At 40.7% G+C, this 144,179-nt stretch overlaps 2 protein-coding genes across 3 annotated transcripts in view; one reads left to right on the top strand and one right to left on the bottom strand.

Annotated features, from left to right (window-relative positions):
* The window catches only part of las1l (LAS1 like ribosome biogenesis factor), an 88,991-nt gene extending 65,465 nt beyond the window's left edge, over positions 1-23,526 (top strand). Inside the window, exons 12-13 of the mRNA XM_043704838.2 lie at positions 680-830; positions 23,046-23,526. Coding sequence (XP_043560773.2) covers positions 680-830; positions 23,046-23,136 — 242 coding nt within the window. The 3' untranslated portion in view covers positions 23,137-23,526. The remainder of the gene's footprint in view (positions 1-679; positions 831-23,045) is intronic.
* A 5,780-nt stretch (positions 23,527-29,306) lies between these two features.
* Positions 29,307-124,853, bottom strand: zc3h12b (zinc finger CCCH-type containing 12B). Of its 2 annotated transcripts, none has more exons than XM_043704839.2 (6): positions 124,571-124,853; positions 39,902-40,692; positions 35,219-35,358; positions 33,570-33,804; positions 32,179-32,285; positions 29,307-31,581 (listed from the first exon to the last, which is right to left on the bottom strand). In XM_043704839.2, the coding sequence occupies exons 1-6, from the start codon at positions 124,739-124,741 to the stop codon at positions 30,155-30,157; spliced, it is 2,871 nt and encodes a 956-aa protein (XP_043560774.2). In that variant the 5' UTR covers positions 124,742-124,853; the 3' UTR covers positions 29,307-30,154. The 2 variants fall into 2 exon arrangements, with proteins under 2 accessions (XP_043560774.2, XP_043560775.2); XM_043704840.2 differs by lacking the exon at positions 124,571-124,853 and adding an exon at positions 52,285-52,357.
* Positions 124,854-144,179: the final 19,326 nt, after the last annotated feature.

The following is a 144,179-nucleotide window of genomic DNA, read 5'->3' as shown; positions in this document are numbered from 1 at the left end:
GATCCTGTGGAAAGTAGGGAATAATTTAGTTTAAAAAAACGTTGTGCTAGATCCCCACATGGATGAGATCCTTACCTTTTAATAGGTCATTATTGCTTTTTGCACTTTAGAGCTTGAAGAGAGAAAGGGAGAACTGCAGGATGGATATGAATCAGTCACAATCCCCTCTGTGTAGTGACTTACTAGAAATTATACATCTTTTGATATATGGTGATGAGGAGGTTAGGAGTTGGTTAGCTCAATAAGCTGGACGGCTGGTTTACAATGCATTGTTACGAAACAGCTGAGGTTACCATGAGGTTTCTGCCTTCTCAGTCTCCCACCATATTTGAGGGGTGCTGATTCTCAAGTTAAACTCGCCATCAGTTCTGTTTCTCTAATGAGCAAGCACCTGTATGGTCCTTTATAGTATGAAGATCATGCCCAATCAAAGACCATGCATTAAATGAAGATTAACTCCTTTGTAGCATTCCCTAAGCTTATCTAACAGTGTGGTATAATGGTTAAGTAAGAACTGGTGCATTCGAAGACAAAATGAACATCTCCCCAGAGGAAGGATCTTTAATTTTAAGCTTTAATGTGAAGTTTTCTGTCATTGGTATTTTTTTCCAGTTCTATGTGAAATATTTGTGCAATTGAAGAGTGAATTATTACAGTAAAGCTATGTTTTTCTTTGTAGATCAAATTGCATGGAAGGATTACCCTCTGGGTAAAATACCGGGTCAAAAAGAAGACCCAAGTTGCCTCTTAGTGGACAGTTACACCTTGATGCCTGTATTGCAGCAGTCAAAAACAGAGGAAAATCTAGATGATTTTAATACTGCCTTCAGGTAAAAGGTCATATTTAATTATTATTATTAGCAACATGAAAGTCTGTGACATGAAATATGGCATAATAATAGTGGGCAGATTGAAAACATACCAGCTTGTAAATGTGCAGTATTTTGTTTGAACATGGTGGTCCGTTGTACTGATGGGTCGAATAACTGAAACCACTAATTTGGGGGCCTCTGGAAGAGGAGGCCCAGGTTTAATTTTTACCTGCTTCAGGGGTGTGTAATAACCTCTCTGAACAGGTTGATTTGAAAACTAGTTTAGGATAATAAGTCCCTCAGTCAGATAATAAGATCATCTCATTATCATTATAACATCTCTAAACCTTGCAACAAATTCTCTTTCTGTAAAATCATGAAATGTGAGTTTGCTAAAAAACTAAAAATAAAAGTAACAAAAATCAACATCTGTGGGCAAAAGTTATGTATCGACAATATTTTTAATCATTTTAACCTATTTTTACCAAGTTCTGTACTTACAAATTTCATCATTTGCAGGGGTTCTCTGGAATGGAACCCTCATGGGTACAGAGGAATGACAATATCTTGCAATTTGTGACATTGTTTCAACATCAGCACAAAATTGTCTCCCCACACTTTATGTTCAATTTGTACATCAGTAGTATATCTAAAAATAAATAATTGTCAGGTTAGTGTAAGCAAGTTGGTCAGTTTCCATGTTTCTTGGCATGTTGGTGGGTGCTGTTGGGCTATAGATGCTGTTAAAATGATACTCCAAGAAATGGGTTAATGTATTTGGGAATATTATATTATATTGTACGGCATGGTGGCACAGTGGTTAGCACTGCTGCCTCACAGCGCCAGAGAGGGTACAATTCCCGCCTCAGGTGACTGTCTGTGTGGAGTTTGCACATTCTCCCCATGTCTACGTGGGTTTCCTCTGGATGCTCCAGTTTCCTCCCACAGTCCAAAAATGTGCAGTTTAGGTGAATTGGCCATGCTAAATTGCCCGTAGTGTTAGGTGAAGGGGTAAATGTAGGGGAATTGGTCTGGGTGGGTTGCGCTTCGGCGGGTCGGTGTGGACTTGTTGGGCCGAAGGGCCTGTTTCCACACTGGAAGTAATCTAATCTAAAATTGACTATGCATTTCCTGCACTTTGGTACTTGCAGCATTCTTGTTACGGTCTTGTGTTTTTAACTCCAATGTCTTCATTATGCTCAATGAGAAACATTACCCAGTCAGTGACTACTTGCTTCCTGTGATTGAGTGTACCTTTTATAGCCCATAAATTTAGCATATCATGCTGGATCATTCCAATCTTGTTCCCATGTCCCCCTACCTTTTATCTCAGCCTGCCTGGCACATCAGCCTCATTCCTGAAGAAGGGCTTATGCCCGAAACGTTGATTCTCCTGCTCCTCGCATGCTGCCTGGCCTGCTGTGTTTTTCCAGCACCACATTTTTCAACTCTGGTCTCCTGCATCTGCAGTCCTCACTTTCTCCTAGTTGATCTTAACCTACTGCGAATCCTCTTGCAAGGATGCCTACCTTGAAGAAGCTCTCCTCCTCCCTCTACAAGGATCTCAGTGAGTCCCTCTCTCACTGCACCCCCCAGGGCATCTCCTCTGCCCTGAAGCTCTTCAGCCACGTCCTGAAACAGACTCGCTACCACAGCCACATCTTTTTCCTCAGCACCTGCCTACGGAACCGACTGACCCCGCATGGACTCCGAACTACATTCAGACCAACACAATTTGGACCCAACCAGGACAACCAGTGCCTGCAACAAATCCGAAGCCTCTAGCAACAGTCCTCCCTCCGGATCCTCCGCTCCACGCTCGCAGCCATGCGCCGCTACCTACACTCCCTGCAATTAGCCCTGCCCCAGCTCAGGACAACACTCCCAGACCTGCAAAGGACCTTTGCTGTTCCTCATCCTCAGAAGAATTATTACACTGAACAAATGCTTTTTCCTAGCCCCTCCTCCCACCTTATCTCAGTCCCAACCCCTGGATTCAGCACCGCCTTTTTGACCTGCAATCATCTTCCCGACCTCTCCGGCCTATCACCCTCACTCTCACCTCCTTCCACCTATCGTATTCCCAGCACCCTCCCCCAAATTCTCTCCCCCGCACCTTTTATCTCAGCTTGCTTGGCACACCAGCCTCATTCCTGAAGAAGGGCTTATGCCCGAAACGTCGATTCTCCTGTTCCTCGGATGCTGCCTGGCCTGCTGTTTTTTTCCAGCACCACATTTTTCAACTCTGGTCTCCAGCATCTGCAGTCCTCACTTTCTCCTTGTTCCCATGTCTTAGACTTTTCAAGGCTAAATGCTGTTAGACTGTAGGCTTCGGCTTAAATAATGCAACAAATTTATTAATTTTAGAATGTTTAGAAAAGTGTTACAAACATGAAGTTTGTAAAATTTGGGTTTTGACCTTCTGGGACATGGGCTGAGCCAACATTGCTGTCCCTAGTTGCCCTTGAGAAAGTGGCAGTGAGCTTCAGTCTATATGCTGTAGGTAGAGCCACAATCCCATTGGCAAGGGAATGCCAGGATTTTGACCCATTAATCTGGTGATCGTGTATGCAGTCGATTCAAGTTGAACAACTGTTACAATTTACTTGTTGACCAAGCTGATTGAATACAGCAGTGGAAATGACTGGATTGTTCCATGAGATTTGTCATAGATTCAATAGGTTGAATGTCCTCTTTCCAGATGACAAACAATATAATGATTCTGTAACCTGGGAGGACTTTAGACTGAGTTGTGTGGGAAAGAGTTCACGTTATGGAACATTTAGAAAGTTAATGAAAGGAACAAGGCATTATAACTGGATGATAACAGGAGTGTAATAGTAAATGCAGAACACACAAACATTGAGTGTATCAGCAAAAAGGGTACAGGTCAAATGCAGAATTAGAGGTTCTTTATTTGATTTCACTTGGCATTTATAACTAATAATCAACTAGATGGATTGATGAGATAAATCAAAATAGATATAATAGATACAGATATAAAACAGATATATGGTTGCAAAGGCTGGGAACAGAATTTTCAAATGAGTTATTAAAGTTACACTGTTCAGGAAGGATGATATCGATATTGTAATGTGAAATAATCTTGGCTCAGAAGTTTGAGGATAGAATCAATTAGGGAAAGAAAGCACTGCTAAGAATTGTTTATAGGCCCGCTGAGTACAATATAGCACTGAAGAAATAATTAGAATTTGGTTTATTGTCACATGTACTCAAGTACAGGGCTACAGGAGTACAGTGAAAAGTGTACAAAGTTGTTATTTCCAATGGCATCTTAGATAGAAAGATACCTAGATGCAACGTCTTGGATGTAGATAAGAAAAATGAAGCAATAAAGGTAAAAGTTCAGTACCATAGCCCTTCTAAAGCTGAGAGTCCACTCTGGGCTTTACTTCGAGACCGGGAGTCTACACTGGGCTTCACCTGTCCCTTGAAGCTGGATGTCCATCGAGTCTGTGCTAGCTCTATTGTCCACCACTGAAGCTGGCCAAGGAGTTAAGATAAGTAGAGAGGAAAAAAAAAAGAATTTTGGAAAAAGAAGAAAATAAACTGACCAAGTGGACAAGCTCCAGCCTAGGAGCCTATTCTGTCGCCATCTTGTCTCTGAATGTGGTCTTGTAAGGTGAATGCTGCACAAAACGTGGACAGTTTTAATCTTATTGGACAAATCTTAATCTAATTGGCAGACGTAGCCTTGAAGATAATTAATATGTTCTGAATAGTTTATTAAAACTTGTTTTTCTTTGTCCCCATTTTTAATGAGATCAGACTAATTAATGATTTCATAAGAGAACATCCTCGAAGCAAGAGTAATGATATTATAAAATTAAGGAACTTGGATCCGAAACTGGTATCTTAAACTCAAATAATGGCAGAGTTGACTACAGTGACCTGGGAAACTGGTAAAAGGGAAGATGGTAGACACTTAAGGAGATATTCCATTGCTTTTAACAAATATATATTTTATTGACTAGTCCTTTTGTAGAGTTTGAAATATCTGTGGCTGAGTTTAAAAAAGGTATCAGTTTGAAAGAAAAGGCAAAAAATATTGCATAGAATTAGTGATAAGACAGATGAATGGAAAAAAAATTAGAAATCAACAAGATGATAAATGAATTTGAATGAGATTAAACTAGCAAGAAATATAATAGGTTCTACAAAGATACAAAAGATAGAGTAGCTAAAGTGAGCATGATCCCTTAGTATGTGTTTGGGAATTAAGTGCAATTTAATTGAATGGAATAATTCACATTGAAGAAGGGTCATTAGATTTTTAACTCCACAGATGCTTCCAGATATGCCTAGTTTCCCCAGTCCTTTGTCTTTGCTTGTTTCAGATCTCTGGATTTTAACGAGTTTTGAGAAGATTTGTAGCTCAGGTTGAGGTTCTGGATGTAGGTTTGCTTGCTGAGCTGGAAGGTGCATTTCCAAACGTTTCGTCACCCTACTAGGTAACTTCTTCAGTGAGCCTCAGGCGAAGCACTGAATTTATATGTTCAGGTTTCTTTGGATTGGTGATGACATTACCAGCAGTGCTTCTCCTGAGGCCCACTGAAGATGTTACCTAGTAGGGTGATGAAACATCTGGAATTGAACCTTCCAGCTCAGCGAGTAAACTTACATCCAGAATCTCTGGATTTTTTTTGTTTCATAGAGAAGGATTATCGCGAACCAGTGGAGTTCTTGGAGGAAATAAATTGATTAACAAAAAAATTTGTTGCACTCCATATTCAGTGCAAGAATGATTGCATGGCTGTCTGTAAAACTGAATTTAAGGGATTTTCTTCAACTGTGTTAGCTATAACGTGGTGCAGGCTTTATATGAGCAAATCTAATCAGAATCTTAATGCACAGTACCCTGGAGGTGAGTCACTTACATGGAGTAGTGAGGTATAATTTACATTGAAACATCCTGTATGTTTTGTGTTTAAGAAAAGTGCTAACGTAATGCGTCCCGCTAATATTATTTGAATGAAGCTTCGCACGTACACATCTTTGTGCATGGTGACAGTGAAATACACTGATACTAAATTAAAGGGGATGGGACTGTAAAGTTGAGGATGAAAAAAAGAATAACTAGAGTTTCATGAATTCTCTTAAATTTGGGATGCCACAACCTGTAAATTATTTTTTGAAGTGTATTCACCATTGTTACATAGGCAAATGTGGGAATCAGTTTTTATAGCAAGATCGCAGGAAGAATGTGGAAAATGACTGTAATAATGGTGATAGTTATTAATTGGCCAAAAACTAAAATAACTCCATTCTCTTGTAACAAGCATTATGATCTTTTATAACAAAAACAGAAAGGGCTGGAGGAATACAGCAGGTCTGGCAGCACCTTTGGAAAGAAAAAAAGTTAATGTTTAGAGTCTGGTGACCCTTTGTCAGAACTGAAAGCAACTGGGAAATGGAAGTATATATGCTGGTGATGAGGCTAGGAGAGGGACTAGTGGGGTGAATGGATGGGAAAGGAATGAGTTGCACATGTGGAGATGTTACCAAAAGAGAGGGGGTGGTTGGTGGTGAAAGGAGAAACAGAAAGAGATTGATGATGATAATAAGCCAGGAGAGACATAAATGTTCTATGGTGCTAATGGAAAGTATGAATAATTGAAAATAGGTTGGCTGTGCCAGGAACAGCCCATACAGAATAGGACTTGGGGTTGTGAGGATGATTAAGGAAGAAGATCTTAACGTTCTAAAATAGTTAAACTCAATTAAATAAACACACAGATGTTGGAAATCTGAAACAAAAACAGAATGTTGGAGAAACACAGCAGGTATGGTAGTGTCTGTTGAGTGAAACACAGAATTAATGTTTTGAGTCCAACGGTCCTTCATAAAAACTGAAAAGGGCTGGTATTTAGGCTGATGGCTGGGTAAGTGGGGGGGAAGGTGGGAGTCGATGAAGTACATGGAGCCTAAACCCAGAGAGAGACGAAAAAAGGGTTAGGCAAACAAATAGTTGATGATAAAGATGTGCAAGTTAGGTGGATTGGTCTTGCTAGGAAAAGAAAAGCCCAGTAGTGTCGAGGGATGTGCAGGTTCGGTGGGTTAGCCATGGTAAAAGCCCCATGTCGGGTTACAGGAATTAGGTGGTAGGTTGGGTCTGAGTGGGATGCTCTTTGGAGTGTCAGTGCAGACTTGATGGTCGGAATAGTCTCTTTCTGCATTGTGTAGGATTTCTGTGGTTCTATGATAAAGTGAGAAAGAGATACATGCTAGTTAAGGCGCTAACGAGAAGCGTGACTTGTTGAAAATGGGCTGGCTATGCAGGAAACAACCCCATACAGGGATCTAGGGGTGTGGGGAGCGTAACAAACATGAAGGAGGGTGATCGTTTTCTGAAATTGTTAAACTCTGTTGAGTTCTGAAGGCTGCAAGGTGCGTAGGTGGAAGATAAGATTTTATTCCTCCAGCTTGTGTTGATCCTCGCTGGTGCATCACAGTAGGCCTGAGACAGAAATACTGTGGAAACACAGGAGTGTGTTGAGGTGGCAAGCAACTGGAAGCTCAGTCTTTTTTTATGGACCGAACATAGGTGTTTGGCAAAGCAGTCACCCACTCTGCATTTCATCATCCAATCTACAGGAGACTACATTTGAGTAACAAATAAACTAGACTAGATTGAATATATTGTAGCAAAAGGAAGGTCTTGGATAGTGAGGAGAGAGGAAGTAAATGGTCAAGTGTTTCACCTTGTGCAATTGCATGGAAAGGGATGTGGGGAAGTTTTGGGAGCTGACGAAGAGTGTACCATGGTGTCCAAGAGTGCAAAGGATCATAAGACACTCTTTCTGCCAGCTCTAGCAGGATACCTTTAGCAGGCACACATTCCCCTCCCCTCCCTTGTCAGCATTCCATGGGGACCTTTCACTCTGGTACAGCGCTTCTTCAGTACTCTCTCTCCGCTCGCACGTTAAAATAGTGGCTGAGTTAAATGTTTCAGTCTTCCTTGTTAAAGATGGAATTAAGCCACCCCTACACACAAAGTCATGGGGTAAATCATTAAATGTGGGTCCTTTGATAAATATTATAAGTATCTGCATGCAATTTAAAAAAAAACACAACTACAGTTTATTCATGCAGTTGCTGATCCTTTACAAAAACGTAAAGTACTTTAGGATATCCTGAGGATGTGAAAGGTGCAAAGTTAACATGTTTCCTTTCCCTTGGATAATCTGGAGCTCAGCCATGTTGCTGCCATTCCATTGATTGCATAATCTAACAGTGTGCTCTGCTTAAGCTCACATTGAGGAGCATGCTTCTAGCAAAGTAAGAAACAGAACAGAAATGCCATGAATACTGTTTGATGGTATGAGAAAAAACACTTGTTCTAACCATTCTGTATGTGAGAGGTGAGAGACTGGAGTTATTTTTAGTGAACTGACTAGATGGGATTCTGACAAGGTTGTTTAGAATGCTGCCGTTACATCTTGCTCAGTATCATGCTTCATTTTCTCAATTATGTCAAACCAGAATTTCTTCTGAACCTGTGTTTTGCCTGGTAAGAAGTTGGGGTATGTTATGAACCAGACCAGATCTCCTCCCCTCCCCCCAAAAAAAAAAGCATTTCAAGAAAGTAGCCCAGTCGTTTTAAGCAGGTGTAACGTGGAAATTCCAGGAAGGATACAGTTGGTCAAACCACTGTTTTTTAAACAAAACTGAATTTATTTCAGTGATTACCAAATGAAACACAAACAAAAGAGAACAGAATACTGAATAACGTAATCTATCCAAAAACCCAACAGGTCATCCCAAGTACTTGCAACAATCCCTATAAACATCCCATAGTGCAAAAGATAAAATCAAACACTGTCTTACAGGAAAAGTCAGAGATAGATGACCGTCTGGACCTGCTTCTTTGGGTTCAGCAGCTTCACAACTGTCTGAGTGTTTTCATGTAGCAGCCAGACTGCCAAAAACCAAATCAAACCAGAAAAAAGCTGAGCTGGGAGAACTAACCACTCCCCTTTTATTGTACAAGTGTTTTTTAAACTTAAAAGCCTTTTGCCTGAAGCAGTATCTGTTAGTTGTAATCAAAGTGGCTCTAAAGCCCATCCAAGCCCAGACTTCTCACAACCTGACTTTTTATGATTTCCTGAAAAAAAAACAAGGAAAACATAACCTTGTTAAAGGAGCAGCATCATCACAGTGTAGTATTCAGAAGTGCAGTGTAACAGTACAGCCCCTCATAGATGTTGGATTGTTTTTATACTTTCATGGGATGCGGTGCTGCTGGCTATTATTGCCTAACCTTAGTTGTTCCTTGAACTGAGTGGCTGGATTGGGCCATTTTAGAGTCAACCACATTGCTGTGGATTTGCGTTGCATGTGAATCAGGCGAGGTAAGGACAGCAGATTTCCTTCACTAAAGGACATTAGTGAACTAGGTGGGATTTTACAACAATCATCATGGTAACCTTTAGCATTTAATTCTAGATTTTTTTTTCTATTTAATACAATTCAATTCTAGTGAAAAGGACGTTGGTGAGGCTGCACTTGGAATATTGTGTTCAGCTTTGATCACCTTATTAGGGGAAAGATGTTATTAAACTGGAAAGAGTGCAGAGGCAATTTACAAGCATGTTGCCTGGACTCCATGGTCTGAGTTATAGGGAGAGGTTGGACAAGCTGGGACTTTTTTCTTTAGAACATAGGAGATCGAGAGGGTATCTTATAGAGGCCATTAAGATCATGGGAGGCATGGATAGAGTGAATGCACTCTGTCTTTTCCTCACAACTGGATAATCGAGGCATAGAGGGCATCGGTTTAAGGTTAGAGGGGAAAGAATAAAAGGGAAGCTGGGTGCAACATTTTTTTACGCAGGGTGGTACGCATATGGAATAAGCTGCCAGCGGAGTAATTGAAGCAGGTGCATTAACAACATTTAAAAGGTGTTTGGACAAATACATGGATAGGAAGGGATTAGAAGAATATGGGCCAAGTGCCGGGTAATGCAGTTAGCGTGGCTGGACATTTTGGCCGGCATGGACCACTTTATGTTAAACGGCCTTTCTCCATGCTGAAGAATTCTACGAAATCAAAACTCCGTATCTACCATGGTGGGATTTGAATGCTTGCCTCAGAATATTAGCCTGTGGTCTGGATTACTAATCCAATGTCGTTGCTAATAGGCCACTGCCTCCACTTTTAGATCTTATAGATAGCTGGCATGGTAGCTCAGTGGTTAGCACTGGTGCCTCACAGTGACAGGAACATGGGTTCAATTAAGCCTTGGAGACTGTCTGTGTAGAATTTGCACGGTCTCCCTGTATCCGTGTGGGTTTCCTCCCATAGTCCAAAGGTGTTGAGGTGATACAGGACATTGGTGATGCCTCTTTTGGAATACTGTGTCCAATTCTGGTCACCCAGTTAGAGGAAGAATATTATTAAGCTGGAGAAGGTTCAGAAGAGATTAACCAAGATGTTGTTGAGTATGAAAGGTTTGAGTTATAAAGAAAGGCTTGGACTTTTTCATTAGAGTGTAGGAGGGTCAGAGGCCTCCTTCTGGAAGCTTATAAAATAGTGAGGTGTATAAATAGAGTTAATGTAGTTGTCTTTCCCTAGAGTGGGGGATTTTAAGACTGAGGAGCATCTTTTTGAGATGAGTGGAGAAAGATTTTAAAAAGACTTAAGGGATAATTTTTTTTATGTAGAGTGGTTTCCATGTGGAGTGAACTTCCTTAGGAAATGGTAGATGGTGCAATTACAATGTTCAAAAGACATTTAGATAAGTACATGGATAGGAAAGGTTTGTTGAGATATGGGCCAGGAGCAGGTATGTGGGATTATGTTTGGCATGGACAGGTTGAACCAAAGGGTCTGTTTTGGCATTGTTTGATTATAACTATGACTATGACTCTCCGTGCAGGTTAGGTAGATTGACTGTGCTAAATTGCCGTGTAATAGCAATTCGTGGTTGTGTAGGCTAGATGAGTTTTGCTGTGATAAATATGGGGTTACAGGGCAAGGGAGATAGGAATGGGATGCTCTTCAGTGCATCAGTGCAGACTTGATAGCTTCAACGGCCTCTATCTGCACTGAAGGATTCTATAATTCTTGATCTTATATTTATTACAGATAGACATGGAGATTAAAGCTAGGAACTAAATATTCAAGAGTATGTGAATTTTTTTAAAGGGCAGGCAGGAAGGGAAGGGTGGTGGTGTAGCTTTGTTAGTATGAGATAGATTAAATATGAAAGCAAGACATGATCTTGGATCAGATGATTTAGAATCCCCAGTATAGCAGGAGGTTAAAAAAGAAAGCGCTGGTGGAATTAGTGCACCGACCTACTAATAGGACTCCTGACAATAATTCAGGAGATAATGAGGGTATGTAAAATGGCAGTCCATTAATCATGCTAACTTTAACCTTGTAGATTGGGAAAATCAAATTAAAAAAGAAAAAAAATGTGGATGGTAAACAAGAGGATTGGGCAAATTTTAAAAGCCAAAAAGTAACCAAAAATAAATAGTGAGAAAATAACCTTCAACCAAAGAACCGCAGATGCTGGAAATCAGAAACAAAAATGGAAATTGCTGGAAAAACTCAGCAGGTCTGACAGTATATGTGGAGAGAAAGCAGAGTTAATGTTTCTGAAGAAGGGCCACTGGACCTGAGACATTAACTCTGTTTTCTCTCCACAGATGTTGCCAGACCTGCAGAGTTTTTCCACCAATTTCTGTTTTCACTTATGTTTTGAGAACTAAATACCAATTAATACAAAAATGAACAGTTAGTTTCTTTTAAATGTACAAAAAGAAACGAGAGCCCAAAGAGAACATAGGCCCCTTAGAGGCTGGGCCGGTAATAATGGGGAACCAAGAAATGATAGAGGAGGTTAGTAAATATTTTACATCAGTCTTCTCAGTGGAGGACAAAGATGGCATTCCAAAAACTCTAAATAATTAAGGATCTAAAGGGAGGTTCAAATAAACACAATAACAATCACTAAGAAAAAAAAGTTACTGGGAAGTTAATTAGGCTAAAGCTCGAAGGTCTTCTGGATCTGATGGTTTGCATTCTAGGATTTTAAAGGAAGTAGCTACCAAGATAATGAATGTATTGGTAGTAATGTGACAAAGAATCTTTAGATCTAGAAAAGTCCCAGAGGATTGGAAAATTGCCAGTGTAACACCTTATTTAAAAAAGGTAGGAAACAATAACCAATAATTGTTGACTTGTTAGCTTACCATTTATCATTGGGAAAATGTTATACTGTTATAAAGGATATAATGGTAGAGCATTTGGAAATGCCTAATATATCAAGTAGAGTCTGTATGACTTTATAAAGGTGAAGATCTACCTGGTAATTTTTATTCTTTTGAGTAGGGTAGATGGAGAACTAGTAGATGCACTGTATTTGGATTTTCAAAAGGTGTTTGATAAGGTACTATCCATATGGTTACTTAATAAGAGCCACAGTGTTGAGAGTATTATGTTAGCCTGGATAGAGGCTTGGCTAGCTAATAAAAGACAGATGACATAATGGAGGCGTTTTCAAGCAACTTGAGAAGTGCCTTATGACTAGCACTGGGGTCACAATTATTTATGATAAAGATTAATGTTTTCTATGAGCATTTTGATTGAAGTTTTCAAAGAGGAGACTGTATGTAGATGAGGGTAGTACAGTTGACATGGTCTACATGGACTTCAATAAGGTCTCGCATGGCAGACTAATTAAGAAACTAGGAGTCCATGGAATCCAGGGCAATTTTAAAAATTAGATCCAAAGTTGGCTTAGTGGCAGGAAGCAGAGAATGATAGTCAAAGGGATTTGTTTGAATGGAAGCTTGTATCCAATGGCACACTATAGGGTTCAGTGCTGGGTCCCTTGCTGTTTATATACATTATTAATCTGAGTATAAATGTGGGAGATGACATGAAAATTGGTGGTGTAGTAAATAGTGTGGAGGAATGCTTGCAGGCTGGTCAAACGGGCTAATAAGGGGCAAATACCATTTACTCCTCAACTGTATGAGGTGATGCGTTTTGATGGCGGTGGTGGAGTAGTTAGCATCTGAGCCCAGCCACGTCCACTCTGTCCAGTTTTCTTCTTCTAATTTTTGTTTTTTTTTTGTTTTTTGTTTATTTACCTACTGGAGAGAGATTTGTGGTTTGGACCGTTGTAGCAGCTGGTGAGCCAGGCAGAACTCTAGTACTCAGCAATGTTGTGGCATCGATGAGGTCCAGACGATCATCAGCGAGGCGGCTGGCCAGCCTGGGTAGCTGTTTGTGGTAAGGCAGCTGGTGAGCTTGGGTAGGACTCTAGGTTGGCGGATTGACGATGGCATGGGGGAAGAGATTGAGCCCAGCATGGGGCAGGGGAAAGCCCTGAGTAGAGTTTCTGCAAATCTCATGGTTAAAGAAGGCCTGTAATGCTGAACTTGTAACTCTATTTCTTTATTTTTCAGTTTCATAGTAAGAAGAGCTGTAGTATTGAACTTCTACCTCATTTCTTTATTTTTCTACTTTGTATGTTAAGATTTTGTAGCTAAGGTGGCACCAGAAATGGCAACTTAGTACACTTTTCACTGTACTCCAGTATCCATGTACTTCAGTACAGGTGACAAAGAACCTAATTCTAAAAACATTTTGGAAGGACTGACCAGGCAAGGGGATATACACAGAATGGTAGAACCCTTTGAGATTCAGAGGATCAGAGGGACCTTGATGTGTATGTCAATAGATCCTTGGAGGCAGCAAGATAAGTAGACAAAATGGTTAGAGGCATGAAATTCAAGAGTAAGGGGGTTATGTTGAAGCTTTTTCTTATTTATTAATCAGATTAGGGCATTGCTGGCTCGGCAGCATTTATTGTCCATCCCTGATAACCCTGAGGGCAGTCAAGAGACAACCACGTTTTCCATTTTTGTGTTACTTGTTACGTGTTCCCTTGAGGGTGAAATGTAGAAGCAACAACCCAGAGAACCATGGATGTCTAGGAATATTCGGGTTTGGATAAAAAGGAAAAGAAAGATGTTTAACAAGTACAAAGGGAGCAAAACTGTCAAGATATTATTGGAAGTGCAGGAGGCAATTAGGAGGGGCAAGAAAAGACACTGATGGACAAAATTAGGGAGAATTTCAAGATACTCAACAATGTATCAGGGAGAAGAGAATAACCAGGGACAGAGAAAGGTGAATTAGGGACCATGCGGGCATTCTGTGCATGAGGCTGGAGGATATTGCTAGAGCGCTGAATAAATTCTTCACCTCTGACTTTATTTAGGAGAAGGAGGACGCAAATACAGAATTGGAGAGTATAGACTGTGAAGTTCTTGAGTAGAATGATATAAAAAAGGAGGAAGTATTAGAGGTTTTGGCAGATTTAAAAGTAGACAAACCGCAGGTTCAGGTGAGCTTATCCCAGGCTCTGACCCAGTTTTTAAAATCATCTTGGCCACAGGAAGGACTGCCAATGTGGCTCCACTTCACAAGAAGAGGTAGGCCTAGACCAGGAAATTATAGACCATTAAGCCTGGCAGTGGTAAGGAAACTACTGGAGAAAATAGTGAAGAGGCAAAATTAATCTTCATTTAGAGGTGCAAGTGTGATCAGGGCTAGTTGGCGTAACTTTGTCAGAGAGAGGTTATGCCTAACAAATCTGGTGGAATCATTTGAGGAGGTAACCATATGTTTGTATGAGAGTGAGACAATTGAGGTAGTTTACTTGGATTTCTGCAAGGCCTTTGACAAGGTCCCACATGGGAAGTAGATAAAGAAGGTAAATGCTGCATGGGACAGGGTAACTGGGTAAGGTGGATCGAAAACTGGCTTATTGGTAGGAGACAGAGGTAGTAGAAGGCTGTGTGACTGGAATCCAGTCTGTTGTAGTGTGCCATAGGGATCCATTCTGTGTCCCTTATTGGTTTGTTTGCAGATGACACAAAGTTTGGTTGGATAGTTGACGGTGAGAATAAAAGTGGATTGGTCATGTGGACAGATCAGTGGCAAATGGAATTTCACCCTGGTAAATGTAAGATGATGCACTTTGGAAGAGGGCACAAGGCAGTGGCTTATTCAGTGAATGGTAAGACACTGGGCAGTTGAGAGGAACTGAAGGATCTTTGGATGCTTATTCTAGAAGGTGGCAGGATAGGTAATAAGGTAGTTAAGAAGGCATTTGGATGCTTACCTTATCATTTGTGACATAGGTTAAAGAGCAGGGAGGTCATGTTGGAGATGTACAGAACCTTGGTTAGGCCACAGTTCAAGTACAGTATGCAGTTCTGGTCACTACATTATAAGAATGTATGATTGCACTGGAGGGGTTGTAAAGGAAATTCACCAGAACTTTGCCTGGGTTGGAGCATTTTAGTTATGAAGAGAGGCTGGATGAGCTCAGGACATTTTCTTTGGAGCAGAGAAGGTTGAGGGGGGACTTGGTGAAGGTATATGAGATTCAGGACAGTGGAAAGAGTGAATAGGAAGCAGCTGTTTCCTTAGTTGAAGGGTCAACAACAAGGGGACATAATTTTAAAGTGGAAGGTAGGGATTTAGAGGGGATTTGAAGAGAAGGTTTTTCACCCACAGGGTGGTAAGGTCTGGAATGCACTGCTTGGAAATGTAGTTGTGGTGGAAAACCTTACAATCTTTAAAAAGTCCTTGCCTGAGTATTTGAAGTGTTTTACCTTTGCTGGGCCTATAGTCTTGAATATGAAGTTGGTCTCCTATAGGTAGTAGTGTAATACTGGTGCTACAAACATGATTGGTTAAAGGATCCGTTTTATACTGTATAAGTCTATACTGTATGCAGTCCTGGTCACTACACTATAGGAGGGGTATGGTTGTATTCTAGAGGACGCAGAGGAGATTAATTAGGATGTTGCCTGAGCTGCAAATGATTCCGCTATGAAGAGAGACTAGATAAGCTGGGGTTGTTTTCCTTAGAGCAGACAAAAAGGGATTCCAGTGTGGTGGTAAAAGTTATGAGGGGCATAGATAAGTGAGGGAGTCACCTAGTGATATTATTGTTAGACTATTGACCCAGATCTGGGACTCTGATTCAATTCCGACCATGGCAGATGGTGGAATTTGAATAAAATTCAGTGAAAAAAATATGGAATTTAGGGCCTAATGATGACCATGAAACTTGTTGTTTGTTGGAAAGCCCATCTTGTTTGGTGATGTTCTTTATGGAAGGAAACTGCCTTCCTTATCAAGGTATGGCCTACATGGTCTCAAATGTGATTGACTCTTAAATGCTGTCTGGGCAATTAGGATGGACATTGGATACTGGCTTAGCTGTCTAGAATAAAAAGATAGAAACATTTTCTCTTGGGAGGGTTCAAGGCACAGTTTTAAGGTAAGGACCAGGTGGTTAGGGAATTTGAGGAAAAGTTTTTTGACTCTGAGGATGGTGGCAGTCTGGAAATCACTGCTTAAACAGGTGGTAAAGGTGGTCGCCATGAAGACATTTTAAGAATATTTGGGTGAGCAGTTGAATTGCATAGCACACAAGACTATGGGCCATATACTGGAATAGATGGATATGTTACAGGCAAAATGGGTCAAAGTATCTTTTTCCATACTATAAAACCTCTGATACAATTGCCATGTTGTTTCGCTGTGACCTTAAGTAAACAGCTAATATTTTAATGGGTTGATAACTTAACAGGACCAGGTGGAATGCTAGCTTTACCATCGTTGAGACAGTGAAGTTTGACATTGAGCAGGGTGTAAGCGCAGCATACCAAATAATCCTTACATGGAGTAATATTTTTCCTGGGAATAGGAATGATTAATATCAGGCATGTGTAAATTTTGCCACTGTAATGGCAGTATATTGCTGCCACTTAGTTAAATTGCATTTTCTCCCTGACAGCCAACCTTATTCACAGGCTGACTGCTGCCTGGGAAAACCAAAAGTGCTTCAGCAGATATATTCCTTGTAAGATCATGGCACGGGCACTGGGGCATGGCTCTAAAGGTGGAGGGTTTGGAGACCATGACCCATGGCGGCCAAGGTCAGAGCATTATATGGGTGGAGTTAAATAAAGGCAGATCATGGTGGGGGTCAGGCAACAGTGACAGAAGTTTTGACTAGTTGGATTTATGAGGTGTGTTGGGTTTCATTCATTTTGGTGCTGTGGGCTTTCCTGGATAGGATACTATTTATTTCCCATCTGAATGTGCCTTTGAGAAGGTGTTGATGAGCAAGCCTTCTTGAACTGTTGCAATCCATTTGGTGCTGATGCCACCCACAATGTTGTATGTGAGGGAGTTCCAAGATTTTGACCCAGTGATAGTGAAGGAACTTAAAAATGTGGGATATGCCTTTGTAGATGCAAAAGGAAGCTCCATTTCTCAATTATTTTCCAAATAATTTGGTAGAATGTGGCAAAGGTTCAGGAAGGGGATGACTACAAAGAAGGAGGTGAGCAATTTGCAGTTTATGATCGTATTGTGGAGAAGTCAAGGAAAAAGAGAATGCTGTCTTGGCAAGTTAGAGATGGAAGGTGATTTGCCAGCAAACTTCACCATTTGTTTCCCTCCACTGTTGGTCATGTTCCACCTACAGCAAAATATTCAGAAAGATAGTACAGATTGGTGAGAGTGAATTATCAGAAGCAACAAACTGGTCTGAGATCAGACAACACAGAAATTAGTTAATGTTTTGGTGGCTTCTATAGCGATTTTGTGGGGACCAGGATCTCAGTTTCTCCAAGCTGAGATTGTGGATTGAGAACTGAAGGGAGGAAAATTGCTGGGCAGTTAGAAATCTAACAGAAAAACCAGCAAGGAAACAGCTAGATATTCAGAAATCCACAGTAAGTTTGGAATGTTTGCCAGGAGGATTAGGTCATTTTGGCCAGGAGTCACATGACACCAGGTTACAGTCCAACAGGTTTATTTGAAATTGTCAGGTGAACCTGACAAAGGAGCATCACTATGAAAGCTTGTGATTTAAAATAAACCTGATGGACTATAACTTGGTGTTGTAACTTGGTCCACCCCAGTCCAACACCAGTATCTCCACATCAGAGGTAGTTTCAGTTATTCTGAGAGTTTGGTTGTAGTATTAGAGAACATCTAAAGGAGAGCAAAGGCTCAACTAGTTCATGACTTGAGTTGGGATAAATAACTAAAAATGAACTTGACTGGGATGTAACGTGCAATGGATTCAGTCATACAGCATGGAAACAGACCCTTCAGTCCAATTCGTCTACGCTGACCAAGTTTCCCCAAAGTAAACTAGTCCCACCTTTCCTGTGTTTGGCCTATATCCCTCTAAAGATTTCCTGTTCATGTACCTATCCAACTGTATTTTAAATGTTGTAACTATACTTGTATCTACCATTTCCTCTGGCAGTTCATTCCACATATGAACCATCCGGAGAGAGAAAAAGTTGCCCCTAAGGTCCCATTTACATCTTTAAAAGTAAGCCTCCCAGTTTTGGACTTCCCTATTCCAGGGGAAAGAGGTTTGCTATTCACCTTACCTATGCCCCTCATGATTTATAAACCTCTACAAGGTCACCTCTCAAACTTTTGCGCTCCAGTGAGAAAAAGTCCCAGCCTATCCAGCCACTCCTTCTAACTCCAAACCCTCTGGTGCTTTTGTATTCTCAGGATGCCTCTGAAAGCAAGTCGGCATATGCTGATTACATCTTATTTGAGCAGAGTCAGTAAACAGATTGCATGGATGAATGACCAGTTAAATAGTTACTTTGAAGGTGTTGATTGGGTACAAATGTTGGCTTGAACATCAAAACAAAATTCCTCACTTTTTTGAGTAATACTGTGAACTCTGAAACATCTGTTTCAGGAAGCAGATGTGATCTCAATTCAATGTTTTTCCACTAAAAGTTGATACTTCTGACAGTTCAGGGCAGTATTAAGGAAATTCTGCACTATCAACTTGAATTACATGCTTGAACCTGGAACAGGATTTTGAAGTGTTCTTATTGTGCTGTGATGGATACTCCTGTGATTAGCTGGATTGCTTGTCCAACTAGTAATCTATAGAGATCTTGACAACTTGGGTATATTTTCAGAAAAATAGAGAACAGGTATAGAATGTGGCCTTCTATACGTGAACAGTTTTATTTTGTTTTTTTTCCACAAATACAGAGAGCTTTTGAACTAACACCCTTTTGCACTCGGGTGTTGACGTTGTAGATGTATACTTCCATTGTTCCATTAGAAATACATTGTCCAATATGTACTCATGGGACTTGTGCAGAGTCAAAAATCACATGATGCTGGGTTATAGTCTAATGGGTTTATTTGAAACCGCAAGCTTTCAGAGCCTCCGCTCCTTCCTCAGGCAGCTTGAGTGAGAGAATACATCAGACACAGAATTTATAATTTAAAAGATCAAAGGGTCACACAACTTGTGTAAATGTATTGAACAAATCTAGATGCCTATTAAGTTTTTAATAAGTTAGAATGGAGGTGCAGGTTTTGATTGACTAATATGTAAATCCCAGAATTTATTTCAAGTCACTGTCTCAAGATAATTTCATCAGAATAAAGGTGATAACTCCGGACAGACAATGCATTTTAGGTTTGAGGCCATGGTTCAAGTCTGTTTGTAACACAGCTTGGAGTTGACTGGTTTTATTTCCTAAGTAAGAATTTATAAAATGCCACATTGACTGTCTACAGATTGTGTGTTTTTTGAACAAAATGTAATATTTGTAAATACAAATCTGCAAGTACAAATTCACTCAATAGAGTTTGGGGGGGGCGGGGGGAGAGAGAATGTGGGGAGAGCTGTGTTTGTGTGCGCGTGTGAGAGAGAGGGGGGTATACATGTGAGAGTGTGAGGGAGTATATGTCTGTGAAAGAGTCTGAGAGTGAGTGTGTGTGTATAGTGTGGTGGGGTCACCTATAGTGTGACATGAAGCCAAGATCCCAGTTATCCTCATGCAGGCTTTCTTTATTTGACAATGTCGTATTGCATAGAGGCAGAAACTTTTCCCACAGTGTGCTGGGGAAACAACCATGTTCCAGGCTATCACAGTGGAAGACACCAGTAGCAAACCAGAACTTCAAGAGTTAGCACAGAGCTGAGTGTGATAGCCAGCATTAAGGAGAAGATGCTGGGAAATCTGAAAGTTCAGAAGGTGGATAAATCACCTGGTCCAGATGGATTACACCCCATAGTTCTGAAGGAGATAGTGGAAGTATTGGTGATCTTTCAGGACTCTCTGCAGTCAGGAACAGTCCCAGGGAACTGGAAGATGTATAATGTAACATCTCTGTTTAAGAAATGAGGGAGGCAGAAAGCAAGGAATTGTAGGTTGGTTAGTCTGACCTTGGTCATTGGTAAGATTTTAGAGTCCATTATTAAAAATGAGATTGCAGAGTACCAGCTGAGTCAGCATGGCTTCGTCAAGGGGATGTCATGCCTGACAAATCTGTTCAAATTCTTCGAGGAGGTAATGAGCAAGTTAGATGGAGAGCCAGTGACTGTGATCTTTTTGGATTTCTAGAAAGTCTTTGAAAAGGTGCCACCCAAAGTGATTGCAAATAAAATGAGAGCCCATGGTGTTAGGGGCACGATACTGGCATGGACAGGATTGGCTGATTGGCATAAGGCAGAGTGGGGTCAAAAAGGGTCTTTTTCAGGATGGCAGCCAGCGGTCCACAGAGTTTGATGTTGGGATCATAATTATTCACATGTACATAAACAAACAATCTAGATGAACATAATTTGGAGATGCTGGTGTTGGACTGGGGTGTACAAAGTTAAAAATCACAACAATACCAGGTTATAGTCCAACAGGTTGAATTGAAAGCACTAGCTTTTGGAGCGCCGCTCCTTCATCAGGTGGTTGAGTGGCACTCTGAAAGCTAGTGCTTCCAATTAAACCTGTTGGACTATTATCTGGTGTTGTGTGATTTTTTAAATGTAGATGAAGGAACTGAAGGCCATGTGGCTTAGTTTACAGATGACACAAAGATAGGTGGAGGAGCAGGTGATGTTCAGAAAGTGAGGAGGCTGTAGAAAGAATTGGACAGACTAGGTGAGTGGGCAAAGAAGTGGCAGGTGGAATACAATGTGGGGAAAATGAGGTTGTGCACTTTTGGTAGGAAGAAAGAAGCATAGCCAATTTTCCAAATGGGGAAAAAGCTTTTGAAATCTGAAGCACAAAGGGACTTAAGAGCAAAAACAAATTGGTCCAAAATGAGGTTGTGCACTTTTGGTAGGAAGAAAGAAGCATAGCCAATTTTCCAAATGGGGAAAAAGCTTTTGAAATCTGAAGCACAAAGGGACTTAAGAGCAAAAACAAATTGGTCCAAAATCTCAGCAGGTCTGGCAGCATTTGGAGAGAAAGAAGAGTTAACGTTTCAGGTCCAGATTGTGAAGAAGGGTCACAGAATCATAGAGGTGTACAGCATGGAAACAGACCTTTTGGTCCAAATTATCCAGGCTGACCAGATACCCTTACCTAATCTAGTCCAGTTTGCCAGCACTTGGCCTATATCACTCTAAACCCTTCTTATTCATATGCTGATCCAGATGCCTTTTAAATGTTGTAATTGTACCAGCCTCCACCACTTCCTTTGGCAGCTCATTCCATGCACACACCACCCTCTGTGAAAAGGTTGCCCCTTTAGGTCCCTTTATATATCTTCCCCACTCATCCTAAACCTATGCCCTCTAGTTCTGGACTCCCCTATCCCAGGGAAGAGATCCATTTATCTATCCATGCCCCTCATGATTTTATAAACCTTTATAAGTTCCCCCCTCTCAGCCTCTGATACTCCAAGGAAAACAGCCCCAGTCTATTCAGCCTTTCCCTATAGATCAAATTCTCTAACCCTAGAAACATTCTTGTAAATCTTTTCTGAACTCTTTCAAGTTTCACAACATCCTTCCGATAGGAAGGAAAGCAGAATTGCACACAATATTCCAAAAATGGCCTAATCAACGTCCTGTACAGCCAAAACATGACCTCCCAATTCCTATACTCAATATTCTGACCAATAAAGGAAAGCATACCAAATGCTGTCTTCACTATCACGAAGCATTAATTCTGCTTTCTCACCCACAGATGCTGTCAGACCTACTGAGGTTTTCAGCAATTTCTGTTTCTGATTCCAGCACCCACGGTTCTTTTGGATTTTTTAAAAGTAACTTGGGATTCCTAGTTCAAAAGTTACCATACCGGTTCAGTTGGCAATTAGAAAGGCAAATGTAATGTCAGCATTCATTTCAAATGGGATAGAATACAAGAGCAGAGAAGTATTGCTGAGGTTGCACACATGCATTTTCCAGGAGAACTCATTGGACTGTAAGTGGAAACCCTGGCTTGGATTTTCTGATAGACTTGGTTTTTATTACATTGTCGATGGGAGCTGCTTGTGAGAATCCCATCTTCAGACTCCAAGCAAATTGAAGATTCCACAGGGCAATTCCTCTACATCTGAAATCCTCCAGAAGTCTCCCATTTTCATTCAGAGTTCAATGGATTCTGATGAAATTAACAAAATTGTTACTTAGGAAAAGCTGTCAAACCACTGGGTGAAAGTGAGGACTGCAGATGCTGGAGATCAGAGTGTAGATTAGAGTGGTGCTGGAAAAGCACAGCAGGTCAGGTAGCATCAGGACCACTGGGTGAATATTCAACTGATCCCATACTTGTCTCACCTATCCTCTCCTCCCACCATGCCCCATCAAACTCTAGCCTGATCTAATCTCCTTCCCTTGCTAGATACCTGATACGCTTCAGCCCACTCTTCCCCCAAGACCCGCACCTCTTCCACAGAGCACATTCCCCACCTTAGCCCCCTCTAGCTCCTCCTGCACAACACCTTTCTCACTTAAACACACCTCCCCCTTCTGCTACTGAAGTTGAGTCACCCTACCATCCCTATTACTGCCAGATTTGCCATTGAACAGCAGCTGTCTGGGCCTGTAAATGTCACAATACTGCAGCTGACTGCTGTGAAAAGAGGTATGGTTTGTCTTCCCCCAACAATAGAGCACCATGAAAGAATTGTCAGAATGGAATATTTTGCCTCCTTCAGCTTTTTTTAAAAAAAAAAGCTGGGTGAAGTGGCAATCTGCATGAAAAAGTTTTTTTAAAAATCTCTTTTTAACCTTCCTCACCCAAGGATGTTATTCAACCTGGAAGTATTTAGCTGTGATCTTATGGCCTGTATGCATGTCCTCCTTTAATCTGCATTTATACTTTGAGATTTTTTGCCTCTATTTACTATTGCTTAAAATTTGTTTTCTCTTCTAGTAACACTGGATTACCTTGTGCAGACTCGGAAGGTTTATGGTGGACTCAGAGTGACCTGTACAGACTGAAAGCTGGATTGAAACTGTTCTAGTGAAAAAGCAACTTTTCAGATGTTTCATTATTTTGCATTTTGAAAACCTCTACTCCCCTTGCTCCTTTAAAAAGCATGTACACCTATGTATTGAAGATTGGTTTCTGAAGTATGAATTTGCCTTTTTTTCCTGATGCTGCTAGGATGGCTGTATTTTTTCCAATATTTACCATTTCTTTTAAAGCTAATTGGCTGTCAGATTAGCCATCTAAGGGTATAATGAAATGATACTTTACCACTCATGGCCTGCCAATAAGGTGGTTTCTCTTAAGCTAGTATTGAGGTTTCTGTCATAAACTCAATCATTTGTGTTTATACAATTTGATAATGTGTGTAAACTAGTAAGTGAATACCTTTTTTATATTGCAAAAATAAATGACAACAACATGGCTCCTGTTTTCTTTTTGAGTTATGGCTCAGCTTTCAATGTACTTCATTTGCATTTCCCACTTTAGAACAACTAATTTTCTCAAACCTTTTTCCCCTGTATAGGTATGGATTCATCATGGTCTTTTTCTTTCCCTTAAATTACAAGTCAAATGTGTGTGAAAGAAATACAACTGGAATATTGGTCCAGAAATGCATTGATTTCAGCTGTGAACCAGACAAAGTACAGAATGTGAAGTAAGAGCGCAGTGCTCTGCTCATGAAAGTTTCATGAAACACTAAGAATGAATAAAACAAAGATAACGTTGCGGGGGGTGGGGATCCTAAAGAAGAAGCAGGTACAGCAAACAGATGTTGGAGTTTGCTTACAAACTGTTTGCAGTCAAAGTGGTAGAAACAAACATGTAAAGCCCAGGGTTGGCCCTTACATGCAGAGATAGAAAGCTTACAGATGGACTGAATAGGTTTTTGTACTGTACTTATTTTTGTGCAGATAATCAGTTTCATTTAATGCTAAGCAAATTTACTGTAAAAGATTCACATGTACTAAACTCTATGATAAAGCTTCTGATTACTTCATTACAGACATGAAGTGATATTGCACTGAGATACCAAGTTCACCTTTCCCATAAAATGATAATACAAGAAATCAACATTTTACTTTTGAAAAGTAACTTTTATTGACTACATGTAACATTATGTAGTAATTTTTAAATCCTTTACTACAAATTGGTTACATTTGGCACTAATAAACATGAATGTTTGTTTAGGGCAGTTTTTTGTTTGGTAGTTATAACCTTTACTTCATGCAAAAAAACACTAAATTGAATACATTCTTAAATTGCACACCTTGTATGGAACACGCGCCAATGCACAAAAATACAACCCATTTGAAATTGTGTCCATAATCCTGCTTAAAAAGGCACAAAAATCAATTTTGTTACCCTGCTACTCCTAGAGTGCAATCATCATCAAACTGAATTAATTACCTGAATATACACTTCATATTCATACCATTGTCAAAGTAAACGCCCTGTATTTACTTCTATTGTACAGATCCAAATGCAACACTGCAAAATCAGTTTATGAAAAGTAGGTTTTCAAGGCCACTTTGTCAAGATGACATTTACAATGTCATGTATATATCTCTCAATGTTAATATTTAGAAGATAGCTAATTTTGCAGTGTTTTCCCAAGGACTTGTGTAATTGTAGTGGTGACTAAGAAATGTTTGCTTTATAACAATACTGTTGGAGCTTGTCCTTTTAAAATATGGTTTTTTTTGTTTCGATGGTACTTTAAGCTCTACAGGTTGAGATGGACAGGAAGATTGTTGTATAGTATTAGAGCATAGTGGATTAAGAACAACTTTAGCTATAGCAGACTGGTATTAATGTGCTAATAACTTATTGGCAGGATGGTTTAATTTAGAACTAGCCCCTTATTGCAGGTTGAAAGAACAGTTGCTGCCAAGCAGTATTTATGTACCTAAGCAACTGTTGTGATCTTTTATGAATGCACCCACTTTTAATTCATTTACATTTGTACAAAAGCTGGTTGGACATGAACTAAAGCCAAAGCGCAGAACATTTATGTTGCAACAATGAAAATGATTTAAAGTCATAGCAGCCTTGTCGCATTTACTAATACAATTAATATCAGCTAGAGTTAGCTGTGCTCAAAACTAAAAGCATAATTTTACCATCCAACACTTGGCACAATTTATCACGTTTTCCATACACAATAAGAGGTATAGCATGCTTAAAAACATATTTGCTTTTTTTTAAATTCTCAAAGTGACAGAGACACATTTTGTCATTAAGACTTACATTTTGTTTGGGACTACAAACCCAAAGAGTTTTTTTGTTTTACTACAGATAAAAGCCAACATTTTCAATATAAGGAACAGAACAAAAATCAGATCATAAAACAAATGGACTAATCTAATAAAATATATATATTCTATTTATATTTTCACACATTAAGCTATCTGTACACAAGCTAAATACAGTAAATCTACACAAACTATGATCTCTTCAAACAAGTTTCACTGAATATATTACACTTTGATCCTATCTGGGGATAAGAATAAACTCCAGATATGTAGCAAAAAGAAAGCAATTAATCAAGGCAAATTATTTTTACAAGTTATTTTTTACAGGGGTGAGAAACTCAGAAGTCAAATTTATTCTCCCTTTAATAGACGAGATTGTACATGCAACCAACGAAAGCAATAATGAAAGGAGGGTCTCACTGAACATCACAAACATTTTATTGGTGTTTCTTCAATAATGCAGATTTTATTCTAGCACATTGCACAGATTACTGTCATTCTTGCAACTGGTTGAAGAGACCCGACATTCCAAATGCAAAAGGTAACCATTCTCAAATTGTACAGAAAAATCTAAATGTGTTGTCCTTACGCTGGGTTTCTGAACCGTTGCAAAGAACAGGCAGGCACATGAGGATGCAAAATGCCCCACGTACATCTAAAAATTCTGAATATCAACCATGTTGCTTAAACCTGCAGCATCCCATTTGTTAACCTTCAACAGACATTTCAGACCTTTACAGTATTTCCTATGGAACCAAAAAAGACAGGGTTGTTTTGCTCAATGAGAGCCTAGATCAATTCTTTCAAAATTAATGTTTAAAAATTGAATTTGAAATATCAGACTAAAACATGTTTAAACATGCAATAGATAGGTCTATTGTCTGCCCAACCAAAATGGGAAGCTGTAGCTTAAACTTTGCCATATTTCTTTTAAAGAAACACAATTCAAACATTTCTTTAGAGAGGGGTTCTACATGATAAGAGCCAAGGTTAGGCAGGCAGTAAGGTTAAAAAATATTGCTTCCAGTAAAATTAACACAAGTTTAATTCATATATATTTATTTCTATTGCAGAGCATATGGAGTGACAGTTCTGCTATGCAGAATTTCATCAAATATGCTAGGCTATCAACAGAAAACTAATAATGCATGCAAGAAGTGGATAAGGTTAATTAATTCTATATTTTCCCAAACATTACAAAAAAGTATTTTTGTAAATAAAATTCTTGAGTAACACAACGCATGTCCTCAATGAGGCTAAATACTTGGCTCCCAATGAGGTAATGAGGGGCCAAGTCCTATACAGGCGCAAGTCTGTTCAATATTGATTTCAATTTTAGAATTTCACAACAGATTCTAGATACACTACAATGTTCCATTTTAGGGTGTAGAAAAGCCGACTATTTGACTGTAATAGTGTATAAAAGTTTAGTGCTGTATGTTCACTGAAAACAGCCTGAGGGACTGATTTCGGTTTTGCACTTCCTAGGATAATTTGAGCTACGCTGAAAATCCAACAGTTACAGATCTATAAAAGGTGTGCAGAAGTGAATTGAGGTGGTAAATTTCACACAGAAATAAAACCAAGTAGTACAATTTTTTTCCCCCAAATAGTACAGTTGCACCCAATTGGTCATAATACCCCAGGAATTGCATGGAATTATTTGCTCTGCTCATTTTGATCCTCTTACACTGGGGATAGAGTCCCACTGGCAATAAAAGGAGGAAATCAGTTGACAGTCCTCATTTGAGAGTGAAAGATCTTTTGGGCTATTATTTTATAAAAGAAGACAGAAATGAGGAAAAGATGGTTATAAATAAATACCAGGTAATGTGGATGTAAAAATCTGTTACTGTTCAGCTTTTGGAAACAATACTTTTTAATCCTAATAAATGTTATGAATAATGACACTGGTACTGTACACAATATGTGTGCATATCTGAAGAACATGAATTTAAAAATTCAGGTCTACAAACTACTGTGCCCAGTAAAAATTCATACATACCCATGGGCTACTCCCAGTGACACACAGTGTCACAAACATTGTGGCAAGATTTGATAAAGCTAGTCTACCGATGAAAACTGTACATTTAATAAATAATTTTCTACAATCAAGAAAAGAGATACAATTTGTATCAACAAACAAATGTCATTTCTGATCATTCCAGGCATTGCTTTTTGCTGTATTTAAATGTCAGCTACAAAATAGTTTCAGATACAACAAAATGATGTGGTTTTTGTTCTAACCAACTGTCTTGCTAGGATATGGTTCCCTGGCAGCAGCAGCCCTGTGTAACATCACTGAAGTGGCTATGAAAGTTGGGAAACTGCAACCATAGCAGCACTCAATTCTGGAGACTAATCTTGTCCAAACCCAGGTAGGTAAAGTCTGTAACTAGCCACAGTCCAGAATGGACCACAGGCATCTTACTCCAGGAAAGGAACAATTAGTTATATAGTCTTGAGGGCCACTGCACAGCATAAAATCTGGAGCAAAGTAAGCAGGCAGGCATCCAAGAGCTCCCAAAGATCATGTAGGAGTTGAACCTTGACAGTATGCTACTTCACACTCTAGCCACCTAACCAACAGTGCCATACACAATAACACAAAAATGCACTTTCCATAAAACAGGTGAGTGGTAAGTTTTGGGTGGCGAGTCAACCATGAGGACAAAGGATTCTATCTGATTTTTACCTCTCTACTCTAAGGTTGACTGTAGTGTGCCTACTACCAGCCTGGGTGAAATTAGCCAACTCAGCAAAGAGTTTGAACCAGGGAACTATGGGCTATAGCAACAGACAGGTCTTTCTTTTAAGGGATAGCAGAGGTACAAGAAAGTTAGCATACTCTACATTTTAGTGTGTACATATTAATTTTAAAATGTTTGCATTTTAGAAACATTAAAAATCTGCACCTGACAGAACTATGAAGTGAAATCTTATAACAAATTGGCAGTTTTAAATTAAAGTGATGATGCTGCTTTTGTAGGAAATAGAAACAACTACACAGCATTTGCAAGCCATTAGCAAAATGACAGAAACAACCCTGACTGCAGCCTCACATTCCATGTGTTTCACAGTAAGAAACATTTAGGCAGTGTCAGACCTTCTCATGAAGAAACAAAGACCCCCGAAAAGGCCTTCTCAACTTTCATGAAAAACATTTTTTATTTAAATCAACAAGACCTAGCTTGAAACATCAAGCTTGTCAAATGTTAGCAATAATATACATTGCTTTTAAATATAGTGGCACATCAGGGCAGCCTGAAGATAACATACAATAATGCTTCCAAAAAGTTTGTTTTTGGCTGCAAATTTTCCACCCTTAAAATATGACTCAGGAAATGGTCTGAAGTGCCATACTTTTGGTTGAGAACCTGAAACAGGAAATAGATACCTTACATGAGATTTTATCATTTGAATCTGTGGAAGTCGTTTGAAAGGTTTAAATTATTGTTGTGGTTCTGTTCGCTGAGCTGGGAATTTGTGTTGCAGACGTTTCGTCCCCTGTCTAGGTGACATCGCCAGTGCTTGGGAGCCTCCTGTGAAGCGCTTCTGTGATGTTTCCTCCGGCATTTATAGTGATTTGTATCTGCCACTTCCAGTTGTCAGTTCCAGCTGTCCGCTGCAGTGGTCGGTATATTGGGTCCAGGTTGATGTGCTTATTGATTGAATCTGTGGATGAATGCCATGCCTCTAGGAATTCCCTGGCTGTTCTCTGTTTGGCTTGTCCTATAATAGTTGAAACTTTATTGCTGGAACAGCACAGCAGGTCAGGCAGCATCCAGGGAACAGGAGATTCGACGTTTCGGGCACAGGCCCTTCTTCGGCCTGTGCCCGAAACGTCGAATCTCCTGTTCCCTGGATGCTGCCTGACCTGCTGTGCTGTTCCAGCAATAAAGTTTCAACTTTGATCTCCAGCATCTGCAGACCTCACTTTCTCCTTGTCCTATAATAGTAGTGTTGTTCCAGTCGAATTCATGTTGCTTGTCATCTGAATGTGTGGCTACTAAGGATAGCTGGTCGTGTCGTTCGTGGCTAGTTGGTGTTCATGGATGTGGATCATTAGCTGTCTTCCTGATTGTCCTATGTAGTGTTTTGTGCAGTCCTTGCATGGGATTTTGTCCACTACATTGGTTTTGCTCATTGGTTTTTGACAACCGGAAGCGGCAGATACAAATCACTATAAATGCCGGAGGAAAGATCACAGAAGCTCTTCACAGGAGGCTCCCAAGCACTGAGCATGTCACCTAGACAGGGGATGAAACGTCTGCAACACAAATTCCCAGCTCGGCAAACAGAACCACAACAACGAGCACCCGAGCTACAAATCTTTTCACAAAGGTTTAAATTATCGATTTAATTTGCTGTGTGTAGTTTTTAACATTATTTTATTTTTGTCTGCACCATTTGCAAACATAGTCTCTTTAAAATTACATTTATTTCCTCTTAGAACTTCTATTAAAATTCCAAACCCTATAATCCATAAGTCAGGCATATGGAAATTTATATTGAAAAGATAACTTTCATAAAAGTACAATTCAAATGTAACTTGGAAAATTCTAAAAGTCAAAAGTAGTTGGTTTGTGACTTTAACTGAAAGTAAGGTATTCATTTCCTCTTCAAAGTTGCCTAAACTTCTTCAGATAATCAAAACATCTTTAAAATACTTACAGCATTCTTAAATCCATTGTGTTAGACAACCTGGCTTTCACAAATGTTGTGCACTAAACAGACTTTATTTTGTTTGTCCTAACAATACATAATTGGTCATAAATCTTCCATACCATTTGTGTTTTACCGCCCAGAACGTAGTTGTTTAGCAACGATCTCAGCAGCAAGATGCTGGGGGTCAGTTACATGGGGATTCTTTTCCATTACTGCATGAACTATGTCTGCTGGAAAGATGTTACAGAGGTTTCGATATGTTTGATACTGATGTTCCCGAATTGCCAGATGGTCCTGTTGCTCATTGGGCATTCCCTGCCAGGGGGACCTCCAGATCTGCTCTATCTTTTCCGGCATACTTCTAAACATACCAGGTTCATAACTGGGTTGCATGAGATTATTAGTCAAAGGGTATGAAGGGTATCTATAGGAATCTGTGACACATGGTAGGTGATCCCAGCTAGTATGCTGCTCTCTGCAGAGTGGAGGTCTTCGTTGTCTCATTGGATTACTTTCATACAGTCGTGAATCAGAAATGCTGTCCAGCCTAGTCATTACCAGAGCCCGTCCTGGCTGATTATTAGCAGATGGATGAATGTTTTGAGGAACAGGATAGTCCCCAGGACAGCTGGAACGAGCTCCAGCAGCAGAATGCTGGATATGAGGAACTAAATGGGAGATGGACTGTTTACGCTGGGGTTGTTTTGACTCCTCTGAGCCATAGCTCTGCACTCTTGTTATAGGTTCGTGGTAGCCATGAATGAAAGGTTGCAGCCTATTCTGTGACTGTGGCTGATGGGTTTTCACATTATCTTCTGGACCTGGTTCCACAGTGCCAAGGTACACCAGGTCACTGTATGAAGAATAGGAATCATTACTTGTAATGCAGGTTTCTGTGTGAGGACTAGTGTTTCTTGGATACAAACCATGATCCGATTCCAATCCATAATAGCCATCGTGGTTCCGCATACTGCTGATACTTAAATTTGAGAAGTCATTTATCATAGAGTAGTAGCCAGTATCCAAAGTTGAATCATATTTTGGATACTGTTCTGTATAACTCACAGAGTTTCCATGGCTGTTGGTTACAAGAATAGGTGGATAATTTAAAGTGGATAAATGCTCTTGTGAGGATTTCTGGTGAGTGAACTGTTTGGAACATGGCACTGGACTGCTTGCAGATCGGGTACTCATGGCACTGGCTGCATGATTTTTATTCTGTTGAAATGTAGGTACACTCGATGCAGTGACCAAAGAAGGCACAGAGTTAGTCTCAAGTCTGCGAGATGGTGTCAATCGTTCCTCTGGCTCACAAACTACAGATCGTATGCTGGGGTCAGATTGGCGCTTTGGAGCGACACGCTTAATCTCAGAAATGTTTTCTCCTTTCACACCCGATATGGCAATGCCACATTTTGCCAGGGCTCCTTCACTCATAGTTTTCACAGCAGACAACTTAGCACTGGCACGAAGCTCATCAGCAACTGATCTCTGTGGCTGGTTCACACGCTCTGGATGATAGTATTTACACTTGTGTCCATAAGTGCACTTTTTCCCTGTCAAATCATAACCAGAAACCAAGTAAGATCGAATGTGATAAATAAACTTCCCTTCAACAGAATTATTCATCATTACAAACTTACAAAATAATGCTTTAAAGTAATGTTTAAAATATTTTACATTGTTCCAGGATAGCTTGCTATGAATGGTTTCTGCATTCTTGTTTGCGAGGAAGTAATGACATCATTACTAAATGGAGAAGGCCCCAGTTTTCATCATTCAGACCAATGAAGTAGTGATCTAATGTCAGGTTCTGCTCATGATCATTTCCAGTGATCCCTTCTAATCATTGCCTCTGTGCAGAAATCGGCTGAGACTTAGAGTGAGCACTTGAGAAGCCCACAATTGTCAAACAGCCCGTCCACACTTAATGGTCTAGACTTTGATATAGACAATCAGTACCTGGATATGACAACTGGGCTGCCAATGTTCACATAAGTAGCATGAGATCTTAGCAAGAGCTTGTACATCAAGAGATATGGCAAAAATATTAAGGTGTGTTTACAGTTTTTTTTTAAAAACAAAAATGGTCAAAACATTTAGGAACCAACCAGATTCACGGTTCTAATTAACAGATAGTTAGGAATATTTACCATAAGGACAAGGCTGTTTCTTGTGCTCTGGAATAACGGGACGCTTTCGCAGGAAGTTATCCAGACTGGGACCATGACGTCCTAAAGGATCATCAGGTGGCATGAACCTTGAAATGGCAAAATAAACCATTGATCATTTATGTGCAACTTGTACATATTTTATATACTGTTGTAATGGCTTGCTTATTAGTTTCTCAGCTTTAGAAGCAGGTTCAAATGTAGCCCAGACTAATTAAAGCCTTCACTGCCTGCTGGTTGGAGGTGTCTTACATTAAAAAGATTTTAGTACCTCCACATATCAGCACAAAACTAGTTTTAATTGAAAATAAAGTGCCCATTTCATGCAGAAGCTACACCATGGCTGGCTAGTGAAACAATACTGAGTATTTACCACATACACATTTGAGCCACCAACTCCATTCCAGTAAAGAAAAAACATTTCTAAAATGGAGGCTAGTGTGCTTTATTGGACCACAACAGATTGAAGTTTAGTTTGAATCTAATCCATTTCTACACCTCATCTGGGAGGGCTTGATAATGATACTAGATGCCTGGATAGAAATGTTTCCCATTCCCGAGACTAACAGATCCCATTTTGATTTACACAAATAAGAAAAAAAAAATTATGCAATGAAAAGACTTTGTATGAAGGAAGATTGCAGCAAGGCAAGTTAGGTGTCAACTTACTGCCCCCACCTGTGAGAAAGCTCACAAAATCTCATAACCATTAGCTTGTTAAGAGCTGACTGGCAGTTCCTTGGTAAGGTATATTTGGTGGTACAGACTCAATGGGCTGAAGGGTCCTTTCTGTCCTGTATGATTCTATGAATATTCCAGGAGGCGCTCTAGTTTGCCAATTAGAGGCTAATGGCTTTGGAGTACTAAGGACCTTCGGTCAAAGCCTACTCTTTAGAGAATAAAATGGCGAAAATGTTGGTCTTTTCTGTTAGCTTCTTGTGGGATGGGAGCCATGTGGAAAGAGTGGTTTGCAGAGGGGGTTGGGGGTGCACAGTGGTATGGCAAAGGCAAGGATGGGGGCTGTCACTCGCAGACCTCAGCTATGGCTGCCCCCATCTATGCCTCCAATTACTTCTCCCAACTTGCAAGCAGGTCACTTTGGTTATCCAATAAGGGAACAGCCCCTGTTCTCACATGCAGAGAAGCAGTCAGTCAATCAGTCAATCAGGGAGCTGATGGCAGAGGTTTTGAAGTTGCCAGTAACTGACCACTTAAATGCCTTGTTTGCTGGCAAGTCTTACAACTCCCAATGGACCTACTGGCCCAACATTTCAGAAGGTGGCATGCATGTCAGGATGAACTCATCTAATTACTTCCTCTCGCGCCACTTCTACAGAGGAGAGAATTCCATCCTCTGTGTTTATAATACTTACTTGTCATTCACGAAGGAATACATTAGAAGACGTTCTTCTATAAATTTCTTCCACTCTGGTTTCTCATTCTGTAGATCTCTATAGTTGTCATTTGACACAATAATGCCATCAGAGTCAAAGGCCAATTTCACTATGAATCGATCATCATAACACACCACTCTCCTCCCCTGCACTCGTCGGGATGGTGTGAAGACCAGAATTTTCTCTTTCTCAAGTTTTCGAAGTAGTTCTTGATCTGCAAAGTTGAGTAATTACTTCAATATTAAAGTTTTGATCAGGCAAATGCATTGAAATCAGGTGAAGCTTTGTCGACTGGTATTTAAAAAGTTCTTTAAATGTTTTTTAATCATTCCATATTGAGCAGCACTGAGAATCGAAACTAGAAAGGCTAGTGTGCAACAGTGCTGCACTAATTCAGAATGCGAAGTATCAAAATACAAAAGTGTAAGATAAAGGTACTACAGTAACGGATTAATCAGGGAATTTTAAAGAAATGTTCAATCACAAACAAAATACATTTCAGTATGTTTCCTGGTTAAGGATGTCTTGGTTAAATTCAGCTCAGTTCACAACTGGAATGCCCTAAGACAGAGAGTGATAAAAATTGTTCTAGTACTGTTGTCACTTTTATCACCATTCAGCAACTGCTGCTAAAACATATAACACTGAAGATATCCAAGTGAGAATATTACTAGATTTAGCTTGGATGCCATCCAAAATTCAACAGATTTCTATCATGTAGGCCTAGTTAGAATCCAACTTGTGTGGCCATGCTGAGCATACCAGATCAAGGCAGTCAGGTTAATTTAAATGTAAATCTTTGATTTCCAGTGGTATTTCTGGGGTTGTCAGCTCAGCTAAGTCATGTAGGAGGGAATTCAGTTCTTATTGCAAAATTGCAAGACTGGCCATACTATTTTAAAATGATACACACTAAGCAAGGTAACCCTTTTATTTGTCACGATTTGAAGGTGCCAGTGTTGGACTGGGGTGTACAAAGTTAAAAATCACAACACCAGGTTATAGTCCAACAGGTTTATTTGGAAGCACTAGCTTTCGGAGCACTGCTCCTTCGTCAGGTAGCTGCGTCCATAACCACCTGATGAAGGAGCACTACTCCGAAAGCAAGTGCTTCTAAGTAAACTTGCTGGACTATAATTTGATGTTGTGTGATTCCTAATCTTTTATTTGTGACTTCCTTGCCTCCATTCCACTTAGTAATGCTGGATGCCAAGAGTGTCAATGGCATTACTGATGCCCAGTGTTGCTAAAATGCATCAGAAGATGATAATTTTCCTTCACTATCGTATAACTTGTACGCAGCTATCTAATCTAATGAATATATTCATCATTATTTCACTTGTAGCAGAAAATCCAGCAACTCACATTAATTCCCACTGCTATCCAACCTTTCATAGGCTTCCTGAGAGAGTATGGTCTTGAGATCAAAAGTTTATCTTTCTCAATACCCCACTCCCTTTTGATGGAATTGACATGTATTTCCAGCATTTTCTATTTATATTTCAAATCTTGATATCTTTTCAACTTTTTCTAATTTTATCAAATATTCCAGCATTCACATTTTAAAAGAGAAGTCATCTATTCCTATATAAGCAGATCATTAATTATATTGTGACATGTTTACGTACCTTTAATGGGTGCATCCGGCCTGGACTGTTCTTTCCTCCAAGCAGGAACAAACACTGTGATATCTTTGTGTCCTTTTTCCAGGAAATATTCTGCAGCTAACTGAATCCCACGACAAGAGAACACTTCCTTGTTACCATGACTACAAAAGGAAATTAAAGCTTGGATCAATTTCATTCTTTCAAGTTTGATCTTGGCTGACATTGTGCTCACTGTAATTGTAAAGTCGTACAAGTGCGACAGTATGGGTTCAGCAATTTATTATCATTATTAAACATTAATTGCACAATCAAGGCAAATTGTTGCATTTATGAAGTGAGGTAAGGAAATTACACAGTTTTTTAATGCATGCCAAGGAAGCCTCAATGGGAATGCAAATTAGATGCACAAAGTAATTGCATATCATGGACAAAAGGCTCCATATTTTATTTTACAATAAAGTAAAGTCCTTGGCAAGCAGTTGAGGTCATCGGTGATTGCAAAATTAAATACAAAGTGATTAAACAAAGTGGCAAATGAAACATATTTTCTCAGTGACTTAAGAAAATTGGATTGGAGAGAGCAGCTCATTATCAAGCAACTTGGAATTTAGGGAAGATGCTGTTGACATCATGAAAAGCATCACCACGCGTAGGCTTTCGTGGGAGGAATCAATTATACTTACTAGAATAGGAAAGGATCTACAAAAATAGCCTCAACTGGGGTGTTATACATTTGACAGCCTTCATCTTCTAAACGGTATTCATGCTACAAGGTCAATACACCAGCACTAATTATATTGGGCAAGACACATCATAGTTGTTTCTCAGCAGGAATTCTCATATCGAAATAGGATTTTTCACTTCCCTATTTCGTTATATTTTCACTTTTGTCCTTGCCAGAGTTCTCATTATTCCAGGGAGGAGTATTTTCCTCTATCATGGAGCAAATAGGAAGCTTTGCTAGTGGGAAAAGATCCCGACATGGAACAGAAAGGGCCTTGCAGGATGAGATGGTGAAATAAGCTAGAAAACTGCTGTAAAAATTGAAACAGGAATCATGGACAAGGAGCAACCAAATGTAATTGTGCATGAACAATAAATTTAAAAAACCATATGTGGTAGGCACCAATTGCTTTTTGTTTGTTTTCTTATTTTGCTGTTAGTATCTTGTTTAATTAAGATAATTAATTCATATGCAAGCTTGATAGAGAGAGCAAAGTGTAACCCTGCCCTCAATGGGGGTATACACACACATCCAAATAAAATCAGGTAATGATCAGGTTTGTAAATTGAGCTTTTCACTGGACGAGTTTACGGCACTGAAGTTAGTTTTATCATTTAGCTAATGGTTCAGCTGAAATTGGAGGAGAAAGTGAGGTCTGCAGATGCTGGAGATCAAAGTTGAAACTTTATTGCTGGAACAGCACAGCAGGTCAGGCAGCATCCAGGGAACAGGAGATTCGACGTTTCGGGCACAGGCCGAAGAAGGGCCTGTGCCCGAAACGTCGAATCTCCTGTTCCCTGGATGCTGCCTGACCTGCTGTGCTGTTCCAGCAATAAAGTTTCAACCTTCAGCTGAAATTAGCTATCTCACCATAGAAAAGGGGCCAGCAGAGAGGTGCAGCAGGAGTATGCTGGGCACATACACTGGAGGTCAATGGATTGAAACTCCTTTGCTATCCTTATTCACAAGTAGCATCTGCTGCTTTCCCCTAAAGCGTTTTGAGATACTGACTTGAATCATAAAGTTGTGGCTTCAAGCACCAATAAAGCAGCTGGACCTCAAAAATATAGACTGATGCTCCAGTACAGAAGAGAGAATGTGCTAAATTTGTTTATGGTTCCCTCATCTCTTCTGGATGAACTGAAAACATGTGATTTCCACCTCTCAACTGGGTGATAAGGAATATATCAAAAGAGGAATGTTTACAGGAAATGACAAAAACAAAAGCCACCCCACAACAGGGACTAAACCCAGCCTTTTTGTGACAGATGGCTTCAATGTAACATCGAATAGAGCCATAAACCACCAGGCAGGCAATGTCACTATTTCTTATCTGCTTAGTCTTTTGAAACCGATTTCCTGATATCAAACAACCAATGTTGCAGAAGTGCATCTTTACCAGCTAGTAAAAACCAATCATGCCTCTCTAATTTAATGCAGATTACAAGCCATGATTAATAATACTTCAACTGTACTTTCAGAAACAGATGTGTCTAACAGAATGGATTGTAATGATGCTTACAATATAGCCAATGACATCTCAGAATGGGAGTAATTAAAGACAACATCAATTGGGTACACTGGATTGATACTTAACAAATCCTAATAAAATGTAATGCCCTTACAGTGAAGTTAACTTGCACACAGGTATGAATTTCAAACTATAAATTCACTTGTTCACATTAGGCTTGTAGCAGCTACTTGGCTTGTTATCCAGAAATAGGCTGGAATTGTGTTCCGTATGAATACCTTTCAGTTGGCAATGTGCAGACCAATTGGTAATTTAATGCAAGGGCATTTGCTTCCAAAAATAAAATAAATATTAAGACACAGGAACAGAAGTAGACTATTCAATCATATCATGGCTGATCTGATAATCTGCAGGCTTTACTTGCCTGCACTATCCCCTCATAACCCTTCATTCCCTCACTCATTAATAATCTGTCTAACTCAGGCCTCAATACATTTAACGTCCCAGTCCCTACAGGCTTCAACCGCAAATAATTCTATAGATTCACTGCCCTAAAAGAACAAATTTCTCCGTTGCGCTGTTTTAAATTGGCATCTCCTTCCCTGGAGATTATGCCCTCTGGTACTGGACTTTCTCACATGGGAAACAATCTCAGCATCGATCCTGTCTTATATGTTTCAATAAGGCCTCCTCTCAATTTTCTAAACCTCGTATGAGTACAGGACCAACCTACTCAACCACTCCTCATAAGAAAATCCGTCCATTTCTGGATTAATCTAGTGAACCTTCCCTGAGCTGCCTCCAACATCAGTATATCTTAGGGGCAACCAAAACTGTTCACATATTCTGGGTATGGTCTGATGAGGGCGTTCTATAGTTTTCCCTATGTTATATTCCATTTCTTTTGAAATAAAGGCCAACAGACATTTGGCTTCCCAATTACCTGCTGAATTTGGATGACAGATTTTTGTGATTCATACACAAGAACCCCTAGCTCCCTCTTATGTTGCAGTTTTCGGCAGTCTTTCTCCATTTAAATAATATTCAGCTCCTCTATTCTTCCTGACAAGGTGTATAACTTCACATGTTTCCACATTATAAACCACCTTCTCCATTTGCCCACTCTCTTAACCGGTCTATGTTCCTCTGTAGGCTGTTTACATCATGGTCATCATTTGTCTTTCCACCTCTTTTTAATTTGGTGCAAACTTGCCTGTAGTACATTCATTTCATCATCCAGGTCATTAGCAAGTATAGGAAATAATTTTGGCACCAACATTAATCCCTGCGGCACTTCACTAGTTACAGGTTGCCATCTTGAAATGCCCTGCTTTTTCCCCAACTGTGTCTTCTACTAATCAGCCATTTCCTCTATCAATGCCAACTAACTACCCCTAACACTCTTAGTACATAGCACTATGTATGGTACCTTATCAAACGATGTAACGTATTTTGTAAGGCAATCTGCCTGATCGCCCAGAGCACCAGAACATCTGGTTCAATAATTGATGCTCCTCGTCTGCATTAATTGAACTGTTCAATTAAACTGGGATAACAATGGAATTTGTTAGCAATGCATGCAATGGGGAGCCTTTATCCCTAAGCAGTAACCTTACATTGCTGGAAGAAAGTATGGGTAAGGGTCACACCAATCAGTTGTCTTGATGGATGTCAGTGACGCTGGAGTAGAGTTACCTGATCATTCTGTGGCTTTCACACACCCAATTAGATATCAATTATCTAACAGACCTCCCCATTGTGAAAAAAAGCTGACTGTTTATTATGATTATACAAGAGTAGTCTGCAATACATTAGCTACCAGAGACACCAACCATTCTAGCAGCTGCAGGAACAGGAAAGGTCAGGTAGTGTTCGTAGGTGTGTATGTTAATACCTTAAACAAAGAAGCTAACTTGCCTTTTTTTTGAATGGAAACATAACTTTGGGGGATAACTCTTCTCTGATACATCCTCCATAGTAACACCTTTACCAATTAGAGTTCACTTAGCAATTAATCCAAACACTTTTCTCATGTCCCTTTGAAATTTAGCATTCTTGTATCTATCCTGACGTGTTCAAAATGAAAAGCTTCACCAACATGCGTCTTTTTTCACCACATTAAATTATTCATTCCCTCCACCTTGTAGTGGGAGCAGTATATACCAACTATAGGATACATCACAGTACCCTGCCAGGGATCCTTTGACAGCACTTCCCAATCTACGACATGTACTACTTTGAACTACTAGAGGCTAGGACAGAGGAGCACATCACCAAGTGTCTCTCCAAGCCACATAATATCCTGACTTGGAACTGTATCTGCTCTCCTTCACTTTCACTGGATCAAAATGCTGGAGCATGGTCGCTATAGCATTATGGGTGTACCGACACAACTGGATTGCAGCAGTCCAAGGTGGCAACTCACCACCGCCTTAACAAAGACAATGTGGGATAGGCAATAAATGCAATGAACAAAAATATAACATTTGGAGAAAAGCTCTGGACATACCTCATGGCCACGTTACTTCCATCGATGACTATAGGTCTCAAATTGTCAGAATCATCCACAACTTCATCTTCTAAGGACAGCTCTGGGCTTGTGACTTCTTTTACACACTGGCCCCTGGACACTAGGGTACCTGCGTTACCGACACTAGGAGGCTGTGGCTCAGATTCGCTTTTGTTCCCAAGTCTGACCAGCTCAGCTAAAATGTCATTAATAAGAGCATCTGATCCCAGTTTATTGAGCACAGTTTGTATCTGTTCTCCTGAATATCCTAGTTTTAAGGCAAACTCCATTTTGGCCTGGTATTCCTTATCTAAACTAGCAGCCTTGTCGTCGTCATCATCATCAAATTTGGATTTCCTGTCTTCACTCTGAAATTCCTGTAGGACACTGCATTTGGAAAGAACCGGCCGTTCAAGGCAAGGAGAGCGACAGAGCTGCCGGTGTGGTTTGCTCACAATTGGAGTCCCTTCCTTCTTATTAGGAGGTTGTTCTGAATCACTTTCTGAGCTTGTCCAGTCCTCAGAATCAGCGCTGCAGTCACCAATCTCCAGACGAAGACTCTTGGCTTCTTTGGAGGAGTTGTTCTCCATATTCAACTTCTCAAACATTGACCAGGCAGTCATTACGTTAATTTGTCCTCCTGTTATCTCTACACTTTTCTCTTTTATTTCCAGTACAGCTTGACTTTCATATTCAATGGTATCTTTCAGCTCAATTAACTGTTTCCGTAATGTTGATGTTATGTTCTCACACTTCTTATGTTCTGGAGAGCACAGTGATAGTATATAATCCTGCAAAAAGGAAGAAAATGGATAGTTTAGAGAAGCCTGTAGAAAACACTAATGATTACATCCACAGCAAAGTGAAGCTCACAATATAGTGATCAACTTATTTAAAGTCTGATGGACACTTTCCAATTCTGTTCCTTTTCTGGTACTGTCATTTAATCCACAACTTTATTCCCCTTAGAGAGAGTATTTCTTTCTTCCCTCTTTGTCCCAGTCTTTTTCCCTTACTTTTAACCTGTTAAAATGTTAGCTAAGCACTGCAGTAGCACTCTCTCATCTGTATTAGAAGGTTGAGTTATGGTCTAATTCCAAGACTTCCAGATGTAGTAGTGATGAGGGAAGAGTGATAATGTATTGCAAGGGGTTACCTTTCAGTGAGCTACTAAGACCGCTCTGTCTTCCAGTTTATGTCAGTTCAAAGAACAGTGAGATGTCCTGGTCAATAACTAGCTTTGAACTATAATCAAACAAACAACAAAAACATACAAATATTTGTTTGGTACTACAAAAGTTGCTGGAAAAAGACATTTTGTCAACACTCTGACTTGCACTCATCAAGACAATGAACAATTTTATTAGAGGAGAGCACTGATTAGTGATAGACTCTGATTGCAAGAGATGTTGTCATGGAGTGCAGTTATAATGACTGTCATTTCTGTGAATTTTCCTGATGAGTGCAAGATGAAAGGCTTTGACAAAATGTCTTTTTTCCAGCAACACTCCAAAGCATATTTATTGGCCAGTCAATTAATTCCTTTGTATAATAATGATTATATTATTGAAATAACTGTTCAGTTGACTTTCTTGTAAAGATTCTGTCCAAGTCATTTTTGTCTAATTCGTGTCCCCAATATTTAAAAACCCTGTCAAACACATTTTGCCAGTTCCGTTCCTAAACTTTGAAAACTTTAATATCATCAAAAGTCCTTGACACAGCAGTCGGTGTGCTTATTATAGTGAGAACATCTAATGACTAGGACATTTCAGATTGAAATCAGATTGGATAAATCAGACAGGTGCATTATAAAATAATTTTCAGTTAGGAATTGACAGTACATAGCTCAGAATCCTTGAGAAGTGAAAGGGCCCAGTTTTAATTATTTTGTGCTAGTGGGTGGGTTTTCACAGAGTTAAAAGTTCACCCAAAGAGACTGACAATACCACAAAACAGGCAATCATGCTTCAACTTTGATGTTCTCAAAGAAATATATAGATTTTATCACTGTTCCTGGTCTGAGGCCTACTGTAGTTCAACACTGCTGGACTTGGAGGAGAAGTGTCAGACATGTGACAGGCCACCAACTCTTGGGAGGTTTGGGTGGTTGAGGGGGCAGTGGTGGTGAGCTAAATATCCAATGACTGTAAAGTCCAGTTACGTAGGCTTTCCTATTATTGTGTGGGACCATCAACTCAAGTCTTAATTCTCAGCCACTAAAGCTCTGTTAGCTTACAATTCCACTAGCTTACAGCTACCATAAGCTCTGATAGTTTCACTAATTATTCATTCTTGTATAATTATGTAATGATGCTGATCTTGCCAAACATTCACCCGCTGAGCTCAGAGCAGCAAGAGGTAAAAGCCTTAACAGAACTTCTCCCTTCCCTTAGAGGCATTGTGTCCACGTGGGATGGTTCAACTTAGACACAAGCTGTGACCACGAAACTCCATATAACCTCAGAATCAAAACTGGTATAATCCAGCATATTCACCAGGGCCAAAGCAGTATTTGTCATTCTGGTTTAATAGATTCCTAGAGATTTGATCATATGTTATTTAATCACATGGCACCACATGATACGTAGCCATATATGTTTTGGTCACATACCACTTACACACTTGGAAAAAGTTGCTGCATTTCTTTAGTTGAACATCTACATAACACCATGTTTCAAATAAAATATTGCACTCCTTTGTTTTACAAGGAGATAAATAGCAATTTATGAATATAAGTACTCAATAAATAGAAAGACAAGAAATAATTGAATAGATCTTCTGTGATTCTTCAACAGTATCAATCACAATAAGAAAAACCAAAAGCAATGATACAACTAGAATATATTGATGTGTGCAATTAAGTTATCATGCAAATTGTCTTTATACAACAGAAAAAAGGTGTAAAATAATCCAATAAATAAAACCAAAACCAAACTGAATTAAGTTCACAAATTCCCAATGATCACCGCTGAAGACTAGCTACCAGTAAGTAAGGCTCAATCCTCAAGGTGAAGCACTAAAGTTGCCTGACTTGGATAATAAAAGAAACATAATCGCAGGCCAACACAATATTCCCATCCCGTTGCTTGTTTCTGTCATCTCTTTCTGCCACCACCACCCCACTGCAGTTTGAATTGTTGTCTCTCCTTCCCTCTCCTCCTGTTTGTGTTGTGCTCTCAGGCATAAAAGCTTCCAGCAATTTTCATTGGTGCAATTCTTGCAATCAGCAATGTAGCGATATGAGTGGTCCAAATAATGGAAGCAACACAGTTCTGTAACAAGCCAGCGGAGTGTGTGTGCTTGAACTGTGTGTATGACAACAGATTGGCTGAAGCATCTAACAACAGTATTCAGCTCAGCAATCACTCATTCCAACACCTCCATTTGAAACTGGGAAGTTTGGAAACTTTAACCCTAAAAGACAATCAATGTTTCAAGTAGACAAACTGATTTTCTCATTTACGTATGCTGCTAGAGTGGATTTTACCCATTGATCTGTTCCTCAAGTGAAAGAGGAAGTTGTGGCAGAAGAGGGAGATCACTATTTCAATCATAAGACAATTGAAGCCAGGAAGAGACTTTGTTTCAGTACCCTATTGAGAAAGCTTTCACATACTATTCTTAAACTATAAAAAGGGCAAAAATTGTTTACGCAGTGGTGCAAAACAGACTTGAAATAAATCCATAGCCTATTATATACATTTTTATTTTCCACTGACCTGGAAAATATTGCCAAGATTTAACATTTAGAACTTAGTAAAAAGTAGAAGTGAGTTGAGGAAACAAGTCTCCACTATGAGGTTGAACTATGATCAGGTGTAGTGAAAAGATTAGTTGCCAATTCATGAGATGTCCATTGCAGGCTGCTAGCATACACTACTTTCATTGACAAACCATTCATTTAAGGTCATTCTTGCAAATAACCATCATATTTACTCATTTTTGCGCACGAAGTTCAGTGCATTTAGATATAAAGTAATTAATTGTATGTGAAGCATAAAAACACAATTTTGAGATAGGATAAGGTATTACAAAAAATTAAGTCAGACATCTGAACATTTTGTGGATCAAGACAACTAAATAAATTAACTGGGAAAGAATTCCCTCGTAATCAGAGCACAGGATGCCAGTCATGCCTCAACTATCTCTTTGACCGAGTTATCAAATTACTCCCACTACCTTGCTCTCTCTCTCTCTCTCTCTCTCTCTCTCTCTCTGTCTGTCTGTAGACCTATAATCACTCTGCCCTTCATGAATATACCCACATATTTTGATTGTGGTGTAATTGCAGAGAGAAATATGGAGATTGAGCAGTACCTTAATCAGAAAGCTATTCCAGTGCGAATCTGAACCTTGTAAACATGAAAATGGAAAGGGCTGGTTAATTGCTGTCAATTTCTGTCATCATTTTGAGCTTTTGCACTTTTCACTTATATTCTATAAAAGACAAATATCATACACAAAGATTTACTACCAAACCACCATCTGAGAAACTCAGATGGTTTGGTGTGTACCTTACTCCCTACTCAATAAAGATTTAGGAGATATTAACTAGTGTAAATGTGGGGTATTTTAAAATGTAACTTTACTTGTCAAAGATTCACCAGCTGGATATTTCCAACATTTTCTGTCTTGATTAGATTAGATTCCCTACAGTGTGGAAACAGGCCCTTTGGCCCAACAAGTCCACACTGACCCTCCAAAGAACAACCCATCCCACGCTGATTAATACACCTAACACTACAGGCAATTTAACATGGCCAATTCACTTGACCTGCACATCTTTGGACTGGGGGAGGAAACCGGAGCACCCAAAGGAAACCCACGCAGACACAGGGAGAATGTCCAAACTCCACACAGAGGCTGGGATTGAACCTGGGGACCCTGGTGCTGTGAGGCAGCAGAGCTCACCCACTAAGCCACCATGTCATCTTTATTGCAATGAGTTAGTGACTATGTTTTAGAAAGTTGGTTCTCTGATAATCTAAACTTAACTAAAATACAAAGGAAAACAGGATTTCTCTTTTTTCGCCCCTTTCTCCTGATGGAAAAAACATGCATCCAAAACATTGTATCCTTTCTTGAGTCTTCAGTGTATTCCAACGATTCATATATTCAAATGATAAATTCCAATAAAACTGTAAAACATAAACCAGGTAGGAAAGTAACACTAAGTATTAAATTAAATAGATAATTCCATTGAAAAAACATTTAGGGAAGATCTACAAAGCCAAGAAACATTTGAGTCTCTAATGCTTCAGCTGGGCAACCTCAAATTACACTTGGTTCCTGAGATATTCTAGTGTCAAAGGGCACAGAGAGTGCAACCAGAAGTGTGATATCTTCACAGCAGCCCACATGTATATCTGATAACTTTGAAATTGGTTGTCACATGCATTGACACAGATCAAGTGAAAAGAAAATCAAACATAAGGATTGCCTAACTAGGCACACAATACATGATGTAAATGTGACCAATTTTTATAGCTACCCAAGTAAATCAGCAGACCATTAACGGAATTTTTTTTTTAAGAATGCTACAGGTATTTCAATTTTAAGGAGTTGAAGTCAAGTGATTCAGTCATGGTTCAATGACCAAGTACTGGTGAAAAATCTGTGTTAAACATACATATGATATATGTGCAAGATGTGGAACGTGTGTACTGTTAAAACTTTTCTCTTCTTCCCGATCTCTGCAGAAATATCTGATTATTGTTAAGATATTGAAAAGATGCTTTATTGGATGCAGTTCCCCAGCTAACAGAAGGGTATATTTGGCCATGCGCCTCCCTCCCAGCTGCTGTCGCAACGACTGGAAAGAATTACACAGCTTGTAACAGTGGGATTGAACTCGACTAGAGTGCCTGCAACTGAATTCTGAATTGACATGAACTCTCCTGGACAGAAGTATTGGAAGGGCAATTGGTGCTTGCAGAACTGGACCTTAGGCAAAGATAATTTTCTTCATTTTTCTGAAGGAACTAAGCAAAGACTTAAAACAAAATGTGATAGTCACCTCTTCACATCACATGGATAGGAACATTAGGCTTACAAATCAAAAGACAACACAGGAAGCTATAATGTTTCTTCTGTATTTTTATGAAAGGAGTTAAAACTGCATTGTAGCACAAATGTATCAGTTGATCTCAATTAACTTACCACTTCATAATGACCTGTTCAATCCACCTGGTGCTTGCCTTCCATCTTAGTAAAGTCACCATAGCCCCACAGGACCACAGGGCTGCTTTCTAAGGATAGTGACAACTGGTCTGAGTTTAACAATGACGGTCACCATGACTCAGGTGACGGATTCAGAAGGCATTCATGTTGACCTCACCCTAGCATCACCCTGCCTCACAAGCCATCCAACTAACTGAACCTCCCCACCCCCCCCTTTCCACCTTAATGCCCACATGAAGCAACCTGCCTGACCTGTCTACCAGCAGACACCCACTGGATCAAAAATAAACTGGCAACACAGGAAGTCACTAACAAGTTCCTTGTGTTAAGAGGGATTCCTGAAAAACAGCTTTAGAACAAGCTGGAGCTTCTGCATAAACAATTGCCATTGCTGTCGCCTCAGACACAAGAAAATGCCGCAAATTACCAGTGATTCAGAACAAGTGGTGGACTAATCATCTTAGACTCAGGAAATAAGGAGACAACTGCTTAGTTCCAGGGATCTTTATTCACTAAATGAATAAATCAAAAGCTGATCTAGTGACTCTTCGAATCAATTAATATGGAAAACAATCTCAAATACTCCATTTTGTCACTATGCAATAATATTGTATGTCAATACTGATATTGAAACATTACAATACAATACTGGCATCTAAACTAAGTCAATATACTTTTACTTCAATATCTCAATTTACTTCTGGTCACCGACAGGTCTATAATCACAGGCAGTTTAAAATTACATGCTACAGCTAACTTACAATTAGATCACTGGAAATTTGGACTGATTTATTCTTAATCACCAAATTAAAATTGTTAGAAATACAGCAGCATTCCCTCACTAAAACTATTAATTTAAAACCACACTATAAAAAGTCATTGGCTAGTACAAAATGTAATTTTAGGAAGGCCAGAGACCTGAAAGAAGCAAATTTATCCACAAGTACTCATTGTTACAAAAAAAAAAATCCATTACATCTCACTGGACAAACTGCTCAACCTCATTTTGATCTCCATTATTCTTCCAGATACTTATATTCACAAGATCCAACCCTATATCTTTTCCCAGTAAAATGCAAACTTTTTCTTTATTCTATAAATACTTCCAGCATTTTCTTTCAAATTCTAAAGTCTTTCCCCAACTGTCATGAAAAAGCCAGTCCTTGTTGGGTTATACACAACTCAATGTCACTGACTTGTTAGCTGTCCAGACTTGATAGGCTAAATGGTCTCCTTCTGTGCCTCTGAAACTCTTAAATACCAAGTGCCACCTGGTTCAGTTCTACAATCATCTTCACTGACGGTCACAGCATTGTTCTACTTTTGACTAACTTTTCACTCAGTTCAAATGATATCAGCAAATTTAACGGTGACCAAGAGGAGAACTTTGGTTCTTCTGTTTTTACATGCTGTCGTCACCAGCCTAACCACCAATGTACCTGAACACGTTCACATACATTCTGGGAAATGAGATCTTTCTTGTAACTGGAGTCAGCACACAAGGCACTAAACTTAATGGCCACACTGATGATCCAGGGTCTACTGCGTGCAAAGTAAGTGAGATCCGGGAGACCTAATAATCAAGCACTCGTCTGCCTGCCGCTGAGATTCCTGGTGCCTTCAGAACAAAGATTTTACCTTCAAGTGTTGCCATACACAGTTGGTAACACTTCACATCCAGCAATGCCAATGGGAGAGTTGGTCACTGCTAGAATCCCAGGAGGTGGAGGACAAGGGGAAACCAGCAAAAGGGCAGCATCGTATAGTTCAGTTCCTAGTCTCCGGGTCTTCAACATCACGTAATTTAAGGCAAATAGTATTAGTAGCTACCTTTGATCTTGAACTTAGCGTTTTTCCAGAAATCAAAATGTTACAAAATAAATCATCTTGTAAATATTGCTGATGTATCGATTTCTCTTCACGCTCCTACTCCTGCATATAAACTTGGACCAGATTTTCTTGGCCAAATAGGTACATATTAAATAGAGACAGTAAAATAAATGGTAGGTTTGCCAGGGAAAAATTTGGCTGGCAACATCTTGGACACAGCCAGTCAATAGATGATTAAAGCCCGACAAGGAGTGATGTTCTAGGCTTCACTGACATTTTGCTAACAGTAGAACTGTCCTTCTCCATGTGCAGAAGCAGTCAGCTTAATGACAGCAGCTTCTCCTGGCAAGTCAGGGACTTTGGATCATTGTAGTGCCAAGCATCCAGTGCCAATGACAGTTCTGTCATCCAGAAAGGATGTATCCACAACCCGAACAATTCACCTGGAGGGTTTTGCTCTTTGCTCTCAGGAGCCCACTGGCTTCGGTCCTTATCACTTTTAATGTTCATGAACACTTCCAAGAACAGCTCCATGTTAATGTAGAACATGGACCAGTACAACCAATCTGCCTCAGCGGCACCCACCTCTATGCCTGTTGAGTGGCTAAAGTGCAAGAGCTGCAGCCTCAGATTTAGCCTGTTGTGTGAAGACCCACTTGTTCTCATTAACGAGATTGTGGCAGTCAATTCTGGGAAAATTACTCTAGTGGGTACACTGCTTTAACATATAGCCCACGACTCCCATCTGGTTCAGATGCTGGGGTCCTGAAACCACAGTTAAATACAGCTCAATATGTCCCTGGATTGTGAAGTAATTGGATTAACCTTGACAACAAGTTTATCCATTTCCTGACAGCAATAAGTTCAACATCTGTTAAACTTTAAAAGAATCAACGTTTATCTTGTAATGCTGGAAGTCCTGCAAAGTTCCAGAATAAAAGAAGAAGAACTCTTATCTTCTTCAGTCAGTCACAAAGTCAAAGTCCAGGAGAATTATCAGCATCAAGCTACTTTAAACATAACTTCTTCAGCAATCAGTCAGTCACTATTCAAGCAGCTGAACAGATCCTTCTGAGTAAAGGGAATATCACCAGGTTTGCAATTGAAGTTCTACTAATTTAACTGGCTGGCTTACAGTCACAGATTTGAGTTGACTGATGAGAATGATTAACTCTATATACCTCCCTTTAGTGTTCTCGATTTCCAAACACCATAGCATTAAATCATTAAACACTTGAAAAGCACGTGCAATCATAGTACCATGCAGGGGAAGAGAACTTAACTTCTATCTGTACATGAGATAATCCTAATTATAACTCTTGCTCAATATTACTCAGTGCGACACCACCTACAGGAGTGTTGGACAGTTTTACTTTCCTGGATTTCACATCTCTACCTCTCTCGTAAAATTAAATAAATGCTAAAAAAGGTTTCTGTAAAGTCCACTTTGAAACAGCATAAAATGACCGAGGGCCCATAATACATTGGTACTGGATGCAGAAGGGCGGATCATTGCTCCAGAGGTGTCTCTTTACATATCTGAACTGGTTGATTAAAAATGTCTAAAATGGCCAAGTGTGTATTTAAGTTCATGCAAATTTATACAACTGGAATAATGCAAAGGCCAATATGATTGAACAGACAGATGACAGCGCCAAAACTTTATTTAATCTCATAGCACACGAGAAAAACTGCTCACTTCTTCACACAGAGGGTGGTATGTGTACAGAATGAGCTGCCAGAGGATGTGGTGGAGGCTGATACAATTGCAACATTTAAGAGGCATTTGGATGTGTATATGAATAGGAAGGGTTTGGAGGGATATGGGCCGGGTGCTGGCAGGTGGGACTACATTGGGTTGGGATATCTGGTCGGCATGGACGGGTTGGACCGAAGGGTCTGTTTCCATGCTGTACATCTCTATGACTCCATGACGTGAGAAAACTACCTTTACAGAAGCATTCAGCTGGATTTTATGGTCATCATACCCCCACAACCCATCTTGAAAGTGAGGGGACAGGCTAAGCAGGCCATGAAATTGGGCTATGAAAATGTTGTTCCCGTGCTTTCTCACTCACCCGACGCCAATTTAACTCCAAAGGGAAAGGATTTAGGAGATCTGCTCACCACCTCAGCTCTGATCCAGTTGAAGCTCTTCATGGGCACGATGGGAGAAGCCCACGGTAGGTGTGCAGCTCTGCAGCTTTCACTGGCTGTGCTGATGTCTGGGCAGCTGGGGCAGGCAATGACAGTAATTCCTTTCTTGCCCATTGGAGGGTCCCCACAAAAGCTTCCTAATCCCTCCTCCACAACTAAATCGTCCCCAACACAATCCTGTCCATCTGAAATCCCAATTCTTCACTCTGGCTGATAACTAACACCCAGCTTGATGGCTGTTGGGTCAGTCACATAGCTGTGGGGAAAGTCAGTAAAGCACTGTGGGGTGGGAGGAGAGGCCATTCCCAATTTTTATACTGGGGTTAGGGACCATGCACACTTTGTAAAGTCCAGCCCATAGAAGTCAAATCTCTCCTGGTAAATTGAAACTTTAAAATAATTTCTAATATTTCACTGTCAGTAATGTTCTGAATAAATAGTGTCTATACTTTGTGGATCCTAGTACCAACTGAGAAGTAAATTCAAACAAATATATATTACATGGTCATCATATGTTTCACACACATACATACTATAATGGAATCAAAGATGAAATAAATCAAATCGTGTTGCTTTAAAATTAATTGTATTTTTAGCAAATGGTTTACATTCGGTAACAGGTATTGAAAAATCCACTTAAAGGCTTTCAATAATAATCATGTAAAATAATTCTTCAAAACCCTGGAACAAGATTTGGTGTATTGTGCTCCTTTTGGGAAAGGAAATAATGACCTATGATGCATTAAATTAAATACTTAGATCTTGTCAATGACTTTATCAAGTTGGGAGGGGCAGGGGAGAGGGTGTGGTTTGTCTGATTGCTGAAGTGAACAATGAACCTGAGGAGTCTTGATGGCAGAGGACTGGTGATCAAAACAGTTTGTAATCTTTTCCATAACTTGTTCCAGAGTCTGGCTGGAACTCAGCATATTCACTAACTGATGGGCAAACAAAAGAAAGAATTTAATGGCTGGAGGGTGTAGGTGGCACTCCTGGGAATTAGAGCACCAGAAAATGGAGGCTGAAGGGATCACTAAGGCTAGGCAGGCCCAAACCTCTGAGACTTCAGAACAACGCTCCTGCTTCTTTCAACCCACAAAGATACCTTAGAAAAAGCTTGTATGTCCCAAGTTAATATTGAGGTACAGCAGGAAAGAAACAGGATTAGAGAGGCTAAGTGACAGCTTTCATTTTTATCTGCTTGAAGCATTGTATTATTGTGCAGTTACAGTCCACAGCCCAAAAGTGAATCTCACCACCTCTAAACTCAAGCACGCTGACACTACTCAGACAGCACTCAATCTGTTGTTCAGGAACACCTTGACATTTCAATTACATAAGATTTGTTAACATTGCCTATCAGTACATTTTCTAAATCCGTTAACAAATTTTAAACATCAAGTTGCAAGCAGTATTTACTCAGGTTTGTCACTGCATTCTGTAACTTCAGCCACAGTTCAAGTGGACATATCAGAAACTTCACCATTACACTTCACTAAACTTTCTTGACACATGCCTATATAAAAACTTAATATATTGGTATTACTCCAATTTTATAAATGACTGATAACGCAAAGGCTAATATGATTAAAGAGTCAGAAGATAGCACCAAAATATTTTATTGGAGAAAGCTGTTTGGCCCACTTATGCTATTACTGAAGTGGTCTGGTCCAATTTCTTTGCCCTTTTCCATAGCCTTTTATACGCTTCCTTTTCAAATGCTCAGTTGCCATTTGTGGTAACGAATTCCCTATTCCAAGAACCATGTACAAGAAACATTTTTTGGTTTTCCTCTTTATTCTTGCAGTGATAATCTTCAACTAATGTTGCCTTGTTTTTAACATGCCAAGCAGTGAAACCATCTATAACCTCTCAAAACATTCCACAATTTCAAAAAATATCTGTTTAAACATTCACATCCTTTTTCATATCATAACCTCTTAACCTTGATATCATTCTAAAGTCCAAAACAATTGAGAGTTACTAGTGATCTTTAGTACTATGGATCTGAAATACTAAAACCAAATGAAACACACGCCACTTCTATTTTTAACATCTTTTATTAAAACCACTGATACAGCTGGTTTCCTACATAACACGCTCACCATATGTTCCACTGTCAAATACTATTACTTATCTAGATGGTGAGGAGGGGCTGTACAACTGTTTAAATCTGTAGAAAATATATTGTCCATACTCCATAACATACTCACAGTAAAGTCTAGCTCACACCAAGCCTAAATAGTGCTTTAAGAGTCTGCAATCCACTCTAGAGAGCTGTACAACTATATGTCTTCTGTTCTGGCAGGCACAACGTCTGGCTACTTTGGGGGATTACCAGTCATTCCTTTTTAATACACTCACACCCGCCCACAGCTGTGACGCAACGAAATTCAGACAACAACGAATCATGCTCTACTGCTGAGCTATTTCAGTGACGTCTTTGTCTGTATCAGCACTTCCCTACGCCAAGCCCTAAGCTAGTTCATGAAAATTAATCTGCTGTGGTTCAATTGCAGATTTGAGAAATAATTATAATACATATATTGATCAAACTGAATCATTAAAATAAAACTCAACAGTAAAATTACTTTCTTACTCGCTCCAAAGGACCAACAATTTTCCGTGAATTAATATTTATTTTTAGATTACAATTGCTATATACATCTTATGATGATAACAGAGCACACACTGTCAGGATCTAAAGACCAAGACAACACCAGGTTCAGTTCCCTTGTCTATGGTGAGCCTGCAGCTTTCAACATAAATGGCAGTCAGGGTGTTACAACTAATGTCCATGACCTAAAGAAAGGAAATGATCTTAGCTCAGCAATGCTGGGAAATATACAGTTTTAGGATAAGAACAGTCACAGCTGCAATAAAAACAGAAAAGGTGACACCCTCTGTGAGTAAAGAAAAAGTTATTGTCGCAAATCCAATAAGGCATTTCTTTGGAACTAGGTTCCCTAGCACTTTCTGCTTTCATTTCAGAACTCCAGAATCTGCAGTGCTTTGCTTTCACAGCAGTCTCAGCTACGATGCCTTCCACAGTTGAATAGCCCAATCGACACAATGACATTTGATGAAGCCCCATGTCGTGAACACTGCAGAGCAAGTGGTTTTGCTGGAAAATTGTAGCTGTCTTGTGCACTATTATTATTAAAATCACAGACTGCTTAACTTCAATTTACGATACATTTCCTCCTGCTTCCCATTGATTCTATGCTCTGGCACTTACAATTTTCACACTCTAACATTTCATTACAGGGCACCAGAAAATACCATGTGCCACACACACCTTTCACTCATCTAACTTTCACTTCTAGGTGCAATTAGTTCACTTGTACAACTAATTGGCCTAAAGTCAACTAATTCAACACATTTTAGGAAGTGAATCTTGGGAAGCTTTTCCTTATTATTCAATGCATAACTGGATGCTTCAGCCCAATAAGTCACTGAAACTTAAACTGGAATGCATAACTTCATTCTGCATCCCAAGCAAATTATTACTTACTGCAATAATTCCTCCATTCAGTGCTGTTGTGACTGCTTGGTGACAATGCCATCCTAGTTTCAGTTCATGTTCTGTTGACTGCTTGATTAAGAGTGTGGACTCAAGCACCATGTCAGCACATATGACAGGATGACATTCTAGGCATTACTCAAGGAATACCGTAAAACCGGCAAGAAGGTAAAGATAGCATTCTTGATTGAAGAGGATAGAAGACTTTCTTGGAACCTATCTTACAAGTATTCAACCAAAAGAAAACAGACAGTGCATATGTGAAAGACGACATTTTCACACTGCATTTGTTCTGTAACTTGTACTCAGTCAATAGTATTGCTGAACGTGCCAACTCACTCACAAAAGGGAATTTTCGGGATGTGACAAACTAATTAAACGTTCACATTCATCAAAAGAATACCAGCCAGCTTCCAAGTCAGCAGCATGTTGAAATGAAGGTTGGCTCCAACATGCAAATATTGGAGTACGATATGAGCGATTTGATTTCCTGAGTGACAGTTCCAGCATTTACCATAATGGAAATTCTCTGAGACGGCTGCCTATCAACAAAGCAACAAGCTGCATTATATGTGCCTTGCAGTCATTGAAAAGTATTTATTCACCAAATATCAAGAGCAAGCCACACTACAACTATCAAAGCTCTCATGGCACAAGAAGAAACTACTAATTTAGTAGGTAAGCAAAGTAATATAAAGAAAACCTGCCTGTGCAAGCAAGAGTCAATCTTCAGGGGTACCCTAAACTTCTATCAAAGTTCAATTTTTCATAAATATACTATAATCTGTACATTGCAAACCCATGCATAATTAGTCAAAGATCTCTCTGTCAGAGAAAGATTAAGTGGTTACATAGCTTGAGGGGTGACACTTCACATTAACATGGCAAGAAAGAAGCCCTCCCCCCCCCACAATGAACAACCACAGCTGGTGCAGGAATTGAACTGGTGTCACTGGCTTCATGCTGCATCACACTATCGAAGTAACTAAGCTGACTTACTTCCCTCAACCCTCTCCCCCACATTATGCACAAAGAATATATAATTTTATAGCCAAGAAGTGCGAGATAGAAGGACACTTCATGGGAAAGACAGACATACCAGAACCATCACAAGAAGTAAATATTTTATTGGAATAAAACAAAAACAAATTGTAAAAAAAAAGTGTCCTTTGCATAATAAGCCAAACCAAGGCACTTCACAAGGCATTATAAAAGAAAATATGACTTTGAGTTAGATAAAGAGACATCAGTGTTAATGATCAAAGTTTGGTCAATTAGATGAGTTTTCAGTGAGGGAATCCAGATCTTTTGCCCAGATAACAGATATAATTGCCTCACTATTGGCAATTAAAGTCAAGAATGCTAAAGAGCTGGAACTGGAAGAGAAGAGCGATCAGGAAGGATTGTGAAGCTGGAAATTACAGGGATGGAAAGAGATGAAGTATTTGAAAACAATGAATGAGAGTTTTAAAATTGAGGCACTGATTTACTATGTACATTGCAGTGATAGGAAACAGGCTATGATGAGTGTTAGGGCACACGGAGCAGGGTTTTGGATCATACCAAGCTTATGCAGTTGGAAGCACCTTGAGATTTAAATACGACTAACATTGGAACAATTTGGGGCAACCTACAATTCCAGGGCGCGTGACATTGAAGAGTTTGTACCAGCGGCTGAAAACAATACTTTGGTCTTTCCAATGTTTAAATGAAAGAAATTTCTGCTCATCTAGTATATGGTGTCAGATAAGTTGTCATATTATTTATAGGCAGTGCAAGGTTTGAGAGGGGTGCTGTGGTGGTGCTGAGTGCAATGTGCATATATATGGAAACAAACATGTTTTAGGTGATGTTGTAGGGAAGCATCATGCAAATTAGAAACAGAAAGGGACCAAGGATCGATGTGGCCACTGGAGTTAAATGTTGCAGGAACAGGAAGAGAAGTCACTGTAATTAATACTCTGGCTATGACTTATAGTTAATAACAGAACCAGGCGGGTGCAGTCCCATCCAGCAGGATAACACTGGAGAGATGCTGGAAGAGGATCAAGCAAATAAAAAAAACTAAAGAATGAAAGAATCCATACAGTGCAAAGGCAGGCCATTCGGCTCATCGAGAACACACTGATCCTCTGAACAGCATCCCACCCAGACCCACCCCACTAGGCTATCCCTGTAACATTACGTTTCCCATGGCTAATCCACTTTGACTGCACATCCCTAGATATTAGGGGCAATTTAGCATAGCTAATTGTCCTAACCAGCAAATGTTTGGACTATGGGCAGAAACCAGAGCGCTGGGAGGAAACCCACACAAACACAGGGAGAATATGCAAACTCCACACTTGCCCAAGGCTGGAATCGAACCCAGGCCTCTGGCGCTGTGAAGCAGCACTGGTAACCACTCACCCACCGCACCACCCTTTTTTTTCACGTTATAGTATTCACATTTTATTCAAATCTTACACATTGGATACACGATAAGCAAGCATTCTAGTTCAGACTTCTTCCCTGGAAAACCCACAGTGCTTTAACCAACCTATGGGAAATATAGTGTATAAAGGTTTCTCTTCCTCATCCAGTCAGCAAAATAAAGCCCTGACAATGACTTTATTAGTAAATTTCTTTACTAATAAATGATAAAATAACGATTGAAGTTAAGATCCAGTTCCAAGAATCTAAGTTATTGAGAAAATGTGTTTGGGCTCCACTTTTACCACTTATTTTATGATAATACACCCTCAATTGTTATTTCCCAATAGTCCCCAACATCTTTGTTGAAATATCCCCTCACTTATCATCAATTTCAAACATTTAGGAGATAGAAATTCTTCACAATACAATAAGCTATTAACATGTGGGCCAGAAGACATTGGTGTTTAAATATTTGCTCATTAAGGCCCCAGTCACTTGTGTGTGTGGGTCTTTTTTAAGATATCAATATTTTCAGTGTTCCTGATCACATTCTTTTGCTCTTCAAGCCGAAGCAAAGTGAATGGGGTGGTTTCTATTTATATAGCTCTATGGTATATTTTGTTGAATATCCTCCACTTCAGGTTTCCACATGCTCCTACGTAAAGCATTACCAGAGAGATCAGACAATTTCACAGCCCATATTATAGGCTCAGGATTGTATAACTGGACCATTCCCATCACATACTTCCCCCAATTCACCCTTGCACTCTGGATCCTGATCCAAAGAATCTGTGCCTTTGTTTGCCTACTTTTTCCACCATATTTCTGCAAAGCCAGCCTTTTCTGTCTTGGAGCGATGCAAGACCTCCACTAGGGGACTCGGCCCCTCGGATTGTGCAGCCGGGGGCTAATGGCATCCTCACATTGGATCTCCTGCACTGTGCCTTGCATCCAGACCAGGCCCCAGCTCTAGCACCGGCTGGCCACTCACTCCCGCCTCACCAACCCTGCTCCCCGCTATCCACAGCAGTCCATGCAGCAGCTGGTACTCTTCCCATATATTTGCTACTTTTGTCCTTCAAAATGGTAGTGGTTGTAGTTTTGGAAAGTGTTGTCTAAGGACACTTGGTGAATTTCTACTAACCATCTTACAGATGGCACACATTGCTGCTAGTGCATGTTAATGCTAGAGAGAGTGAACTGGATGTGGTGCCAAACAAGTGGGCTAATTTGTTCTGAATAATGTCAAATTCCTTAAGTGCTGTGGCCGTTGCACTCAACCAAGCAAGTGGGGAAATTCCATCGCACTCCTGACTTGTGTCCAATGGATCATGGGCAGGCTTTGTGGAGTAAGGGGAGTTGCTCGCAGCAGGATTTATAGCATCTAACTTGTTTTTAGAACACAGTACTTATATGCAGCAAATACAGAGGATGCTGGAAAAGTTAGCAGAGTCTGGCAGCATCCATAAACAAAAATTAGAATTCCTAAGGGTCATCCCAATCCAAAATGTTAACTCTCATTTATTTTCACAGATGCTGCCAGACCAGCTGAGCTTTTCCACCACTCTTTGTTGTTGTTTCTAATTTACTGCATCTGCAGGTTTTTCAGTTTTTATACAGTATTTATATGGCGTCACAAAGCTAGTCCCTTTTTTTTTAAAAAAGATGTTCCTTGGCTCAAGGATAACCTGCCCTTGATTTTTTCAGAGGGGTAATAAAGCAGGCTGGGCTCCAATCAGTCTGGTTTGGTACACAGATGAAAATGATTTTGAGAGGCCTTTTGTTTATATGTAAACAGATAAGTCTTCAGGCCAAAGTAGTCATGACTTAGAAGTGACCTGTATTATGAAAGGGGTGTGGTCAGCTCTCTAGCTGAGCAGTTTAGTTCAGTCCTGAACTGATTGGGAGTTCAACAGTGAGGAAACTCTCTCTTTCTGCCCTGCAACTTCAACCTGCAAGCATCTGTTCCATTCATTTATACTGGTTTCTAAGAAGGTTTGCTTATTGGGACTGTTGTGTATATTCAGAACAGCATAATTAAGTCTAGTTTGCATAGACTGAGTTCTGTAGGGGTTCTTTATTCTGTTCTTTGCGTTTCATTGTGTGATTTTGTGAATAAATTTGTCTGTTTTTAACCTGGTAGTCAACCTTGCTTACTCAGGGTAATTTTCACTATACACTTAACAAAACAAACTGTAACGTTATGGTCTGGTCTGCCTGCTTAACAATGTTTTGAGTGGTCTGGCCTAGTCCATAACAGATTGGGGGTGCTTTGCGGGACTTTACATAGCGAGTGGTAGGTGCTAGTGTCCTTATTTTGGGTGTTGGTTTCATTGGGTTGACAAAGCTTGGGATAGTAACGGCTCTTTCAGTCATCAAAAGTTTTCTGGAAGTGGATGTGGTGACTTAGAAAGTTTTGCAAAAGGTGATTAAGACCAAGCTGCAGGAATTAACAGACAAGTTGGAAATGGAACTGCCTGATTCTGTGAGGAAAGGAGTGATATTTACAGCAGTAACTCAGCATTTAAACTTGCCAGAGAAAGCATCTTAATCTATAGAGATGGCAAGAATTCAATTGCAAATGAAGCAGCTTGAGTTAGAGGCGAGTGATAAGGAAAGCAAAAATTAAACAGTTCGAGTTATGATTAAAAGCAGAAGAGAGGGAAAAAGAGAGAGCAGCAGAAGAGAGTCATAGAGATGTACAGCATAGAAACAGACCTTTCGGTCCAACCCGTCCACACCGAGCAGATATCCCAACCCAATCCAGTCCCACTTGCCAGTTCCCAGCCCACATCCCTCCAAACCCTTCCTATTCACATACCCATCCAGATGCCTCTTAAATGTTGCAATTGTACTAGCCTCCATCACTTCCTCCGGGAGCTCATTCCATCCATGTACCACCCTCTGCATGAAAAGAATTGCCCCTGAGATCTCATATTTTATATCTTGCCCCTCTCACCCTAAACCTATGCCCTCTAGTTCTGGACTCCCCCAACCCAGGGAAAAGACGTTGTCTATTTACCCTATCCATGCCCCTCATGATTTTGTAAACCTCTATAAGGTCATCCCTCAGCCTCTGATGCTCCAGGGAAAACAGCCCCAGACTGTGCAGCGTCTCCCTATAGCTCAAATCCTCCAACCCTGGCAACATCCCTGTTAATCTTTTCTGAACCCTTTCAAATTTCACAACATCTTTCCAATAGGAAGGAGACCAGAATTGCATACAATATTCCAACAGTGGCCTAACCAATGTCCTGTACAGCCACAACATGATGTCCCAACTCCTGTACTCAATACTCTGACCAATAAAGACATACCAAATGCCTTCTTCACTATCCTATTTACCTGCGACTCCACTTTCAAGGAGCTATGAACCTGTACTCCAAGGTCTCTTTGTTCAGCAACACTCCCTAGGACCTTACCATTAAGTGTATAAGTCCTGCTAAGATTTGCTTTCCCAAAATGCAGCACCTCGCATTTATCTGAATTAAACTCCATCTGCCACTTCTCAGCCCATTGGCCCATCTGGTCAAGATTCTGTTGTAATCGGAGGTAACCTTCTTCACTTGCACCACACCTGCAATTTTGGTGTCATCTGCAAACTTACTATATCTCTTTTGCTCACATCCAAATCATCTATGTAAATGACAAAAAGTTGTGGACCCTGCACTGATCCTTGTGGCACTCCACTGGTCACAGTCCTCCAGTCTGAAAAACAACCCTCCACCACCACCCTCTGTCTTCTACCTTTGAGCCAGTTCTGTATTCAACTGGCTAGTTTTCCCTGTATTCCAAGTGATCTATCCTTAGAAAGTAGCAGAAGAGAGGGGAAAAAGGAGGGGGCTTTGAACTTCAAAAACTGACACTTGAAAAGGAAAGTCACCTTAAATGGCTGGAGATAAAGGCTGAGGGTAGGCTTAATAAGAAAAAGAGTGAATAAGCAAGCCCCTGGTAGTCAGAAGCCTAGTGAGAAACTGTTTAGGTATGTTCAAGCATTGCCTAAATTTGATGAGTAGGATGTGGAAGCATTTTTCATCTCATTTGAAAAGGTGGCTAAATAAATGCAGTGGCCAGTGGCAATGTGGGTTTTGTTGATTCAAATAAAACTTGTAGGTAGGGCTAGTGAGGTATTTGCATCCCTATCAGAGGAGGTATCTGGGGAGTGTGAGGGGGTGAAAAAAGCCATTTTAAGTGCATCCGAGCTTGTACCAGAAGCCTATAGACAGCATATCAGGAATATAAGGAGGGACCCTGGTCAAACCACTTCGAGTTTGAAAGGATCAAACTAAGTAATTTCGATAGATGGATTAGAGTTTTAAAAATTGAGCAAACCTATGATGCCCTAAGAGAGGTAATTATTTTGGAGGAATTCAAAAATTCATTGCCTGAAGTAGTGCAAACTCATGTGAAAGAGGAGAGAGTTAAAACAGCAAGGCTAGCAGCTGAAGTGGCGGATGATTATGAGCTGGTCCATAAAACACAGTTTGGCTTCCAGAATCAATTTCAGTCTGTGAGGGATAGAAACTGGGGTAAAGAGAAATTCTCATGTGGATAGGGAAAGGTAAATCTCAGTGAAGATCATAAGGATAACTTACCATAGGGTACAAAAGAAACCCTCAAGAGGGATAAAGAAGTTAAAAAGCTCCAGTGTTTTCATTATAACACAGCGGGCCACACAAAATCACAGCGTTTGTGGGCTAGGAGAAAGCCAGATGTAGGAAAATTGGACAAGCCTGGAAGTTTTGTTGAACTAGTAACAAATAGCACAAGGGAAGTTAGATAACTGCCTCAGAGTGGACAAGTTGATTATGGAGGTCAATTAAGGAGGAAGTGCCAGGCCTGCTTAAAAATATACATGCAAGGGTAAAGTTTATTCACATAGGCCAGGAATAGCAGCAAAGAAGTTACAATATTAAGGGACACAGGATCCTGTCAATCTGTAATACTGAAGAATGAGGAGACATGTACTCCTGAGGGACTATTGCCAGAAAAGGTACTGGTAACACGGATTCATAGTAAGACAAAAAGTGCTCAGTCATGTAAAGTGAGGCCAGAGAGTCCAGAGAACAGTGGGGAATTTGTGGAAGGAGTACTCGATAAACTCTCATCTCCAGGAATACAATTTGTCCTTGTAAATGATATAGCTGATTCACTGATAGGCGTGCTGCCTACTCTAGTTGAAAAGCCAGTGGAGATGTAGGCAACTGAGAATGGTTATCCAGGAATTTTCTCTGATTGTGTGATCACAAGATCATAGAGGCACAAGCTGAAGCAGGAGAGATAAAAACGCACAAATAAGGAAACTGACATATCTGATCAAAGAATGTTTCTGATAAAATTAAGTGGAACAGAGAAGGAGCAAATAGGTAAACATGCCAGTATTTTTAGCTCTGCTAAGCTGATTGCATTACAGCAGAAACATGAGAACTTAAATCAGTTATATCAAAAGGCATATACAGAGAAGGAAAGTGAATGCATCCCTGTGTGTTGTTACTTCACAAATGATGTCTTAATGAGGAAATGGAGACCATCACACATTCAAGCAGATGAGAATTGGCAGAGATTCATCAAATTATTTGTCAGTAGGGTACAGAAAGGAGGTGCTACAAGTGGTTGCTGAGCTACCACTTGGAGGTCATTTGGGGGTGAGGAAAACACAGGCTAAAATACAAAGACATTTTTACTGGCCTAGACTACACAAGGATATAGTTGAATTTTGCTGGACGTGTCATACGTCAGCTGATCAGAAAACTACAGGCAGTAATAAAAGCTGCACCTTTAATACCTATTCCAGCATTTGAGGAACCTTTCACAAGTCTTGATTGATTGCGTAGACCCCCTACCTCAAACAAAATGTGGGAATAAATCTTTATTAACAATAATGGATGTGTCAACTGGATTTCCAGAGGCAATCCCATTGTGCAGCATCACAGTTAAAAGGGTTATAGAAGAATTACTTGAATTTCTTTTTACTAGATACAGACTGCCAATAGAGATCCAGTCAGATCAAGGATCAAATTTCACATCCAAACTATTCGAGGTGGTTATGGATAACTTGGGAATAAAGCAATTCAAATCTACTGCATACCATCCAGAATCACAGGGAGCGCAAGAGAGATGGCATCAAACACTAAAGACCATGTTGAGGGCTTATGGTCAGGATTATCCAGATGATTGGAATAAGTGAGTTCCATTTGTACTTTCTGCGATCGCAGATGCACTGAATGAATTGACCAAATTCAGTCCATTTGAATTAAATTTTGGGCATAAAGTAAGAGGACCTTTAAAATTGATTAAGGAGAAATTAATAAGTTAGAATTCAGAGACCACCAATTTGAACTACATGTCAAATTTTAGAGAACGATTAAATAGAGAACGATTAAATAGAGCTGGAGAGTTGGCAAGACAGCATTTAAAAGTTTCACAGTATACCATGAAACAGGAAGCGAATAAGAAATCACTAATTCGCAATTTTGTAATTGGGGATAAGGTATTGGTGGTACCTCCAGTAACAGGCGAGCCTTTAAAAGCAAGGTTTAATGGACCTTATCAAATTGAGAAGAAATAGAGTGAGGTGAACAGCTTGATAAGGGCTCCAGACAAGAAGAAATCTCAGTGTGTCATGTGAATATGCTCAAAAGGTATTTTGATAGGGAAGGAAAGCAAAAGGAGAAGGTGTTAATGATTACAGTACAGAAGGAAGAACCATATTCAGAGGATTCTGAATTGAACATTCCTTAAATCAAATTGGACCGGTGAGGAAGTTGTCAAAAATTGGGATAAATTATTGAGTCACCTTCCACAAGAAAATTGAAATGACCTGAAAGAGTTATTACTGTCACATGGGGAGATATGTGGAAATAAACTGGGAAGTACTAACCTAATTGTTCATGATGTAGATATAGGAGATGTAGTTCCGATTATGCAACATCCTTATAGGCATAATCCTTTAAAGTTGGCACAGGTTCAGGAGGAGATAGAGCGCATGCTCCAAGATGGCATAATTGAAGTGAGTTGCAGTGACTGGAACTTACCTATGGTCATGGTGTCAAAGCAAGATGGTACCAAACCATGGTTATGTATGGACTATTGCAAAGTCAATGGCATTACAAAGACTGATGCATATCCAATTCCACAGTTGGAAGACTGTGTCGAGAAAGTGGGACAGCAACTTACATTTTGAAGTTGAACTTGCTCAGAGGCTACTGACAAGTACCTCTGTCAGAGAGAGCAAAGGCAATTTTGGCTTTTATAATGCCAAATGGACTATATCAATTCAAAGTCATGCCATTTGCTATGGAAAATACTCGAACCACATTTCAGAGACTGACTAATAAGGTCATCATCGGATTACCCAACTTTGTGGTGTATATTGATGACCCGGTGATTTTTAGTCACTCATGGAAGGAACATTTACAGCATTTATGGGACTTGTTTGATCGACTTCGGAAGGCAGGCTTAATGGTAAACCTAGCTAAAAGTGAATTTGCCAAAGCCCAGGTACCTTCCTGGGCCATGTTATTGTACATTGACAAATGGTCCCACGGGATGCGAAAACGAAAGTAATTGGGCAATTTCCCACACCGTCAACAAAAAAAAAGCAATACTACAGTTCCTGGGGTTGAGTGGATTTTACCGAAAGTTTGTGGCAAACTTTAGCAGTGTGGCTGCTCCACTCACTGAATTGTTAAAAAAGGGCAAGAAGTTTCAGTGGACAGCGGACTTAACCACTGCCCCAGTATTAGTCATACTGGATTACATGAAACCTTTCAAGGTGGCTATCGATGCCAGTGACGTGGGTGTCAGTGTGGTGCTCCTGCAGGAGGATGACGAAGGAATAGAAAGACCCATCAGATATTTTTACAGGAAGTTGAACATTCATCAACAGAAATATTCAACGCTGGAGAAAGAGACTTTAAGCTTGGTGTTGGCATGACAACATTTCAGTGTTTATATTACCAACAATGCATCTGAGACAATCGTATACACTGATCATAACACATTGACAGGGGGGGGGGGGGGGAAATGTCTAAAAGCTGTTCCTTGCCTCAAGGATACTCTGTTCTTGGTTTTTCTCAGGGGGCTTGGCTCCGATCAGTCTGGTTTGGTACAGAGATGAAAAAGATTTTGTTTAGATGTAAACAGATAAGACTTCAGACCAAAGTGGTCATGTTTTAGAAGTGACCTGTATAACGAAAAGGGAGTAGTCAGCTCTCTAGCCGAGCAGTTTAGTTCAGTCCTGAACTAGTTGGAAGTTCAACAGTGAACTGTATGGAAACTCTTTCTCTCTCTCTTTCTGCCCTTCAACTTCACCCTGTGAGCATCTATACCATTCATTTATACTGGTTTCTGAGGTGTTTTGCTTATTGGGACTGGTGCATATTTGGAACAGCATAATTAATTCTAGTTTGGATAGATCAAGTTCTGTAGGGGTTATTTATTCTGTTCTTGGTGTTTTATTGTGTAATTCTGTGAATACATTTTTGTCTGTTTTTAACCTGGTAGTCAACCTCACTATCTTACTCTGGGTAATTTTCACTGTACACTTACTGAAACAAATTGCAGAGTTATGGTCTGGGCTGCCTGCTTAAGAATGTTTTGAGTAGTCCGGCCTAGTCTATAACAATGGTCAGTTCAGCTTCAAGGCAATGGTAACCCCATTGTGGGGCATTTAACAATTGTGATGCCATTGGTTATATTGGTTCATGCAATGGTTTCATTTTGTCTTGTTGTCGATGTTTACTGGCTAGCACTTGTGTGGCATGAATGCTACTTGTCAGCACAAGCCTGGATAATGTTCAGATCTTGTTTGGACATGGACTGCTTCAGTACCTGAGGATTTGTAAATGATACTGAACATTGCACAGTGAACATTCCCACTTCTGACCTTATGATGCAAGTTCAGTATTGGTGTTATTTATGAAGCAGCTGAAGGTGGTTGGGCCTACAACATTATCTGGAGGAACCCCTGTCGGAGTGTTGTGCAGCCGAGGTGGCTGACATCCAAAAATTACAGCCATCTTCCTTTGTGCTAAATATGAATCCACTGAGAGCTTTCCCTGCCCTCTGATTGCCAATCAGCCTAGATCTGCTCAGGCTCCTTGATGCCACACTCCGTTTAATATGACTTCAATATTACACGCCATCACTTTTCCCTTATATTTCAAACCCAGGTCAAGAATTTTCATCTGATTTTGAATCATTCCTTGGCTGCTCCACTTTCTATTGCAATTATCTCCTCCAGTCTCATAATCCTCATTTAGTACTGCTCCATTGAGCAATCCACCATTCAGCTGCCAGGACCCTAAACTTTCAAATTTCTTCCCTAAGCCTTTCTATTTTGCTTTTCTTCTTTAAGATACTCTTTAAAACCTCCATCTCTAACCGATGTTTTGGTCATCTAACTTAGTATTCCCTTATGTAATGCAGTTTCATTATTTCATAGTGCTCCTGTGAAGCTCATTGGAACATTTATGTTAAAGTGTGATAAGTTGTTGCTTCCTCCTTTAACATGATCCTTAAAACTCATCTCTTTTACCAAGCTTTTTACAGTCTGCCCTAATACCTCCTTTTGTAGTTTGGTGTTGCTTTTAAATGCCTGTGAATATTTTATAAATGCTAATTGCACTCCATAAACACACATTATCATGGATGCTGCAGAATGATCCCTTCAGATTCTATTATGAACTAGACTGAGTAATTAATTATTAACTCTCCTCTGGAATACAACGGACCTGAGTGGTTCAGGTAGTGAATTATTGAGTAAGACATACAAACCAAACCAATCTTTCATTAGTGGACAGAATACCTTGGAATCACCTTAAACCTATTAGGACAATCAGGTGTTGATCTTTAAACAAGTAACAAGTGGGTTGGAACCCTTGCTAGGGGAGAAAAGAAAATACCAGATCTCTTCTTGAGCAACTAAATGTCTATATAACTTGAGTTTACTTCACTAACATTCTCAAACACAGCACATTAATTAGCTACAGTTATATTGTTTGAAAAGCAGATATGTGCTTTTCTGGAGCCAAATCATGAAGTAAGCCTGTGATTACGAATTCAAAGCTACACAGATATTTGAAAACAGGATAAAGCTTTCCATCTTCTAACATGGAATTCCATGCTGTACAGTTCTACGACTTTAACTACGTTCAGTGCAACATGCTATGTTTCTTCAATAACCGATACTTAACCCAGGTTCTTATGAATGGTTTTGAGATGTATTTAGGATGAAACTAATTCCCTGTCCAAGATTTTCAGCAACACATTAAATCTGCAAACTACCATTTATTGTATTTGAAGCTATATCACAGATTTGATTTTGCGTGCCTACAGCTTTCAGCTTCTTCATGAAAGTTGTGAGAGGTGCTTACAAAAAACAATCCCAGTTTGTAAAAGTAGTTAGGTTGTTTTGAGCTCAATCATTGGTGCTCATTTGCAGGATTGCCTGCTTTTCTAAAGACCAGACAGCAGTTGGAAACGACATCCAGTTCATCAGGACAAGAAAGACAGATTTTTGTTTTAAAAAAAAAATCTTCCTTTCAAAATCAATTCTTAAAAATCAGATGGCTTTATACTGCCAGAAACATGCTGTACTTGTATTATAAACATTGTAAAACTATAAAAAAAAGGCGGTCTTCAATAGAAAACATGTCAAACTCAACTTTGAGAAAATTCCAGTGCGTCACAGTCACGCTTGTTCAAGACATTTATTAGAAAAGCATTCCAATTGTATATCAAGGCTTGATCACGAACAAGTGAAGCAAAAAGAAACTGTCAAGTCTCAGCATGTGTATGTTTGAATCACTTAGCTACAGAATTAAATATAGCATATAGTGTAAAAATAATTGTAAACAGTCAGATGAATTTTGAGAGTGTGGAGCAATAATGAAATGGGAACTGCAACACAAACTTGTAAAGACTAAGTGAAGCTTTTGCCCTCACTCAGTTCTCATGCTGGATTAAATATAAAACAAATGTGTGACTTTAGAAATAGTTTTGTAATGGCAGGGCTATCTTGATGAAAAAAAATATTTCCATGGACACCGATTAACAAAGAGAAATTCAAAGCAGACAGTGGAATTAAAAGGCAGGATCAAAGGATTGGGATTTTAAGTCAGCATTTCCAGGGTTAGAGATAACTAAATAGAATTAAGGAGAAAAGTCCAGAAGCTGGAATGAAGTGAATAAACAATTAGTTTACTATTGTGAAACAAGGGGGAAAAAAACACATCAGAACATGTAAAATTGATAATGTCCCAAGCATACAAATAATACCTTACAATTAAAAATTCCTCAAAAAATATCCTTCACATTCATTATGGCTATATATTTTTACTATTAGACAGTTATGCATTTTAGCAGAATGTAATATTAATTTTAAATTTGGCTTCAGCATCTGCTACAAATTAAAACAAGATTCCACAGCTTCCTTCATAGCTCAACTAGAAAAATGAAAGTTAAACAGGCACACAAATGGTTAAATGTATTACGACTGCATATTTTCATAGTATTCTTTGTTCATGATTCAACCTGGTGAGAAAACAGATTTCATATGTACAAAAGCATCAAGTTATTGGCCAATACTCAGAGTACCAGATGCAAAATGTAAATTTCACAAACGAGGATCATTTCCTGGTCTGTGTGTAGTTAGCTGATAGCCGAGCACAGGTACTACGAATGGCTCACAGGCTACATATAGAGCACAGATGTACAGCATGGAAACAGATCCTTCAGTCCAACTCGCCCATGCTGACCAAATATCCCAACCCAATCCAGTCCCATTTGCCAGCACTAGCCCATATTCCTCCAAACTCTTCCTATTCATATACATCCAAATGCCTTTTAAATGTCGCAATTGTACCAGCTTCCACTACTTCCTCTGGCAGCTCATTCCATACACAAACCATCCTCTGCATAAAACGTTACCTCTTAGGTTCCTTTTCAATCTTTCCCCTCTCACCCTAAAACTATGCCCTCTAGTTCTGGACTTCCCCAGGGAAAAAACTTAGTCTATTTATCACATCAATGCTCCTCATGACTTTATAAACCTCTGTAAGGTCATCCCTCAGCCTTCGACGGTCCAGGAAAATAGCCCCAGCATATTCAGCTTGTCCCTACAGCTCAAATCCTCCAACCCTGGCAACATCCTTGTAAATCTTTTCTAAACCCTTTCATGTTTCACAACATCCTTCCAATAGGAAGATCAGAATTGCAACAATATTCCAAAAGTGGCCTAACCAACGTCCTGTACAGCTGCAACATGACCTGCCAACTCCAGTACTCAATACTCTGAAAAGAAAGCATACCAAATGCCTTCTTCACTATCCTGCCTACCTGCCACTCTACTTGCAAGGAGCTATAAACCTATACTCCAAGGTCACTTTGTTCAGCAACACTCCCCTGGATCTTACCATAAAGTGTACAAATCCTGCTAAGATTTATTTTCCCAAAATGCAGCACCTCACATTATTAAACTAAATTAAACTCCATGTGCCACTTCGCAGCCTACTGGCCCATCTGATCAAGATCCCATTGCACTCTGAGGTAACCTTCTACGCTGTCCACTACACCTCCAATTTTGGTGTCATCTGCAAACTTACTAACTGTACCCCCTATGTTCATATGCAAATCATTTATGTAAATGATGAAAAGTAGTGGACCCAGTACCGATTCTTGTGGTACTCCACTGGTCACAAGCCTCCAATCTGAAAAACAACCCTCCACCATCACCTTCTGTCTTCTACCTTTGAAACAGTTCTGTATCCAAATTGCTAGTTCTCCCCTGTATTCCATGAGATCTAACCTTGCTACCAGTCTGCCATGGGGAACCTTGTTGAACACCTTACTGAAGTCCATATAGATCACATCCACCACTCTACCCTCATCAATCCTCTTTGTTACTTTTTCAAAAACTCAATCAAGTTCATGAGACATGATTTCCCACGCAAAAAGCCATGTTGACTATCCCTAATCAGTCCTTGCCTTTCCAAATATGTGTAAATCCTGTCCCTCAGGAATCCCTTCAGCTCACCTGTCTATAGTTCCTTGGCTTGTCGTTACTACCTTTCTTAAATAATGGCACCACATTAGCCAGTCTCCAGTGAACAGACCCAAATTCAGTCTTGAAGATATTATGTGGTACAGAGACATCCAGTTTGGGACATCAATGAACCCTACAACTTTAATGTTAAAGGGTGCCCTGTGCTCAACTTTCCTGGAGCACTCTATGGAGTTGCCTGAACTGCCACTGAAAAACCTTGGAATACTGAAAGTAAAAAAATCAAACTGGCTCATTACTAAAATTCCCCTCCTCTCTTACTTGGGAACTGAGGTTGAGTTTCTCCTTACTTGCTTGACCAACTTATTAAATGGTGTTACAGCCCATGTGTTATCTTTTCTCTGGCACTTTAAACATGTGAAACTCTTGATTTTAAAACAATGTCAACATTTTTATGGTATTGGAATATAGTGAATAGTTTGATCATGATGTTGCACAAAAATATTAATTGGATGTAATGCACTGGAAGATTAAAAAAAGCAATAAATCATGAGGGAGGATTAGAGAACTCTAAACTTTATTACATCAATGACTTTTATATTGCACCTTTAACATGAGACATTCCAAGATGCTGCACAAGATGATTATAAAAGGAAGTCTGACACTGATGTATACAAGAGAATATTATATCAAGTAACCAGAGGTTTGTTCAAAGCCATTGGTTTTGAACAATATAAAGGAGGAGGAAATGAAGTATAAGTAGGCAGGGGAGGGTACATCAGAACTTAGAACACAGTTAAATTGAAGCAAAGCCATCAGTGGTGAAGTGAATAAAATCAAGGATACTTCAGAGACTGGAATCAGAGGAACCAGATATTTAGAAGTGTATGGGGCTTCAGGGTTCATTAAAATAGAAAGGGGGCCAAAGCCACAGAAGGATTTGCAAAGAGAATTAGAATGCCAAAATCCTGAAAACTTGATGACTGGAGCCAATATAGATCAACAAGCATAGGTGTGACAGAGAAATGAAACGTGTGCACATTAAGAGATAGGAGTGCTTTGGATGAAATCAAATTTAGAGAGCAGAAAAATATGAGTGACCTGCTAAGAGTACAGAAATAAAATGAGGGAGTCTTCAATGAAGTATTTAAATGCAGAGTGATTAAATGTATGCAAACAGAATAGAGTATAATGGGCATAGTGAAAAAGCATGAATGGAATTTATTGGACAAACAATGAAGAAATTTGCTGACTTAAAATGGAAAGAAAGAAATAAGTAAGGAAGGAGCAGAAGGTTCCGAAGGGCTGTGAGGAAAAACAAAATCAACCAGACAGTGGTGGGAATCTGGAACTCCTTGCCTACAAGAGTGGTAGAGGCAGAAAACCTTGAAACATTTAAGCAGTACTTAGATGTACACTTGTGATGGCAAAGCACATAAGGCTTGGGGCCAAGTGCTGGGATTGGAATTGTTAGGCTGGTGCAGACTCAATGGACCAAGGAGCCTTTTTCTCTGTTATAGACCTACATGACTTCAAAGTCAAGGGAGAGACAGAACAAGACAGAGAAAAGAAATAAATACATGTAGTTTCAATTCCCATCCCACAATCTTCATTACCAGCCTCTATTTAGCTAACTCCGGATCACAGAGTATTTGATGCTTATGCCATCTACTCAGTCACTGCAGTCACAATGTTAATCATCTCACCCCAGGAAGGTGTTAATGACTTAAAACATTGTGTCTGACAAGCTGTTCAAGCACTGTTGTCTTTCTATAGCAGTAACCATCGAGGTGACCCACTGTAGAGAAGCTAACAGGTTTTTATGAATATTTAAATCTACTTCGGAGATGCCGGTGTTGGACTGGGGTGTACAAAGTTAAAAATCACACAACACCAGGTTATAGTCCAACAGGTTTAATTGGAATCCGAAAGCTAGTGTGCTTCCAATTAAACCTGTTGGACTATAACCTGGTGTTGTGAGATTTTTAACTAAATCTACTTCCATAGTGTAACTGGGCATCCAATGCAAATTCAGTGCAGCTTAATGGCTTTCCCAGGGTCACTGTCCACATGACAACGGAAGTCAGCTTTTCCGCACTTTTTACGGGTGGTGGGATGAATGCAGTCTCTTCGATCTTGTTGTTCATGGTCGCTCTGTTGCACTTTCTCTTTCCCCTTGCAACTGCAGTCTCTCTTCCCCACCAATGCCCTTTGCCAAACACATTGGAATAGTTCCCCAGCAAGCTGTATATGGTAAGGTTGCCCAATGGGTTACCTACAGCAGCCTCCTAACTCTGGACTTCCTATTCTCCAGAGATTTTTCTAACTCACCAACCAAAACGTTATGAGAAGAGATTTTTGTCTCTGTTACAATCAGCCTTTGATACATTCCCTTAGACAACTGTATCACCTGAATTCCGGTCAAGCAGTGACATTTTCATTCTACATTACTGAAAATGCTCAATATTTGCAACAATATAATTCCACAGCATCTGTGGAGTGAAAGTAGAGGTTACATAGTATCTAGTGACCAGTCTTTGTTCACTGGACTCAAAACATTATTTTCTCCCTACAGATGTGACCAGACCTGCTAATTTTCTCCAGCAGTTTCTGTTTTTTATTTCAGATTTGCAGCTTCCGCAGTTCTTTGTTTTATGTAATTCTACATCCTGATTTGGTAAACTTTGGTTATAAATGGAGAGATAATTTTTAACTGTATGGCACAAGATTGCGTTAATCACCAATGATTATCCTGTAGTTGCAAGACATTACAAAAAGAGAAAACTGATTGCAAACAAGTAATCTGGTTTGTTCACCCAGATCTGCTTAGAAACCAATATTTGTATTAGAACAGAAATCTTTTCTCCAAATGAGCGCCACTAAAGCTGTGAACTATTGCACTTGTGGCAAGTATAGACATTCAAAAGACCATTACACTTAACTAAAAAGTGTGACATAAGAAGCATGTCTTGTTAAGGCTCCATTCAGTAAATTGACTCTAGAAGATTAAATCAATCTAGTGACCAAACTGCGTTAATCACTAGCACTAAATCCCTGTACTAATGACATATAATCATGTACTCCTCACATGAAGTTTATAGGAGTGGCTGCAATTCAAAGTGATTCAAACTCGACTGTAATTTCACATGATTCTTTGTAAAGTAACTCTTTTCAACAAATTGAGCCATTGTGGTGGAACAGTGGAAGTGATACAGGGGATACCCATAAGTGACTCATAAGCTAGAAGTGAAATCACAGGACTCAGGTGACGTTACAAATTCCCTCACAGAGTTAATATTCTTTGGCTGAATTAAAAAGGGTGGATTAATTTCATCCTTCTTGTAACTGTGCAGCATTCTTTACAATATGTGTAATCACGGTTCATTTAATTATGCCTGAGTGAGTTTTGATTTCTTTCCCTTCTTGTCACTTGAAATGCCCAGTTACAACACTGTGGATGAAGCAATTCTCTATGATTACATATAGAGCTCCAAAGAAGCAATGAGAGTTAGCTGCCCAAATATGCAAGTCATTATATCCACAGGTACAAAAAGTAATCAAAATGGCTCCAGAGGTTTGGAATGTGGAGTCATCCTTCAGTTGTACAAAGACTTGGTAATTTCCTAGAATGTCAGAGACTGAGGGGTGACCTTATAGAAGTTGATAAAACAATGGGGACATGGATAGTGTGAGCAGCCAAAGTCTTTTCTGCAAGGTAGCGGAGTCTAAAACTACAAGGTGTAAGTTTAAGGTGAGAGGGGAAGATTTAAAAGGGACCTAAAGGGCAACTTCTTCACACAGAGGGTGGTGCATGTATGGAACGAGTTACCAGCTGGCATGGTGGAGGCTGGTACAATTACAACATTTAAAAAACATCTGGACGGGTATATGATAAGGAAAGGTTTAGAGGGATATGGGCCAAATGCTGGCAAATGGGACGAGATTAATTTAGGATATCTGGTTTGCATGGATGAGTTGGAATGAAGGGTCTGTTTCCATGCTGTACAGTGCTATGACTCTATAACTTCATCTAGGTTACTGCATTCAGTTTTGGCCACGATACTTCAAGAAGTCTATATTGGCTTTGAGAAGAGTACAGTGTAAATTCGTCAGAATGATAAGAGCTTACAGACTCAAATTACGAGGCAATTTAGATACAAGTTTGATTTGTATTGGCTTGGATTTACAAGGTCAAGAATGATATAATGAAATATTTAAAATGATTTGTTGATTTGATACTGGGATTAAAAAACAAATTATTTTCTCTTGAAGAAATCCAGAACAAGAGGGCATAATTTTAAAATTGGACCTATTAGGAATGAAATGAGGAATCACTTTTCCACACAAATGGTAATGGAGCTGCGGACCTCTCTCCCTCAAAAGGCTATGGACACCAGTTTAATATCATGCACTCCTTTGCCTTTTGCTTTCTTGTAGACCCAGTGGAGACTCGTTCAGAAAACAGGTTCTATTTGTTTGAATACTGAAACACCAATTTCAACACTGGCCTCTATTAGGCCTAGAAAAAGAAGGGGTGAACCAAGTGTATTATAAATTAGAACAACAATACAGGCAGTTAGAGTTGTGTTACTTCTTGCATATATTGCTGAACAAATAGTTAGGATAGAATGTTGCCACTAATCCTTTTTACTCTAAATAAATATTTAAAAATCACAACACCAGGTTATACTCCAACAGGCTTATTTGTAAGCACTAGCTTTCGGAGGGCTGCTTCTTCATCAGGTGGTTGTGGAGGTTACGATCATATTAAATAAATAGTAATTGTTTAGATAACTCCTTGTGGAGCTTTGCACTGAAACATAGTCAAAAAGGTTAATGGAAGCTTACAAATGTAATCCTTCCTTCTAGATTTTATCAAATTCAAGTTTCACCATCTGCCATGATGGGATTTAAACGCATACAGAACATTAATCCAAGGCTCCTGATTTACTAGCCCAGTGACATCACAGCTATGCCACCATCTCCCTCACTCCTTCTTCCAGGTCGAAGAGCCTACCTGGGTAGCAGCACTGGAGGGATGACTACTTCCTAAAAAGAGACTGTTGCCTTAAGAAAATGCAATTATTTGGAGATGGTAATAGGTACAATGTCTAATTATAAATAATAACTAAAACTAAAATTATTAAGGAGGCGCTGACCACACTAATGTCTCCATTGTGATCTCAAGTCAACTTCATCTTTTCCCTGCACAATACCATATGATGTCGTTAGAGTGGGTGGAGCTTAATGCAGTTTCAAAAATTAACCCTTTCAGAATCATTAACTTATACAACACCTCCCTCAAGCTTTTCTCCCCTCATCACAAATCTGAAAGTATAGAGGTTTCATAATTCTTACAAAATGGATTTACTTTGGATTTGTAATTTTTTGTAAAAGGTTTTGACTTGAAGATTGTTGACTTGGATTCTGAACTTGACCTTGATTGGTCCGTAAATTATTTCTCTGCTGGAGGATCTTCTTTTGTTTGGGTTTCTGTTAGGATTTCACAATGAGTAATGAAAAACATTAATCTCCCTACATCTCTGCTGCCATAATACTAAATGAGACCTGGTTTTAAACAATGCTCAAGTGTCCCTGTATCCTTTCCAAGATATTTTCCCAAATGGAAACTAGAATAACTACCCTTCAGTCACATTTCAAGTCATCTATGATATTGAAATGGCTGTCAGTGTTCAAAGCATGTATTCTTGTTCAATTCATTGGACTTTTGGTTTGGCCATCCTTCAACTCTATGCTGATGAATGGTAGCACCTATTTTGTTCACTCCTTCGTTCTTGCTGAATGTGCTGGGGCTTCTTTTGACTTAATGGGTGCTGATTCTACTCAGTCATATGGAACATTTCCTTTATGCTATCATAGATAATCTCAATAGATTCTACTTTTTTGGGTTCTACCCTACCTGGCCACATTCCTTCCCATCTATCTGCTCCACCCTCCCATCCGACATATCACCATCAACCCTCACCTGCATCTATCTATCGTCTTCCCAGCTACCTTCTGCCATCCTCCTATTTATCTCAGCCCCCCCTTCTCCCCCACATTCCTGATGAAGCGCTTATGCCCAAAATGTCAATCCTCCTGCTCCTTGGATGCTGCTTGACCCGCTGTTTTTCCAGCACCACACGTTTTGACATGAATCTAGGAAACCCAGTAAAATCTTTTACTGTTTATTCAAACAAACAATAAAAGTTTTTTTATACCTGGTACAGTTGGTCCCTAGGGACTAGATAAAATCCCTCTGGCACCTCAAGGACATGGGTCAAATTATTCTGGAAGTTTACAAAGGAGAAGGATTGATTGAGAATAATGTATATATTTTCAAAATTCAAGCAACTACAAAGCAAGTATGAAAGAGTTTAAAATAAAAAGTAATGGTCAAAGTTATTAACTTTTTTTTGAAACAAGCATACTGTAACCTGTTTGAAGGTACTTTGGATCAATGAGAAAATCTGTCCATGGATTCTGGGTTTTATATTAATAGCAACAATGTAAATGTAAGCCCCTGTGAAAAAAGTATTTGAATAAAAACTGGATGGATGACTTGACAATGACCTAGGAACCAAATTCAGCAGGGTGCTCCAAACTAAGAGCTCCACCTGGGCACCTCCGCCCAAACTGGGTATCTCTCACAGACTAGTGATGTAAAAGCCTTACGTGGTCAGATGGAATCGCACAATTCGTGTCTAACATTCTTGGACGTGTCCAATCACACCAACAGGTTTGATCTACTAGTGGTAGTGGCAGTGTACATAGTCAACAACAAACAGCCCAGACGTCCTGAATACTGAATCCTGACCCCATGAGGTCTCACAGCACAAAATCAAACTTGAGCAAGGAAACTTCACCGATCATACTCCTCATGTCCTCAGTTCATAATCAGTACTCTTCCAAGCTCAGAAGTACCAAAATAGTAAGGGCTCACGATGCAATCAGGGTGGGGGATTTCAACATCTATCACCAAGTGTCTCAGTAATATCACTTCTGACTGACCTGGCGGTATCCTGCAAGATTAACTGTCAGCATTGTTGTGCAGCATGTTTGGACATGGAGTGTGAGTGGGACAATTAAATGCTTAGGTCAATTGGTGACCATACATCTCCACATTTCATTTGACCCAGGACACTGATGCAGTTCAGTACTGCATCAATGACTCAGAGAAATGTTGTAGCCCCACTGATCTTGGTCTTCATCACTGATGTTCTCTCTGTTAGAAAAAGATCAATAGTTGGGACGTTTGAGCTGATTGCAAATGGTTCAGTTCACTTTGCAAAATTCGTTTAATAAAGCAATTTGTGTACACTTGCGATAGGACCAGTATAAAATTCAAGCTTGAGCTAGTCTGTGGCAAGTCACTTATGTCACACAAGTGCCAAGCATCTCCTCATTACATTTGATGGAATTACAATCAACATGTTGGAGCAGGCTGGGTATTTAAAGACAATTCACTCATCATAACAAATACAGTCTTTCCAAGCCAGCAGCATGATGCGTGCCTGGATGAATGCAGCTCCAACAACACTTCAGTAGCTTGATGAGTCCAGAACAAAACAGCTTGCTGGAACGTTATCATATTTGTCAAAGCCATCCCAAGACTGTAGTGTGTACCATCCACAAAATGCACTGCAGCAACTCGCCTAGGCTTCTGCGATAACACCTCTTAAACCTCGAACGTTTACCAGACAGAAGAACAAGGCAAAAGATGCATGGGATCAGTCACCTGCAAATCACACACCATCCTGACTTAGAAATGTTGCTTATAATCTTCGTCACTTCTGATTCAATATCCTGAAACTCACCCTCAAAAACAGCATCATAGCCGTAGCATCACCACACAGACTAAGAATGCAGTTCACCATCACCTCCTAAGGGCAATTAGGGATGAGTAATAAGTTCCATCACATGAATGAAATTAGTTATAGAAGAAAACATATGCCTGGTCCCATCCTTTCCATCTCGGTTACTTCCGCTCTGCAATTTTCCATTCTTCTAATTCCAGCCTTATGGGCATTCCCCCTCCTTCACTTTACCATTGTGAACTGTTCCTTAAACAGTAGGTCCCAATCTCAACAAGTCCTTTGCTAAACACTTTTGTTTTTGTATTGTCTTAAACTTCATCACATTTAATCAAGCTTTGGGTCACACTCGCCAATTCTTTCTTACTTTGTTTTCATCACATAAAGTACCTTAAACTATTTCTCTGCATCTAATGCCACTAGTAATTCAAAATAAAATTTTAGAAGAGGTGATTAGGCTTACGAAGCTCTCTGATCTGGGTTTTAAAATAAAATGAATATTGCCATTGTGTACATTTTTTTCATTTACACATGCTTAAAATTTAATATACCAGTTGAAAAATGTACTCAGTATCAGGTTTCCACCAGTCACTGCTTCAAATGGAAAAGACTCACTTGCACCACTTAGTGGGGAAATCATAGTATTTTAATCAGTTTTTCAATACAGTCTCCACATTCACATTCAACAGCAATCTCTTGAAGCTTTTGAATCCATCAACAAGCTGACCAAAAAGCAATACCCGCTTCAGAATGGAGCAGTAATACACAGATAACAAAAACACACAAATATGGGCTTAGAAATACATTGGCACTAATACTGTATTCTGATGAGGGTTGAAATCTTATATTCAACTCTTCATCATCACAGTGCCAAGTACTTGGGTTCGATTCCACCTGAGGGTGAGTGACTGTATGGACTTTGCACCTTCTCGTAGTGTCTGCGTGGGATTTCTCTAGGTGCTCCAGTTTTCTCAGACTGTACAAAAGATGTGTAAATTAGATGGATTGGCCATGTTAAATTGCCCATAGTACCCAGGGATATGCAGGCGAGGCAGTTTAACAGTGAGAAATGCAGGGTTACAGGGTGGGCCTGGATGGGATGCTCAGAAGGTTGGTGTGGACTTGATTGCCTGAATGGCCTGCTTCTAGTTTATGTAAGTAGTCTGTTGTGATTTAAATAGCCAGCAGCCCAGCCAGACTTTGGCAGCTCTTGTGAGAGAGCATTCATGTAAGTTAAGTGTGGCGTTAGGAAGTCAGGCAGGAGAAGTGAGTAGTGTGCCAGGTGGATAGGATTTCAGGGTGCCAGTTACGTGAAAATGCACTTAGTAGATGGGAAATGGTGGTGTTGCGTGTACAGCAGGAGCAGGGAGGACTTAGGTTCAGGTTAAAGGCTCATCAGTTTCAGTTGGAGGTGTGGGTACAGGGACAAATGTTGGTCTAGGGTCTAGTCATGGATGAGGGTTGTTGGGCTGGTTCCAACAACTCAAAAGGGGTTGTCCACTCTGGATGTTTTGGGGGTGGGGTGGCAGAGGAGAGTGCTGTAGTATGGTGTGGTACATTGCCTTAGCCTCTGCTCGGTCTCGCCAATGGATGAATGGACACCGCACAACAATCAGTAGACAGGAGTGTTCCCTCCCAGTCGGAGAACACTTCAGTGGTCCAGGACATTCAACCTCGGACTTTCGGGTGACCGTCCTCCAAAGGGGAACTTTGGGACAGGCGACAATGCAAAGTGGCCGAGTGGAGGCTGATAGCCAAGTTCGGTACCCATGGGGATGGCCTCAACCAAGACCTTGGGTTCATGTTACACTACAGGTGACTCCACTGCACTACACACACAGAGCTATACACTCGTGCAGACCCTCTCTCATACGCAAGCTCTCTCTCATAGACTTACACATACACACCCACACTCTCTCACACACACCCTCTCACAGATTTACACCCCTTTACGCTCAGACATACACAGACACACACTCTCACAGACACTCATAGCCCCTGACACACACACACACACACACACACACACACAAGTTTGTGGGGTGAATTTGTATTTGCAGAATTACATTTTATTTTGCTCAAAAACTGAATGAATCCATGTAAGATTCTGTAAATCCCTTTTTAGAAATAGAATCAGTATGAACATTGGGGCACAGACAGCCTCACACAGGGCACCTCACACCTTCAATGCATTATCTGAGCTATCATGGCACCTATTGTTAAAGTTCACTTGAGATTGTAACTTTTTATATATATAAAAAAAGAGTTCAGGGATTTACATATTAAAGAACTGAAATCAACACGGTCATTCTAAAAGATGAGAGACTTAACAAACAATCCAAGTCTTTTCAAAATATCATTTCAGTTGCATCATACTGTAAACCTTTGCTATAAATTCTGTGTCTTACAACCTTATATTCCACAACCACCTGAAGGAGCAGCGCTCTGAAAGCCAGTGCTTCCAAATAAACCTGTTGGACAATGACCTGGTGTTGTGTGATTTTTAACTTTGTCCACCCCAGGCCAACACCTGCACCTCTAAATCAAATATCAAAATGTTTGAAATGCATTTTCTTCAGTCTTGAATTTATAAGAGCAAATTTTCCACTGTGCAAAGTATTCGATGGCATGTCAACACTTGTAAAATGTTGGTGAAATGTGATGGTCAACCTACGTTTATAAGCCAGAGCCCTATAATCAATCAGTCCAAGAAAAATACAATATAACATCTAAGCATTCAAATTGAAATCATTTTTTTTGTATCTTACAGCCAGTACAGGTAGGAATTCCAGGACCAAGTGATATTTTTGTCTCATTTCCCACATTTCCTCTGAGAGACTAAGTGAAATTGCCCACACTTGCAATGGAACCAGCAATGGAGTTAATGCTGCAATTGCCAAAATGAAATTCACAGCAGGAATAAAGGAATTGAGTTCCACCCCTGCCATTTATAAAAAACAAAACTCCCAAGTTTGCCCAACTCAGCAAATTCTGTGTTTGGCTGCTCCTGTGATGGACACAGGCTTGAAATAAACTTCTACAATAAGTACATGAAGCTGTTTTAGATCAGTCCATAAAACAGAATTTTGAGGGTAGTATGAAAGCATTTCTCAATGTTTTTTTAGAATTTTGTTAGGATTCTAGCAAATGTTTATTCAACAGAATATAAGCCACATAGTATGCTCTGCAGAAAGTTAAAGTGAGTTCAGTAAAGGTAGAGGAACACGGCCCTTAGCAAATATCAGAAAAATGCCATGCACGACAGAGAGGGCTCCATTGTGCCTTTGTTGATCTGATGAAGGCCTCTGACACAATAAATGCAGAGACTCTGTGGAAGTCTTCAACATGGATTTACTGATAGAGCTGCAAATCTGGTACAGCAGCCTCACAATGGGATAACGACTAGAGTCACTGACTGTGGTGACGAAATTGGTGGCCTAAACGCAATCAGTAGCGAAACAGGGGTGTGTCACGGCATCTGTGCTCTCCTGTATATTTGCTGCCATACAACCATAGAAAGTAAAAACAGGAGTAGGTCATTCTGTATTTTGAGCCTGTTCTGCCATTCAACATGATCATGGTTAATCATCCAACTCAATAACATGTTCCCACTTTCTCCCTATGCCCTCTGAGCCCCTTTAGTTCGAAGAACTATAATCGACCTCCTTCTTAAAAACATTCATTGTATTGATCTCTATCACTTTCTGTGCCAGAGAATTCCACAGGTTCACTGCCCTCTTGGTGAAGGAATGTCTCCTAACCTCACTCCTAAATGGCCTACCCAGTGTCCTTAGAATGTGACACCTGGTTCTGGACTTCTATGGACTATCATGCTTTGTGGGCCATTTGACAAAACAAAGATGACATACACACCTGATTCAGAATAGTTGACAAGTCTTCAACCTGAGACAACTAAAATCTCAAGCAGGGTATCAAAAATTATGATACCAACATTTTCCAATTACAATGCCCTTGTGTCACACAGTGAACACTGCCTTCAGAAGTGTAGTGAATTCTTTTTCCAGAGGTGACTGGAGACCACTGGCTAACCATAAGTTTAAACTTGACAAAGAAATTGCATGATCACCACTGATGCAACCCCACCTATTAGACCAGTGACACATTCCTACAGATACATTTACATATCTGAAGCATAACAACCCAGAATGTCTCCATTCAATGATTCGGAGATTCCGGTGTTGGACTGGGGTGTACAAAGTTAAAAATCACACAATACCAGGTTATAGTCCAACAGGTTTAATTGGAAGCACACTAGCTTTCGGAGCGACGCTCCTTCATCACCTGATGAAGGAGCGTCGCTCCGAAAGCTAGTGTGCTTCCAATTAAACCTGTTGGACTATAACCTGGTGTTGTGTGATTTTTAACTCCATTCAATGAGGTAAAAATCAAAATAACAGAGGAAATTTAGTATTTGCCTATTCAGAAACATGTGAACAGGAGCAGGCCATTCTGTCCCTCAAGTTTGTTGCATCAATCAATGTGATCATGGCTGATCTGTGACCCAATTCCATTTAGCTGCCTTTAGCCCATATCCCTTCATACCAAAAAAAACCTCTCAGATTTAAAAATCAACAACTGATCTATTATCCACTGCCATTTGTGGAAGAGAGTTCCAAACATCCACCACCCTTTGTGTGTAGAAGTGCTTCTGAACATAGAACATTACAGTGCAGTACAGGTTCTTTGGCTCTTGATGTTGCGCCATACCAATCTGAAGCCCATCTAACCTACACTATTCCATGTATGAACATCTCTCCTGAATGGTCTGACTCTAATTCTCAGACAATGCCTGCTAGTTGTGGAATACCCAACCAGCAGAAATAGTTTATCTTTATCTACTCTGTCTTTATGCAAGAGATTGTTGAAGAAACAAGCTTTCAAATTCATGATAAAAAAAATTTGCAATGTATAAAGCTTTAGTACAAACACATTCTCTACATAATGGCAGACTCAGGACTGAGACTGTGCTGGATGGTATTTTGGACAGTAGGTGGTTCAGACCAATCCATGTCAGGTAAGATCAAGATTGTCTTCGAGCGAAGGAATAGAGTGGTGCACAACAGCAAATCAGATAATGAATGCAGTGCCAGGCAATGCCGATTCAACCAAAACTCCAGGTAAGTCCATTTTAATTGAGAACTTCCAAAAAAAATGTATAGTACACTCTAAAAACAAGTTTTTCAGATGACTCCAGCTATTAGATAGCTGATTTGAGACAGTGTACCTGTAATACCTATCCTTGTGTGACATGGATTACAACTCCAGAAACTCCAGAAATATTAAGCAAATGGGCTGGTTCCACGTGAAATTCGTTCTGAACATAGAACATAGAACAATACAGCACAGAACAGGCCCTCGATGTTGCACCGACCTGTGAACTATTCTCAGCTCGTCATCCATGTGCTCATCCAAGGATTGTTTAAATCTCCCTAATGTGGCTGAGTTGACTACATTAGCAGGTAGTGCATTCCATGTCCTTACCACTCTCTGCGCAAAGAACATCAAATGGAAGTCAAAAGTGCCCCATACAGAGGTACTATAAAAGAGCAGAAATGTCAGGAATTGAGGCACTCACTAGAGTCCAGCAACAATGTAATGGACATATAGTACATATGACCAACAAGAAAATCCCAAAGGCAGTCATGTATTTGCATTTTTAACTTGGAAATACCTCGGACATTAGCTGAGATTATGGTTCAAAGCCTCTTTGAAGGTGGACTTCAGGCAATGTAGTATATCCACCAAAGACTGGGAGGGGAGGGAATAAACTACCAGGAAGAACTTCCTTGGAAGCCACTATTAACTTTGAACAGTAAATACAGGAAACTAAAAAAAAACCTTGTGCTTGAAAGACACAGCAGATCCAAGAAAACTAATCACACCATAGTCTTTGTCTGCATGTGACGAGTCCGTGCAGGACCTGTACAATATCCAGTGTGGGCTGACAAGTGGCAAGCAACATTTAACCTACACAAATGCCAGGCAATGACCGTATTCAACCAAAGAGAATCTAGCCATTAACCCTTGACATTCACTGGCATTACTATCACTGAATCACTTCTCATCAACGCCCTTAGGGTTACTATAGACCAGAAACTCAACTCGAAAATCTAAATACTGTGCCATCTTAATATTGTGGTTCTGAGAGCAGGTCCAAGGCTAGGAATCCTGCTGCACCTGATTCCCCAAAGCCTATCTACCATTGACAAGGGAAAAGTCAGGTGTGCGATGAAGTACCTCTCAATTGCTTGGATGGATGCAGCTCCAACAATACTCAAGCTCAACACCATCCAAGACAAAACAGTCTGCTTGGTTGGTACATCCACAAAACATCCAATTCCTCCATCCCTGACACAATGGAGCAGCATCAAAAAGTGTGTTGATGGAAAAGCACAACTGGTCAAGCAGCATCCGAGGAGCAGGAGAGTCGAGGTTTTGAGTATAAATTCTTCATCAGGAACATGTAGAGGGAGGAGGAGAACTTCTTTAAGGTGGGCATCTTTGGAAGAGGTTTCACAATAAGGTTATAATCAACTAGGAGAAAGTGAGGACTGCAGATGTTGGAGATCAGAATCAAAAGATGTGGTGCTGGAAAACCACAGCTGGTCAGGTAGCATTCGAGCAGCAGGAGAGTCAACGTTTCGAGCATAAATACTGTAGCAGCATGGTGCAGTATCTACAAAATGCACTGCAGAAATTCACCAAGGCTCCTTGGACAGTACATCCAAATACATGATCACTTCCATGTAGAAGGACATGAGCAGCAGATACTTAGAAACATCACCTCCTGCAAGTTCCTGCACCTCTCTATCCTAACTTGGAAATATATCACTGCTCTTTCAGTGCAATTGGGTCAAAACCCTGGAACTCTCTGCATATTGACATTGTGGGTCTATCTACACAAAAGGGACAACAGCATTTCAAGAATGCAGTTCACCACAACCCTCTAAGGTAACTAGAAATGAGCAACAAATGCTGGCCCCAGCAGCAATAACCACATCCCATGAATGGCAAAAAAAACCTGTCAAAACTATGCAGTTCTGCAACTGGGTTCCACAGTCACGTTAGAGACTCCAACAAATGACTCTTACACACAAATAATGCTAGCCTTCAAGAACAAAAGGAAACCAATGTTCGAGTGGGATAGAGTGTGAACATCATTTTTTTTTTAAACTTTATCACTCCAATTGTGCACCTGATTTTATTTATGAGAGTTTGCAATTCCATAAACCATGATAAAATGTCAAATCAAGCTTAATTTATTCAAATCAGGGATAATCCATATTATCTTAAAACATTGCAAGCAGTTTTGAAACTTAAGAGTACAGTCAGCCCAGCCTCTTGTTTAGTTTTATCAAAAGGAATTGAGACGAAGAACTGGAAGACAGTATAACAGTGGGGTGGGCTAAACAACAAACATTTTAACAGCCCAACGTTACAGGCTGGTGTATTAGAGGAGAAAACCAACAGAAATCAATAGAGAAAGCAAAATAGGATTGAATTTCAGAGGACTGTAGAGTTTTTAAACAAATGAAAAAGTTTGCAAATGATACAATTGCAAAATCTTATGAGAGTACTGCAGACGTACTAAAGTCGAGGCAAATGTTTAAATTGCAATTGGCATGATGCAAAGCCAGAGACAAGCCAAGTAGAACTAGCCTGCCTTTGATAACAGATAGGTTGTGGGTCTCAGGACAATTTAGCTTCAAACACCAAGCTGAGATTTCTGTCAGATTCAGCTTAAGTATATTAATGGTGATTATGAACTGAATGGAACTTAGGTGCAGAATTTCAACCTGGTACAGAACAGAGATTGGTTTAGCTCTAATCCTAGTAGTATTACATTGAGAAAAGTTTGGGCTCATCTACATCCTGATAAAATTTGAAATAAAAAAGACTGATTCAATGTGTTAAATAATCCTAATACAAATGTTGTTAATAGATTTTCTATGCATTTCTGGTTTATTGATGAAATAATATAAGATGCGTGTGGTACAGTGGTCAGCACTGCTGCCTCACAGCGCCAGAGACCTGGGTTCAATTCCCGCCTGAAACAACTATCTGTGTGGAGTTTGCACATTCCCCCAGTGTCTGCGTGGGTTTCCTCCCAAAGTCCAAAAATGTGCAGGTTAGGTGAACTGGCCATGCTAAATTGCCTGTAGTGTTAGGTGAAGGGATAAATGTAGGGGAATGGGTCTGGGTGGGTTGTTCTTCGGAGGCTCAGTGTGGACTTGTTGGGCCGAAGGGCCTGCTTCCACACTGAAAGTAATCTAATATTATCTAATCTAAAAAATATGAAGACTGCTTAATGCCTGGTTCTCTGATGATTATAGTGAAACTTGAGATTGGGCTGTGGCAGCTACTTGAGGGACAAGTATAGACCAGAGGAGTTTGGGGAGTTGAAGCTGATCTTTCATAAACTGATTCCTGCCCCCACCCCTACATTAATGATTTATTCATCGGTGAAACTTTGCAGAATGAATGAATGAGTCACAGCTCAGATTCATATTTACCACAGGAGCCTGCAAATTGTACATTAATGTTGTTGAATTGCATGCAGAGGGTGAACACTCACTGTAGATTCACCAAATAGGAACAAACTAACTTAGGTGCTCGGATTAGAAGGTGTATCTTTGTGATGTGCATCTGTGTAAATAAGTACCTTAAGTCTGTTAAAATTGGTTTAATTTCTATCCTGCACCATCTGATTTGCTTTCTGCACAGATTGATTTATAAAATATCCCTTGATCTAGGGGGAGGAGGGGGAAAATGCTAAGCTGTCTACTCCCAAAGGCTATCCAGTGATCTGTGCAGAAATGTGGGTGTGAACATCAGGAGGTGGCTTAGCAGGGGTTCCTCACCCACAGTCAAATAATCCTCAAAAACGCACAGTCTAGATTATTTTTATTCATTCATGGGATGTGGGTGTCACTGGCTGAGCCAACATTTGTTGTGTCCCCTAGTGGACCTTGAGAAGATGACAGTGAGTTGCCTCCTCGAACTGCTGCAATCCATATGCCATAAGTTGACCCACAATGCCATAAAAGGAGGGGATTCCAGGATTTTCACCATGTGACACTGAAGGAATTTCCAAGTCAGGATGATGAGTAAGTGTCTTAGAGGGGACTTGCAGGTGGTGGTGTTCCCACATATCTTCTGCCCGTATCACTCTAAATGGAAATGATTGTGGGTTTGGAAGTTGCTGTCTGACTGTCTTTGGTTAATTTCTGCAGTGCATCTCGTAGATAGTACACACTGCTACTGAGCATCAATGGTAGAGGGAATGGATGGTTGTGGATATGGTGCCAGTCAAGTGACTACTTTATACTGAAAAGGTGTCAAGCTTCGGGAGGGTTGTTGAAGCTGCAGCCCATCCAGACAGGTGGAGAATATTTCATCACACTCCTGCCTTGTAGATCATGGACAGGCTTTGGGGAATCAGGAGGCATTTTACTTGCTACAGTACCCCAGCCTCTGAATTGCTCTTGTAGCCATTGTTTTTATGTGGCGAGTCCAGTTAAATCTCTGGTCAATGTTAACCCCCAGGATGTTGATAGTGAGGGATTCAGCTTTGGTAACACCATAGAATATTAAGAATTGGTGGTTAAGAGTGTCTCTCATTGAAGATGGTCATTGTCTTGCATTTGCGTGGCATAAACTTTACATACCACTTGTCAGTCCAAGCACAGATACTGCACAGATCTTGCTACATTTGAACACTGGTTGCTTCAGTATCTGAGGAGTCACAAATGGCGCTGATCATTGTGCAATCATCGCCAAACATCCCTACTTGTGACCTTATGATGGAGGGAAGGTCATTGATGAAGCAGCTGAAGATGGTTGAGCTTAGGACATTACTCTGAGGAACTCCAACAGAAATGTCCTGGAGCTAAGATGACTGACTTCCAACAAGCACAACCATCTTCCTACATGCCAGATATGACTTATAGAGTCATAGAGATGTACAGTATGGAAACAGACCCTTCGGTCCAAACCGTCCATGCAAAACCAGTTACCTCAACCCAATCTAGTCCCACCTGCCAGCACCCGGCCCATATCCCTCCAAACCCTTCCTATTCATATACCCATCCAAATGCCTCTTAAATGTTGCAATTGCACCAGCCTCCACCACTTCCTCTGGCAGCTCATTCCATACACGTCCCACCCTCTGCGTGAAAAAGTTGCTCCTTAGGTCTCTTTTATGTCTTTCCCCTCTCACCCTAAACCTATGCCCTCTTGTTCTGGACTCCCCGACCCCAGGGAAAAGGCTTTGCCTATTTACCCTATCCTTGCCCCTCAATTTTGTAAACCTCTATGAGGTCACCCCTCAGCCTCCAAAGCTCTAGGGAACACAGCTCCAGCCTGTTCAGCCACTCCCTGTAGCTCAAATCCTCCAACCCTGGCAACATCCTTGTAAATCTTTTCTGAACCCTTTCAAGTTTCACAACATCTTTCCGATAGGAAGGAGACCAGAATTGCATGCAATTTTCCAACAGTGGCCTAACCAATGTCCTGTACAGCCATAACATGACCTCCCAACTCCTGTACTCAGTACTCTGACCAGTAAAGGAAAGCATACCAAACACCTTCTTCACTATCCTATTTACCTGCGACTCACTTTCAAAGAGCTATGAATCTGCACTTCAAGGTCTCTTTGTTCAGCAACATTCCCTTGGACCTTACCATTAAGAGTATAAGTCCTGCTAAGATTTGCTTTCCCAAAATGCAGCACCTTGCATTTATCTGAATTAAACTCCATCTGCCACTTCTCAGTCCATTGGCCCATCTGGTCAAGATTCTGTTGTAATCTGAGGTAACCCTCTTCGCTGTCCACTACACCTCCAATTTTGGTGTCATCTGCAAACTTACTAACTGTACCGCTTAAGCTGGCATCCAAATCATTCATGTAAATGATAAAAAGTAGAGGACCCAACACCGATCCTTGTGACACTCCACTGGTCACAGGCCTCCAGTCTGAAAAACAACCCTCCATCACCACCCTCTGTCTTCTATCTTTGCAGAAGGTTTGCCCCCAATATCCATTGATTCCAGTTTTACCAGGGGTCCTTGATGCCACACTAAGTCAAATGCAGCCTTAATCTCAAGTACTGTCACTCTCAGATCACCTCTGGAATTCAGCTCTTTTGTCCATGTTTGAACCAAGGTTGTGATGAGGTGGAACCCAAACTGGGTGTCACTGAGCAGGGCGTCGCCGAGCAGGTGCTGCTTGATAGCACTGTTGATGACATCTTCCATCACTTTACTGATGATCAAAAGTAGACTCATGGGGCGGTAATTGGCTGGGTTGGATTTGTCCTTCTTTTTATGTACCAAATACACCTGGGCAATTTTCCTTATTGTTGCATAGATGCCAGTGTTGGGTAACTGTACTGGAATAGCTTGGCTAGGGGAGCAGCAAGTTGTGGAGCACAAGTCTTCAGTACTGTTGCCGGAATGTTGTCAGGGCCTGTAGCCTTTGCAGTATCTAGTGCCTCCAACTGTTTCTTGACATCATGTGGAGTGAATCAAATTGGCTGAAGACTGGTGTCTGTGATGCTGTGACCACTCAAGGAGATTGAGATGCATCATCCATTTGGCATTTATGACTGAAGATTGCTGTGGATGCTTCAGCCTTATCTTTTGCACTGATGTGCTGGACACTTCCATCATTGAGAATGGAAATATTTGTAAAGCCTGCTCCTCCAAGGAATAGTTTAATTGTTAACCAGCATTCACAACTGGATGTGGTAGGACAGCAGAGCGGAAATCTGATCCATAGATTGTGGAATCTCTTAGCTCTGTCTATCACTTGCTGCTTATGCTATTTGGCATGCAAGTAGTCCTGTTTGGTTACTTCACCAGGTTGACACCTCATTTTTAGGTATGTCTGATGCTGTTCCTGATATGCTCTCCATTGAACCAGGGTTGATCCCCTAGCTTGATGGTAATAGGAGGGTGGAGGAATATGCTGGACCATGAGGTTACAGATTTTGTTGAGTACAATTCTGCTGCTGTTGATGGCCACAGTGCCTCATGGGTGCCCACCCTTGAATTGCTAGATCTGTTTGAAGTCTGTCCCATTTAGCTCGATAACAGCACCACACATCATGATGGAGGTTATTCTCAACATGAAAGTGGGACTTTGTCTCCAGAAGGACTGTGCTGTGGTCACACTCACAGTTAGTTGCATTTGTCGCTGGCAAATGGGCAAGGATGAGGTCAACTTCATAGTTCGGGAACCCCACACCACCTGCTTCTACCTCCTACCCAAGATCCACAAGCCTGGCTGCTCCAGCCGACCTATCATATCAGCCTGCCCCTGCCCCACTGAACTCACCTCCACCTACCTCGATACTGTCCACCCTCCCCGGTCCAAGAACCGCCCACATACGTTCGGGACACCAACCACGCCCTCCACCTCTTCCAAGACTTTTGTTTCCCCAGCCCCCAACCCCTCATCTTCAGCATGGACATTCAATCCCTCTACACCTCCATCTGCCATGACCAGGGCCTCCAAGCCCTCTGTTTCTTCTTCTCTCAATGTTCCCAACAGTATCCTTCCACTGACACTCTCATTCGTTTGGCTGAACTGGTCCTCACCCTTAACAATTTCTCCTTCGAATCCTCCCACTTCCTCCAGACCAAAGGGGTATCCATGGGCACCTGCTGGGGTCCAGCTATGCCTGTATCTTTGTCGACTATGTAGAACAGTCCATCTTGTGGAGTTCCACCAGCACCACTCCCCACCTCTTCCTCCGCTACGTTGATGACTGCATCGGCGCCACCTCGTGCTCCCATGAGGTCGAACAGTTCATCAACTTCACCCACACATTCCACCCCGACCTTAAATTCACCTGGACTGTCTCTGGAACCTCCCTCCCCTTCCTAGACCTCTCCATCTCCATCCACAAGGACTGACTCAACACTGACTTTTTTTTTTTACAAACCCACCAACTCCCACAGCTACTTGGATTACACCTCCTCCCACCCCACCTCCTCCAAAAATGCTATCCCATATTCCCAATTCCTCTGCCTCCACAGCATCTGCTCCCAGGAGGACCAATTCCACCACAGAACACACCAGATGGCCTCCTTCTTTAAAGACCAAAATCTCCTCTCCCACGTGGTTAAAGATGCCCTCCAACCCATTTCATCCACATCCCGCCCCTCCACCCTCAAACCCCACCCTGCCAACCACAACAAGGACAGAACACGCCTGGTCCTCACCTTCCACCCCACCAATCTCCGTATAAACCGCATCATCCGCCGACAATTCCGCCACCTCCAAACGGACCCGATTGCGAGGGATATATTTCCCTCCCCACCCCTATCTGCTTTCTGTAAAAACCATTCCCTCTGTGACCACCTGGTCAGGTCCACGCCCCCCTACAACCCACCCTCCCCTCCTGGCACCTTTCCCTTCCGCCGCAGGAAATGCAAAACCTGCGCCCATACCTCCTCCCTCACTGCCATCCATCAAAAGTTTCACCTGAGCATCTACCAATATCTTTATTGTTTCCGCTGCTCCCAATGCGATCTCCTCTACATTGGGGAGACTGAACGCCTTCTCGCAGAGCATTTTAAAGAACATCTCCAGGACACCTGCATCAACCAACCCCACCGCCCTATGGCTGAACATTTCAACTCCCTCTCCCACTCTGCCGAGGACATGTAGGTCCTGGGCCTCCTCCATCGCCACATCCTCACCACTCGACGCCTGGAGGAAGAACACCTATCTTCCGCCTCGGGACCCTCCAAACTGGTGAAGTCCACACTTCATCAATGTGGACTTCACCAGTTTCCTCATTTCCCCTCCCGCTACCTTACCCCAGTTCCAACCTTTCAGCTCAGCACTGCCCTCATGACCTGTCCACCTGTCAATCTTCCTTTACACTTATCTGCTCCACCCTCCCCTCTGACCAATCACCTTTACCCCCATCTCCATCCACCTACTGCATTCTCAGCTACCTACTCCCAGCCCCACACCCCTCCCATTTATCTTTCTACCCCCCCCCCCCCCCCCCCCCCCCCCCCCCCGAGGCTCCCAGCCTCATTCCTGATGAAGGGATCCGGCCTGAAACTTCGATCTTCCTGCTCCTCGGATGCTGCCCGTCCTGCTGTGCTTTTCCAGAAACAGTCTCAACAAGGATGAGGTCAATAATATTTTTCACTCTTGTTGATTCCTTCACTACCTGCCACAAACCCAGCCTGGCAGCTATGTCCTTTAGGACCTGATCAGTAATTCTGCTGCCAAGCCACTCTTGGTGATGGACATCAAAATCTTCCACCCAGAGTACATCTTGCACCCTTGCCAACCTCAGTGCTTTCTCCAAGTGTTGTTCACAATGGAGTATAATTCATCAGCTGTGGGAGGATAGTACGTAGTAATTTGCAGGAGGTTTCTTTGCCCATGTTTAACCTGAAACCATGAGACTTTATTGGGTCCAAGGTCAATATTGAGGACTCCCAGAGCAACTCCTTCCCAACTGTATACCACTGTGCTGCCACCTCTGTTGGGTCTGTCCTGCCGGTAGGACAGTACATATCCAGGGATGGTGACAGCACTGTCTGGGACATACTTATGGAATCATATCTTATGGACAATATCAGGCTGTTGCTGAAGTAGTCTGCAAGACAGCTCTCCTAATTTTGGCAAAAGCCCCCAGATATTAGTATGGAGGACTTTATAGGGTCGATTGGACAGTTTCTGCTGTTGTCTTTTTTGGTGCCCAGAATCTCCATTTTGATAAGGTACCATAATAATATAAAACAAAGAACTGTGGATGTTGAATCAGTTCAGATGAAGAGTTATGGACTCGACTCTGCTTTCTGCCCTCAGATATTGCCAGAGCTGCTGAATTTCAGCTGAAATTTATGCTTTGTTTTGGATTAGGTATTACATTGTAACATGTACCTAGCAAACTAGATCTATCCCTCAGGTGAAAAGAAAAAAGTAGGGCAGAATTGGATAGTCGGGTGGCAGTATTTTTAGAAAACTTATTGAAAAACTGTGTGAACAGGTAACATAATGAATAGCTGAATTATTGACAAGTCATTCCCCCATAGACCACTAATGTCAAAATGAAATTTTGTATATTAAAAAAAAGAAATTAACAACTAGAGTTTTGGCACAGAAAATGTGCTGCAGTTGAATGATCTTTACTGCCTAGCAACCAGGTTGCAAGTATTTGAACACTATCTGACTACAGTCACGAATCATGGTATGACACATCTGTGTGATTTTGTTATTGCAGCAATGCAAAGTGACAGGGAGTGAATGCACAGAGAGCAATGAAAGAAGTCTACTGTAAGGCTTAGTCTAACATTGAAAATCTTAACATAATGTATGTCAAATTACATATAATGCATTCACATGAACACTGGTCAAAATAATCCTTGAAGAGATATACCTTTATTGTGAAATGCATTGTGTAGTTAGCACATCTTGCCAGAGTTCTATTAGACATTTATTTTCAAGATTGTATCTAAGGTAACAATGCATACACACACAGACACACACACACTTTTGGGGAAAAAAAATCACATAACTGTCAAGCGCTGTGTAGGGACATGCACTAAATAAATCAAAATTTTATAATTAGAAACAACAGAAATGGCTATTTTCAAATATTGGTCAGCTACTATTTATAGTTACAAACACCATCAGTGATGCCATCTGCCTATTTTTATAGTTTGCTTATTACAATGCATTCACAAATTATAGTAGCACTATAAGAGAGGTCAGCTATAAAAATATATCTTGTGCTCCAAGACTGTACTCTAATATTTATTCATTCTCAATGCCAAAGACAAACCCTTATACTGGAGTCCACACTTCCTGTAAGGCAAAAAATGCCTTCATATGCACAATATCTGACAATATAGTTAGCCTGGAGATAGAAGGAAAATATACAACACAAATAGAAATTTCCAATTACAGGATGGAAGAGGGCAACTATAAACAGCCTTTTCCCAAGAGCTGAAGAGTTAAGAACAAAGAGCTATAGGTACAAGATAAAGTGGAGGTGTAAACTTCGGAAACAGAAAATAAAAGAGACACTTTTTTCCGTGGAGACATATGAAACTTTGCCATTCGGTCCAGGGTTCATGGTTGAGGCAAAAGTTAGATGACCATTCAAGATTACGTTGGATACTTATGAAGGAAGGGGCTGACAGGACATGGAAGCTGGGTAGGTAACTATTTTGAGCTTTATCTCGCACCTGGAGAGTAAGTGACAAATCGGAACAGTTGGGTTGAATAGTGATACATTATGGAAACAGATCAATGCACTTCTAGGGCCTAAATATTCAGTTTTGAGTCAGAATTCCCATTTTCTTTGATGGAAAATCCTACAAAGGCTCCAAGCACAGGTATCCTCAGAGAGAGAGGTGGAGAGAACTTTATGGAAGCCACCCCCAGTTAAGCAGCCACAAAGAGACACGCGTAAAATAAGTGGGCATGGGAGGGATACATGCAGGATAATGGGGGTAGGATGGCAAGAGGGTAGATAAAAGGCTAATGATGACAGCTGAGTAAGGTGGGTCAGAGGGTAGTCAAATTGATCAGAAAAGGATGGCTGGGTGTTCAGAGTAGTCAGACGGGCAGTTAAGGAATGGAGGGTAGTCGAGGAAAGAGTCGAGTTGGGAGTCAAAGATTTTGTGGTGACGAGGGGGCGTGAAGGGGTTGGGGTTGAGTCATGGTTTCAACTTTTTTCCATCATTCCAATATTGCCTGGTAACCACCTGGTAGCTATACAGACAAGTTAGTCAGGACCATCTTTGACATCTCAAACACTAACTGATGATTGGAGATTTTTTTGAACAGCTCTAGATAAAAGGGTATCAGAAGTTCAAATTGCCTGGGCAATTCAATCATCTAGAGACTGGGAGAACTGGGCCTTTCTATCGATGTGACTACACTAGGCCAAAAGCATCCTTGTGTGGTATAATTTTTTTTACTCTATTTTATCTACTTCTTATCTGACTTGGTTTTCTATCACCTCAAATTGCTACCATGCCGACCATCAGCAGCAAGAAAACAGTACTAATAATATGGTACTCTCATCTTTCATCTGTTGTTGAAGGATAATTAACTTTGTACTTTGTATTTTTGATCTCAAAACCATTAGCTTCAGACATTCCAATGTAAATATTCCAAGTAAAATAATTCAGTTCTCTCTTTGCTTGTTCACCTTTATTAGCTGGCGGTGTTCTTCGAAAATGGGTACAAAAAGGGAAAAAAAAATCTGCTTTCAAATAATCCTTTTCATGACCACCGGATACTCAAGGTAGTTGACAGTCAATCAAGCACTAGTATAATATAAATAGGAAAGAATTCTGGAGGAACTGTTGACTTCCATTTGCCGAAGGTAGAGAGTGGGAGAAAAGAAAATGAGAATTTGAAATAGAATGGAAGATCAGTTAAAAGGGATTCCCTCTTAACCTAAGCAGATAATAGATAAAATACATGATATATATCTCTTTGGCTTAGATAGAAGTCTGTACCAGGACACTAGCTTGAACTGAGTGAAAGAACAGGTAGGTCCACAGACCATCTGTTATTGCAACAAGCTACAATTGCCAGCTGGATGACCCAAAGCAGCTCAATGGCAAAGAAAGTTTCAATTTGGAGTCACTAAATCAACAAGAGAAGTACAGGGTATTAGGGGAGGTGTAGGGGAAACAGATGAGAAATTAGTGTTGCAAGAAACCTTCTTTGGCATGGCATTAGAGCAAAAGGACACCAGTCCTGCACTCTATGATTCACAGCCATGCTAGCACACTGGATAACTTGTTGACGACCATCTGTCGACAACCTTTTAAAAGTTTGCTTCTGGGTCAAACATCGATCAATGATGGCTGCACTGCATGCAGCTAACTTCACCAAAGGGTTTGAATAAGCATAAAGTTCATATGCACAGAGTTGAAAGTCTGCTTCAGGGACAGTTCCTATACACCTTATTTTCTCCCTTAACCAATTTGGTGAGCAATGCACTCTCAAAAAAAAACATATTTACAATTGTGCCTTTAACATAATTAAATGTTCTGAAGTGTTGCATAACAAAATACTTGTTATGCGCCTGAGATCCAGGTTCAATTCTCGCCTCAGGCGACTGACTGTGTGGAGTTTGCACGTTCTCCCAGTGTCTGCGTGGGTTTCCTCCGGGTGCTCCGGTTTCCTCCCACAGTCCAAAGATGTGCAGGGTCAGGTGAATTGGCCATGCTAAATTGCCCGTAGTGTTAGGTAAGGGGTAAATGTAGGGGTATGGGTGGGTTTCGCTTCGGTGGGTCGGTGTGGACTTGTTGGGCCGAAGGGCCTGTTTCCACACTGTAATGTAATGTAATGTAATCTAATCTAATGTAATCTAATCTAAAAAACAAAAATACAAAACAAAACACCAAGATAGGTGAGTTGACCAAAGCTCTGGTAAAAGAAGCAGATTTTAAGTATCATCTTAAAGGTGGAAATTATGGTGGAAAGGCAGAGAGGTATAGAGACAATATTTCAGAATTTAGAACCTGGACAACTTAATATATAGCTACCAATTAGAATTGGAGTGTTGAAGCTCCAACGATAGCACATATTTTGAAGGGTTCAGTGTGCACTGGAGGAGCGTAGACAGAGATAAGGATCAGCAAAGTCAAAAAATTTGAAAACAAGGATGAGAAATTCAAAGTTGAGGTATTGCTTGATTGAGAGCCAATGCAAGATCAGAGAGGATTGGTGAAAAGGGACTTGATACAAATCAAGTTTGCAGCAGGTAGGATTTGGGAGGCCAGCCAACAGCAGATTGGAAGAGTTCAGATTTGAGGTAATGAATGAGAGCTCTATGAACTGATGAACTGAGACAGGGGTAAAATGCACAATGTTATGAAGGTGGAAATGTACTATCTTAGTGATGGCATATGAATTCAGAATTTTGTCTTGGGGTCAAATACAAAACCAAGATTGTGAAAAGACGTATTTATTCTCAAACTGTTGGCAGAGTAAGGAATGGAGTTGGTAGCTGGGTAACAAAAATTTTAATAAGATCCAAAACAAGATAACTTTAGTCTATCCGATAATTAGCTAGAAGAAATCCCTGCTCATGCAGGAACAAATGCTGGAAAAGCAATCTGATAATTTACTTTAATAAAAATAGAAACAAATCATTCAAGGAATACCTGGACAACTGTATGATTAGGAAGGGAATAGAGGAATAAGGATCCTGTACGTGAAGACAATTTTAGAATGAAAGGGCAAAATGACTCGTTGAGGTTTGGAGGGTCCGAGGACCTGTTCCTGTGCTGTCTGTACTTTGTTCAAAACAGACATGATGAGTGGAGAGGTCGGGGTAGGTCCAATCAACATGCATGTGACAACTAACAGTATTTTCAAATGATTTTTAAAAGAAAAAAAAATGTTCATTGTCCAATGGCTTCACTGGTTAAGCCAGTATACACTGGGCAAGTAGGGATAGGCAGAGGGCAATTAAGAGTCATGGTAGATCAGGAATCACAAGTAATCCAAAAAATGGTAAAGCTGACAGATATGGTTTCCTAAAGATGGATTTTTATACATGTTACAGTGGTTACCTGGTCATTGTTGGATTAGCTTTTTACTCCACACTTTTATTAAGTTCAAATGTCACTGTCTATCATGGCAGGACTTGGACCCATGTTCCCATCCATTGGATTTACGAGTCCAGTGATGGACAGCTTGCATTATTAGAAGGGATCACACACTGATCCCTGGCAGACACCACAGCTAATGTTGAGAGAGCTGAAGAGAAATCATTGCAAATGATTAGTTTAGAATGGAATCAGGCAAGTACGTTTCTACCCAGATGGACAACAGAGGAGCTTTGAAGGAGGACAGAATGCTAAACTGTCTCAAAGGCTACTGACAGGTCAAGATGGATGAGGGACTTTTGTCACACACAGTCACGGCAATGTGATATATGTCTTTGCTAAGAGCTATGCCAATGCAGTGTCATGGTCAGAAACATGATAAAGGAATATAAGCATGGGGTTCCATTAAAAATGTCCACAGTTTTGAGAGGTAACAACACATTCAAAGAGGAAAACAAAGGGGTAGGCTTTTTGAGGCGAGTCTCGTCTCTGGGTCTGATAGGGTCGTTTTTTCCATTCACAGGATGTGGGCATCGCTGGCTAGGCCTGCATTCATTGCCTATCCGTTATTGTCCAGAATGCTGTTAAGATTCAACCACATTACTGTGGGCATGGACTTGCATGTAGACCAGACCATGTGAGGATGGCTGTTTCCTTCCCTAAAGGATATTAGTGAACTAGATGGGAACTGACAACAGAGGAATGCCATAAACACCATTCACTATTATGCTGTCATATGGACTTGTGGGCAGAACAGCTTAGGAACTTGAAAGAGTGAAACCAAATATGTGATCCTATTTAAAGCCTCTGTAACAGTGTCAATCATAATAATGTAACCAGTTGCTAATATACAATAAACCACATCTCATTAATTACAATTGACTCTTCTGGATAAAGCAGGGGATGAGTTTTTTTTTGACTACACTAGACCAAAGAGGCTCTGTAGGTCCTTGCACTTACAAAGAAGTTGGGGGACACATCTGGCATCATGAACAGCAATTAATACAAGTGTAGTGATCTGGCATGCCTATACAACAGTGAGGAAAGCAAATTAAAATGCGAGAGGAATAACACATGAAGAGACAGAACTATTAACAATATTGCCAAACATCAGGACCAGGAGGTTAAAATAGGTGGTCAGCAGTTTGGTGCCAACAGGATTCAGGGGCAGGAGGTGAATCTCATGCATTAGATAAAATTGGAGAGAAACTAGAGAAAGGCCTGAGTTAAGAGCTAGGACAGGCAACTACCTTTGGGGAAGTTAGAAGGAAGAAATGCAGGAGAGGCAGTTGAATGGATAGTCTCAACCTTAGCAACAAAGTAGTCCATGAGCCCCACGGGTTTGTTGGTGGAGGGCATGGAGAAGAGAAGGAAAAAGGTGTTTATGAAGACTATTTCCTGTGAAACAAAAAGCTGGGGAAGTAAATACATGTGCCCTGCCAATCACTTTAGATATTTAGGGGCACATTTTACACCTGAAAAACATGCATGTTTATCAACTACGGGAGGTAGACAAAAGATGGGGAATTATAGACTGGTTAGCTTAACCTCTGTAGTGGGGAAGATGCTTGACGCTATTATCAAGGAAGAAATAGCAAGGCATTTCAATAGAAGTTGTCCCATTGGACTGACGCAGCATGGGTTCATGAAGGGCAGGTCATGCTTGACAAATCGTTTGGAATTCTATGAAGACATTACAAGCAAGGTGCACAATGGGGACCCAGTGGATATGGTGTACCTAGATTTCCAAAAGGCCTTTGACAAGGTGCCGCACAAGAGGCTGCTGCATAAGATAAGGATGCATGGCATTAGGAATAATATATTAGCATGGACAGACAATTGATTGACTGACAGGAAGCAAAGAGTGGGAATAAATGGCTGGTAATTAGTTACTAGTTGTATGTGTCAGGGATCGGTGTTGGGACCGCAATTATTTACAATTTAAGAAGAAGATTTGGAGTTTGGGACCATGTGTAGGGTGTCAAAGTTTGCAGATGATACTAAGATGAATGGCAGAGCAAAGTGTGCACTGTGAACTCTGCAGAGCAACATAAATACATTGATTGAGTGGGCAAAGGTCTGGCAGATGGAATATAATGTAAATAAAAGTGAAGTCATTAATTTTGGTAGGAGTAACAGTAAAACAGATTATTACTTGAATGGTAAAAAGTTGCAGCATGCTACTATGCAGAGGGACCTGGGAGTCCTTGTGTATGAATCACAGAAGGTTGGTCTGCAGATACAACAAGTAATTAGGAAAGCAAATGGAATTTTGTCCTTCACTGCTAAAGGGATTGAGTTTAAAAGCAGAGAGGTTTTCTTGCAGCTGTACAAGCTGCTGGTGAGGCCACACCTGGAGTACTGTGCGCATTTTTGGTCTCCTTACTTGAGAAAGAATGTACTGGCATTGGAGGGGGTGCAGAGGAGGTTCACTAGGTTGATTCCAGAGTTGAGGGGGGTTTGCTTATGAGGACAGACTGGGATTATATTCATTGGAATTCAGAAGAATGAGGGGGGGAATCTTACAGAAACATATAAAATTATGAAGGGAATCAGTAAGATAGAAGTAGAGGGGACTTTTCTACTGGCAGGAGAGACTAGGACAAGAGGGCATAGCCTCGATATTAGAGGAAGCATATTTAGGACTGAATTGAGAAGGAATTTCTTCACCCAGAGGGTTGTTAATCTATGGAATTCCTTGCCCAGGGAAGTAGTGGATGCAATTTCAGTAAACGTTTTTAAAGCTAAGGTAGGTTTTTTATTAACAATAAAGGAATTAAGGGATATGTTGAGAGTGCAGGTTAGTGGATCTGTGTTTATGAAAAGATCAGCCATGATCTTATCAAATGTTGGAGCAGGCTCGAAGGGCCGGATGGCCTACTCCTGCTCCTAGTTTTTATGGTCTAACTACCAACATATTGTCTAACACCCTGGAGGGCCGAAGAGCTTGTACTGCACTGTAATGTTCTATGTTCTATATAGACATATGGACGAAAATGGAACAGTGTAGGTTAGATGGGCTTCAGAATGTTGCACCAACCTGTGAAACCATCGAGGCTGAAGGGCCTGTACTGCACTTTAACGTTCTATGTTCTATCCGAGATCACAAATAATATACTATATCACACACAACTTCATGTCCTGCTGAATCAAGAAAAGCTAGTCCATGAAAGATTAATTCAAAATGCATCAGAAAAAGAAATCACATTTTAGCTGATTGAGGAACTCGCTGCCAATTCCCATGAAAATTCATGCAGATAATTGAAATTGCAAATCATTGCAGTCCTATTGAAACAGCTCTTTCAAAGTCTCTGAAAAGTCTAATTAGAAGATTACGTTAGTATACACGACACTTCGTGACTGGAAGATATTGATTTATGTCAATCGGTGCACAAAAAAAATCTACACTTTATACTATATCATTTTTGGAAAAGAGATTTTGAAGGGACCTAATTTTTCAGAATTACAGAAGGAACTGATAAAATTAATCCAGATATATTGTTTGTTACTACAACATTCATACAGAAGGATGGACTAAAATGGAAGACAGGCAAAACAGTTCCATAGATTGTGCTATAGAGTTGTTCAATAAGTTACTAGGAAAGTACACTGATACAGAAAAGTGAGATCCACAGTGCAAGAAGAGAGAGAAGACAATTTGATGAACTGATAAAGTGATTGGTCTAAAGTTTAAAATGGATATTTCCCTTAAAATTATTGTCAGTAAAGACAGCTGCCATCAAACACTAAAAACTAAATTACAAAGTAAAAAATTTAAGAATAGAAAAAATCCAGAAAAAAAACTCAAAAGCTAGAAAAAAAAGTCTACACGACTACTTCAATGTCAGCTTTTCAGTCTCCAGCCAGTTCTGTGATTTAACTTTAGCACCAATCAGAAAATATTGTTCTTGGACTGTAATTTATTCCACGCAATAAACAAACTGACTCTTTTGCTAAACAATATCTTTGAAATGCAAGTGTATTTAAATATTGAGGACGTAGCAGAATTTTCAAACCAAGAAATATATTTTGGACATGCATATCATTGTTACGCATTTTAAGCTGCTTCCCAATTATCTCCACAGAGGTCACTGGGTACTGAAAAGGAACAGGAAGCCTGACTCAATATCTTCTTCTTTCGCTCAAGGATGCTTGAACTTGGCACATGGTTCTATTCTTTCAATTAGCTGAAGAATATTTCATGGAGATTAAAACTTCCTAAAATAATCATGCAATTTCAGCTTCAAATGAGTAAATTATAAAGTACAATTGCCTAGTATCAGCTTTGCAAACATAGGTTGTTTCTTATCCAATCCAAGTATCACTATGCAGTTCAACTCCAGATGGCAACATAGAGTCATAGAGATGTACAGCATAGAAACAGACCCTTCGGTCCAACCCATCCTGCCGACCAGATATCCCAACCCAATCTAGTCCCACCTGCCAGCACCCGACACATATCCCTCCAAACCCTTCCTACTCATATACCCATCCAAATGCCTTTTAAATGTTGCAATTGTACTAGCCTCCACCACTTCCTCTGGCATCTCATTCCATACCCGTACCACCCTATGTGTGAAAAAGTTGCCCCTTAGGTCTCCTTTATATCTTTCCCCTCTCACCCTAAACCTATGCCCTTTAGTTCTGGACTCCCGACACCAGGGAAAAGATTTTGTCTATTTATCCTATCAATGCCACTCATGATTTTGTAAACCTCTATAAGGTCACCCCTCAACCTCCAATGGTCCAGGGAAAACAGCCAGTGTCTATACAACCTCTCCCTATAGCTCAAATCCTCCAACCCTGACAACATCCTTGCAAACCTTTTCTGAACCCTTTCAAGTTTCACAACATCTTTCCGATAGGAAGGAGACCAGAATTGCACGCAATATTCCAACAGTGGCCTAACCAATGTCCTATACAGCCGCAACATGACCTCCCAACTCCTGTACTCAATACTCTGACCAATACAAGAAGGCATACCAAACGCCTTCTTCACTATCCTATCTACCTGCAAGTCCACTTTCAAGGAGTTATGAACCTGCATTCCAAAGGTCTCTTTGTTCAGCAACACTCCATAAAGGAATTAATAAGTATGCAATTACCGTCAACATTTCTCCACCAAATGTTCTTTGCCCAAAATATTAAAGGAACCTTTTCATTTCTCAGACATAAGCAGACCTACATGCAGGTGGCCTGATTTTATACCTGTTCATTCTAACCTACAGTCCAGCCAGGTTCTTGCTTGTGCCACGTTATGTCATCAACCTTTACAAACTTTACCGTTCGAATAATTTGCATTATCATTCCTTCGTGTTCCAATTTTGCCACAGCTTTCATTACAATCTGCTTTATCACTGCTTGCAACATTCAAAGACATTCAGGGGTTTCCTGATATTGTCTTAGTCACAGCTTTTTAACAACAAGTCAGGACAGTATGCAATTTTTAAAAAATCTCTGAAAGAAAGTGAAGAACAACAATGACAAGCAAAAGCAAGAAATGTCGGAAGAACCAGATTTTTAAAAAAAGGCTTTCAAAAGCAATTTGACAGAAAAGTCAAGACAGACATAAAAAAGACAGACAAAACAAAAACACATACAAAGATTCAGCAGCTACAAAGGTTACAAATAACTACCCGACATCAGATTCATGAGGAAAGGTATTACAGGCAGAAGTAAAATTATTCTACACCTATCATTGTAATAAATGACATGAAAATGTTCTCTACAGATTCTGGATATAAGTGCTAAATTTCTATCTGCAACATTATAAGCACAAAATTTTTCAGCTCCAAAAAAAAGTTACAACTATGTCATCCAACTTAAGGATTTGTTGAGAATTTGATAGGGTTGAAAAAGTTAAAATTAAACCAATATGTATCTCTACACCACTTAAAAATTGGATAGTCAAATGTACAATAAGTAACAACAATTATGAATTTACAAATTTATTACAATCCTTTTACATAAATATATTCTTATTCAAATTAAACTTGGGTTTATAAAAAGACCTACAAACCACAGCTAAGTAACATTAAGATGTACAAGTTATACTAACATGAAAAACAGTTAAGATTTGTAGAAAAATGAGACTGAAAGAAACACACAATCAATTTGCAAATTAAAATAAAATTGAAAAATTATACATGGAACGAAAAGGTAAATGAATAAATTGCTTTGCAATGCATCATTTGTTCTTTCCTAATGTAGGTATCTTCAGAAGAGACAAGAAAGCAATACTTGTCCAGGATGTGGAGCTGCTGGTGTTATTCCAGTCATTTAATTTGTCTCCAGCACTAACTTATTTTTCACACAACACCAGGTTATAGTCCAACAGGTTTAACTGGAAGCACACTAGCGTTCGGAGCGATGCCCCTTCATCAGCATCGCTCCGAAAGCTAGTGTGCTTCCAATTAAACCTGTTGGACTATAACCTGGTGTTGTGTGATTTTTAAACATTGTACGCCCCAGTCCAACATCGGCATCTCCAAATCATAACTTATTTTTAATTTTTTGTAATGATCTCTCTGCCTCACTTAATCATATAGGTCACCCTTCGCTTGTTATTCAGCTGTTGACACTTTACTCACACTGTCTAACACTCTTGGTCACCTGCAGAGACAGAGACTGTCACCTAAGTCGACACTCCACTTACACCAGTTGTAATATCTTTTGATCTCTCTGCCTATAAATTCTGTGTCAGTGTGCTCTTCTCTCTCACTACACTAGACAAAGGGGCTGTGCTTTGAAAGCTTGTGATTTCAAATAAACCTGTTGAACTATAGCCGGATGTTGTGTGACTTTTGACTTTGTCCAGGAATTAGAGAATGCAGAGAATCTAAGATCTACACAAAATCAGACCAAACAGTCCCGCAGTATGGGGCTTCTAAAGTATTGGTTGCAAGTGGAATTTGGAGCTAGTATGGCCACTGTGGACCTCAGACAATGTTAGAATAGTTGTATTCCCACTCACAGTTGCTCACTGTGAAGTTGCCAAAATGTTCCAATCTCAAAATGGTGTCACAGTGGGAAAAAGCTTAGGAAACACTGGCATTTTAACCAAATAATCAAATCATGCCTGAGCCAAGATTAGCAAATCGATTTATAAACTAAGTGAAAAAGAACAAGTAGTAGCTAACCGCAGAATGAACACATTTCCCACGATGCTATGCTATTTTTGTTAGTCAATGTTCTGATAAGCTTAGTAGAGAATGGTTCAATAGCATCAAAAAATTGATTGTTTTATTTAATATTTTTAACTGCGTTTTATCCTTTTTATTCAAAGCAGAAGGCCAATGTAACTAAGAATATTGTACTGTTTTGAAAAACTCACACAAAAAAAAGTCAAATTACCAGATAGTTAGCCAGAGGAAAATTTTATAAGTCCATATCAATTAATGGCCAGAGTATGACCTTTCATGATCTTCATATAATCTCCAACAGAGGTAGGCAATGCTAATCTTCTAAATTGCATGAACTATAACCAGGCAAGCGCTCTTTTATTTAAAATTTACACCAACAAGCTAGGACAGAAAAAGTCCTTTGCCAACTTTTTTAAACTGGCTGGAAAATAGGACCACTTTCATTGCCCCCCTCCCTGGGTGCCAAGGAAAATTTTCAAGTTAAACTGATATCAGGCCCCCAAAATATATTACAGAAATCGTAAATCAGCATTGCATTGTTCAGGTTGTCTAACAAATGGCTGCCACTAAAAAGTACCCTTTTGAGTACTTATCTGCCTGATTCTGCAGCAATTCTGTCAATAACAAAAGTGTCCAACGTATTCTGTCTCACTAGCTGCCTCACGAAGGAGCAGCAGCTCCGAAACCTTGGGGTTTCAAATAAACCTGTTGGACTATAACCTCATATTGTGTGATTTTTGACTAATAACAAAAGTAATCGTATTGTATCAGGCCACTGGGGCAAGTTGCTTATTCAAGTGAGGTCTGAGGTTTAACATTCTCAGTTTTACCAGTTTCAGCATGTGCTGGAAACTGATTTTACTATAAGCCCTAAGATAGGCATTAAAAATATTTCCACCCCAGCATTTCTTTCACTAACATTACTGGATTTGACACCCCTACAGCTACAATGACACATCAGTGACTGACAAAAAAAAAATCACACAACAGAAAATATGTTCTATAGTGCCAACCTATTAACACAAAATGTGTTTTGTATAAACCCCATTAAGAAGCTGGCAAGTGTGTAATGGGTATCTACTGGTTTCAACTTGACCGAGATGTCTCTTACAGGATAGAAAATCAGATGAGGGCTTTTGTGGTACAGTAGTAGTGTCCCTACCTGTGTACCAGGAGGCCCAGGTTCAAGTCCCATTTGTTCTAGAGGTGTGTAATAACATCTCTGAACACGCTGATTAAAAGAAAAAGTAGGTGGTATGTTAAAATGAAAGTAATGTGACGTCATATAGTGAAGTTGAGAGAGTAAAATCACTCCTTGATGCTGTGGGCTTCTTGAATCCCTGTCAATCTGGAAAGTTGCAGTATCTGTCATAATGCTGCCAGAAAAAAAAAGGGGGAAAAATTGGTCGTCTTAGCAAATAATGCACCAGTGACTCACTTATCACACAAATCATAGAAGGTTACAACACAGCAGTAATCATTCATCACATCTGGGCTTAGCTCACTGACTTGCAGGGTGGCACCACGATGGCTAATTTATGCTCTGTAATCATGTTACATGACATGCACAAATTTTATCTCCTCAGTATAAAAAAGTTGTGGCATTAAACTGCAGAAAAAAAAAGCTTTAAATTATATCTAGTAATCCTACATAAAGATGGAGCTTTTGCAATGTATCAATATGCACAACTCTTTACGCGTCTAACCACCATTAATTGTCAAATTCACTTACACCCAAACTCTTAAAATCCTACCAATTTCGCCTTTCATCTTCTGTTCACAACATTTCTGCAGCTATTGTTCCACTCAGCCATACCCTGACCTCCACTTTAAATGACTTCTTCCCCATTAAAACCATTATTCTCCCTTGCCCTGACTTCGTGCCCCTGGTACAGCCCACATCTCCACAGGCTCTGAAGAAAATAGTGGGCAACTCCCTTCACCATTCATTGCCAGATCCAGCATGACCATGTAATAATGGAACCTGCTTCTGATTTTGTACAAACTTGGGACACAATATGATTACAACTCCAGAATCATCCTAGATTACAAAGGTGACCCCAGCTTCTTTTCTGTACTGCGAGCTGTCTACAGAAACCCCTTTCCTCTGTCCCTTGTAGTCTTTTCTCCAATCAAATATGGAAGGAGCTCTTGTGAGTTTCTTTAATGCCAAGATTGGGACCATCTGATCAGCAGCCTCTGCCACTTCCTTCCCTTGTCCTAATCCCCATGGCCAAATATTTTCCAAAGCTCTGCAACACCTTGCCCTGAAATTGCACCTTCTTCCCCTTTCTCTTCCAACCGCCAACCCCCACCACCACCACTACCACAATGGGGCAGGGTAATTTTGTCCAGGAGTTGCTAAATAATCAAAATTGCTAATCCAATATCCAGTACTAGATGAGGAGAAATGTCTTCCAATTAAATGTTTGGCAGAATTAAGCCTTTTTTTATAATATTTTTTATGAAGAAAAAATAGACTTTTAAATATTACAACAAATACAAAACAATGCAATTCAAAACAGTACACAAATAGTACAAAACTAAACCCAAATAATAAAAAAAATCCCCAACCCACCCTCCTATACGAATGTATAAACATATATAGAGAAGTATAAAATTTAAAAAAAACCTAAACTAGCTACTTAACTAAATAAATATCTAACAACAAACAAATAAATAGTAATAACTCAGCCCAGCCAAACAAAACACTCATACATTCACAGTTCCTCCTCCCTGGATACTGGATTCATGAAACACAATTGTTACGGCTATATAAAAGCCCTTGTTAGTGTGGCAGATAAATCTGTGTCCAGGTATTTCAAAAAGGGTTGCCATGTCTTGTAAAAATTCTCAGTTTTGTGGTGTACCATATTTGAGAAAATCCAGGGGAATATGCTCCATAACAATCTTCCGTCAACCCGACAAGCCTGGGGTTTTTTCGGATATCCAACCTAGCAAGATATTCTTCCTTGCACAGAACGTAAGAATATTGAAAAGTTTTTCTTTATGCGCGCCTGCAGGAAATACAATGGGTAGGCCCAAAAAGAGCGAAATAGGATCCTTCTCCACTCCTACACCTAAAATCCTCTCCATTGCACCCGCCACAGCGCTCCAATATGTTTGAAGCCTGTCACAAGACCAAAGACAATGGGTAAGAGTGCAAGTGCAGACCTTGCACTTGGGACATGCTGAAGATACCCCTGGTTTAAATTTTGACAAACGGTCTGGGGCTAAGTGGACCCTGTGGAGAATCTTCAACCGTAAAGCATGGTCCTATTGCAAATTGATATCTTCCTTGTATTCTCCCAAATATCCTCCCATGCCTCTGAGGAAACTTGAATACCCAGCTCTCTTTCCCACATCTTGCAGAGTCGATCAGACTCATCTGAAGTGGCACCCCCCAATTGGTGATATAAAGTATTGACAGAGAGTGTACTCTTAGCCCTTAGTATCCCTCTTTCTATGTCAGATTTGTAGGGATCAGTCAAAAGTGTGGTCTTTTTTTGAATAAAATCCATAACTTGAAAAAAAAAGAAAGAGGTCTCTATTAGGTAACTCGTACTTCCATACTAACTGATCGAAGGACATCATTATATCTCCCTCAAATAAATCACCCATGCAAGATATACCCCTAGCTGCCCAACGTTTAAATCCTGAATCTATCATACCCGGTTGAAAACACAGCATACCCACTAAAGGTGTAAACAAAGATTTTTTGCCAATATTACCTTCCCTCTGCTGAATTGCCCTCCATGCTTTAACAGTATTTATGACTATTAGGTTATGGCAATATTCCCTAACTGTCCTCACCTTGTCCAAAAACAGCAAACTGGTAAAGGGGCACCTTGCCTGGGAGACTTTGATATCTAGCCATATTGAAAGAGGGTCCCCACAAACCCAATCACTCACGTAGGTCAAAAGCGAGCTTAATTGGTAATTTTTAATGTCCGGAAGGTCTACTCCCCCAAATCTGTGAGGCAACTGCAGTTTGGCTAATTTAATGAGGGGCCATTTACGGTGCCAGATAAAGGAGCTGAATCAACTGTTCAGTCTCCTGAATGTTTGTTTATTGAAAATCAGGGGAAGCATCCGAATAGGGTATAGCAAACGAGGGAGAATATTCATCTTAATAAGTGCTATCTGACCCAACCATGAGACTGGAAATGCCTCCTATCTTTGGAGATCTTGTTTAATTTTTTCAAATAATTGAGTAAAATTGGCTTTGAACAGCCAATCCAGAACTGGACTAATGAATATGCCCAAATACACAAAGCCCCCCGTGACCATCTAAATGGGAATCTATAGTCACTCTCAAAAGCCAATTCTTTCGTAAGACCACCCATAGGCATGGCCTCTGATTTAGCTAAATTAATCCTATACCCTGAAAAAGCGCCAAACGCATGAATGCATTGTACCAGGCAAGGCACTGAGACTGCTGGATTTGTCGAGAAAATTAGAACATTGTCTGCATACAGCAAGATCTTATGTAATTTTGACCCCACTTCTGGATCTGATATATTGAGATCCCCACGAATGGCCTCCACCAACGGTTCAATCACCAATGTAAAAAGTAATGGTGAAGGGGGACCGCCCTGCCGGCTGCCCCTAGAAATATTAAAATTGCTTGACCGTACCCAGTTGGTAATGACCGCAGCGAGAGGTACACTGTAGAGAACCTTTACCCAGCTTATGAAAACTTCGCCCAGACCAAACCGGTCTCGAGTATAGAAAAGGTATGGCCACTCAACTCAGTCAAATGCCTTCTCTGCATCTAAAGAAATCACCAATCCCTGTATTGACTGCTGTTGGCATGCTTGAATTATGTTAAGCAGCCTCCTAACATTATTGGAGGATCTGCGACCCTTTATGAAGCCCGTCTGATCCTCTTTAATAATAGAGAGTAACACAGTCTCCAGCCTTGACACTAGAGCCTTAGAGAGGATCTTAAAGTCCACATTTAAGAGCGAGATGGGCCTGTATGAAGCACAGTCTTCCAGATCCTTCCTTTTTCAAAGATAAGTGAAATATTGGCCTCTCTCAGAGATGGTGGGAGACAATCGTGACTGTATGAATCATTAAACATATTCAGCATTGGGCCTGACAGTATACTTATAAATTCCTTATAGAATTCACTGGGAAGTCCGTCAGGACTGGGCGCCTTTCCACCCTGAAGCTGCCTCACAGCTTCCTGCACTTCTTGCTCAGATAATGGGGCATTGAGAAAGGACTGTTGTTTGGGAGTCACACCCAGGAGCTTCAGATCTCTAAAAAAAGGATTCTATTTTGGCCTGCCCCTCCTCACAATTCTCAAACCAATGTAACTTAGAGTAGCGTCACTGGAACGCCACATTTATCTTTTTCCCAGATCGTTCCCTAATAGCTGTAATGGTTTGTTGGGCACCTCTCTTTCTGGCAAAGTATGCTAAGTATTTGCCTGGCTTGTCACCATGCTCGTACAACCTTTACTTTGCAAAACAAGCTCCTTCTTTGCCCGTCTGCGTGAGCACGGAATTTAGTGCAGACTGCAGTGCCGTAATCCTCTGTAGTTTGACCAACGAGGGTCTGTCAAAATAAGCCTTCTTGGCTGCCTTCAAACGTGCTTCAAGGAGGCGTTGCTGTTCACTCTTCTGCCACTTCCTACTAGTGGAATGTGAAATTAGATTACATTACAGTGTGGAAACAGGCCCTTCGGCCCAACAAGGCCACATCGAACCGACAAAGCGCAACCCACCCATACCCCGACATTTACCCCTTACCTAACACTACGGGCAATTTAGCATGGCCAATTCACCTGACTTGCACATCTTTGGACTGACTAACTAACCCCCTGGCATAAGCTTTGGCAGTTTCCCAGAGAACAGATGAGCTATCAATCGAGCCTATGTTGATGTCTAGGAATGCCAAAAATTCCCTAGAGAAATACTCCACAAACTTACTGTCCATGAGAATAAAGGGGTCCATTCGCCAGTACCTTGAATCCATAAGACCATAAGACATAGGAGCGGAAGTAAGGCCATTCAGCCCATTGAGTCCACTCCGCCATTCAATCATGGCTGATGGGCATTTCAACTCCACTTACCCACATTCTCCCCGTAGCCCTTAATTCCTTGTGACGTCAAGAATTTATCAATCTCTGCCTTGAAGACACTGCCCGGCCTCCACTGCACTCTGCGGCAATGAATTCCACAGGCCCACCACTCTCTGGCTGAAGAAATGTCTCCACATTTCTGTTCGTAATTTACCCCCTCTAATTCTAAGGCTGTGCCCACGGGTCCTAGTCTCCTCGCCTAACGGAAATAATTTCTTAGCTTCCACCCTTTCCAAGCCATGTATTATCTTGTAAGTTTCTATTAGATCTCCCCTTAACCTTCTAAACTCCAATGAATACAATCCCAGGATCCTCAGCTGTTCCTCGTATGTTAGACTTACCATTCCAGGGATCATCCGTGTGAATCTCTGCTGGACACGCTCTTGTGCCAGTATGTCCCTCCTGAGGTGTGGGGCCCAAAACTGGACACAGTACTCCAAATGGGGCTTAACCAGAGCTTTATAAAGTCTCAGTAGCACATCGCTGCTTTTATATTCCAACCCTCTTGAGATAAATGACAACATTGCATTCGCTTTTTTAATCACAGATTCAACCTGCATGTTTACCTTTAGAGAATCCTCGACTAGCACTCCCAGATCCCTTTGTACTTTGGCTTTATGAATTTTCTCACCGTTTAGAAAGTAGTCCATGCTTGTATTCTTTTTTCCAAAGTGTAAGACCTCACATTGAACTTCATGAGCCATTTCCTGGACCACTCTCCCAAACTGTCTAGATTCTTCTGCAGCCTCCCCACTTCCTCAGTACTACCTACCTGTCCACCTATCTTCGTATCATCGGAAAACTTCGCTCGAATGCCCCCAGTCCCTTCATCCAGATCATTAATATATAACGTGAACAGCTGCGGCCCCAACACTGAACCCTGCGGGACACCACTTGTCACCGGCTGCCATTCCGAAAAAGAACCTCATCCCAACACTCTGCCTTCTGTCAGACAGCCAATCCTCAATCCATGCCAGTAGCTCACCTCGAACACCATGGGCCCTCACCTTACTCAGCAGCCTCCCATGTGGCATCTTATCAAAGGCCTTTTGGAAGTCTACGTAGACCACATCCACTGGGTTTCCCTGGTTTAACCTCTTCAAAGAATTCCAACAAGTTTGTCAGGCACGACCTCACCTTCCTAATCCATGTTGACTTGTTCTAATCCGACCCTGCTCTTCCAAGAATTTAGAAACCTCATCTTTAACGATGGATTCTAGAATTTTACCAACAACCGAGGTTAGGCTAATTGGCTTATAATTTTCCATCTTTCGTCTTGATCCTTTCTTGAACAATGGGGTTACAACAGCGATCTTCCAATCATCTGGGACTTTCCCTGACTCCAGTAACTTTTGAAAGATCTCAACCAACACCTCCGCTATTTCCTCAGCCACCTCCCTCAGAACTCTAGGATGTAGACCATCAGGGCCAGGAGATTTGTCAATTTTAAGACCTTTTAGCTTTTCTAGCACTCTCTCTTTTGTAATGGCAACCATACTCAACTCAGCCCCCTTACTCCCTTTAATTGTTGGGATATTACTCATGTCTTCCACTGTGAAGACTGATGCAAAGTACTTATTACGTTCTCCTGCTATTTCCTTATCTCCCTTCAGTAGCCTTCCAGCATCAGTTTGAAGTGGCCCATTGTCTACTTTTGCCTGTCGTTTGTTTCTTATGTATTGAAAGAAACTTTTACTATCATTTCTAATATTACTGGCTAGCCTACCTTCATATTTGATCCTCTCCTTCCTTATTTCTCTCTTTGTTATCCTCTGTTTGTTTTTGTAGCCTTCCCAATCTTCTGATTTCCCAGTGCTCTTGGCCACTTCATAGGATCTCTCTTTTTCTTTGATAGATTTCCTGACTTCCTTTGTCAGCCACGGCTGTCTAATCCCTCCCTGGATAATCTTTCTTTTCTTGGGGATGAACCTCTGTACAGTGTCCCCAATTTTACCCACAAACTCCTGCATTTTTGCTCTGCTGTCTTCCCTGCTAGGCTCTGCTTCCAGTCGATTTTCGTCAGTTCCTCTCTCATGCCCTCGTAATTACCTTTGTTTAACTGTAACACCATTACATCCGATTTTGCCTTCTCTCTTTCAAACTGCAGACTGAACTCTACCATATTATGATCACTGCTTCCTAAGTGTTCCCTTACTTTAAGATCTTTTATAAAGTCTGGTTCATTACATAGCACTAGGTCCAAAATAGCCTGCTTCCTTGTGGGCTCCATGACAAGCTGTTCCAAAAAGCCATCCTGTAAGCATTCCAAGAATTCCCTTTCTTTAGATCCACTGGCAACATTATTTACCCAGTCCACCTGCATATTTAAGTCCCCCATGATCACCGTGACCTTGCCTTTCTGACATGCCTTCTCTATTTCCTGGTACATGTTGCGCCTCTGGTCCTGACCACTGTTAGGAGGTCTGTACATAACTCCAATTATTATTTTTTGTTTTTGTAGTTCCTCAATTCCACCCACACTGTAACATCCTTAATCTTAACCATGAGGTACACTGGAGCATGATCAGAGATGGCAATATTACCAATCGAAGCCATTGGAGGTTGTAGGGGAATCAAAAACATTCTTTAGATATCAACTCCATCCTGTTCCCTGGCAACGATCAGAGATTAATTATATTCACAAGCCTGGTGTCACACTTGATTCCAAGAGTCTAACTTCATATTCATGCCAATACCAAGTTCACCTCATATCAACTGTGTTAGTTTGGTAGACTTCATCCTGGTCTCAGTTAATCTGCTGCTGAAACCTCGACCCATGTCTTTGTCACTTACAGACACAACTACTTCAATGCACATCTGACTGATTTTCCAAATTCTATCCTCCATAGTCTGGAGGTCATTCAAAACCCTGTTGCCAGTGTCTTAGCTCACACCAAGTTGCACTCCCCTATTGCTCTGCACTCGCTGACCTAAACTGGCTTCCAATTAAGCATTATCTTGATTTTAAAAGTTCCCACTGGGGACAGTACAGTGGCTCAGTGGTTAGCACTGCTGCCTCACAGCGCCAAGGACTAGGGTTCAAATCCAGCCTCGGGCGACTGTCTGTGTGGAGTTTGTATATTCTCCCTGTCTGTGTGGGTTTCCTCTGGTTTCCTCCCACAGTTCAAAGATGAATTTGCCATGTTAAATTGCCCATAGTGTTCAGGGTAATGCACCTAGCACTAGTCAGGGCAAATGTAAAACGCAATTAGGTAGGGGAATGGGTCTGGGTGGGATACTCTTTGGAGGGACAGTGCGGACTTGTTGGGCCAAAAGGCCTGTTTCCATATTTTAGGGATTCTATACTTCTAAGTTTTACAAAGCAATGGTCTTGCTTCTTCGTATCTCTAGAATATCATTCAACTGGGATTGGTTAGCCCAGCTGTCTAGATAGCTGGTTTGCAATGCAGATTGGTTTCAATTCCTGTACTGGCTGAGGTTAGCATTAAGGTCCCAACTTCTCAACCTTGCCCCTTTCCTGAGGCATGGTGACCTTTAGGTAACCAGTTGTCTCTCTCGAATGAGTACAGCCCTATGGGTCTCTGGGACTATGATGACTTTTAGTAGATAGTTTTTCCCTATCCCGCTTGGAATAGGATCAAAAATGAGAGGACCACAGATATAAAATAATTTGTAAAAGAAGTGCAATCTGAGAAAATAAAACATCTACACACAAGGTAGCAAGAGTTCAGAATGTACTGCATGGAAATGTGACGAACGTAGGTTCCTTTTTTTACTCTTTATATTCCCAGCATGTTGCCAGCAAGAATCATGTGCCCAGCTGCTGGTGGATGTTGGTTGCTGTGGCTGCCTTTGCTAAAACAGCCTGGATAGATGCAGGAGCAGTAGGGCCGATGACAAGTCAAGGAGCTGGAGAAAGCCACCATGGAGGCAGGCAGAGTTTGCAGCCACAGGTGCCCTCAGAATGTGTGGGGTCCTTTCACCCCTCCTCCATTTCCTGTGGATTAGCAAGGTGCCGTGTCGATACTGGCTTCATATGGGTCAAGGCACTGTGATGGAACTACACTGGATGATCCAGTGGGACTGGAGGGCTGCAGACGTGTGAGGTCATCTCTTCCCATGGGCTGTTAATGTGATAGCTGCATTGAACTCCTATGCAACTGGCTCTTTCCACTGAATGGTAGAAGACTTTAATGAGATCTTTCTTATGGTCTGTGCACCCACAAACACATCCACATAATAATCAACGCCATCTGTGTAAGATCATACTTTTTGCAACCCAGATAGTAGGACTTGCAAACATTGCTGGCTTCCCCCAGGGCAGGGTGCCAGTGACCGTGCACACACGGCACTGACAGAGCCATATCACAACATTGCATAATTCATCAATAGGAAGGATTTCCATTCTACATATGTCCAGAGGATTTGTGAGAACTCATGCACCGGCTGCTTTTGAGGGTTCAGGTTAAAGGCTGGTTTCAGGGGACAAAGGCTATGACTTGTGATCTCAAGCACAAGTGGAGTGGGCAATGAGATGACGTGGCAGATGCTGAAGAACTGAGGGAACAGGATGAAGGGGAGAACACAGGGGAAAATGATGCTCTCCTTGTGCATGATAGAGCTCCCTTATGTTGGGCGCCACAAGCCAGATAGAACCCAATTGTCAACTGCTTCCAGTAGATGACCGCAAAGTACAGCGGGTCATTGTGGAATGGTAAGTAGTTGTTGGTCATCAGTCCTGCATTTAGCTTGCTGTGTGGGGTATTGCAGGCTCTTGTAATTTTGTTTGAGCATTCTTTTACCGAAGGACAATAAAGATTCATTTTGGAATTGTCCGATTGCTTATCTGTATATTCCTGGTGACATCTTAGAGTCATAAAGAGGTACAGCATGGAAACAGACCCTTCGGTCCAACCTGTCCATGGTGACCAGATATCCCAACCCAATCTAGTCCCACCTGCCAGCACCCAGCCCATATCCCTCCAAACCCTTCCTATTCATATACCCATCCAAATGCCTCTTAAAATGTTGCAATTGTACCAACCTCCACCATATCCTCTGGCAGCTCAATCCATACACGTACCACCCTCTGCATGAAAAAGTTGCCCCATAGGTCTCTTATATCTTTCCCCTCTCACCCTAAACCTATGTCCTCTAGTTCTGGACTCCCCGACCCCAGGGAAAAGACTTTGCCTATTTATCCTATCCATGCCCCTCAGTTTAGTAAACCTCTATAAGGTCACCCCTCAGCCTCCGACGCTCCAGGGAAAACAGCCCCAGCCTGTTCAGCCTCTCCCTATAGCTCAAATCCTCCAACCCTGGCAACATCCTTGTCAATCTTTTCTGAACCCTTTCAAGTTTCACAACATCTTTCCGATAGGAAGGAGACCAGAACTGCATGCAATATTCCAACAGTGGTCTAACCAATGTCCTGTACAGCCGCAGCATGGCCTCCCAACTCCTGTACTCAATACTCTGACCAACAAAGGAAAGCATACCAAACGCCTTCTTCACTATCTTATCTACCTGCGTCTCCACTTTCAAGGAGCTATGAACCTGCACTCCCAAGTCCCTTTGTTCAGTAATACTCCCTAGGACCTTACCATTAAGTATATAAGTCCTGCTAAGATTTGCTTTCCCAAAATGCAGCACCTCGCATTTATCTGAATTAAACTCCATCTGCCACTTCTCAGATCCTGTTGTAATCTGAGGTAACCCTCTTCGCTGTCCACTACACCTCCAATTTTGGTCTCATCTGCAAACTTATTAATTGTATCTCTTAAGCTCGCATCCAAATCATTTATGTAAATGACAAAAAGTAGAGGACCCAGCACCGATCCTTGTGGCACTCCACTGGTCACAGGCCTCCAGTCTGAAAAACAACCCTCCACCACCACCCTCTGTCTTCTATCTTTGAGACAGTTCTGTATCTAAATGGCTAGTTCTCCCTGTATTCCATGAGATCTAACCTTGCTAATCAGTCTCCCATGGGGAACCTTGTCGAACACCTTACTGAAGTCCATATAAATCACATCTACTGCTCTGCCCTCATCAATCGTCTTTGTTACTTCTTCAAAAAACTCAATCAAGTTTGTGAGACACGATTTCCCATGCACAAAGCCATGCTGACTATCCCTAATTAGTCCTTGCCTTTCCAAATACATCTACATCCTGTCCCTCAGGATTCCCTCCAACAACTTGCCCACCACTGAGGTCAGGCTCACCGGTCTAAAATTGAAAAACACCTGGAGTTTAAGAGGTTTAGGGTGTAGGTTTGCTCGCTGAGCTGTAGGTTTGATATCCAGATGTTTCATTACCTGGCTAGGTAACATCAGTGGTGACCTCCAAGTGAAGCGAAGCTGTTGTCTCCTGCTTTTGATTTATATCTTTCTCCTGGATGGGGTTCCTGGGGTATGTGGTGATGTCATTTCCTATTCGTTTTCTGAGTGGTTGATAGATGGCATCTAGATCTATGCGTTTGTTTATGGCGTTGTGGTTGGAGTGCCAGGCCTCTAGGAATTCTCTGGCATGTCTTTGCTTAGCCTGTCCCAGGATAGATGTGTTGTCCCAGTCGAATTGGTGGTTTTTTACATCCGTGTGTAGGGAGAGGGTCATGTCTTTTTGTGGCTAGCTGGTGTTCGTGTATCCTGGTGGCTAACTTTTTTCCTGTTCGTCCTACGTAGTATTTGTGGCAGTCCTTGCATGGAATTTTGTAGATGACGTTGGTTTTGTCCATGGGTTGTACTGGGTCTTTTAAGTTTGTTAGTTTTTGTTTGAGAGTGTTGGTGGGTTTGTGTGCTACTAGGATTCCGAGGGGTCTAAGTAGTCTAGCCCTCATTTCTGAAACTTCTTTGATGCATGGTAAGGTGATTAGGGTTTCTGGCTGTGTTTGGTCGTGGTTTGTTTTTGAGGAATCTGCGCACTGTATTATTTGAGTATCCGTTCTTCTTGAATATGTTGTACAGGTGGTTCTCCTCTGTTTTCCAAAGTTCGCCTGTGCTGCAGTGTGTAGTAGCTTGTTGGAATAGTATTCTGATACAGCTTCGTTTGTGTGTGTTGGGATGGTTGCTCGTGTACTTAAGTTCATGTACTGCAGACAGTGTTCAACTCCCTAAAAGGGAGAGTATCAGAGCCACAGGCAAGGAAAAGTGAAAAGTGACTTTCGCTACAGGATAATAAAAGATTGTGACTATCATTGCAGTATTTTAGTTAGAATAGAGGATTTTTGAAAAGTATCTAATAGAGTTTTCAAAATTACAGGACAGTGAAGGACTATTCCTTGTATTTGGCACATTGGTAATAAAGGACAAGGGTCATAAGAATTATGGAGAACTTTTGCACCAAAGACTAGACTGCTTTACAACAACCGTATAAAAGGAGGCAGAGACCAAAACATCATTTAAAAGAAAACAGAATAAAGTATCTGAAAATAGTATGAATTGACACAAAGGGCAAGGAAATGTGATTAGAGTAGGTATCTCTAACTGAGGAACTGGCACAGCACAGGAGTAATAGATAAATATCCCGTTGTGATGTGGCTACCAAGATTGTGTAGTTGGCATCTGTGAAATTATTGAACTTGCATTTTCAGGAGAGATGATAGGAAGAAAAAGAATTTTAAAATCTACAGAATACACAAAGTCCTCTACAATGGTCTCAATCTGCCTAACCTTACAGATTAGGAAAATATAGGTTAGAAAAATCAACAGTTACCAGGAATGAACAACAACCCCAATTTATACATGAAATAATGATATAGGTTATAAACAATTTAGATTATCTTGGTCTGATTTTAATAGTATCTCTTCCTCACATATAGACAAGGCAAGAAGGGTCTGCCGCTGATGGAATCATTCATAGCAGTTATTGGGAGCTTTATTGGGATGCGTGCCCTATGCTCATTGTCCTCCCACTCTCCCTGATCACAGTCGATATCCCTCCCTTTACACCTCTTTTTCTTTCTTTTAGTCACCAAGGTACATGCCAATTTAATCACTTGCTTTTACAAGACTTTGAAATTTGTCTGTCAACCTGTAATAACACTGCCCAATTTTTTGATGCCCGCTGACAAGGAATGATCTACTTTGGGCAATTTGAAAAGGTAGCAAGTTAGGTAAAGACTCTTGTTCAGGTGTTGCCTGGTTTCAAATCCATTCTTTACTAATAGTCTGCTTTGTCTGTTGGCCTAGTTTCTACAAGCACAGAACTCAAGCATAAAACTGCCACTAAAATGGAATTCGTAGCCAGAATCTGGCATTACAAATAGAAATCAGATAGAACAATAATACAAAAGAAGGGGCTCTTCCAAGACCAAAACTGTGCCACATTGTTGTGAAAGAGGACTTTAATGACTTAAGTAGTGTTGATATGGGCATTGGATGCCTGAAACAGAAAATGCACTATTCCTCAAAGTAACACCCTACATTTTTAAGGGCACGACATAACACATGCTCGGGAATGACTAAAAAAAAAGGAGGCAAATTATTTGGAGACAAAACAGAATTGTAGAATTGTTTCAACACAGGAAGCCATTCAGCCTGTTGTGTCAGTGCTGGTCCTCTGCAGGAACAATTCATCTCATGACACCCACTGCCCTCTCCATAGCCCTGCATGTTTCCTTTTCAGTTTGTGATCGAATCTTGAAAACCTCAATTGAACCTGCTTCCACTGCACATTCAAGCACCCCATTCTAGCTACTTGCTGTACAGAAATTACTCAAATCCATGCCTACTCATTCTTAAACATTACACCAATGAGAACAGTTTCTCCAGAAATACAGTGCCCACACTTCTCAGTTTTGAATACCCCTGTCAAATGTTATTTTATTCCATGAGTTTGAACTTGCTTACAAATCAGTTGCATAACACTTTATCCAATGCTTAATGGAACTGCTTGCACTCAGTATTAGCATTACCGTCATCAATCCGATCTCTTAGAAAAGTATTCAAGCAAGTTAGTGAAAGATGATTAGCTCGTAACAAATATTGACGAGTGTGACATATACACGATAAAAAATTCTCTTTCATATTACAAGACCACAAAATTTACAAAGAAAATTTAAGATTTATCCAATGGTGAGAAAGAACAGTTAAAAGCGATCATATTAAATCTGAAGATCTGCTAAATTCAAAGAGACAAATGCAAGATGTTAAAATATAAGTTGTAATACATAAAGTTGGACAGTGGAATAGGCACGACGGGAAGTTACTCAGGCTGCTTGTAAACTAACTTCTTCCATGTAGAGGATGGTGTGTGCACAGAGTGGGCTGCCAAAAGAAATGGTGGAAGTGGGTACAATCATGACATTTAAAATGCACCAGATGGGTACATAAATAGGAAGGGTTTTGAGGGATATGAGCCAAGTGCTGGCAAATGGGACTAGATTAGGTTAGGATATCTGGTCATTGTAGAGAAGTTGGACTGAAGGGGCTGTCTCTGTACTGTAAAATTCTATGACTCTATATTAGTTGCAGGAAAGATCAGATTTAGAGTCATAGACACGTACGGCACAGAAACAGTCCCTTTAGTCCAACTTGTCCATGCCGACCAGATGCTGACCCTTTCAAGCCTCACCCTAACCTAATCTAGTCCCATTTGCCAGCACTTGACCCATATCACCTTCAACCCTTCCTATTCATATAGCCATCCATATATCTTTTAAATGGTGTAATTGTACCAGCCTCCACCACTTCCTCTGGCAGCTCATTCCATACACGCACCACTCTGAAAAAGTTGTCCCTTAGGTCCCTTTTGTATCTTTCCCCTCTCACCCTAAACCTATGCCCTCTAGTTCTGGACTTCCCACCCCAGGAAAAGGACCTTGTCTATTTATTCTATCCATGCCCCTCATGATTTTATAAACTTCTATAAGGTCACCCCTCAGCCTCTGACTCTACAGGGAAAACAACCCCAGTCTATTCAGCTTGCCCCTATAACTCAAGTCCTCCAAACCTGGCAACATCCTTGTAAATCTTTTCTGAACCCTTTCATGTTTCATAACATCTTTCCAATAGGAAGGAGACCAAATTGCACGCAATATTCCACAAGTGGCCTAACTAACATCCTGTACAGTCACATGATTTTCCAACTCCTATACTCAATGCTCTGACTAATAAAGGAAAGCATACCAAACGCCTTCTTCACTATCTTATCTATCTGCAACTCCACTTTCAAGGAGCTATGAACCTGCACTCCAAGGTCTCTTTGTTCAGCAACACTTCCCTGGACCTTACCATTAAGTGTATAAGTCCTGCTAAGATGTGATTTTCTAAAATGCAGCACTTCACATTTATTCAAATTAAACTCCATCTGCCACTCCTCAGCCCATTGGCCCATCTGATCAAGTTCCTGTTGCCTTCTGAGATAACCTTCTTCGCTGTCCACTACATCTCCAATTTTGGTGTCATCTGCAAACTTACTAACTCTTATGTTTACATCCAAATTATTTATATAAATGGCAAAGAGCAGTAGACCCAGCACTGATCCTGTGGCACACCACTGATCACAGGCCTCCTGTCTGTAAAGCAACCCTCCACCACTACCTTCTCTCTTCTAGCTTCGAACCAGTTCTGTATCCAAATAGCTAGACCTCTCTATATTCCAGGAGATGTAATCTTGCTAACCAGTCTCCCATGAGGTACCTTGTCGAACTTCTTACTTAAGCATGTGGATGTAGGTTTGCTCACAGAGCTGGAAGGTTCATTTCCAGATGTTTCGTCACCCTACTAGATAACATCTTCAGTGGGTTGCTGTGGTGTAAAATTCCAAGCAGTGGAATGTGGTGAAACGGTTAAAAATTATGTCCCAATACATGTGTGAATCTAACCGGAATGGAGGTGTTGCTTAGTCCCGTGTGAATCTTCTTATCTGTATGTAACCAGAATGGAATGTGTTTTTTAGCCTTGCTCTGCTGTTCACATGCATGTTTATATCTGGACAAGAGTATATCAGCTGGAAAAGTCTCCAGTTCGGTGAGTCTGCTCCGGGGTTACGTTTAACCGCCGAGCTTGGGTTGTTGGCAACCGCTCTACGAGAACTGACGGCTCCCAGTTTTTGTAACATGTAGAGTGAGTATAAGCCAGACCCGTTGTGCGACGCTGCGGGGAATAAAATGCCCATATTCTAGCAGTCTCGCCTCTTGGTCGTTTGTTCTGTGTCAGACTACTCTCCTACGAACCTGACCTTGAATGTTTTTTTTTAAAACATTTGGCGTAGTCGGCAGGATCAATCGCAATTGAGGAGAGATTTTGATACAGAACAATGTTTTGGAAAAAGACTAAGAAACCAGAAGAACAAACTGTGGAGGTCCCGACCGTCCCGGGATGGCATGGATGTGGGCATGTACGTGGCAGTTTGTTTGAGAAAGGATCCCAGTCCTGCCGAAGAACCCCTTGCCTGGGGTACAGCGGAGGATGTGGGCATGTCCAAAAAGCTGAAGCGGAGTTAACAGAATTGAATGGGATTGAACTGAACTGAACTGAGTGGAACTGAAGTGAATCAAATTGAACGGAACAAAATGGAACTGAGCTAAATTGAATTGAAATGGACGGAACTGAATTGAACACAATTGAATTGAACTGAACAGACCTGAACTGAGCTGAATTGAATTACACTGAATTGACTGAACTGAAATTAACTGAAACGAATTGAACTGAATTAAGCATAATGTAACACATGTATTGGGCCAAGCAGTGGAATGTGGTGTAAAATTATGTCCCAATACATGTGTGAATCATAATGTAACACATGTATTGGGCCAAGCAGTGGAATGTGGTGTAAAATTCCAAGCAGTGGAATGTGGTGAAACGGTTAAAAATTATGTCCCAATACATGTGTGAATCTAACCGGAATGGAGGTGTTGCTTAGTCCCGTGTGAATCTTCTTATCTGTATGTAACCAGAATGGAATGTGTTTTTTAGCCTTGCTCTGCTGTTCACATGCATGTTTATATCTGGACAAGAGTATATCAGCTGGAAAAGTCTCCAGTTCGGTGAGTCTGCTCCGGGGTTACGTTTAACCGCCGAGCTTGGGTTGTTGGCAACCGCTCTACGAGAACTGACGGCTCCCAGTTTTTGTAACATGTAGAGTGAGTATAAGCCAGACCCGTTGTGCGACGCTGCGGGGAATAAAATGCCCATATTCTAGCAGTCTCGCCTCTTGGTCGTTTGTTCTGTGTCAGACTACTCTCCTACGAACCTGACCTTGAATGTTTTTTTTTAAAACAGTTGCCGGGCAAAGCACTGCTGATGTTTCCTGCTTTCTATTTATATGTTTGGATTTCTTTGGTTGGTGATGTCATTTCCTGTGGTGATGTCATTTCCTGTTCTTTTTCTCAGCGGGTGGTAAATGGGGTCTAACTCGATGTGTTTGTTGATAGAGTTCTGGTTGGAATGCTATGCTTCTAGGAATTCTCACGCGTGTCTCTGTTTGGCTTATCTTCGGATGGATGTGTTGTCCCAGTCAAAATGGTGTCCTTTCTTATCTGTATGTAAGGATACTAGTGAGAGAGGGTCACCTAGTAGGGTGACGAAATGTCTGGAAATGAACCTTCCAGCTCAGTGAGCAAACCTACATCCAGAACCTCAACTTGAGCTACAAATCTTCTCAAAGCCTTACTGAAGTCTGTATAGATCACATCCACTACTCTGCCCTCAAGGCTGTTGGAAAAGAAATCGGTGATTTTTGCTTATAATTTCAAAATGCAATCTCACCACAAATCTTTGTGATTACTTCTACGTTTGAAGATTGAAAATTTGTAAATTTGGAGAGTTTTGTTTCTCTTTCCATGATCCAAAATATTTTGTTTTTGCCAAATTATGATTCCCAGAATAGCCAATAAATTATTAATTATTAATAATCAATATGTTAAAACAATAAAGTATACATACTACTTTACAAATGATTTTCAAGATATTTCTGAACAAAAGTACATTAAGACAAATAATATTGCTGTTTATACCTTTCACAATAAAATGTAATACATAGCAAATCAAACACTGTTTCAAAAATTTACACTCAGCACAGCCAAACACTTTACAAGAATTGAGCACTTTGCAAGGTAAAAAATCTAAGAAATAATACATGTTTCCACTATTTAATTCAGAGAGTACAGCACTTATCTGCTTTAAACAAAGGTGTGCTGTTTAAGAAAAAAGAATTTCAATAAAAAGGAAATCAGTCGTAGGTCTTCATTGTAGTCAACGTACAGAGGCTATTAAAAAAAGATTGTATTAAAAATTATTTAAAACTGTCTGCCAAAGATCAGTATTCATACCTTAGCATGCAGTCTATACTTTATTCTTACACAGGATATTAAAACACAGACTTCCTCTCACAATACTCAAGCATTTAAACACAAGCTTTGTGTGGCTTAATCAAATCCTGATCTGAATTTTTCTTTTTTTTTGAATCTCAGTGGTGTTCTGCACTATAGATCTTCATCTTTATTTCTCAATGGGCCATTGCATGTTATACTTAAGAAGACCTATTGCTGTAGTTGCTTTAAACAAAAATTAGATTTAGTACAATTAAATCTTAGAAATGATAAACTCTTATTATAAAATTACACTTTGATCAATGCTATAGTTAAGTTCCAATACACACAGTCATCTATTTGAATTTGTAATAAGCTTCTTGATCTATTTCAAATACATTCTTAGAACATTGGATCTTTTAGAATTCCACACTGAATATTCACGTACCATATATTCTGATCACAGACCTAAAATATGTTTTATTGTCCACAGTTAAGAATACCAACTTTATTTTCAAATTATAATAGTAGTAAAAGATTTACTCTTTGCTACTTTTAGATAATTTTTTTTACCATCACTGGTGTAAGAACACTCAATGAAATTATATATAGTCTCCAGTGAACAATGGAAACTACAATGTATAGTTTTGTATCACTGACAAAATGTGTCAATGCTTCAATTGATGCTACTGTATAAATACCAGAATAATTAGAATATTGTCTATTTAACTTAGTATTGTTTCAACAACAGCTGAGATTTGTTTTATAAATTGCAGGAACAACTGTAAAAACATATTCAAATGCTTGTAAATCACCTTATCCTCAGGCCTTGAAGAAAATTACCCCTTGAGCAAAAAATTCCATTACTTAGTTCTTAGCAATAGTGTAATGTAATTGTATTCATCTCCCAGAATCTCTCTCCCTTTATCTATTGATTGATGAAGCAAGCTATTGTCTACTTCATGTTTTAATATCAAATTTGTTGTTTGAATTTTACATTTTGAAAGTTAATACAAAACTCATAGCCAAATTGTAAACCTTCAGTATTATTTTTCAAACACCTTTTAAAGAAAAATTAGCAATCAAAAGGAGTCAGGGTAATGAGCTGTTTCAGTGCTATAGTCAAACTATTTGTTAGTTAAAACACTACAATTAATTATGGCATTTCAAAATTTCAACCCCCTTCTGGTATATAAAACATGTAACTAAACTAAAATATAGATGTTTCTAATGCTCATTTTTTATAATTTCATAACAAACCCTGAAACAGATACAAAATCAGCAGTGTTGTATTAAAATAAGTAGTGTTATATCAAAATATTTACCTTTATCCTAATAAAAAGCAAGTACTTTTATTTCACTACATTCATTATCTATTCCTCCAGCTCAAGTGCAAAGCCCCAAATCCAACATCAACCGAAAGCAAAGGCCTGGATGATTTATGTAGCACAAAAGGCCCTGGTGGTGCTATTTGTGCGTCTCATAGCAACAAGTGCAGTTTCAGATCTCTCTCTCTCTCTCTCTTTCTCCCCCTCGTCCTCAAACCTTGGCACACCATTTCAGATACATAAAAAAGGGAGAATTAAAAGGAATAACCAACTAAGGTCAGTTTTAGTGTATGTATAAACATATATATGGGGTTGGGTGGGGGGGGGTACACACTCACCTTTGCTTTCCTGAGCCCCTCCTGTGTCTCTGCTGCCTGCTCTATATGGACCCATCTGCTGCTCTCTGCCGCAGGCCCAGCGCTGATCTTCACCCTGAAGAGCCTCTCTATGTGAGGGATGAGGTTCTCCAGCCTACCGCTGGCACTCAGTGGGATCACGAAATCCAGCATTCTCTTCCCCTGACCTCGATTCCGTAAACCGGGCCGTGTTTTCTTCAAAGGGTGACAGTCCGGAGTACAGATCCGGAATCGACCCCCCCTCCCCCCCCAACCCAAACTCCTCTGCTCCGTTAGACCTACAGCAGGAAACGGCTGATCCTCTGCCTCCTCCTCCTCCTCCTCCTCTTCGCCTCACTGCTACCTCGCTCGTTCATGATCCTGCGTCTCTTTTCTCTCTTTCTCTATTTCCTTCAATACTCGACACTTCCCTCTACAGGCTCAAAATGTGCTTCGTTTGCCTATTTGTTTACAACTCCATCTATTGACTTACCCATTTTGCTTGGCCATTGGCTTGCTCCAATACCTGGAATTATATTTAAATGTCAATTAAAAATTAATTATGATTTATAAATTGTATATTAACAAAATAAAAATGTCCACATTTGTGCATTTATGCATTTTATATCATACCTTAGCATTGAATTGTTGTGGTTCTTTTCATAAACTGTATACACAGATTCTCAATCTCTACTTAATCAAAGTACAGTAGCGCCTCGACATACGAACGACCCCGTTCTAGAACAAATTGGTTTACAAACAGGATTGTACGTAAAATTTTGCTTCAACGTACGTGCAAAATTCAAGGTACGAACGCAAAATGCCCATGTGCGACCACGTGGTTTCATTGTTCTGCTTTGCTACACACATTTTGAATGCAAAACTCTCGGGCCCCGTGTGATCTCATTCAGTTCGTCTTTGGCGCGTGCGCTATGAACATCGTTCGTTGCTACGTCCAAGCATTCTTATGCTATCCGAACAATGGGAAAAATTGATTCAGTCGTAAGTCGAGGCGCTACTGTATTGGAATACATCGATAAATTTCATATCATAATAATTCAAGTATAAACCAGCGTAGAATAAGTCAATCTTGAAACATTGAAAAAAGCATGATTGGGGGAAAGCAGGATTTACAAAGATATATGTTTTTCATCTGGAAACAAATTCTTAAGTTTTAATTTATATTCACAGAAACATTTTGTTTCACGTATAAAGGTTATTTTAAAATTCATTGACTACTGTTATACAATTGCAACCATTATTCATGTCGAGCAAGATTCAGAAACAACAGTGCAATGATAGTCAAATGATAGTTTTTGGTTGCATTGTTTGACTCAAGAAGATTGGTCAAAGAACTTTTTGGTTTTCTCATATAGCATCCTGTGACTTTCAATCAGCCTTGCTTAGACAGCACACGTCTAAAAAATTAGAAGATTTATAGACTCAAGTCCCATTCTAGTGACTTTAATGCAAAATATAGGCCAATACTTCATGCAGTATTGTAGTTAGGATAGTGAAGAAGACATTTGGTATGCTTGCCTCTATTGGTCAGTGTATTGAGTATAAAAGTTGGAAGGTGATTCTGCCACTTTTGGAATATAATGTGCAATTCTGGTCTCCCTACTATAGGGGGAAACTTGAAAGGGTTCAAAAAAGATTTACAAGGATGATGCCAGGGTTGCAGGGTTTGAGCTATATGGAGAAGCTGAATAGGCTGGGACTATTTTCTCTAAAGCATCGGAGGCTGATCTTATAGAGTTTTATAAAATCATGAGGGTCATGGATAGGGTAAATAGATAAGTTCTAACAACAGGTTGATTTTAAGAAGAAGGATGTGTTGGAAATTTTGAAAAACATAGAAATAGATAAGTCCCCTGTGCCAGATGGGATATGCCCAAAGTTGCTACAGGAAATGAGGGAAGAGATTACTGTGCTGTTGGCAATGATCTTTGCATCCTCATTGTCCACTGGAGTAGTGTCAGATGATGAGAGAGTAGCAAATGGTATACCCTTGTTCAAGAAAGGGAATAGGGATGATCCTGGGAATTACAGACCAGTCAGTCTTACATCTGTCATGGGCAAATTATTGGAGAGGATTCTAAGAGAGAGGATTTATGATTACTTAGAAATCAATAGTTTGATCAGAGATAGTCAGCATAGCTTTGTGGGGAGCAGGTCATGCCTTGCAAGCCTTATTGAATTCTTTGAGGATGTGACAAAACTCACTGATGAAGGTGGAGCAGTGGATGTGGTGTACATGAATTTTAGCAAAGCGGTTGTTAAGGTTGCCCATGGTAGGCTCATTCAGAAAGTAAGGAGGCATGAAATACAGGGAAATTTGACTGTCTGGATACAGAATTGGCTGGCCCATAGAAGACAGAGGGTGGTAGTAAATAGAAAGTATCTAGCTTTGAGCTCAGTGAACAGTGGTATTCTGTGGGGATCTGTTCTGGGACCTCTTTGTGATTTTTATAAATGACTTGGAAGAAGGAATGCAAGGGTGGGTTAGTAAGTTTGCTAATGGCACGAAGGTTTGTGGATAGTGCATAGTGTGGAGAGCTGTTGTGGGTTGCAACAGGACATTAGATTGTCAGAGATGAGATTAGATTCCCTACAGTGTGAAAACAGGCCCTTCAGCCCAACAAGTCCACACCAACCCTCCGAAGAGAAACCCACCCCTCTATATTTACCCCTGACTACTACACCTAACACTACGGGCAATTTAGTGCAGCCAATTCACCTAACCTGCACATCTTTGGACTGTGGGAGGAAATTGGAGCACCTGGAGGAAACCCATGCAGACACGGGGAGGATGTGCAAACTCCACACAGACAGTTGCCCAAGGCGAGAATTGAACCCAGGTCCCTGGCGCTGTGAGGCAGTAGTGCTAACCACTGAGCCACCGTGCCACTGACAGGATGCAGAACTGGGCTGATAAGTTGCAGATGGAGATCAATCTAAAAAAGTGTGAAGTGATTAATTCTGGAAATTTGAATGCAGAATACAGGGCTAAAGGCAGGATTCTTGGCAGCGTGGAGGAATAGAGGGATTTGGGGTCCATTTCCACAGATCCCTCAAAGTTGCCACCGAAGTTGATCGTTGTTTAGAAGGCGTATGGTGTGTTAGCTTTCATTAGCAGGGGAATTGAGTTTAAGAGCCATAAGGTTACACTGGAGCTCCTTCAAGCCCTGGTTAGACCACACTTGGAATATTATATCCAATTCTGGTCGCCTCATTATAGGAAGGATGCAGAAGCTTTAGAGAGAGTGCAGAGGAGATTTACCAGGATGCTGACTGGACTGGAGGGCATGCTTTTTACGACACGGGGTAAACTCCCCTGCTTAATTGAAACCAGCAACACAGAAAAGATTTATCCCATGCAGCAATCTGTGAAAATCCAAGAGGGCAAGAACTACTTAAAGGTAAACTTAACAACTTTAATTCTTAAAGTATAACAGAGAATAATTAACTAACAACTATTTACAACTCCTTCATATAACCTATCTTTTACTTTCTCTTCTATAATACTAGTCCCCCATTAAAACTCCGATTAAGATTTGCCAAAAATTCAAATTTCAAAACGAGCCAGTGGTCAAATCTTCTTTTTATATCTTCCTCTGTAGATTTGCTCTCCAGGTCGGTGTTGATGTTTTTCTCTGTGTAAATTCCTTCTCTAAAATGGTACCTCTCAGAGTTTTGACTAGCAGCCTATATCTGTTGGTCTTTTGGCAGTTATCTCCCAACTGTTCAATTTTTGCCGGTCTTATTACCCCAAGCATCAGATTGTGTCATTGTCAATATACTAAGTTCAAACTTACTTGGAGTTTGTTTTTTTGGGGGTATAATTTAAACTTAGTGGCCTAATTCAAATTTGTTTTTGTCTCCAGGCAACTTGGCAGCTACCCAAGTTGCTGGAGCACATGTTACATTGTATCTTATCCAGAACACTTGGTGCTGTCAGGTAGTTCTGCCAGCTTTTAACTCTCTTAAACGTACAGTACACCCACATCTTCATAACACCTACCCCCAGAAGAAAAAATGAACCATCGTAATGAAAAGATGGCTTCATTTTTTTCTATCTTTTAAACACATTACCCAAACATACCGATAACTTTAATCTAAGTTCACCTTAACTACTTCTCATAAAACTGTATATAAATACAGACAAATCTCATTTAAACTTTAGCAGTTTAATCTGCAATAACGCATCTGCGATTACATTCTTACAACTGGCAACATTATTTATTTAAATTTATTTAAATTATAAGTCTGTAACACAAGACTCCAACAAAATAGTCTCATATTCTTGTCTCTAAAGCGTTCTAAGAATGTAAGCGGATTGTGATCAGTGTACACAACTGTCTCCAACACATTCTTAGTGACATAAACATTAAAATGTTGTAACTTAAAAATGTGTTGCTGGAAAAGCGCAGCAGGTCAGGCAGCATCAAAGGAACAAGAGAATCGACGTTTCGGGCATAAGCCCTTCTTCAGGCTTATGCCTGAAACGTCGATTCTCCTGTTCCTTTCATGGTGCCTGACCTGCTGCGCTTTTCCAGCAACACATTTTTAAGCTCTGATCTCCAGCATCTGCAATCCTCACTTTCCTCCTAATTAAAATGTTGTAAGGTCAGTACCAAACTCAATAGTTCTTTTTTGATTGTGGAGTATTTCCTCTGGTGGATGTTGAGCTGCTTCGAAAAGTAACCAACTGGCAGTTCAATCCAATCCTCCTGTAGGAGTACAGCTCCAACTTCTATGTCACTACCATTGATGGGGACTTTAAAAGGTTTTGAAACTGGTTTGGTGGTTAATATTGATTTCAAATGGTCGAAAGGCATTGTTCTGTACACCGAAACTTTGTGATCTTCTTCAGCAAATTGGTTAATGGTGCCACTATACTGCTGAAGTTTGGAACAAACTTCCGATAGAATCCACTGAGCCCTAAGAATCGAAACACCTCTTTCTTCAAGGTTAGTCATGGAAATTCCTCAGTGGCCTTCGTCTTTGCATTCCGTAGGGACAACCTTCCATGACTATTATGATGCAAGAATGTCACCTCTGCTTTCGTGAATTCAGTTTTATTTAAGTTTATCACCAGTTTTGCTTCTCATAGTCATAGAGTCATAGAGATATACAGCATGGAAACAGACCCTTCAGAAACAGACCCTTCGGTCCAACCTGTCCATGCCGACCAGATATCCCAACCCAATCCAGTCCCACCTGCCAGCACCCGGCCCATATCCCTCTAAACCCTTCCTATTCATATACCCATCCAAATGCCTCTTAAATGTTGCAATTGTACCAGCCTTCACCACATCCTCTGGCAGCTCATTCCATACACTTACCACCCTCTGCGTGAAAACGTTGCCCCTTAGGTCTCTTTTATATCTTTCCCCTCTCACCCTATAACTATGCCCTCTAGTTCTGGACTCCCCGACCCCTGGGAAAAGACTTCGCCTATTTATCCTATCCATGCCCTTCATAATTTTGTAAACCTCTATAAGGTCACCCCTCAGCCGCCGACGCTCCAGGGAAAACAGCCCCAGCCTGTTCAGCCTCTCCCTGTAGCTCAAATCCTCCAACCCTGGCAACATCCTTGTAAATCTTTTCTGAACCCTTTCAAATTTCACAACATCTTTCCAATAGGAAGGAGACCAGAAATGCATGCAATATTCCAACAGTGGTGTAACCAATGTCCTGTACAGCCGCAACATGACCTCCCAACTCCTGTACTCAATACTCTGACCAATATAGGAAAGCATACCAAACACCTTCTTCCCTATCCTATCTACCTGCGACTCCACTTTCAAGGAGCTATGAACCCGCACTCCAAGGTCTCTTTGTTCAGCAACACTCCCGAGGACCTTACCCATTTCAAACAGATATGCTGTTTTGGAAAATGTAGGGGGTGATGGATTCTCAAGGGAACATAACATGAACAGCCAAGTTTCTGGTATTGAGACTGGCTCTAATGCAATGAGGGGTACGTCGGCTTCCAAGAGATCAATTGAGTTAGGGCATTCTGTAGTCAGAGGTACAGACACACATTTCTGTGGCCAGCAGAGAAAAAGCAGAATGGTGTGTTGTTTCCCTGGTGCCAGGATCAAGGATGTCTCAGAGAGGGTGCAGAATGTTCTCACGGGGGAGAGGGCCCAGCAGGAGGTCATTGTCCACATTGAAACCAACGACATTGGAAAGGAAAAGGTTGAGACTCTGAAGGGAGATTACAAAGAGTTAGGCAGAAATTTAAAAAGGAGGTCCTCAAGGGTAGTAATATCTGGATTACTCCCAGAGCTAGTGAGGGCAGGAATAGGAGGATAGAGCAGATGAATGCATGGCTGAGGAGCTGGTGTAAGGAAGAAGGATTCACATTTTTGTATCATTGGAATCTCTTTTGGGGTAGAAGTGACCTGTAGTAGAAGGACGGATTGCACCTAAATTGGAAGGGGACTAATATATTGGCAGGGAAATTTGTTAGGACTGCTTGGGAGGATTTAAACTAGTAAGGTGGGGGTGTGGGGTGGGACCAAGCGAGATAGTGAGGAAAGAGATCGATCTGAAACGGGTACAGCTGAGAACAGAAGTGAGTCAAACAATCAGGGCAGGCAGGGACAATCACTTCTCTAGCTTCTCACAGATTTCTCGGGTACACCTGATCAGGTCCTGGGGATTTATCCACCTTTAACCGTTTCAAGGCATCTAGCACTTTCTCCTCGTAATCTGGACATTTTGCAAGATGTCACCATTTATTTCCCTACAGTCTATATCTACCATATCCTTTTCCACAGTAAATGCTGATGCAAAATATTCATTTAGTATCTCCCCCACTTTCTGTGGCTCCACACAAAGGCCGCCTTGCTGATCTTTGAGGGGCCCTATTCTCTCCCTAGTTACCCTTTTGTCCTTAATATATTTGTAAAAACCCTTTGGATTCTCCTTAATTCTATTTGCCAAAGCTATCTCATGTCCCCGTTTTGCCCTCCTGATTTCCCTCTTAAGTATACTCCTACTTTCTTTATACTCTTCTAAGGATTCACTTGATCTATCCTGTCTATACCTGACATATGCTTCCTTCTTTTTTTTAACCAAACCCTCAATTTCTCTAGTCATCCAGCATTCCCTATACCTACCAGCCTTCCCTTTCACCCTGACAGGAATATACTTTCTCTGGATACTTGTTATCTCATTTCTGATGGCTTCCTATTTCCAGCCGTCCCTTTACCTGTGAACATCTGCTTCCAATCAGCTTTCGAAAGTTCTTGCCTAATACTGTCAGAATTGGCCTTTCTCCAATTTAGAACTTCAACTTTTAGATCTGGTCTATCCTTTTCCATCACTATTTTAAAACGAATAGAATTATGGTCCCTGGCTCCAAAGTGCTTCCCCACTGACACCTCAGTCACCTGCCCTGCCTTATTTCCCAAGAGTAGGTCTAGTTTTGCACCTTCTCTAGTAGGTATATCCACATACTAAATCAGAAAATGTTCTTGTACACATTTAAGAAATTCCTCTCCATCTAAACCTTTAACACTATGGCAGTCCCATTCGATGTTTGAAAAGTTAAAATCCCCTACCATAACTATCCTATTATTCTTACAGATAGTTGAGATCTCCTTACAAGTTTGTTTCTCATATTCCGTCTGACTATTGGGGGGGGGGTCTATAATACAATCCCAATTAGGTGATCATCCCTTTCTTATTTCTCAGTTCCACCCAAATATCTTCCCTGGATGTATTTCCAGGAATATCCTCCCTCAGCACAGCTGTAATGCTATCTCTTATCAAATATGCCACTCCCCCTCCTCTCTTGCCTCCCTTTCTATCCTTCCTGTAGCGTTTGTATCCTGGAACATTAAGCTGCCAGTCCTGTCCATCCCTGAGCCATGTTTCTGTAATTGCTATGATATCCCAGTCCCATGTTCCTTACCATGCCCTGAGTTCATCTGCCTTCCCTGTTAGGCCCCTTGCATTGAAATAAATGCAGTTTAATTTATTAGTCCTGCCTTGTCCCTGCCTGCTCTGACTGTTTGACTCACTTCTGTTCTCAGCTGTACCCGTCTCAGATCGATCTCATTCCTCACTATCTCCCTGGGTCCCACCCCCCCACCTTATTAGTTTAAATCCTCCAAAGCACTTCTTGCAAATTTCCCTACCACTATATTAGTCCCCTTCCAATTTAGTTGCAATCCGTCCTTCTTGTACAGGTCACTTCTACCCCAAAAGAGATTCCAATGATCCAAAAATGTGAATCCTTCTCACATACACCAGCTCCTCAGCCATGCATTCATCTGCTCTATCCCCCTATTCCTGCCCTCACTAGCTCGTAGCACTGGGAGTAATCAGATATTACTACCCTTGAAGACCTCCTTTTTAAATTTCTGCCTAACTCTTTGTAATCTCCCTTCAGAGTCTCAACCTTTTCCCTTCCAATGTCGTTGGTTCCAATGTGGACAACGACCTCCTGCTGGCGCCTCTCCCCCGTGAGAACATTCTGTACCCTCTCTGAGACATCCTTGATCCTGGCACCAGGGAAACAACACACCATTCTGCTTTTTCTCTGCTGGCCACAGAAACGTCTGTCTGTACCTTGGACTTCAGTAAGGCGTAGTGGACAGCGAAGCAAGTTACCTCAGATTACAACAGGATCTTGATCAGATGGGCCAATGAGCTGAAAAGTGGCAGATGAAGTTGGATTGTGTCATTGGCTTTTAATACTGTCAATTATACTAAATTTAAACTTAATTGAGTTTTTATTTGGGGGGTATAATTTAAACTGATTGGGCCAATTCAAGTTTGTTTTTGTCTCCAGGAAACCAGCTACCCTAGCTGCTGGACCACATGTTACATTGTATCTTATTCAGAACAATTGGTGCTGTCACTACTAGCTTTTAACTCTCTTAAGGGTACAGTATACCCACATCTTCATAAATATGTCTGATGAAGAAAGGTTGAGGGAGCTAAGACTTTTCTCATTGGAGCGTAGAAAGGTGAGAGGCGACTTGATAGAGCTGTACATGATGGTGGGCGGCACAGTCAGAGTGAATAGTCAGTGATTTTTTTCCAATGGCAGAAATGGTTATCACAAGAGGGCATCATTTTAATTTGATTGGAGGAAGGTTGAGAGGAGATGTCAGAGGTCGGTTCTTTACACAGAGAGCGCTGGGTGTATGGAATGCACTGCCAGCGATGGTAGTAGAGTCAGATACATTTTTGACATTTAAATAACTGTTGGATAGGCACATGGATGATAGTAAAATGAAGGTTATGTAGGTTAGTTTGATCTTCGAGTAGGCTAAAAGGTCAGCACAACATCAAAGGTTGAAGGGCCAGTACTGTGCTCCACTGTTCTATGTTTTATATTCTATGTTCTTTTCCATGAGGTGGGGTAAGTCCAAAACTACAGGGTATAGATTTAAGGTGAGGGGGGAAACATATAAGAGAACTGACAAGCAACTTTTTCACACAGACGGTGGTGCGTATGTGGAATGAGCTGCCAGAGGAAGTGGTTGAGGCTGGTACAATTACAACATTTAAAAGGCATCTAGATGGATATATGAACAGGAAGGGTTTAGAGGGATATCAGTCAAATACTGGCAATTGGGACTAGATTTATCAAGATATCTGGACTGAAGGGTCTGTTTCCATGTTGGACATCTCTATGACACCATAATTGCCTGGTAGAAAGTGATATTAGATTCCCAACAGTATGGAAACATGCCCTTTGGCCCAGCAAGTCCACACCGACCCTCCGAAAAGTAACCCAACCAGACCCATTCCCCTACCCTATATTTACCCTTGACTAATGCCCATAACACTATGGGCAATTTAGCATGACCAATTCACCTAACCTGCACATCTTTGGATTGTGGGAGGAAAGTGGAGCACCCAGCAGAAAACCACGCACACACAGGGAATATGTGCAAGCTCCACATTGACAGTCGCCCGAGGTGAGAACCGAACCCAGGTCCTTGGCGCTGCGAGGCAGCAGTGCTAATCCCTGAGCCACTGTGCCGCAAGGATTGCAGATGCTGGAGATCAGAGTTGAGAGTGAGGTGCTGCAAAAGCACAACAGGTCAGGCAGCGTCCAAGGAGCAGGAGAATCAACATTGAGAATCCTGATGAAGAGCTTATGCCCGAATCATTGATTCTCTTGCTCCTTGGATGCTGCCTGACCTGCTGTGCTTTTTAGCACCACACTCTTGAATATAATTGCCTGGCATCTATTTGGCTTTCCAATTGTCAGCCCAAGCCTGGATGTTGTCCATGCCTTTTTGCATTTAGCCATACACTGCTTCAGTATCTCAGGAGTCCAAAACAGTGCTGAACAAAATGCAACAATCAGTGACCATCCCCACTTAAGGCTGAATGATAGACAGAAGGTCATTGATGAACAGCCTTTGATGTTGTGCTGACCTTTTAGCCTACTCGAAGATCAAACTAATCTACATAACCTTCATTTTACTATCATCCATGTGCCTATCCAACAGTTATTTAAATGTCAAAAATGTATCTGACTCTACTACCATCGCTGGCAGTGCATTCCATACACCCACCGCTCTCTGTGTAAAGAACATTACCCTGAGGAAATCCTGTAGAGATGTCCTGCAACTGAGATGCTTAAACTCCAACAGCCACAACCTTCTTTGGTCCGAGGTATGACTCCAACCAGCAGAGAGAGTTCCTCTGATACCCATTGATTCCAGGAATCTTTGATGCCATACTTGTTGAAATGGTGCCTTCTTGTCAAGAGCAGTCACTGCTGCCATGCCACTGAATCTTTACTCCTGCTGGATCAAGGCTGGAATGAGGGAAGCAGTTGAGTGGTCCTGGCAACCCAAACTGAGAATCAGTGAGCAAGCTATTTCTTTCAAAATGCCATTTGATGACCCTTTCCATCCATTTGCTGATGCTTGTGAATAAACTGATCGGGCAGTAATTAGGCAAATTGTATTTCTCCAGCTTTTAGCACATAGAACATATCTGAGCAATTTTGCCATTGGCATGTAGATTCCAGTGCTGTAACTGTACTGGAACAGCTTGAATACGGGTGCAGTTAGTTCTGGAATACAGGGCTTCAGTACTATTGCTGAAATGTTGTCAGGGTCCAAGGTCTATTCAGTATCCAGTGTCTTCAGCTGTTTCTCGATATTATGTAGAACAAATCAAATTGATTAAAGCCTAAGGAGGAAACCAAGTTGACTCACTGACTTGTTGTCAAAACAGGTGTGAACAAGGTAACACTTTTTGAAGAAAAGCAGGTTAGCTGGTATCCAGGCCAAAATTTATCCCTCAACCAGCGTTGCTATAACAAATTATATGGCTAATTTTATTTTGTCTAAATGAGTGGTTAGTTCGCTTGTCTCAACACACATTTATCAACCTACACCCATTTCTTTGAAAGATCCTTGATTCAGCAGGAATTAGCGAGTATTTTCACATTACTATGCCTGACTTTTTCTGAGAATGGTAACACAGCACACAAACTAGAAACTGCTTCTCACACAGCAGATTTTGAGCCGTGTATGCAACTCTCCAATTTTATATACCCTACGCCTGTTTGTACACAGCTCAAGTGATAATCCAGGGACTGCAACTTTTGGGATTCCATTTTCTAATTCAGGGCATAATTCATACTCATATAAAAGAAATACTTTCCGTATTTGTAGAAGATCCTTGGATAACAATTCAGTTGCAATTTTCCTCTGCAAGCAAAGTTCTTGCAATGTTAGGGCATAATGAGTCAAGAGTGCTCTTTTTTGGGATGACAAGATTTGAACCTTTTATTGCAGCTCAAGTTAAATTAGCCTCACACTCATATTTGTTATGTTATTGAGAATAGTCCAGGTGGGAAAAAGAGGTCTGGATCCATCCTGTACCACATGGACAGTAGCAGGCATATAAAGGTGGGTACAATTGAAACACTGTCAACGAATCTAGGATTGGATCTTTATCTGGGCTCAAGAAAATCTGGCATGCTTACTAATCCTCACCAGATCCATGCATAATTTTACGAAGGATTTTCATCTTTGTACATAGCTGTTGGGTTTTCAGTGTGATTTATGAGCCATAATGATGTGATTGAGGTTGATAAGGAGGGCTCATTAAAAGCAGCACAGCAGCCCTCCTGTGAACATCTTTTAAGGGCCCCCTAAACTTTGCCCTTCAGTCCTCTACTATCCATCCATCCATCCAAACACCATGCCACCATTCATTCACTGACGCCACCTCATTCCCTCTCAGATTCTCCATGTCGCCCCACATTCCTCATGCAAAAGATGGCATCCATGTATCCTCCAGAGACAGTCAGCTAGTATACTAAAGATACAAAAGTCTCCTGGCCATGATGGAATACACCCCAGGATAATAAAAGAGATGATGGGGGAAATAGCAAATGCGTTCATGGTAATTTTTAAAAATTCAGCAGAAAATGGGGTGGTTCTGTCAGATTAGAAAACAGTAAATGTGACGCCACTATTTTAAAAAGGAGGTAGACAAAAGGGTGGTCACTCTCGGTCTGTTGAATTAACTCCCCCTCCTACTCCACCAAGGGCATGCAAGTCCTGACAACTGGAGGAAGAACATCTTACCTTCCACCTTGGGACCCTCCAACCACATGGTATCATAGTTGACTTTAACAGTTTCTTTATCTCCATTCCCCCCACCTCATCCCAGATCGAACTGTCCAACTCAGCACTATCCTCTTGAACTATCCTACCAGTCCAGCTTCCTTCCCACCTATCTGGTCCACTCTCCAATCCAACCTATCACTATTTACTCCATCTGCACCTACTTATCGCCTTCCCAGCTACCTTCTCCCACCCCCACCTTCCTATTTATCTCTCAGCCCCTTTTCTCCCTCCATATTCCTGATGAAGGACTTATGTCCAAAACGTCAACTCTCCTGCTCCTCAGATGTTGCCTGACATGCTGTGTTCTTCCAGCGCCACACTTTTTGACTCTCCCTTCTGTTGTGGGGAAAATGCTTGACTCTTTAATCAAACAAGAAATAGTGAGACATCTAGGTAGAAATTATCCCATCAGGCAGACACAGCATAGATTCATGAAAGGCAGTTTAACTAATTCACTGGAAATCTTTGAGGACATTCCAAGTGCGGTGGACAATGGGGAACCAGTGGATGTGGTGTATCTGGATTTCTATAGACATTCGACAAGGTACTGCACAAATATCTGCTGCATAAGACAAAGGTGCACAATGCTATTGGTAATGTCTTAGCATAGATAGAAAATTGGTTAACTAACAGAAAGCAAAGAGAGGATCGATGGGTGTTGTTCTCATTTGCAATCAGTGGCTAGTGGTATGCCTCAGGAATCAGTGTTGAAACTGCAATTGTTTACAATTTACATAGATGATATAGGATTGGGGACAAAGAGTAATGTGTCAAAGTTCACAGCTGACACTAAAATGAGTGGTAGAGTAAAGTATACAGAGAACACTGAAAGTCTGCAAAGGGATGTAGACAGCTTAATTGAATAGGCAAGGGTCTGGCAGATGGAGTACAATGTGGGTAGATGTGAGGTCATCCATTTTGGTAGGAATAACAGCAAAATGGACTATGATTTAAATGGTGAAAAAATGCAGCATGCTGCTGTGCAGAGAGACCTGAGTTTCCTTGTGCATGAATCACAAAAAGTTGGTTTGCAAGTGCAGCAGGTAGCTAAGAAGACAAATGAAATATTGTCCTTCATTGCTCGAGAGATGTAGCTTAAAAATAAGGAGATTTTGCTGTAGCTGCATAGGGTACTAGTGAGGCCACTCCTGGAGTACTGTATGTAGATTTGGTCTCCTTACTTGAGAAATGATGTACTGCCACTGGAGGGGTGCACAGGAGGCTGACTAGGTTGATTCTGGAATTGAGAGGGTCGGCTTATGAAGAGAGACTGAGTAGACTGGGACCAAAATCATTGGAATTTAGAAAAATGAGGGACGATCTTATAGGAACATATAAAATTATGAAGGGAATAGATAAGGTAGAAATAGGGAGGTTGTTTCCACTGGCAAGTGAAACTAGAACTGGAGGCATAGCCTCAAAATAAGGGGAAGCAGATTTAGGACTGAGTTGTGAAGGAAATTCTTCACCCAAAGAGTTGTGAATCTGTGCAATTCCCTGCCCAGTGAAGCAGTTGAGGTTACCTCGTTGAATATTTTTAAGACAAAGATTGATAGAGTTTTGAACAATAAAGGAATTAAGGGTTCTGGTGAGCAGGCGTGTGAGTGGAGCTGAATCCATAAAAAGACCAGCCATGCTCTTATTGAATAATGGTGCAGACTCAATGAGCCAGGTGGCTTATACATGCACCTATTTCTTAAGTTGTTTTGTTCTTATGCACTCAGTACAGTTCTCCTGAGCTACACAATAACAATGGAAATTATTTAAAAATCATTGTCAAACATTAAAACTCTTATAATCCATGGAAACCTTGAATTCAAATTCATTATCTTTGATACTGAACCAATAAGCTGAAAGGGTAAAGATATTGTATCCTTGAAGTGCCTACTAGACTTGTAAATGAATAAAACTAGACAAAGAAATAATGAAATAATTATTAAAGGCTCATAAAAGTTGTTTTAGGATTAATAAGGTCCCCTGCTGAGCTGAGATATTTGAAACCCAACTGAGCATTCATAATGAAACAGCTTTTAAATACATATGTTTCCAACTTCATTGACAGAAAAAAAATCATTACTATTTAGAAACAAAGTGCTTATCAATCAATGAAGGAGGAAAAAATGCAGACCATTTTTCAACATTCAGAAGTAGGGTACCTTTTCTTAAAAAAAAGGTCAGATCTGCTACTTGAATTAAAACAGATCACATAATTTGTAGAAGCAGGGTTTTTTTTTAGCCTTCTTTCAAAAAAAATTACTGTATGTTTTCCATGAGGAAAGTACTGTAATGCATGCCATTACTCAATACTGACCAACGTACACTTACAGAACATATCTCTAAAATGAAGAACTTCATTAAAAACATATCTACACTCAACATGGCATCCAACAGCGACATTTGAAGATGTGAAAATTTTTTACACTTAATTTAAAACTGTTCCTAACTACTCAATAAGCTTTCAAATTTTTGCATGAGCTCTTTCACCTAAAGTTTTTAATTGGAGCATAGGAGGTCTTATGGGTGTAATACATAGAACCTCCTTAGTAGAGGCTGAGACTGTTAAAAGCATTAGCTTAGACACTAACACTGAAGCTGAGGAAGAAGCAGTCCCTAAATGCTTTTATATTATAAATGAGGTGCTGATGAGGAAGTGGGGACTCCCTCATGTAAGGAGTGGACACTGCAGTCAAGGTATTATAGAGTACCATAGGGCTTTTGTAGTCTGGAACACTGATCTTTACCTTGTGGAGGCTCAACATCAACTCTCAGACCCTTCTTTCTACTGTCCCCAGACCACGACCCTACATCCAAACATCAAGCCATTGTTGCCAGGATTGTCACTGGCCTCATTCTCCCTACTTTCTTGATGAAGGGCTTATGCTAAAATCGTCGATTCTCCTGTTCCTTGGATGCTGCCTAACCTGCTGTGCTTTTCTAGTGCTATACTTTTTGACTCTGATCTCCAGCACCTGCAGTCTTCACTTCCTCCTCCTCATTCCACCCACTGCCTTCAACCCCGGACAGCCCACTTCTACCTCCTCTCCAAAATCCACAAACCAAACTGCCATATCAGACTGTTCCTGCCTCACTGAGCTCATTTCCTGTAATCTTGACTCCATCCTCTCTTCCCTTGTCCAGATCCTGCCCACGTGCATCTGTGATTCCTCTGATGCCCTCCACCATGTTGACAATTTCCAGTTCTCTGGCCCTAACTGCCTCATGTTCACCATAGATGTCCAATCCTTCTACACCTCCATCACCCATGAGCTCTTGGCTTTTTCCTTGACTACATACCTGAACACTCCCCATCCAATACCACTCTCCTCTGCTTGGCTGAACTTGTTGTCTCACTGAACAATTTCTCCTTTAATTCATCTCACTTTGCCAAATCAAAGGGGTGGCTATGGGCACCTGCATGGGTCCCAGTTTTGCCTGCCTCTTTATGGGGTAGGTAGAATAATCCTACACTGGCCCCCTCACACGCTATTTTCTCAGTATATCGACAACTGGATCGATGCCGCTTATGCTCCCACCAGGACCTGGAAAGATTTGTTCACTTTGCCTCCAATTTCCACCCCTCTAATATTTTCACATCATCCATTTCCAACACATCCCTTCTTTTCCTTTACCCCTCTGTCTCAATTTCAAGGAATAAGTTGATCACTCCATACACTGCAAAGCCACTGACTCCCATAGCTTCACAATAGCTCTTCTCACCCGATATCCTGCGAACACTCCTTCCCATTCTCTCGGTTCCTTCATCTAGGTTGCAACTGTTTGGATGATGCTACCTTCCAAAACAGTGCTGCTGACATGGCTTGTTCCTTCCATAATCATGGTTTCTTGCCCACTGTGGTTGACAGGGCCTTCAAACACATTCAACCTGTCACTCGTGCTTCCTCCCTTGCCCCTTCCAATCACTTAAAACAGCATGATCGGGTTCTCCTTGTCCCCACTTTTCATCCTCTGTGTTCGAAAGATCATTCTAGGGTCATTTCAGACATCTCCAGGAGAATGCAACCACCAAATACATCTTCTCCTCACTCCCTGATAAGGACAGTGCAGGAGAGAGAGAGAGAGAGAGAACCTGCACAGTTACCGCCTTTGCTGTTTGAATTCATGTATCACTGGACATTGGAGTGCATCTGGGAAAATTAACAAACAGTGAAGTTCACACCTAATCTTGGAGGAACTGTTGGGCAAAGTTCACAGCACATAATCAGATAAGTTAATTGTTATTTTAAGTCTGTCTAAGAGAAAGGCTGCAGTAGTGAGTATAGTGGATTCTTTCTTGATTATATGTTTTTGGAGATAAGTCTCTTGATTAAACTTAAAATATAAGCCATAGCTATTAATTTAACCTGAGGCAGTGTTTATAGAGGAATAAGACAGTGTTATTTTCTGGGTCTGTAGATTGTGAAGGAGCAAAAATGGCCTTTGAAGTGATATGTACTTCTTGTCAGATGTGGGAGTTTAAAGAGACTTTAAGGGTTACTGCGGATTATATCTGCCATAAATGCTGTTGGATGCGAATCTTATCAAATCGAGTGGATCGGTTGGAGAGACAGATAGAAGCAATGAGGAATTTGCAAGAGCAACAGTATGTGATGGATGGCAGTTATAGGAAGGGAGGAAAGTCTCAGACACAGATGGGTTAACTCCAGGAAGGGTAAGAGAGGTAGGCAGCTAGTGCGGGAGTCTTTTGTGGATATATCCATTTCAAACAGGTATTCTGTTTTGGAAAATGTAGGGGGTGATGGATTCTCAGGGAACGTAGCACAAACAGCCGAGTTTCTGGTGTTGAGACTGGCTCTAATGCAATGAGGGGTACGTTGGCTTCCAAGAGATCAATTATTTTAGGGAACTCTGTAGTCATAGATACAGACAGATGTTTCTGTGGCCAGCAGAGAAAAAGCAGAATGGTGTGTTGTTTCCCTGGTGCCAGGATCAAGGATGTCTCAGAGAGGGTGCAGAATGTTCTCACGGGGGAGAGACGCCAGCAGGAGGTCATTGTCCACATTGGAACCAACGACATTGGAAAGGAAAAGGTTGAGACTCTGAAGGGAGATTACAGAGCGTTAGGCAGAGATTTAAAAAGGAGGTCTTCAAGGGTAGTAATATCTGATTACTCCCAGTGCTACGAGCTAGTGAGGGCAGGAATAGGGGGATAGAGCAGATGAATGCATGGCTGAGGAGCTGGTGTATGTGAGAAGGATTCACATTTTTGGATCATTGGAATCTCTTTTGGGGTAGAAGTGACCTGTACAAGAAGGACGGATTGCAACTAAATTGGAAGGGGACTAATATAGTGGCAGGGAAATTTGTTAGGCCTGCTTGGGAGGATTTAAACTAGTAAGGTGGGGGGGTGGGATCCAGGGAGGGTGGGATCCAGGGAGGGTGGGATCCGGGGAGGGTGGGACCCAGGGAGATATTGAGGAAAGAGATCGATCTGAGACGGGTACAGCTGAGAACAGAAGTGAGTCAAAGTGTGGGTGGCATGGTGGCACAGTGGTTAGCACTGCTGCCTCACAGCGCCAGAGACCCAGGTTCAATTCCCGCCTCAGGCGACTGTCTGTGTGGAGTTTGCACATTCTCCCTGTGTCTGCGTGGGTTTCCTCCGGGTGCTCCGGTTTCCTCCCACAGTCCAAAAATGTGCAGGTCAGGTGAATTGGCCATGCTAAATTGCCCGTGGTGTTAGGTAAGGGGTAAATGTAGGGGTATGGGTGGGTTGCGCTTCGGCGGGTCGGTGTGGACTTGTTGGGCCGAAAGTCCTGTTTCCACACTGTAAGTAATCTAATCTAAAAAAAATAGTCAGGGCAGGCAGGGACAAGGTAGGACTAGTAAATTAAACTGCATTTATTTCAATGCAAGGGGCCTAACAGGGAAGGCAGATGAACTCAGGGCATGGTTAGGAACATGGGACTGGGATATCATAGCAATTACGGAAACATGGCTCAGGGATGGGCAGGATTGACAGCTTAATGTTCCAGGATACAAATGCTACAGGAAGGATAGAAAGGGAGGCAAGAGAGGAGGGGGAGTGGCATATTTGATAAGGGATAGCATTACAGCTGTGCTGAGGCAGAATATTCCTGGAAATACATCCAGGAAAGTTATTTGGATGGAACTGAGAAATAAGAAAGGGATGATCACCTTATTGGGATTGTATTATAGACAGGAGAAAGTGAGGTCTGAAGATGCTGGAGATCAGAGCTGGATTGTATTATAGACACCCTAATACTCAGAGGGAAATTGAGGAACAAACTTGTAAGGAGATCTCAGCTATCTGTAAGAATAATAGATTAGTTATGGTCGGGGATTTTAACTTTCCAAACATCGACTGGGACTGCTATAGTGTTAAAGGTTTAGATGGAGCAGAATTTCTTAAATGCGTACCGAACAATTTTCTGATTCAGTATGTGGATGTACCTACTAGAGCAGGTGCAAAACTAGACCTACTCTGTGACTGAGGTGTCAGTGGGGGAGCACTTTGGGGCCAGTGACCATAATTCTATTTATTTTAAAATAGTGATGGAAAAGGATAGACCAGATCTAAAAGTTGAAGTTCTAAATTGGAGAAAGGCCAATTTTGACGGTATTAGGCAAGAACCTTTGAAAGCTGATTGGAGGCAGATGTTCACAGGTAAAGGGATGGCTGGAAAATGGGAAGCCATCAGAAATGAGATAACAAGAATCCAGAGAAAGTATATTACTGTCAGAGTGAAAGGGAAGGCTGGTAGGTGTAGGAAATGCTGGATGACTAAAGAAATTGAGGGTTTGGTTAAAAAAAAGAAGGAAGCATATGTCAGGTATAGACAGGATAGATCAAGTGAATCCTTAGAAGAGTATAAAGAAAGTAGGAGTATACTTAAGAGGGAAATCAGGAAAGCAAAAAGGGAGCATGAGATAGCTTTGGCAAATAGAATTAAGGAGAATCCAAAGGGTTTTTACAAATATATTAAGGACAAAAGGGTAACTAG

This window comes from Chiloscyllium plagiosum, unplaced genomic scaffold (assembly GCF_037043375.1).
Source record: "Chiloscyllium plagiosum isolate Xiang-an unplaced genomic scaffold, Cpla_swu_hap1 HiC_scaffold_11, whole genome shotgun sequence".
NCBI classification, from domain to species: Eukaryota; Metazoa; Chordata; class Chondrichthyes; order Orectolobiformes; family Hemiscylliidae; genus Chiloscyllium; species Chiloscyllium plagiosum.
The sequence above is the reverse complement of the archived record's forward strand: the minus strand, read 5'-3'. Positions and strand labels throughout refer to the sequence as shown.

What these genes read in the sequence shown, in the direction of transcription:
- zc3h12b (XM_043704839.2), bottom strand. Translation starts at nt 124,741, where the DNA reads ATGCTGGATTTCGTGATCCCACTGAGTGCCAGCGGTAGGCTGGAGAAC. An exon ending in GGAAGTAACGTGGCCATGAG is followed by an intron (nt 35,359 to 39,901) that starts GTATGTCCAGAG and finishes TTCCTTTTGTAG; the next exon opens with TCATGGTAACAAGGAAGTGT. An exon ending in GCCGGATGCACCCATTAAAG is followed by an intron (nt 33,805 to 35,218) that starts GTACGTAAACAT and finishes TCAACTTTGCAG; the next exon opens with ATCAAGAACTACTTCGAAAA.